At 40.7% G+C, this 144,179-nt stretch overlaps 1 non-coding gene across 1 annotated transcript; it reads right to left on the bottom strand.

Moving 5' to 3' along the window:
- Positions 1-11,485: 11,485 nt before the first annotated feature.
- Positions 11,486-11,604, bottom strand: LOC145391095 (5S ribosomal RNA). Its single transcript, XR_013895784.1, has one exon. It is a non-coding gene; the product is annotated as a 5S ribosomal RNA (ribosomal RNA).
- Between the last annotated feature and the right edge of the window lie 132,575 nt (positions 11,605-144,179).

Below are 144,179 nucleotides of genomic sequence, written 5' to 3'. Positions count from 1 at the left end.
TATCCTCTTGCTGATGCATCCCCATAGGTTATGTAATCATTTATGTTTACTTTCTCCTTCCATGATATGCATTTGTATAGCGTAATCATGTCTCCTCTTTTCCTTCTGTCCTGTAGTGTAGGTAGATTCAGTTTTTCTAGTCTTTCTTCGTAGCTTAGATCTCTTAAGCTTGGTACCCATCTTGTAGCGGCGCATTGAACTTCTTCAGTCTTATCTGTGTGTGTGTGTTTTTTTTGAGGACTCCAGACTACTGACGCATACTCCAGGGTTGATCTGATGAATGATGTTATTATCTCTCTTAGCATGTCTTCATTTATGTATGTGAATGCCATTATCATATTTGCAAGTAGTGTATACATGTTCCGTACCTTTTCACTGATGTGGTCAGCCGGAGATAGTCTGTTATTGATAATCACACCTAGGTTCTTCTCTTTTCCTGATGTGTGTAGGGTTTTGCTTCCTAATTTATAATCCCAGTCAAGTCTTTTTCCAATTTTACCAGACTTGATTACATGACACATGTCCACATTGAATTCCATTTGCCATGTATTGCTCCATTCATGAAGTTTACTTACTTCTTCTTGTATCTCTTTATATGAGCCTGTGTTAGTAATTGTCCTTTGTATTTTTGCATCATCAGCAAACATATTATGATAGCTTTCATTTCCAATGTTACTCTCTATATCATTTATATACACTAAAAACATAATTGGTGCCAGCGCTGAGCCATGTGGAACTCCGCTAGTCACTTCTTTCCATGAGGAGTATTTTCCCCTTAGTACTGTTCTCATTTCCCCCTTTTTTTTTTTTTTTTTTTTTTAGAAAATCTTGCATCCAACAATATAGTTTGCCTTGGATTCCTCCTTAATGGTACAGTTTCCATAAAAGTCTTTGGTGCAGTACTCTGTCAAATGCTTTCTTGAAATCTAAATAGATACTGTCCATCCATCATTCTCTGTTCTGTAATGTTTCTTTTACTCTGTCATAGTAGCTCAACAAATTGGTAACACATGATTTTCCCTTTCTGAAACCAAACTGTCTTTCTGTTATCATATTATTTCTTCTAGATGATTTACCCAAACTTTTCTTACCAGCTTTTCTAATACCTTGCTTACAACACTGGTTAGTGATACTGGTCAGTAGTTGAGTGGATTTCTTCCAAATATCAGGTAGTTTACCTTGTCCCAAGCATTCCTTGAAAATTAAAAATTTTACTTAACTCCTTTGCACATTCATGTAGCACCCAACATGAAATTTCATCAGGACCATTTGCTTTTCCTTTGTCTAATTTACTTCGCTCCTCCTGTATTTCTTTTTCTGATATTTGTATATCTGGTAGTATGTGTGGGCATGCATGTTCTATATAATCCCTCTCAAAATTATTTTCTTCTGTAAAAACTGATTGGAAATTCTTATTTAGTGTTTCACAAATATCCTTCTCTTGTGTGTAGGTGATCCTCTCATCCGTAATGGATTATATTTTATCGTTTACTTTGGTTGTGCTTCGGATATAGCTGTAGAACAGCTTCGGTTGATCACTACTTTCATTTACGATGTCCTCCTCAAACTGAATTGGGACTTCCCTCCTTATTCTTGTATAATCGTTTCTTGCCTGTTTATAGTTGTTATATGCCTTTTCACTATTATGTCTTCTGTATCTATTCCACAACAAATCCCTTTTTTCTTTTGATTTTTTACATTCTATATTAAACCATTTCTTTAATTTCTTTTCTGCTTCTTAGTGTTGTGAGATGTACTTCTGGACTCCTGTTTCATAAAGTTCACAGAATTTTCTATATATAGCATTTAAATCTTGTCGTCTAAGCTCTTTTTCCCAATTTGTTTCTAGGAAGTATTTCTTTAGGTCATGATAGTTGCCCTTTTTGTAGTTAAGTCTCTTTTTGTAACTTTCATTGCTATTAACTATGTCATATGAAATCCTGAAGTTGTAACTTAATAATGCGTGGTCACTTTTGCCGAATAGAGGGTGATACGTTATATTGTCAATATCATTTTCTTGCCTAGTAAATATAAGATCTAGTACTAATGGTATGTCAAGTCCTCTTTTTCTGGTGCTTTCTTTTACATGCTGTGTTAGGAAAAACTCCTGCACAAGGTCCAAGAGCTTTAGTTCCCAACAGGTTTCCTGGCTTTTATATCTAGAGTATTCCAGTTTATATTTGTATTGAAATCAACAGTTTGTATAATTCTTTCAGATTTCTCCTCCATTCTATGTAGTAATGCTCTTAAACTTTGAACTGTTTTCTCTGCCAGGTCTTCCTATTCTCTTTTTTCCCAAATATTTGATCTGGGTGGCATGTATAAATTTGCCACAAATACTTTCCCTTCAGATGTACTAATCTCTACTGCAATCAGTTCTACCTGTGATGGTACATCTAGTTCTATTTCCTTGACTTGAAGATTTTTCTTTGTTAATATTATAATTCCTCCTCCTTTGTTTAAGTGCTTATCTCTTCTCCATATATTGTATTCCTTTAGGTTTAGTGTATCGTTTGATATCCTTGGTGTTAATTTTGTTTCAGTTAGGCAAACAATATGTGGTTCCTTTTTTATTGATATAATCGTCCATCTCTAGTACTTTAGACATTATCCCATCTACATTTGAGTACATCAACTTAATCATCTTGTTTACATACTTGTCATAACTTGGCCCTACTACCTTTCTCCTATTTATTCCCTCCTGTTTATGTACCACTTTCGAACCTGCAGTCCAATTACTTTATAAAAAATGTGTTCTTCTCTTCCTCTGATCTTCCCTCTTCTTCGCTTTTGCCTCCTCTCTCTTCTCCTTTAGTAATCCAAATTCCTCCTGAGTTAGGCATCTCTTTATCCATACATTTTTTAAGTCCACTTTTTCCATAAATTTGTTTGCATTTTTCAGTATTTCCTCTGCAGTGTTTACACTCTAGAAGGTTACTTTCACGGGTCTTGATTTATTTTTCTCATATTTCCCTAGTCTTCTGTGTTTCTCTATGTCTTTACTACAGATTTCCTCTGACACTTCCTTCAATATGTTCATTACTGCCATCTCCTTTTTGTCTCTCGAAATCTTGTTTCTTATTTCTTCTTCCTCTGTGCTAGTGATTACTATAGATTTGTTAATGTCTGTTGAATTTTTGACCAATTTTGGATTGTTTTGGGTTATTTTCCTCACTTCCTTTTTAATGCTTTTTTCTTCAACTCTTGTTTCTAAGTCTTTCCTTACTCTCACCATGACAGCATATGTGGTTTCCACATCATTTTAGTAGCTTTGCATTGCTTCATTTACCTGGGTTATCTTCTCAGTATCACTACTATGATCTATCAGAGTGCTTGCCTGCCTTATTGTCTCTATCATTTCTGAACTCTTCCATAATACTCTCATGATTGACAACGGTGCTTGCCAATTAACTAATCTCAATTGTTGTGTCTTTTTTTATTAATCTCCTTTACTAAATTTTCATTTTCTTCCTTCTGCATGTGCAACTGTTTTTTAATTTCATCTATTTCACTCTGAAAAGCCTTTTCTAGTCTGTGCACTCGTTCAATCAGTTTATTATGCGTCTCCATTTCCACAAATTCCTAGTAGAAATCATTATCCTGCTTTCTACCTTTGTCCTTTTTCTTAACTCCTTCCAAAGGTGATTTGCTAAAGATTGTGGCCACCTTCTGGTACTAACAGAAAGCTTCTACTTACAGTTTTGCATTCCTCTTTGTCGAAGACAAAATAGTCAACATTGAATCAGCTGATTTGCTTGTTTGGCATTGCTGCTTACTTCGTTGTATTGTGTTATTGGAACAACACTTTTACTTAAACTTTCTTCTTCTTTTTGTTTATAGTAGAGCACTATTTAGTTGGACCTAGTACTGAGCTTGACTCATATAAAGATACTTTTTAGATATAGCTATTTGCGGGCCGAGTTTGACCTGGTGCGGTGTGCAGCGATGTGGGGCACGTCTTCTCACTCTTGTGTCGTGTGTGTATGTGTGTGTGTGTGTGTGAGTGTGTGTGTTCTCTTCACGGGAACCACCTTGTCGTGGTGGGGGGCTTGCATACCCTGTAAATCTGGTAGGCTGTACCACGGGGGGAGATCCCCCCATACTTAGCAGGAGGACAGGGTCACCCGTGCTTGAGGGACCACCAGTGAAGGGTCAGACTAAGTGTTCCCAGGCCCACTGCCTTATGGACTGCCTTGGTTGGGTCAAGGCAACGGGAGTAAACTGTCTCTCTATCTATACACCCAGGCTGCTTTCCTCCCAAAAAGGGGAATAGCTGAGGCAGGATGATTCACTTCCTATTTACTCATCCATACACACATATTTATTCGTATCTTAGCACCAAGGGGAGAAGGGATAGATCCTCACCGCACCTCACTGCATGAGGGTCAACTGTGCTGTGCAATCAGCGACATCCGCAGCAGGACCTGGCAGCAGAACTGATTTACCCCTGCTAAATCACAGTAAACCCATCCCCTTACCCACACCTGACCTGATCAACTGCTCATACCAAATGCTGGAGAATATCCCCTTGGGTCAGCGCCACCATTTTTTCATTCACAATTTCTCTCCAGTCATCCCTATCATGCGCAGCCTTTCTTCCTTGCTCTAGAAACATCCATCTCGCATCTTGTGTTCTCTTCACACTGTCCATCCATCCTATTCGTGGTCTTCCTTACACGTCTCACATCTGATCAAGTTATCTTTTTCACCAGCCACTCTTCATCCTTTCTCTCCATATGCCTAAACCATTGCAACATCTCTTTTGAACTCGTTCAGCCATCTCCCGCATAACTCCAGTTCTCCTTCTCACTTCATCATTTCTCACTCGATCAATATGCGTCACTCTATACATACCCCTCAGACACCTCATATCCATTACATTCAAATTCTTCCTTTCTGCTTCATCCATATTCCATATTTCAGCCCCATATAATGCAGTCGGTACCATTACACCCTCATACAGCCTTCTCTTTATATCCATTCTAAATGAACGACATCTAAACACTTTTTTCATGCCTCCCAGCACCTTTCCTCCTTCATTCATTCTAAACTTCACCTCTACATCTATTCTTTCATTCACAGCAGCATGTGACCCTAAATACATAAAACAGTCTACCTCCTCCAGTAACTCACCATTCAAAATTATATTCATCCTCCTTCCATCTACCAACCTGGCACACTTCATCACTTTACTCTTATTCTCGTTTATTCTCAATTTCTTCCATTCACACACCCTTCCAAACTCCTCTACCAACTGTCTTAACCCACTGTGTCCCACTGACGTATATATACCTCTGAACGTTTTGTCACTATGACTCCCGTTGATGTATATAAACGGGCTGCAATTGCAAATCCGTTCTTTGCACATTTTTCAAATTTCGTGCATGATTTTTGGTACGTATACACGGGACATCTTCCTCTACCTGATGTCAGGCGAGGACAATGCCTTACCCTGCTTGACCTCCCCCCCCCGCACGCCACTGTCTCAGCAACTCACCTGTTACCAGTGACCTGGCCAGTAGAGACATGTCGTGCCACAGTACGAAATTCAAGGCCAAAGTGATTCCCCAATCGATGACAATGTGGAGGACAAAGTTTACATAGCATTAGAGGAAGAAACAGTCAGAAATGATGATCAGGTAATGTCGCCAAAGTAGGTGCAGTATACTGATGTGTTTGATGAGTGAAAGAACACTTATACTGCCTATATTACAGTGTGAAAACCAATATACTCTTGTACTACATATAAATTCATACCAAATAAATAAATAAATACCTCTTACGAGTGTTTTGGAATAGGTACTCCTTCCATAGAACACGTTTTCTCTGGGGCCAGGCCCCATAGAAAACAGCTGGGTGAGGATATTGTTACCTGTACCGGCATTTTAAAGCTCAAGTAAGCGATTTCTCTATGAATTTTCGATCTTTCTCATAAAAAGTGGAGGTTTAAGATTTAAAAATATTGAAAATCTGCCGGGATTGGGGGAGATCATTGGTTAAAAATCTGCCGGGATGGGGCGGGTTAACCTCTCCTCCAAATCAGCCACCAATGCAGTATTATCTGCAAACATCTGCTGATTCAGATACCACTCTCTACCCTCAGCATTCACCAGACTCAAACCTCCTCCTAACACTCTTGCATTCACCTCCCTTACAACACCATCCATATAAATATTAAACAACCAAGGTGACATCTCACATCCCTGCCGCAGCCCCACTCCCAAGGGAAACCAATCACTCACAGTATTTCCCACTCTTACATGCTCTCAACTATTTACACAAAAACTTTTCACTACTTTTAACAACCTACCATCTAGTCCATACAAGCTCAAAACAGTCCAAAAAGCCTCCCTATCAAATCTATCATACGCTTTCACTAAACCCATGAACGCCCAAAACACATTCTTACCTTCTGGTAAATACTTTTCACACACCTGTCTCACAGCAAACACCTGATCCACGCATCCACTCCCTCTTTTAAAGCCACACTGCTCATCACTAATCACCCCCTCTGTACCCTCTCTAACTTTCTTTATCAACTTTACCATACACCTTACCTACAACAGTCAACAGGTTTATACCCTTAAAAATAAAGCATTCATAGTTATCACCCTTACCTTTATACAACGGAACCACACACGCACTTGCCCAGTCAACTGACACCATACTGCTAACAAAACACAGATTCAGCAATCTCACTAGCCGCTGAACAATAGTCGCTGCACCACCTTTCAGACATTCCACAGCAAACCCATCCAGACCTGCAGCTTTCCCTGCTTTCATCTCACTTACTGCATTCTGCACTTCCTCCATCATGATCAAAGAATCATTAACCTCTCTCAGCACGTTTTTCCTTGTACCCTTCCATCTGCCACAATCTCAGCCTCCCTATTCTCCTCTACATTTAACAGTCATTCAAAATACTCTGCCCATCCTTTCCTTACAGCATCCATCTCAATTAGCATCCTTCCATCCTCTGCTTTTACTCGCTTGTCCTTCCCAGACTCTCCCCCTCACACCTTTTCACCTCCTTCTAAAACATTTTCTTATTCTGTTGAAAATTCTCAGTCAAACGCCTACCCCACCTCTCATCTGTTGCCACCTTAGCATCATGCACCGCACTTTTTGCCTTATTCCTGTTTTCCTTATAGCTCTCATATGACACCTCATCCTTCCAGTGCAGCCACACCTCAAATGCACATCTCTTCTCAGGTACAGCCATACTTACTTCCTCTCACCACCATTCACTTCCCTTTCTTACACCACCACCCACTCGTCTCACACCACACACGTCTTCTGCATACGGAAGTAAACCTAGAACGAAAAATCCGTGTGTGGAGTCCCAAGGAAGGCAGGGCTCAACAGCCAGAGCTCCCAGCAGACTCCTGCAACCCTTCTCAGTAGGTGGTCATCGTGAAGCTTCATGGGGACAGGACAACATGAGCTTAGCTCAAATCCTGTATACTACAAATAGGTATACAGGCTGGGAAGGGCCAAGTCACATGGTGGTAAGAACTGCCCACCCCCACCGTCACACCGAATGCATTCATTGCACAAGCCCACTGCTATACTCACCTTCCACCTCATCTTTCACCAAAGCAAAAGACCTATGGCAACAGGATAGGGTGACAATGACAGGTCATGGATGTGGCTGGATGTCCTTAGCTCGAGTCCTGCACATAGGCAGCATTAGCCCAGTGGCTGCTGGCATGATGGCATAAGAGCAGATCATGCCTTCGGCAGTATCCAGTGTGACTAGGCAGCCTGAAATGAATGGATCTTGAATTTCGCTCACTTTTATCTTGTTTTTGTATTTTCTTGGAGGGAGCAATTTGTAGGCCTCTGGCCTTTGATTCCTTCTTTCTTGCACAAAAAAATAAAACTGCTTACCCCTGATGAGCAGGGGTTCAGAAAAAGTAACCCAAACATTTGCTGCTTTTTCACCACCTGGGCAGATAGCCGCTTCTGTCAAGGCATCCTACAATGTGGTCAAAAAACCAAAAGAATCCATCTGACTCGTGCTGCCTGAAATATACAAACCTTGCTTGATACTGACGACAAAACAGGGCCACGCTGTAGAACTGACCTTATTGCCAATGAACTGTAAAGACATAAAATTGACATTACTGCCTTGTCTGAGACTCACCTTTCAGGAGAGGGCAACCATACAAAAGCAGGAGAAGGGTATACATATTTGTAGAGGGGATACCCAGATAGTGTAAGAAGAATCCATGGTATTGGCTTTGCAATCCGAAGCAACCTTATGCAGAACTTCCAAGAAACACCTGTGGGTATATCAGAGAGGCAGCTGTCCTGGTGCATACCACTCTCTAAAGGCCAATATGCAACACTTATCAATGCCCATGCCCTTACCCTTGATTGAGGACACCATCAAAGCTTCCTTTTATGACTCTTTGGATGCCACCATTTGTTCACTGCCACCTAATGGCAAACTGATCTTCCTTGGAGATTTTAATGCAAGAGTAGGAAAAGATAATCATCTCTGGCAAGGTATCATAGGCTCCCATTATGTTGGTAACATGAACACCAGTGACCTTAAACTGTTTTTCTTATGGTCAGAACACAGTCTGGTCATCACCAACACCATCGTTCAGCTCAAGAAGAAACAAAAGACCACATGGATGCATCAACAGTTTAGACAATGGCACCTAATTGACAATGCCATTGTAAGGCAGCAAGATCGAAGAGAAGTTCTTAAAATCCGAGCTATGAGAAGTGCTGAATGCGCCACAGACCATAACGTTATTGTCACCAAGCTACCTTTAGTCTTATGCCCACAAATGCACTGCAGACCATCCATCAAGAAACTAAACTGTAGTACCTTAAAGGATGTGGCAGAGTGTAACACCTTCTGAAGCACTATTACAGAGAACTCTCTCAGTGCCCAACACTTGATCCAAACAAAGCAAGAAACCTAAATGCAGAGTGGCATCTAGGTTTGTTGCTCCAAAGCACTGTAGAAGAAACCTAGACTTCTCCACTCGCTGCCATAAACTCTGGTTTGAGGAAAATGCTGAGGGAATATATGACCTTCTTGGAAAGAAGAATAGAGCACATAACAACTGGTTTTCTCATACTAGCTCCATAACCCTAAAAATTCAGTTCCTGAATCTCAGAAGTGAAATCCAGAGAAAACTGCATGACATGGAAAACAAACGGTGGACTGAGCAAGCCAAAGAGCTGCAAAGACTTGACCCCACCCAAACTGCCTTCATAAAATAGAACGACTATAGTCAAGATAATGTTATCTAGACTGACAAAACATTTGACTGGGTCAACACTCCCTGAAACTTAATGTGGATTTGTTCGGGAAGGAAGTACATGCGATATGATATTTGTTGACCGACAGATACAAGAGAAATGTCATGAGCAGAACCGTGACTTGTATATTGTATTCATTCATCTTGCAGAAGCATTTGAAACTGCCAACAGAGAAATTTTAAAGAATGCCCTGTCAAAATTTTGAGTTCCAAACAAATTTCTTACCATCCTGAAGAGTCTGCATGATAACATGGATGTTCCTGTGTCTGTAGGTGGGAGTAAATCCAAACCCTTCAACAAGGATGTGGGTGTAAAGCAAGGTTGTGTCCTGGCCCCTGTCACCATCAACATGTGTCTCACTGCAGCCGCCCTTTCAAGTTACCAGTAAATGAACCCTGATGATGGAATAAAAACCCAGTTCTGTCCAGATGGTAACTCATTTAATCTCAGACGTCATCAAGCACAAGCAATGACTGAAATACCCCATTTCCTAGAGCTGCAATATGTTGATGACTGTGCTGTCCTTGCACATACCGCAGAAGCCCTACAACAGACTCTATCTTTTCCAGCATATATCATGCAATGGGGCTGTGAATAATTGTCAATAAAACAGAAATAGTATCTCAGAAAAACAATGCAGCAGAGCCTCTTGCATTTCAGATAAATGACGAAAATGTAAAGCAGGTGCAGAATTTTACATACCTTGGAAGTGTGCTTACAGATGTACATAACATTGATGCAGGTCTTTGCACGAATCAGTCATGCGTGAGCCTCTTTTGAGCGTCTCAAATTCAGAGTTTTTGAAATCATCAACTTGAGAATTGAGACAAAATTATCAGCTGTATGCCTCCCCATCCTCTTATACGGTGCGGAATCCTGGACTAATTACCAGCGCCACATCAAACAACTTTTAGTCTTTTTACATCCGATGCTCACAGCTCATCCTAGGACTCACATGGGGGGATAAAGTCCCTCACTCACAAGTTCTTCACCGGGCAAAGTCAACCAGCATATAAATCATGCTGGGTAAAAAACAGCACAGATAGATCGGACAAGTGTTCCACATGCCTGAGCATCGCCTTCCTCACCAGGTTTTATATGGCCAACTCGCTGCAACCGAGGGGAAAAAAAGAAGAGATAATTATAAATATCACATAACGACAACCCTGAAGAAATGCAACACCATATCAGAAGATCTTGAAATCAATGCCTCTGGCAGAAAACACTGGAGAGCCCTCTGCAGCAAAGGGACCATTCATCTAGAAAAAGCTCGGAACCTGGCAAGAGAAGAGCATAGGCAATGGAAGTACAATCAAAACAGAGTTCTCCCAGCAACCCAGACTTGACATGCCAACTGTGTGGCAAGGTTTGTGGATCCAGAATTGGTTTGCACAGTGACACATTAGCACCAAAGACTGAGAAACTAATGAATATAGTTTCCGTCGTCTTCTGTAGCAGAATGACAGCTTAAAGTAAGTAAATGTGTGTGTGTGTGTGTGTGTGTGTGTGTGTGTGTGTGTGTGTGTGTGTGTGTGTGTGTGTGTGTGTGTGTGTGTGTGTGTGTACTTTTTCTAAGAATATGATCCCTTGAATTTTTTCCCTTCCTGACTTCGCACGACTTTATTCAACAAGGACGATACTTTCTAATCTGCAGTGAAAGTATTCGTATTCTTACGAACTCCGAGTGATTTTATAAAATGTAGGAAGAACCTTTCGAAATGGAGGAGTTTAATATTATACAGTCTGTTAATTTGAATTTGTGATCGCCGTGTTAAATGAACCTTCATGAGGCCTTTCCAATACGTCGGAAAAATCATCATCGTCATCATCATTCTTATGCCACCTTTTTTTACCACTTACAGTTGGAGTGAGTTTGTGTCCAAACTGCAGGGCAAAAAACTTATTATAACAGAAGGTAAACTCGTCAAAGGCATATCCAGCGAAGTAGGCAACGCACCCAATCACTCATCATTCATGTCTGAGGAATCCTGGCTCAGCTTCATAAGTTAACACTTCTCTTATAGCTTTATAACCATCAGTTAGACAGAGTCAACCTGACGAGGGTCATATATATATTCATTCATCATTCATTGCCAGACACCATGTATCCCAAACGGGGTGGCCAAGGGCTTAGAGTTAATTGTTTTACAGGGAGGGGCACTAATCCTCCACCAACCCCACTTGACACGTAGGGAGAACGTTATGCCAACAGCATCTGGTGTTTCCAGGCGGTCGCCCATCCAAGTACTAACCAGACCCAACATTGCTTAACTTCGCTGATCGGACGGGAAGCGGTGTACTCAACGTGGTATGGCCGTTATATACTGTATATATATATATATATATATATATATATATATATATATATATATATATATATATATATATATACATATATACTGTATATATATATATACTGTATATATATATATATATATATATATATATATAGATATATATATATATATATATATATATATATATACCTGTATATATATAGATAGATAGATAGATAGATAGATATACAGTATATATATATATATATATATATATATATATATATATATATATATATATATATATATATATATATATATATATATATATATATATATATATATATATATATATACCACTAAAGGAGAACATAATGCTTTTGGTGAAAAGAATAATGGAAATAATGGAGCCTCTTCCTTCTGCCACTGATTAATTATCCATTGATCCAATTAAGCTTGGTCACTTCGCCAGCGCATGTGATGACATCTGTTGAGTCTCAGCCATATCCCTCCCCATGGTTCGCATTCTCTATGGCCGATCAGAACAAGACATTGGATATTGTCATTCCAGATGAATATGCACTTGTATCCCTTCAAAGTCATTTTAAAATATACCAAGGATGTTGTAATATGAATATATTTATGATGACAGCTATGGGTGATGCCAGATTATAATTGAAAGTCAACTACAGCGAGGCAGAAGCAAGTTAATTATTGACTTCAAGTGCAAATTATAAATAATATCCAAAGCCTATGCCACTGAATGAACATCGACCTAGATAGTTCCCCTTGAAAATTAGTTATTGGAGTATTAATCACTCAATATCAGGCTCCAGTTTCATCAGCCCTCGGGACTAGTTCCCAACCATCCCCATTTGCTAAACTTTTTCAGTGTTTTTAACACAGAAAATAGGCCCTCATGCTCTCTTATACAGGTTTCTCTAACTGTCTACACCAAACTACACGCACGTACACACTACACTTCCTTTTCTAAATTAACAGAAAAATGGGCACATTGACCTTGCCTCGGAGTCCCCAGGGGTGGGGACAACAGATACCCCCACCATCCACCCCTCTCCCAGTGACGACTCTATGAGTTGCCTGGAACCACTGTCTGACTCATTTCTTCTTCATTTCTGCAACAATTGCGGCCTTTCCTCTAACTTTCTCTCTGTTGAACATCACCTCTCCTCTTCTTAGCCTCACTTCTCTTTCTAACCGAGACTCAGCTGTCAGAAGCAACTGACAGCAAACCCTTTTCTGTATCCTCCTACTTCCTCTATACTCAGCTCAAAGCCAAAGGTGGCTGTTGTGTATATGTACGCAACAACTTATCTTGCTCTCGTGTTCTTGAACTTGATTCGTCTGAATTCTCTACACTCTGGCTTCGGCTTTCCTGTCATTCTGTGACTAAATATATCTGTGCTGTTTACTTATCCCCTAATTCTATCAAAAATTCTTTGACTATCTTACTTCTACGATGAAACACATTCTATCCATTTCTCCTTTCTCTGAGAGAAAAAAAAAAAAAAAAAAAAAAAAAAAAATATATATATATATATATATATATATATATATAAGGGCCAAAGCATTATGATACACTTCTTCATACAAACTTCATTTAACCTGCTGCAATCACTGTCTGCCATCATCATCTCCCATACCTTTATTTTCTCACACACACATTTACCTTATTTGTCCGCTTTCTACTTAGCTACTACAATTCTTTCCACCACCAAAGACACATATCACATATGTCCTTCTAGCCACCCTATTTTTACTTATTCCCTCTCTATAATTGCATCATCTTAGCACCCTCTCTTCAACCCCGTTATCTTGGTACTCTTGCTACACATCTTTCACTAACCACATTATTTCTCACTCTTTCCATAATCCGAACTCGACAAATGTTTCTCTAGAACCCCATCTCCACCGCTTCTATTCTTCTTATATTTCATGTCACACCAAAGTCTTTCGCCAATAGGATAATATGGGTATTACATGCAGTACTCATACAGCTGCCACGATTAGATATTGGTTTCGTATCAGGGTCATCATGGCACCAACCATGTCACTTTACTGCCCACTTCCTTTGCACATTTCACCGTCTTTTCTAGCACTACACCCAGTTACTTGAACTCTCTCATCACATCAGCTCATTTCATTCACCAGAACATCACACATGGAATACCTTCTCTCTCAGTAACTCGTCACCAATCGGCACAGTTCCCGTTCAATATTAACCAGCAGAACAGCAATCAGCACATATCAGGTTTAAAAAACTCCACCCATCATCACTCATTGTTCTTAGCATTCCCCTTTCCATTATTTGTGTTTTTACCTTTTTCACAACGCCATCTGTCTGTTTACCTATCAATCTGTCCATCTGTCTCTCTCTCTCTCTCTCTCTCTCTCTCTCTCTCTCTCTCTCTCTCTATATATATATATATATATATATATATATATATATATATATATATATATATATATATATATATATATATATATATATCATCATCATCATCATCATCAGCCGTTTGAGTATCCACTGCAGGACCGACCTATCCCGACCGAAGTGGGGACGATACAACCTATGCATCTCTGCCAAGTGGCTTAGGCTGTCTGGTAGAGATTGTATGTAGGGTGAGAAGTGCTTGTTAAATGCAATTGTAGTGTTGGAGTGGCTTTGGATGTGTGTTTAGTCTGTGAAACAAGTGTAATCGGCCCGCGCAAGCCGACTGGTTGCAAGCATACTTAATTGCAGTGGAGTACCCAGAAAGTTGACAAGGGGGGGGTTATCTTTTTAACTGTGCAGCCCATGACTTTGGCGAGGGCAGTGAGCCCGTACAGCTGGGGGGTTCGGGAGGGCGCGTAAGCCCCCCTCCTCCACCAAGAAAATTTTGCATTTTGGCCAATTTTATGATCATTTTGAGGCCATATGGAATGAGTATACGACATAAATATAACATATTCTAGAGTCATTTTTTTAAAGTACTCTGTGCCACTGGGTTATGATTCAGTCTCTCCAATAACCTTATACTACTAAAATTCAAACCCTCACCTTTCGATCACAGAATTTCACAAATATAATAATAATAACAACAAATTATATACGTGGCTTGGGGGGACACAATCTGGCCGCACTATGGGGTGGTACTACTACTCTGCGGCCAGGTTGTGTTAGGAAGAATACCGCCACCGTATTCCCTGCGTGTCGTAAAAGGCGACTAAAAGGGGCGGAGTGAAGGGGCTAGGGACCCCCTCCTCTGTTTCTTAAGTTCCTAAAAAGAGACAGGCCAGAGAAAGGGATGTGGGATGGAGTTATCCCCGTACCCTGAAGATTGGGTCTATGAATGTGCGTGGATGTAGTACGATTGAGGCTAAAAGGGGGGAGATTGAGAGAATGTTTGTGAGAGGAAAGTTGGATGTGTTAGCTTTGAGTGAAACGAAGATGAAAGGGAAGGGTGAGTCTATGTTTGGAAGTGTGAATGGATGATTGTCAGGTGTTGATAGAGGGAGGGCAAGAGAAGGTGTGGCCTCGTTAGTGAGTCCAGAAGTACAGCAGTGTGTGATTGAATGGAAGGAGGTGTCATCGAGACTGATGTGGGTGAAAGCGAAATTTGAACGTGAGTTGTGGGTGTTTGTGAGTGCATCAGGGCCTGGTAGTGAAAGGGATGAACAAGAGAGGGAGTCTTTCTGGAATGATGTTGATGAGTGTCTGCAGAGTTTTGAAACGATTGTGAATGTGGTAATAATGGGAGATCTGAATGCTAGAGTGGGAAATGTAGCAGTTGAAGGTGTAGTTGGTATGCATGGTGTGCCTGGAAGAAATGAAAATGGGGAACGAATGATAGCGATGTGTGTAGAGAGAGAGATGGTGATTGGAAATACGCTGTTTGAGAAGAAAGATATTTATAAGTATACATGGGTGAGACAGGAGGGTGGAAGGGTTGTTGATAGAGCTTTGATGGACTATGTGGTTGTGTCTAGGAATGTAATGGGAAGATTGTTGGATGTGAGAGTTCTGAGAGGGGAGGGTGGAGGTATGTCTGACCACTACCTGGTGGAGGGAAAGTTAAGAGCAGGTAAGAGATGGGTGAGAGCTAGGAGGGTTAGGTGTGGCAGGGAGGTTTTGAAAGTGAGTGAGTTGGATAAAAGAGAGAAAAAGATAGAGTATCAGGAGAAATTGAAAGATGAGTGGAACGCAGTGAAAGATCGGGAAAATGGCAGTGTGAAGGAGGAATGGCAGTTGTTTAAGAGTGCTGAGGTGGGGTATGCATAAGAGGTGTGTGGTGTGAGACGTGTGGGTGGTGGTGTAAGAAAAGGAAGTGAATGGTGGTGCGAGGAAGTAAGTATGGCTGTGGCTGAGAAGAGCCGTGCATATGAAGTGTGGCTGCAGAGGAAGGATGAGATGTCATATGAAAGGTATAAGGAAAAGAGGAATAGGGCGAGAAGGGCTGTGCGTGATGCTAAAGTGGCAGCAGATGAGAGGTGGGGTAGGCGGCTGACAGAGGATTTTCAACAGAATAAGGAAATGTTTTGGAAGGAGGTGAAAAGGGTACGAAAGGGAGAGTCTGGGAAGGAAGAACGAGTAAAAGCAGAGGATGGAAGGATGTTAATTGAGATGGATGCAGTAAGGAAGAGATGGGCAGAGTATTTTGAAAGATTGTTAAATATAGAGGAGGAAAGGGTGGCTGAGATTGTGGCAGATGGAAGTGTGCAAGGAATAAATGTGCTGGGAGAGTTGAATGATTCTTTGATCACGAAGGAGGAAGTGGAGAAGGCAGTAAAGGAGATGAAAACAGGGAAGGCTGCAGGTATGGATGGGTGTGCTGTGGAATGCCTGAAGGGTGGTGGAGTGACTATTGTTGACTGGTAAGTAAGAATGTTGAATGTGTGCTTTGTGAAAGGTACGGTGCCAATTGACTGGGCAAGTGCTTGTGTGGTCCCGTTGTATAAAGGCAAGGGTGATAAGTATGAATGTACTAGCTTTAGGGGTATAAGTCTGTTGAGTGTTGTAGGTAAGGTGTATGGTAGAGTGTTAATTATGAGAGTTAGAGAGGGTACAGAGGGAGTGATTGGTGATGAGCAATGTGGCTTTAGGAGAGGGAGGGGATGCGTGGACCAGGTGTTTGCTCTGAGACAAGTGTGTGAAAAGTATTTAGCGAAAGGCAAGAATGTGTTATGGGCATTTATGGATTTAGAGAAAGCGTATGATAGAATTGATAGGGAGGCTTTGTGGACTGTTTTAAGATTGTATGGACTTAATGGTAGGTTACTAAAGGGGGTGAAAAGTTTTTATGTAAATAGTAGAGCATGTGTAAGAATGGGAAATGCTGTGAGTGATTGGTTTCCCGTGAGAGTGGGGCTGCGACAGGGATGTGTGATGTCGCCTTGGTTGTTTAATATTTACATGGATGGTGTTGGAAGGGAGGTGAATGCAAGAGTTTTAGGTGGAGGTCTGAGTCTAGTGAATGTTGATGGTGGAGAGTGGAATCTGAAGCAGCTGCTGGTTGCAGATGATACTGCACTGGTGGCTGATTCAGAGGAGAGATTGAGACAGTTGGTACAGGAGTTTGGAAGGGTGTGTGAAAGGAGGAAATTGAAAGTAAATGAGAATAAGAGTAAAGTGATGAAGTGTACAAGGTTGGTAGATGGTAGGGGGATGAATATAGTTTTGAATGGCGAGTTACTTGAGGAGGTAGAGTGTTTTAAATATCTAGGGTCATATGTTGCTGTGGATGGAAAAATAGATGCAGAAGTGAAGTTTAGAATAAGTGAAGTGGGAAAGGTGCTTGGAGGAATGAAAAAAGTGTTTAGATGTCGTTCACTTAGAATGGATGTAAAGAGAAGGCTGTATGAGGGTGTTGTGGTACCGACTGCATTATATGGGGCTGAAACATGGAATATGGGTGTAGCAGAGAGGAAAAGTTTGAATGTAATGGAGATGATGTGTCTGCGGAGTATGTGTGGAGTGACGCGTATGGATCTAGTGCGACATGATGAAGTGCGAAGGAGAACTGGAGTTGTTCGGGAGATGGCTGGTAGAGTTGAGAAGAGGGTGTTGCGATGGTTTGGGCATATGGAGAGAATGGATAATGAGCGATTGGTGAAAAAGATAACTAGATCTGATGTGAGAGGTGTAAGGCTGAGAGGAAGACTATGAATAGGATGGATGGACAGTGTGAGGAGAGCGCTGGATGCGAGAGGGATGTCTGTTGAGCAAAGAAGAGTGGCTGTGCGTGACAGAAGTAAATGGAGAGATATTGTGTATGAATAAGTGATGACGCAGCCCTGAGGGGATATTCTCCTGCATTTGGTCTGATCAGCTAGTCAGGTCAGGTGTGGGTAAGGGGATGGGTCTGTTATGATGTGGCAGAGGTAAACCAGCTCTGCTGTTGGGCCCTGCTGCGGATGTCACCGATTGCATTGCACAGTTGACCCTTGTGCGGTGTGGTGCGGTGAGGATCTGTCCGTTCTCCCCTTTGGGGCTAAGATGCAAATGAATGTGTTTGAATGGATGAGTAAATGGGGAGTGTGTCGTCCTGTATCGGCTACCTCCCTTTCCTTGGGGGAAGCAGCCTAGGTATATATATATATATATATATATCTATATATATATATATATATATATATATATATATATATATATATATATATATATATATATATATATATATATATATATATATATACATATATATATATATATATATATATATATATATATATATATATATATATATATATATATATATATATATATATATATATATATATATATATATATATATATATATATATATATATATATATATATATGGAGCCTCTGTGGTACAGTGGTAAAGTGTGCGTTTTCGTACACTAAAGAACGAGGGTTTGCGCCCCGCCTGGGTAATAAACTTTGGGAGCGTTCTTCTGGCCACGTACTGCATTCGTGGACACAAGGGGTGCTTTGGTTGAACCAGTGTCGCATACTGTACAGTATGTTTGCACCCAGTCGGCTTCCACGAGCCGATTACACTTGGTTCACAGACTACACATATATCCAAAGCCACTCCAACACAACAATTACACTTACAAGCACTTCTCATCCTACATACAGTTTCTACCAGACAGCCTAGGCTACTTGGTAGAGATACATTGGCTGTATCGTCCCCACTTCGGTCGGGATAGGCCGGTCCTGCAGTGGACACTCAAACGGCTGATGAGATGAGATGATACATATCTATCTATCCATATACCTAGGCTGCTTCCCTCAAGGAAAGGGAGGTAGCCAAGACAGGACGACACACTCCCCATTTACTCATCCACTTAAACTCATTCATTCGCATCTTAGCCCCAGAGGGCAGAACGGACAGATCCTCACCGCACCACACCACACAAGGGTCAACTGCGCAGTGTAATCAATGACATCCGCAGCAGGGCCCGACAGCAGAGCTGGTTTACCCTTGCCAGATCATTATAGACCCATCCCCTTACCCACACCTGTCCTGACTAGCTGATCAGACCAAATGCGGGAGAATATCCCCTCAGGGCTGCGGTATCATTTATTCATTCACTTTCTCTCCATTTATTTCTATCATGCACAACCACTCTTCCTTGCTCAACAGACATCCCTCTCGCATCCAGCTCTCTCTTCACACTGTCCATCCTTCCTATTCGTGGTCTCCCTCTCAGCCTTACACCTCTCACATCAGATCTAGTTATCTTTTTCACCAATCGCTCATTATCCATTCTCTCCATATGCCCAAACCATCGCAACACCCTCTACTCAACTCTACCAGCCATCTCCCGAACAACTCCGGTTCTCCTTCGCACTTCATCATTTCGCACTCGATCCATACGCGTCACTCCACACACACTCCTCAGACACCTCATCTCTATTACATTCAAACTTTTCCCCTCTGCTACACCCATATTTCATGTTTCAGCCCCATATAACGCAGTCGGTACCACAACACCCTCAAACAGCCTTCTCTTTACATCCATTCTAAGCGAACAACATCTAAACACTTTTTGCATTCCTTCCAGCACCTTACCTACTTCATTCATCCTAAACTTACTTCTGCATCTATTCTTCCATCCGCAGCAACATGTGATCCTAAATATTTAAAACACTCTACCTCCTCAAGCAACTCACCATTCAGAACTATATTCATCCTCCTACCATCTACCAACCTCGTACACTTCATTACTTTACTCTTATTCTCATTTACTTTCAATTTCCTCCTTTCACACACGCTTCCAAACTCCTGTACCAACTGTCTCAATCTCTCCTCTGAATCAGTCACCAGTGCAGTATCATCTGTTAATACACACACACACACACACACACACACACACACACACACACATGTATATATATATATATATATATATATATATATATATATATATATATATATATATATATATATATATATATATATATATATATATATATATATATATATATATATATATATATATATATATAGATAGATAGATAGATAGATAGATAGATAGATATATAGATATATAGATATATAGATATATAGATAGATAGATAGATAGACAGATAGATTTATATATATCTGTATCTATCTATCTATCTATCTATATCTATCTATATATCTATCAATATATATTGTACAACTTTTGGAATACCACAGAGCATTGCCTTTGTGGACCACTTATGTTAAACTACTCACTTTGAAAACAGCATTTTCTTAAACAAGCTTCACTACCATCCTAAAATCTCAAAACAGAATTCATCAGTTTTACCCTTACACCTTACATGGGCAAGATCTTCAATAAACCCTCTCCATTTACTTTGTATGCTTTATCTGGATCTGTAGATGCCATACTTACGGTATCTTACAATCCTTTCTAAATGTTTCACTATCTGTCACAGTGCATGCATTTTATCGACATATCTTCACCACTCATAAAACCTCCCGGTTCATCACTTTCCAGATCTTCTTGAGTATTAATTACTTTAAATCTATGATCATTCTTCCATATACCTTTCCTACTCCACCCAAATCTTTTATATCATGATCATTTTTCCACTCAATTCGATTCCCCTCCCCCCTCTGTTTTTTTTGTTTTTTTTTTACACGGACACCATCACAGACTTCTTCAGCTCAACTGGTAGAGATTCCCACAATGAATCTATCTCATATATCGCTAGAAACACTTCATTCAAAGCGTGGGATCTCCCCCTTGATTACTCGTACCTCTGTATATATCATCATCAGCTGATACTTTCACATTTTTCAGCCATTTCCTAGCATTCTTTAGGTTAGTGAGAGTCACACCTGCCGACACCATTCTTTTAACTGGTACAGTTCAGCAGCCGTTCAAAATTTCTTTCCATCTGCTTCTTCCATCATTACCTATTATTCTTATACTTTTATCCCTCATCTGTCCACACTTTTTTTCCACGCTTTTTTTTCACATTTTTGCACCTCTTGTCAGAATAGTTTCCTTTTCACCACACCCACAAGGGCGAGTAAATATTGTGCTTGTCCCTAAATAAGTCACTCCTTCATTGAGTTACTGAGCTTTTGTGAGGAGTTAGGTTCAGGCCTTATGTTAGGAGTGTTTGAAAAACGAAATTCTGCACGGTGGTAGACATTCCCCAGGCCAGGTTTCAGGCAACTGTGGGACCTCCAAGGACCGCCTCTCACGGGGGTCGGGGTGGCCATCGGGTGTCCCACCTAAAACAGTTTGTCACGGCCAGTTTTTTTTATTATTATTATTACCTAAGAACACGAATTTTTGAATATTGTTAGAATTTCGTTGGTGCCCAGTTAAAAACATGGAAAGGCTCTCAAAGGTCGTGCCCCAGGGTGAACGCCTACCCCATAAATAATTTTTTATTTTTCCTTACAAATTATGAGACATGGGTGCTTCTATCAAAGGTGTCATTCTAGAATAGCTTATTACTTTATCTTCCAAGACCATTATTTAACACTTTTCTCTCATTACACTCATTCTTTAACAGCAGATCTGAATGTGAAAACCCGAATGTATCAGAAGGGAGATGGAGGAGGTTGTGTAGTTGATCGACAACTCGATGAGTACCATTGACAAAGTCCAGCGGGAACGCATTAAAAAAAGGCAGCTTCTGTGAACAAATGCATGACATTTCTCAGTGCCTTCTTGTATTCTTTCCCCTTGTAGGAAAACATACTTTTCTCCCTATAAAGTATACTCGTATGTATCAACAAACAGAAGGGACGTTCAAATCAACTTCGCCCCCTTCATAACCGCATTCGACGCTAAGCAGAACACGCAGTTTTACTGGGATGGTTGTTCTAGCACTGAGTGGTTCTGTAGCCGTCTTTTAATGGTTTCACGCTGATTTTTAATCTTTATACCGTAATATCATTAAGGATTTACATCGAAAATTTGAGAAAGGTGTATCGAAGTACTATGTCAAGTACGTGTATAAACACAGGCCATCAGTTCGTAGATTTAAAGCCAGTAGCACCACAGAATGGCAGCCTGTCCCAAAGAAGGGTGACCATACCCATCCCTCTAACTATCGCCCAGTTGCTTTAACATCCTGTGTTTCAAAAATTTATTAGTCTACTCTTAGCAAATATATATTAAAGCATCTTTCCTATCACAGTCTTCTTTCTGACCTTCAGTATGAGTTCCTCCAGGGACGCTCCACTGGCGATCTTCTCACATACCTTTCAGACTCCTGGTTTTCCTCCTTTCGGGACTCTGGCGACATCTTTACCGTTGCACTTGACATCTCAAAGGCTTTTGATCGAGTCTGGCATAAATCATTATTTTCCAAACTGCCCTCTTACGGTTTCTGTCCTATCTGTACCTTCATATCTTGTTTCCTTTCTAGTCGTTCTAGAGCTGCTGTTGTAGACGGCCGTGATTTTTTTTCTGGAGCTGATAATAGTGATGTTGCTCATGGCTCTGTCCTATCACCAGCTCACTTCCTTTTATTCATCAGTGACCTTCTAAGCTGTACATCTCACCCTATCTACTCTTGCGCTGGTGACTATGCCCTCCACCTTTCCATTCGCTTCCCGCAGTGTCCATCTCAGCAATTACTTCAACAAACAAGGGATGACGCTGTGGCACACCTGATTTCTGACTTGGCTCGTGTCTCTGACTGGGGTGAAGGTGGTCTTGTTGTTTTTTATGCATCAAAAACTCAGTTCATACATCTATTAATCCGACATAATCTTCCACAGAAGTACCCTCCATTTTTTAACAATATCCAATGCAATCCTGCATCACCTTTAAACATACTTTGGGATTCATTCTCTCGGGATTTGTCTTTGTTTTCTTACCCTAGCACAGTTGTTGATTTTATATACGAGTTTTATTCACCCCCGTTTAGAGTACAACTTCCCTTTGATGGGGATGCTCCTCACATGCTGCTCTTCTCAGCATGGTGGAGTCAAGGACTTTTTGTTTCATTGGTTCTCCTCCTCTTGCTGGCTCCCTTCAGCTTCTGTCTCTTTGTTGCACTGTTGCATCATTGTCTTTTCTGTCGCTGCTTCGGTGATCGTTGCTCCTCTGGGCTGTCTCCTTACATCCCTCCACCACTACGGTGGGCATGTGGTGCCCGTCCTGCAGCAGGCTCTCGTCCCTTTTCTGTCTATCTCTTTGGTGTGGGAATTGACAGATGATTTCGGTCCTTTCTGTTGTGCAACGGGTCATCTCTGGACCTGTCTCCCTCCGTCTGTGTTTCCTGCTGCCTGTGATCTACAGTTTTTCACACGCAATGTGTCCGGGCATCTCGAAGTAAGCTAAACTTGAAATTGGCTCCCTGTTGTCATTTTTTCTTCTTTTGTCTTGGAGGGAACAATATTCGGGCTCCTGGTCTTTGGTTCCTTCTTCTTTGCATGAAAAAATACATATATATATATATATATATATATATATATATATATATATATATATATATATATATATATATATATATATATATGTGTTGTGTATTACTTGGGGCTTTACATACAATATCTGGCTTTATTTTTTCTTCTTATCGAACTCTGCTCGGTTTTTCACTGTTTGCCTCAGCCAAGGTTAGTTTACCTTGGCCACAACAGATGGCGCTCGCTGGACAGCGACAAAAAGCATAAATTCTGTAGGAAAATGGTGTGCACGAATTCACACACATACACACACACACACACACAAAATCACTTTGATCGACCATAAATATGACTTGTTGCCTTCCATGTTGCCTTCACATGTGAGCCTCTCTTATAAACAAAAGGATCAAATGACACATCAGTATCATTACCACTTTCAGTTATATATGCTATACTTCAGAAACCAATAAAAGAACAGAATTATATTGAAAAAGATAATGGAAAGTTAATTATAATGTAATAAAACACATCATAACAAGAATGAATATAGTTGTTGTTCTGACTGAGAAAATGGGCGGAGTTCTGTGCAGCGACGAACAGTGTGTAAGGAGACGGATGGATCTTGTCGGGATACAACTTTCTGTCGACAGCTCTCCACTGGCCACATAATTTTGCTGTCAGTGGCGCTTGTCTTATGCATGTGTCCCCGTGTGATAGGTTTCAGCTCAATCGGCCTGGAAAAAAAAATGAAGTTTTGACAACGAGTGTTGTTATGAGGAATGAGAAAGCCAGCACCAGTACCACGAACAAAAACATCGAAAAAAAAAAAAGTTTGGAATTATGAGAAAAAGAATGCCAACCATGTTTCTCATTTTTGGTATATAACCCTGAACATTTGAACCTCAACAATATCAAATAACCATCTGATACGGTGCTGAAAGCTTTCCACACCAAGTGCACTTTGAAAATACAGTAAGCTTGAGTTTATGATGATGAGTTGGATCAATGGCGTATGATTAGATGTGACCTTTAGTAGATTTATACCACCACTCCACACATTTACCTTCGCCATTTAGGCTCTTGCTCCCCAGGGATGCAAATCTCCAATATTTTTGCATTTTGTGAGCATAACATTTATCAGTGGACACAGATTAGCCCTTCCAATACGATGACATATTATTTTAGAGTATTCATGGTATCATAAGATTATTTTTACACTTATGAAAGGGCTCGCATACAGAACGAGCTACTGAAAACTATACATAAAGGTAGTCCTTCCAGTTCGAAAAGTTCTAAGATGAGTGTGTCTGTATATGGCAAGAATAAAATATGACAACTTAAGTTAGGAATGAGTTACATAGGAGAGATTAGGTTAGGGCGTGTGACGAACACTATTAGCAGAGTGTGTGAAAGTTTACAAGAATGGGGATTAGTAATAAAGCATGTTAAGGTCTTCCAGAATTTATGTAATTTTTACGTTTAGCACTAATTGTGTCAGCGACAGCACACTTCAGTTTTACTACAAGTATACATTGCCACCCACAAAAATTTGATTACAAAATTATGAACTGTAGTAAATCCAAATGCACTCTAACACAACGTTCCCTTCTGCTGGTCGTCTGGAATATGCCATGCAAGGCAAAGAATCATATTACCAAAGTTTTGTTGTATCTTCTCATAAAATGGACAGTATAAAATTACTGAATGAGGATCGCCTGCATACTGTGCTCTCTCTCTCTCTCTCTCTGGCTGTTTTTGTATTTGCTTACGTGTCTATATCCTTGTCTGCCTGTTTATGTCTGTATATTTATTCGTAAACACCTAAAATAAAGGCATAAGTCTGGTACACTTTTTAAGGCTCTAGGATCTTGAATTTGGCTCCCTCTTATATTTTGTTTTTCTCTTAGAAGGAACAATTTTGCGGGCTCGCGGCCTTTGGTTCCTTCTTCCTCACGTAAAAAAAAAAAAAAAACTCCCCCTTAACCCTTCACCCCAAAGTAACACAGTAAATTCTATAGTACCTTACAGTACCTTTAGTCATGTAGCATTACACACTCGACAGCCACAGCCAATCATACTATCACTTATTTACATTTACCTGTGCTAACTAACCTCACCTTTCTGCTCCCGCAGGTAAGTCTGCAGTTTTGGTTGGCTGAAGCGGGGCGGTAGTAAGTACGGCATGCTAATTCTTAATGCACTGTATAAATCAGGGATGGGAATAACTGTTTTACTGTGATAATACACTTTCCTTATAGGTTTGCTACCAGCACATGCTTTAATTCTATGCAGGAGAGGAGTTATTCCTATGGCGAATAAAATCATATGAAAATATCGGGAACAAACCAGTGCACAACGTCATCGTACTGAAAAGGATAATGATAAGTAATGAGCTAGCTACCTGAGCCAGGGTATATGAGGGGAAAAAAATAGGCTTTTTCAAACCTAATCTATAGACACCCTTGAGTAAGGTAATCCGTGGCTGAGTCTGGAGGCGTGAGGCTTGGGAAGGAATCAAGAGAAAGTTAGGCAGAGTGAGTGTAAATTATGGATCTTTTTAGACTGTGCTAAAAATTAAGGTATTGGACACTGAGTTAGGGGAAAAAAAAAAAAAAGAGGATTTAAACTGAATTTTGTGACTCTGAGTAGCTTAACGTCTGCATGAACTTTATTAAACTTTCCATAGGCTGATATGACTCACTGTTAATTAAACAAATTTGTATATATTTGGTCCGAGAAGAATATTAGACTTGTTCTGACTACGAACGAAAAGATTAAGAACGGCAGGGTGCTTTAAACCATCAGTCGACGGCAATAATCGGGTACCACCTAGAATAGAATACTAGAGTTATATATATATATATATATATATATATATATATATATATATATATATATATATATTGTTACGGAACAGAGAAAGATAATGTACACTTAAAGTGAGAATACTAAAAATCACTACTGTCCCGTAAAGTTCCAGGTTCAAAACAAAAGAGTTAGGTAAAATTACAAGTTAAAGTTTAATGCTCAAACTAACAACAAAACATTCAGGACTCATAAGGATAATGTAATGGCAAATAAACAGGTTAAATATATGGTTAACTGCAATAGCCTCTATTAACACGAAATTAGCAAGAGTAAATTTATCTAAGTCAGCCCTGATAAAATGAGATACCAGATAATACTCAGTGAATGCCAGATAAATTATTACAGATACAAACTATTATCAAAAATGACTGACATAAAACCCAACATTAATCAAAAACCTCACTAGGCCTAAGAATTAACCTTATGCTACACAGGACAAGAAAAAATGCAATAACACTTATACTCAAATTACACACAGCTGCTAGATGTTTGGAGATTTCTTGAGCACTCACAATAATAATATCTGTACAGGGGAGGACAGAGATGTGAACAAAATGAGGAGCAGATCTAAGTGGCAATGATGCAGAGACTGAGCTCATTATATAGGGGCCAGCAGAGCTTGATACAACTTGTAAGAAGGACGCGCAAATGAAGCCGCGGGGACAAAAAGCTGAAAATCCCGCTCGGAATAACAGAGAGAACGACTTACTCTACTATAACGGTAGAAGGGGGGGACTGAGGCAGAACACGCTCGTGATCAAACATGCAGCAACTGTGCGTTAAAATTACACAAAAGATGATGAAATCATAGGCTATGTAACACCTCCCCACAAAGAAAAAGAAATTTACAAAGGAAATTTCTTACTACTCTAAAACAATCTGTCTAAAGTCTAGATAAGCAATCTGCAATAACATTTTCTTTCCCCTTGACATGTTGTATGTCTAATGAATACTCCTGAAGAAGTAGACTCCATCTTGTCAATCTCTGATTTTTATCTTTAAACTTACTAAGGAATTTCAGTGGGGTATCATCGGTATAAATGACTATGGGGTCAAAACCAGAACACAAATAAAATGAAAAATGCTGTAAACCCAAAATCAAGGCCAAAAGCTCTTTCTCAATAGTGGAGTAGTTCTTTTGAGGTGGAGTGAACTTCTTACTGTAGTAAGATACAGGGTGTTCAATACCCTGATCATCCTCTTGCAGCAAAACAGCCCCAGCTCCTGTATCACTTGCATCAACAGCCATCTTAAAAGGCTTAGCAAAATTTGGAGTAGCGAGCACTGGCTGACTTAATAGAATAGCTTTAAGTTTGTTGAAAGAGGATTCACAGTTATCGGTCCAGACAAATTTAACTCCCTTTTTCAGTAGGTCTGTAAGTGGTGATACAAGAATAGAAAAGTTAAGAACAAATCTCCTGTAATAACCTACCATTCCCAAAAATCTTTGTACCTCCTTCCTACTTTTAGGTCTGGAAAGATCACTTATAACCTGAACCTTAGCTCCTGGTGGTGCAACATGTCCATCACCAATTACATACCCAAGGTACTGAACTTTAGCTTGACCAAACTCACACTTTGATAAATTAGCTACAAGATTAGCATGAACCAAACGCTCAAGAAATTTACTGACATGGCATAGGTGATCTTTCCAGTTGTCACTGAAGATTAATACATCATCAATATAAACAACACACCCTGCCAAACCCTCTGTTACAACATTCATGAGCTTCTGAAATGTGGCTGGTGCATTCTTCATACCATACGGCATTACAGAACATGCAAAAGCCTTTCCTAGTGTTACAAAACATGAGATCTCCCTAGCACGTTCAGTCATAGGTACTTGCCAGTATCCCTTTAACAAATCAAACTTGCTTATGTACCTAGCCTTTCCGATCTTGTCTATGCAATCTTCCACGCGAGGGAGAGGGTAAGTGTCTGTTTGGTTATCTGATTAACACGTCTGTAGTCAATGCAAAGCCTCTGTGACCCACCTGGCTTAGGGACTAGAGTGACAGGAGAACTCCACTCGCTCTGACAGGGCTCAATCATCTTGTGGTCCAACAGGTAGCCAAGCTCCTTCTGGATAAGAGGAACTTTCACTGGGTTCACACGGTAAGGAGGCAATTTAACTGGCTTTGCGTCTCCAACATTGACATCATGCATCAACACAGTGGTTCTTCCTGGAGTAGCACGGAACACTTGCGGGTACTCCTGCAGTAATGCCGAAAACTCCTGCCTTTCCTTGGGAGGTAGATGAGAAAGCTTAGTCTGGAGATCATTCATGATATCAGGATTCTTCCCCAAACTATCACTCAGGCTCATACTGCATGGGAGAGCTTCACTTGCAGACTCGGGTGGAACAGCTACAGTGCAGACTGGATTATTTTCGTCCCGCCTGTGATATAACTTTAGCATGTTGATGTGACATAGTTGCTTGCTCTTTCTACGATCTGGTGTGGCGATGACATAGTTGACATCACTGAGTTTCTTCTCCATGAAATAAGGACCACTAAACTTGGCTTGAAGAGGTTGCCCATGAACTGGTAGCAGAATCAAAACCTGATCTCCTGGCTGAAAGTGGCGTAACCTGGACTTCTTATCATACCAAGTCTTCATCTTCTCCTGAGCAGCTCCTAAATTCTCTCTCGCCAGCTGTAAAGCAGTGGACAGCCGTTCTTTGAACTTCATCACATACTCCAGCAGGTTGACGTCATCTTCCTCCGACAGCCAGCATTCCTTGAGTAACTTAAGGGGTCCCCTTACTTCATGGCCAAACAGTAGTTCAAAAGGTGAGAAGCCCAGTGATTCATTTGGAGATTCTCTTGCGGCAAACACAACGAATGGAAGACCTTTATCCCAGTCGTTCTGATGTTCCAAACTGTATTTCTTGAGCATCGATTTGAGTGTTTGATGATATCTCTCCAACGCTCCTTGGGTCTGGGGATGGTAAGCTGAAGACGTGATCTGGGTGATGCCCAACTCTTTCAGAGACTGATTGAAAACATTTGACATGAAATTACTTCCCCGGTCTGACTGTATGTCCTTGGGCAGACCAAACTTTGTGAAGAACCCTAGCATTTCCTTAACCACGTTCTTTGCTGAGATATTTCTAAGTGGAATGGCTTCAGGATAACGAGTAGCCATATCAATCAGGGTCAGCACATAAGAAAATCCTGAAGAAGTCTTAGGAAGAGGGCCCACAATATCCACCAACACACGGGTGAAAGGCGCCTCAAAAGGAGGAATGGGAACTAGAGGTGCAACCTTTTCGGTCTGATTACACTTCCCCACAACTTGACAGGTGTGACAAGACTTACAATACCAGGAAACATCCCTGAAGATACCTGGCCAGTAGAAGTGTTTCAAAATGCGTGCCACAGTCTTCCTCACTCCAAGGTGTCCTGCCAAACTGGAATCATGAGCCACTCGAATGATATCCTGCCTACAAACACGAGGGATGACAACTTCTGATGTACAACCTCCCATTCACAGTCGGCTGATGCTGTTGGGGGTCTCCACTTCCTCATAAGTACTCCTGACTTTACATAATAACAAGTAGAAGCACCGGCTGACTCTTCTTCACTGTAAGCAGAGTTAGCTAGACCTTTCAACTCAGGGTCAGCAACCTGCAACTCAACCAACTCTTGACGAGACAAATTATCAACACTACGGGGTACTGCCTCATCTGGTGAGTGGTCCAAATTAGCAAGAAAAGTGTCAGCTAGGATAACATCATCATCATCATTATCCTCTAAATCACCAGTAACTTTAGACTTAGCCCTACTGACAGCACATGCAGGGAACACATCAGGGACATCACAATCCTGGGACACAGCCACTGGCTCACTAGACAACTGAGGAGCTGGACACACTTGACTTCCACCAATATCATTTCCAAGTAAGAAAGTTACACCTGACATTGGGAGTGTCTCGACCAACCCAACCATAACGGAACCATTAACAAAACCAGACTCTAAATTCACTCTGCACAGAGGGACAGAGAAATAATTATTCCCTACACCTTGTAAGATTACAGTTTCATCAGAGGAATTAACATTAGAGCCTAGAACACTGGTCAGCATAAGGGATTGGCAAGCACCTGTATCACGATATATTTTAACTCCGATTTCCTGTCATTACTGTCCAGAGGACTGACAAAACCATCAGACAGGAAATTAGCACATGAACTCTTGAGAGTGTCACCCACGTTACTGCTCAAAAGAGGAGCTCCATCATGAGAATTTAAGTTACCCCTCAAAGCAGGTTCAGTTAACTCAGTTAAAGAATTCTGGGAACTCTCAAGAGTGGACACTAGACCAATTGAATGAATATTTAAAGACTCCTTTTTGTTCACATCACGCTGTCTCCTGAAACATTTCTCCGTAGTATGACCAAGCTTACTACAATAAGTACATTTACTTTTCTGAAATCTAGAGGTGAAGCTGGTATTTACTTCCTGAGAAACATCATCTTTATTCTCTTTCCTGTTACCTGTACTCTGAGTAGAGGCAACGTACTTATTCTCAGCTTTCCCTTTTTCTTTAGAATATCTCTTGTGAGTGAGAACATATTCATCAGCTAAAACTGCAGCATCAGACAAATTATCTATTCTTCTCTCATCAAGATATAGGCTTACATCTTTATAAATACACCTTTTGAAGTCCTCCAGCAAAATCATCTGCTTAAATTTGTCAAAATCAGAATCCACATTCTTTGAATTTAACCACTGCTCTAACAGATCTTCTTTGATTTTTGCATACTCAACATGGGATTGCTTATCTTGCTTGTAAGTTGTCCTAAATTTTACTCTATAAGCTTCAGGAACAAGCTCATAGGCCTTAAGAATCAAGCTCTTAACTACATCATAATTATCAGACTGATCCTGAGGCAAAGATGCATAAGTTACTTGAGCTTTACTGGTGAGAACAGTTTGAAGGAGTACTGGCCAATACTCCTTAGGCCAATTAAAACCTGTAGCTACCCTCTCAAACAACTGAAAATACTTTGTTAAATCAGATTCATTAAAAGGAGGGACAAGTTTAACATTTTTAGCCACATCAAAATCATCAGAGCTAGGTGATCCAGTTCCACCTTGTTTCATGCGATACTCATGGTCTGCCTGAATCCTAGCAATTTCAACTTGTGCCTCAGCCTCCTTAGAACGGGCCTCCGCTTCCTTAGCACGAGACTCCGCCTCCTTAGCCTGAGCTTCCTGCAGGGCTAGCTGTAACTTAGCTAATTCAATCTGCGTTTGCTCATTTCGAGGAGTTACATTAAACAAGCTTTCATTAATCATGTCAACAATTTGATCTTTAGAATGATGAGAGCGAACAGCAATTCCCAATTGTTGAGCAACAAGCTTAAGTTCATTCTTTGTTCTGTTTTCTACATCACACACTGTTTGCACATTTGACAAAAAATCTTTGGCTTCATCAAGTGTAGTAATAGTAAACATAATTAATAAGTAAGTCACAAAATATCAAGCAATATCCTCATGATAATATCCTGAATATCCTGATATGAGGTCGCCAAATTTATGTTACGGAACAGAGAAAGATAATGTACACTTAAAGTGAGAATACTAAAAATCACTACTGTCCCGTAAAGTTCCAGGTTCAAAACAAAAGAGTTAGGTAAAATTACAAGTTAAAGTTTAATGCTCAAACTAACAACAAAACATTCAGGACTCATAAGGATAATGTAATGGCAAATAAACAGGTTAAATATATGGTTAACTGCAATAGCCTCTATTAACACGAAATTAGCAAGAGTAAATTTATCTAAGTCAGCCCTGATAAAATGAGATACCAGATAATACTCAGTGAATGCCAGATAAATTATTACAGATACAAACTATTATCAAAAATGACTGACATAAAACCCAACATTAATCAAAAACCTCACTAGGCCTAAGAATTAACCTTATGCTACACAGGACAAGAAAAAATGCAATAACACTTATGCTCAAATTACACACAGCTGCTAGATGTTTGGAGATTTCTTGAGCACTCACAATAATAATATCTGTACAGGGGAGGACAGAGATGTGAACAAAATGAGGAGCAGATCTAAGTGGCAATGATGCAGAGACTGAGCTCATTATATAGGGGCCAGCAGAGCTTGATACAACTTGTAAGAAGGACGCGCAAATGAAGCCGTGGGGACAAAAAGCTGAAAATCCCGCTCGGAATAACAGAGAGAACGACTTACTCTACTATAACGGTAGAAAGGGGGGACTGAGGCAGAACACGCTCGTGATCAAACATGCAGCAACTGTGCGTTAAAATTACACAAAAGATGATGAAATCATAGGCTATGTAACAATATATATATATATATATATATATATATATATATATATATATATATATATATATATATATATATATATCAGTATAATCTTGTTCTCTGAGATGGCTAGGGCAGCTTGTAAAGAAGTTGTAAGCCCGTTGGGTTCTTAGAGCATATGAACATAAAGAAGGAGGAAAACTCACTGTTTCCAGGTGGGTCAAAAGGAGGCACGCACAATTATGTCTGAGGGCCGTATTCTCGTGCATGCTCTAGAAAGTTCTCTTTAACACTTCATCTCTTACAATTTAATTTTTCACGTATTCCATGTCAACATTACCTTCAATATTAAGTGTGCCGTGTATGTTGATGTTATAATGACAAACAAGAAAATATTACAGTACTGTGTCTGAGATACTGAAAAGCAAGAAAAGTCACAAAGCCTTTTCAGTTCTTGAGAATACGACCCTAAGATTATAAATACTTATCTATTCAACATACACCGAGAAACAGACGTTAACCATTTCAGCGCCATGACGTCATGCTGTTTCATTTTTACTATCTATTGAGGCCTATGTTTAGCATGGGAAAGGCCTTTGTAATGAAAGGGTTTCAAACGATCTTCAGTAATCTCTTTGGTGGGACGATAAAAAAAATAATAATAATAATTTCATTAGTGCTATCAGCATATTATTATAGACATGTTAAGGAAAAAATTAATGTGCTCTGTTACCCTCGATGACTCACCAAACTGGCATATAGCAAAATATGAGAAGTAAAATAATGCAATATTTAAAAGGTTAAGGGTGTCAATAAAAACACTTAGACCACAAGGATTAATCAGCAGTAAAATTTCCTGTCGCTAGCTTGAACAGAATGCTATTGTTGTCCGGACCACGAGCGAGTTAAAGACGCTCGTCTAATCGATAAGCCTTCTCCAGCAGTTACTGTTGAGTATACGTGGGTTGGTAAGGGTAGATTCGTATAAAATGCAGTAATTTATGTCATCAGTGTTGCTACAACCAGCTGGAAGTCGGTAAATCGCAGAAAAAAAAAAAGTAGTGTTGCTGCTTCGTTAGGGTCTGTGGAAAAGGGATGGATGATAGCGTGGTTGTTGGTATGGGTGTGGGTGTTGGTGTGAGTGTGGGTGTGATTGTGGGTGTGATTGTGGGTCTGGGTGAGTGCGCTCGTGAGGGTGAGGGTGAGGATGAGGGCGAGGTTCAGGGTGAGATGTGGTGTGGATGTGGATGTGAAGGTCAGGGTGAGGTTCAGGGTGAGATGTGGTGTAGATGTGGATGCGAGGGTCAGGGTGAGATATGGTGTGGATGTGGATGTGAGTATGGTGGTAGGTGTGGGTATGGTTGTGGCTACGGCTTTTGGTGTAGGTGTGGCTGCGTGTGTGAGTGTGGATGTGAGTGATGGCAAGGGTGTTGGTGATGGCAAGGGTGCTGGTGAAGGGGGAGGGGGTATGAGCGTGTCAGTGGGTGCGGCTGAGGGTTTGAGAGTGAGTGGGGACGAAGGTGTTGGAGAGGGTGAACCTAAGGATGTTGGTGTGGGTGTGGTTAAGTGTGAATGAGTTTGTGGCTGTGAGTGTGTGCATGTGATGTGTTTGTGGCTGTGGTTGTGGCTGTGGTGTGGATGTGGGTATGGGTGTGAGAGTGGTTGTGGCTGTTGCGTGTATGTGGGTATGGATGTAAGTGTGGTTGTGGATGTGGCGTGGATGTGGGTGGAATGTGGGTGTCACTGTGGTTGTGGAGTATGGCTGGGGCTGTGGGTGTGGGTGTTGGTGTGGGTGTGGGTATGGTTGTGGATGTGAGTATACGTGTGAATGTGGGTGTAGGTGTGGGTGATGTGGGTATGGTTCGCTGGCATGGATATGTAAGTGGACATGGATGCGGGTGTGAGTATGGGTATGGATTGTGGGTGTGGGTGGTGTGGGTGTGGTTCGTTGGCATGGATATTTGTGTGGGCGTGGGTGTGGGTGTGGATGCGGGCGTAGGTGTGGGTGAGGGTGTTGGTGAGAGTGTGGATACAAGTGTGGCCATGGTTGGGTGCTGCTAATGGTATGAGTGTTGGTGAGGGTTTTGGTCAGGGGTTACTTGTACTGCACATGAATATCTCCCGGTAAGAAAATCGTATAGGCCAACAATGTGTCTCCAAAACTTGAGGTTAACCTATCGCATATGATTAATCAACTGGGCATGGCAAGGATCCTTTATGAACCTGCTTGACGACAAGCGGTTGGTAATATTGAACAGTTCAAGATTCCTGTGCTAATTCATTGGTATTCTGGTGCTTAGTATACGTAATGTCACCTACTTTGAACTGTATTGCACTTACAAACACTGAAGAAAAAAATCAAGCTATCTTTGATGACCCATTCATTTTGTTTGCTCTGAGGATGTTACGTAAGGTGCCTAGACTTCGGAGTACTGCCTTTAAAATTAGTGAGCAGTTTGAAGTATCATTTTGTTGCTGTTGAGGATATGTAATCCAATGTCCAATATTTACGCACGCGCGCACGTAAATGCGTGTGTGTGTGTGTGTGTGTGTGTGTGTGTGTGTGTGTGTGTGTGTGTGTGTGTGTGTGTGTGTGTGCGTACAAGGCGTTTTCTATGTCTGCCGCTAACGCGTTTATAGCTCCCCACTCTGACCTCACAAAACACGGTATTGGCTTATATTCTCTTTACACCCCATTCAAGTCCTCTAAAAATCTGTAGGTCAACAGGTTATCATGCCCTGTCCGTGTCTCTCTCTTATAAAGAAAAATGAGACCAGTTCTTTATTTAACCAATTATTAGTGATATATATATATATATATATATATATATATATATATATATATATATATATATATATATATATATATATATATATATATATATATATATATATATATATATATATATATATATATATATATATCCCCTGGGGAAGGGGGGATAGAATACTTCCCCAGTATATTCCCTGCTTGTCGTAAGAGGCGACTAAAAGGGACACTTTTATCTACATTCTTTTTGCTCTCTTTCTTTCCCTTGTACTTTGTCTGTCCAAACCCTCTGCATTTTACTTTCATTTAGTTAATTTCCTCTCTCCACTGTCTGGTTCCTGCGAGTCACTGGCATTGGCTCCAGGGTAAAATATTTTACTGCCTAAGAAATCTTTATGAACTCTGGTGACGAAGCAATGGCCTCAGTTCCGTGCAGCCCTTAAGTGGGCAGGGGGTGCTAAGAATCCCACGGTGTAAAAATAAGTTTATACATCCAAAAAGAACCTTAAGAATAGGAAACTGGAATGTTCGAACTCTCAATCAGGCTGGTAAAATGGAAGAACTTATTTCAGTGTTCAAGGAATACAAGATGGATATTTGTGCTCTTACAGAAACGAGGTTGCTTGGAGTTGATAAAATGAATTTGGAAGATGGTATTACTATGTTGGTTTCTGGTAGGAGTGATGGAAATCATTACAAAGGAGTAGGCTTACTGCTAAGTAGAGATGCTTGCAAGGCACTATGTGAGTTTGAACCAATTAATGAGCGCTTGCTTTATTCTCGCTTAAAATCTGACCATGGTAATATCAGTATGGTTGTAGGGTATGCTCCGACAAATGAGGCTGCTGATGAAATGAAGGATGACTTTTATGAGAAGCTGCAGGATGTAGTGAATAGAGTGGCAAGACATGATGTGTTAGTTTGCATTGGTGATTTTAATGCGATTGTTGGCAGTAGTAGGGATGGCTTTGAAGATTGCATGGGTAAGGAGGGTGTTGGTATAAGAAACGAAAATGGGGTGCGACTTGCAAGCTTTTGCTTGGCAAATGACCTTATAATTGGTGGAACTATCTTTGAGCATAGAAAAATACATAAAACTACTTGGATTTCACCTTGTGGTAAATATTGTAACCAGATTGACCACATTGCAATTAGCAGAAGGCATAGGAGTTATTTGCAAGATGTTTGCGTAAGGAGGGGGGCAGATATAGGTAGTGATCATCAACTTGTTGTGTCAAAGATTAAAATAAAACTTAAGAGAAACGTTAATGGTAATTGTACAGGAGGTAATAATTATGATTTTGATGAGCTGAGAAGTGATGAGAGCACGAGGGAAAAGTTTCGGTGCGAATGTAGAAACAAGTTTCTAGTCCTGCAGACTTTGAAGGAATCTGAAGACAATGATATTAATCAAATGTGGAGAGAGGTAAAAGAGGTTTTGTATGAGAGTGCTAAGGTTACTATCAAGAAAAAGGGAAAAGCGAGAAGGAAAATTGTGGATGTCAGATGAAACATGGAATGCAATTCAGAAAAGGAAAGAGGCTAAGTTAAGAAGTGAAGAACAACATGTTGATGGCCAGGTAGTTGAAGTACTTAGAGCAAAGTACTGGAGTTTACATTCTGAAGTAAAAAGACTAGTTAGACGTGATAAGAGGAGACTATATGATGAAAAGGCGACAGAGACAGAAATTAAATTAAGTAAAAATGACGGTCAGAGCACAAGAGCAGCGTATCAGGCCATAAAGGAGTTAACTGGGACTGAAAAGAGAAGGAATGAAATACCTGTACGAGATAGAAATGGTAATTTGATGACTAAAGATTTGGATATAAAAGGAAGATGGAAAGAGCACTTTGAATCTGTTCTAAATAGACCAACCCCAGCTGAAGAGGACATTTTCCCAGCCGAGAGAGATTTGCAGATAGAAACAGGGGATATAACTTTGGAAGAGGTAGCAAAATCTATAAAGGAGTTAAAGAATTTTAAGGCTCCAGGTGAGGATGGAATATTCCCTGAAATGCTTAAGGTGGAAAATGACGAGTTGATGAATGCGCTTTTGAAACTTTTTAATGTGGCTTGGGATAATGGTGGAATTCCAGAAGAGTGGAAAAATGGAGTGATTATAAAAATACCAAAAAAGGGAGATTTAAGTGTGTGTGGCAATTGGAGGGGGATAACTTTGACACCTGTAGTTGCAAAAGTCTTTTCCAAAATCTTGTTGAACAGAATAGAGCCAGTAATTGATAAAATTTTAAGAGAAGAACAAGCGGGATTTAGAAAGGGTCGAGGTTGTAATGATCAGATTTTTATTGTAAGGCATCTAATGCAACAAGCTAATGAGATGAAAATGCCACTTAACATGTTTTTTGTGGATTTTGAAAAGGCGTTTGATAGTGTTTCACGTGGAGCTATGTTGAAAATTATGAGATTCTATGGTATACCAGAAAAGTTTGTAAATATTATTAGAAGCCTGCATGAAGGTACTTTTTGTAAGGTAATGGTGGGTGGTTCTTTGAGTGATCCATTTCAAGTTAGGTCAGGAGTGATTCAAGGAGGAGTTCTTTCGCCACTGTTGTTTGTTTTGGTTATGGATTATGTTATGAAAAGGTTGTAAGGAGAACAGGTGCAGGAATTAACTGGAAAGAAAATAAGAAGCTGATGGATTTGGACTATGCTGATGATATTGTACTGATTTGCGGAAGTATTTACGAGATGCAGAGGGTGCTCGATTGTCTGGTGGAGAAAGGAGAAAAAGTGGGATTGGTAATAAATTGTGGAAAGACTGAAATTATTAATATGAACGTGGAGAACCAAATCGATTGTGTAATTGGGAATAATGTGGTGAAGAATGTGGAAAACTTTAAATATCTGGGAACGATTCTATCATCTAATGGATCATTAAACAATGAAATTGAGGAGAGGATTAGACAGGCTTGGCGAGCTGTTGGAATGTTGAAATCTGTTTGGAATAATAATATGCTTTCGGTACATACTAAAGTGAAAATTTATAAGTCCATGGTTAGACCCATTTTAATTTACGGGCATGAGTCATGGTACAGTACAATTGCAACAGATCAGAAAGTATTAGGATTTGAGAATAAAATACTGAGAAGGATTCTTGGGGTAAAGTGTCAAGACAGAGTTACAAATGAAAAAGTAAGGGATATTACGAGAGTGGAACCAGTTAATGAATATGTGAGACTGTCTCGCCGGAAGTGGCTGGGGCACATACACAGAAAAGAAGGTTGTTTAATACAGGATGTGCCGGAGTGGATTGCTAGAGGAAGAAGAGGTAGAGGTAGGCCGAGGGAAACCTGGTTGAGGACAATGAAAAAAGAAGCAGGAGAGGAGTGTTGGTGGGACCTGAAGGAGATGGCAAGAGACAAATATTGGTGGAGAGAGTTCATTGAGACCCTATGTATCCCGTGGGGTGCCACAGGAAATGATTGATATATATATATATATATATATATATATATATATATATATATATATATATATATATATATATATATATATGGGCAACTCATAAGCCTCGCAAGTACAAAAATCAGCTGCCAGACATAGGCGAAAATAATTGTTATGGAAATATGGCCAGTAGGGAAAATAAACTCCACACACAGCTTGAATTTCTGTATAAACTGTTTCTGATGGAATTGTAAAACCTGGAACAGAGTAATCTGTGAATTACCAGCTTCTTATTCCAGTGCTGAGGAGTGGAGGCTAACCATTGCTAAAGTTTGTATTACTGTTATCATGGTAGAATTTTTAATCGTTATGGAATTTATCATCTACAGTTTTCTGTACAGAGGCGTAGCTAGTAATTATATATATATATATATATATATATATATATATATATATATATATATATATATATATATATATATATATATATATATCATTTTTTGTGGCACCCTCGGGGATGCATAGGGCCTTGATGAACTCACACCACCACATCCTATCTTGTGCTAACTCCTCAAGATCTCCCCAACACTCATCTCCAGCTTCCCGTCTCATTGTCCTCACCCACGTCTCTTTTGGCCTTCCTCTACGTCTCCTACCAAGTGCCACCCACCCTGGTGTACCTCGTACTATTCCCTGTCTCCTATACACATGTCCTAGCCACTTCCATCGTGAGAACCTAACATATTCATCGACCGGCTGCACTCCCGTTATTTCTCTAATTCTACTATTTGGTATCCTTTCCCACCACTTAACTCCTAATATTCTTCTAAGTGCTTTGTTTTCAAACACCAAGAATTTATTTTCCATAGTCACTGTGCTGTACCAAGACTCGTGTCCATAAATTAAGATACTCCTAACCATTACCTTATAAAGTCTGATTTTTGTATGCACAGAAAAATTGTTATTATTCCAAATATTTTTAAGCATTCCCATTGCCTGATTAGCCTTCTTTAACCTTTTCTCGAATTCAAAGTTCAAAGAACCATCCTTGGCTAAATAAGTACCTAAATATTTAAACCTATCAACTTGCTTTACAACCATACCTCCAATTACACATTCCTGTGCATTTTCCATATTCATATTGATTATTTCAGTTTTTCCACAATTAATAACCAAACCCACCTTGCGACCTTCACTCACCAAACAGTCCAACACTCTCTGCATCTCTTCTGGACCATCACAAATCAAAACTATATCATCTGCATAATCTAAATCCAAAAGTTTCCTGTTCTCTCCCCAAAGTATACCTGCACCGGTTTCTGTTCCAACGCGTTTCATAATGTAATCAATGACCAATATAAATAGTAAAGGCGATAGAACACCACCTTGAATTACTCCGGACTTGACTTCAAACGAATCACTCAGACAACCATCAACCATCACTTTACAAAATGTGTCCTCATGCATGTTCATAATGACCCTCACAAACTCCTCTGGTATTCCATAATGTCTCATGATCTTCCCCATAGTCTCTCTCGAAACACTATCAAAAGCCTTTTCAAAATCAACAAAACAAAGACTTAACGGTACTCTCATTTCATTAACTTGCTGCATCAAATGCCTAACTATAAAGATCTCATCATTGCAACCACGTCCCCTTCTAAAACCAGCCTGTTCATCCCTCAGAATACCCTCAACCACCGGCTCCAACCTATTTAACAACACTCTACTGAAAACTTTCAAAGCTATCGGTGACAAAGAGATTCCCCTCCAATTACCACATTCACTCAGGTCTCCCTTCTTCGGAACTTTAACAATCACACCATTCTTCCAAACTGATGGTAGTAACCCCGTCACCCATATCTTATTGAATAGCTTGGTCAAGATCATTATTAATCTATCCCCCTCCACTTTAAACATTTCCGGAAATAAACCATCCTCCCCTGGTGCCTTATTATTCTTTAACTGTTTTACTGCTTTCTCCACTTCTGCAAGCCTCAACTCTCCTGTTTCTATATTTAAATCTTCCTGAGCAGACGGTATATCCTCTTCTGGTGGTATTGGTCTATAAAGAACTGTCTCAAAATGCTCTTTCCATCTATTTTTAATATCTCCATCTTTGGTCAATAAATTTCCTTCCCTGTCTCTAACTGGTATTTTCTTGCGTTTACCTGCATTACCACTCAGTTCTCTAATCGATTCATATGCTATTCTTTGACTCTGTCCATCATTTTTGTTTATTAAGATTTCAGTCTCTGCAACCTTTTCATCCACACATCTTCTTTTATCTCTCCTAGCTAACCTTCTTACTTCTGAATTCAAACTCCAGTACGCAGCTCTTGCTAATTCAATCTCTCATTCATCAATGCATTGCATCTCACTCCTCAATTTAGCCTCACCTCTCTTTTTCATCATATCCCACGATTCCTCTGATATCCATTTCTTTCTCCTGAATCTATGTCTCCTTCCACTCGTACATTCAGCAGTCTCATGCAGAACTTTGTTCACATCCTCCCACATCTCATCTACACTTCTCTCCCCCTCTTCCAACGTTTCCAACACCAAAAACCTATTGCTGCATTCTAATCTGAATTCCTCCTGTTCTTCTCCGTCCCTTCTAAGCTTAACAATATTGTATCTACCAACACCAGATTTTTCCTTCTTCTGATTTTTAAGTTTAAACCTTATTTTTGCAATGCTGAGTTGATGGTCACTACCAATATCCGCTCCCCGTTTAACATGAACATCTAGCAGAGAACTTCTATGCCTCCTACTGATAGCGATGTGATCAATCTGATTTTTATATTTTCCACACAGCGACACCCAAGTTGTCTTGTGTATATTGCAATGCTGAAAGAATGTGCCCCCGATGACTAAGTCATTTGCTAGACAGAAGCTTCCAAACCTCACTCCGTTTTCACTCATCCTACTACCAACTCCCATCTTACCCATACATGCCTCAAATCCCTCATTTGAACAGCCCATTACTGCATTAAAGTCTCCAACGCAGATCAAAACATCATGTCTAGGTACCCTTCCTACTCCTTCTTGCAACTTTTCATAAAATGTGTCTTTCCTTTCATCGAGTGCATCATTAGTAGGTGCATAACACACAAACAGACTGATGTTGCCATGATTTGATTTAAACCGTGCGTATAGCAATCGCTCATCTATAGGATCCCACTCACATAAAGCCTTATTTGCCTTACAACCCAGCAACAATCCTACTCCCTGATAATGCATTCCGTCCTGTCGGCCAGATATCAATAAACGTATACCATCCTCCAAATCCAACTTATCGACTCCAGTTAATCTAGTTTCTGTCAGAGCACAAATATCAAGTCCGTAATTTTGAAAAACCTTCACTAACTCATCGATTTTACCGTCATGATTTAGCGTTCTCACATTCCAGTTACCAATTTTAATTGTATTTTTTGCATTAACAAAGGAATTAGATTGTAATTGAGGCAACCGTGAGATTCTTAGCACCCCCTGCCCATTTAAGGGCTGCATGGGACTGGGGGCCATTATTGTTCTTTCAGAGTCCATCAAGGTTTCTTTGGCTAACTTCCTGAACACCTCGCCATTGTGTTGCAGTTGCAGTAGGCAGCTAACTTGCCTGATTGCCCACACCCGAAAGCCCCAGCTATGCTGTAGCCAGTCACGTGCCGGCATGCTTCCCAGCCATTTCACTCTCAAGGAGTAACTTAGCCTAATTTTAGGGGAGGGGAGTTTTCAAGGAAAGCGCTAAAGGAGTCTCCCCTAAAAATTTGTGCGGGTATTGGGTTGACTAGGGATATCTTTTTTTTTTTTTTTTTTTTTTTTTGCCTATCGACCATTGAGGCCGGAGCCTCTGGTCATTAAGGCAAATATATATATATATATATGTATATATATTGAGATAAAAATATATATATATATATATATATATATATATATATATATATATATATATATACATACATACACGCATCCATGCATATGAACGTACACACTTTCATGCACACGTACATATATATATATATATATATATATATATATATATATATATATATATATATATATAATAATTTTTATTTTATAATTTTTTTGTAGTTTTATTTTTATTATTCTTATTTAGTTTTTTATATTTTTAACCTTATATTAGGGATATCAAATATTTCTGGGTAACTAGTCATTGTCACTGCCACTCCTCTGGCAACGCCACTGTTTCGCTGAAAACTAGGTGCAATTCCCTCATTTTGTATGTGGAACATGTGACGAAAGTCTTATTGTATTTATCACTCGTGTTGATTAAACTGTTCACATTGACCAGACTTTCAACCACTTTCACTTTTTTAGCTCTGTAATTTGTCTGGGTCCTCATCTCTCCAATTTTGTAACATTCGCTGCTTAATGATACAAGTCCCCCTATTTTCTGCCCTTTCAATACAATGTACTAAAAGGGTAATATGTGCTCTTACACTGCCACCTTGCTTGTCAATCATATGATGGATATCCCGACTTAAAATTTGGTCTCGCACAGTAGTATCTTCAATTGTTTTCAAGGAACAAGTGCAGTTGTCCTAACCGGGGACACTGATGGAATTTTTAAAATGTTGTGGCCAAGCCTAAATATTTGGTAGCCCACGAACTTTGAGGGGTCCAAGGGGGTTTCCCTGTGCATTTGGGGTACAGCAGCATAGCAAGCAGTTAGATCATGGGGGAGGGAGAATATATATATATATATATATATATATATATATATATATATATATATATATATATATATATATTGTTTTGTTTCGTTTCGTTTCATTCTTGAAGGTTCCAAAATGCTTCCATGCGTCAGCCTTGGTCACCTAATGGCGGCTTTCCATGCTGTTCGATCTCTGGCAGGTTCCTTGTTCAGTCCCTTATCCCTGAGGTCACACGGAATGACCTCGTCCCAGGTCTTATTCGGTCTGCCTCTCACGACCCTACTCCCAACATTAATACTCTCACTTTCTGCACCCCACTACCATCCCCCATCCTCTCCACATGCCCAAACCATCTCAGTCTACCACTTCTCATCACAACAACAATGCATTCCAGTCCCATCCTACCCCTCAACTCTTTTGTTGTAACCCCAGCACCCCCAGACCTCACTCTCAGGGACGCACTGCTCATCCACCTAATCACTTTCATTTCTGTACGCCTGAGCCTTTCCCTTAATTCCCAGGTCTCACTACCATATAACATGACACACCTAACACATGCTGCATGGAAAGATTCCTTAGCACGGAGGGAAAGCCCTCTTAATGTCAGGAGAGGCAACAGCTCCCAGAACTTCTTCCAGCCACGCCTCACTCTAGCCACAGAACTATCTTCAGCCCCACCTCCAGCTCATAACATGTCTAACAAATATCAAAACTCTTCCACACACTCAAGAGATTCACCAGCAAGCTGAATCCTTTCACGCCTGACAATCTCCACGTGCTCTCCCCGAACAGTGCACACATGAAATTAGCATTATCTCACAGTCTACCTTTAACCCGCCCCATCCTGACGTTTTCTGGGCAGTGGTACGCCCGTCCCGACATTTTTGGACCTTTTTTTGGGGGGGGGCTCAAACATCTGCTTCTGGTGAGAAACATCGAAAATTCATAGAGAAATCGCTCACCTGAGGTTTAAAATACTCGATCCAGGTAGGAGTACCTCCTTACCTTACAGGGTTTTCTATCAGGCTGGCCGCAAAGAAAACGAGTTCTATGGGAGGATAACTATTCTACACCACTCATAAACGGTATTTATTTATTTATTTTGTATGAATTTATATGTAGTACGAGAGTATATTGGTTTTCAAATGCTAATATAGGCATTATAAGCATTGCTTCACTCTCTAACTCATCACCATTCCTGACCTTTTTTTGCCACATTACCTGATCATCATTTCTGACTGTTTCTTCCTCTAATGTTTCTCCTCCACATTGTCATCGATTGGGGAATCACTCTGGCCCTGAATTTCGTACCGTGGCATGACATGGCTTTACTGGCCAGGTCACTGACAACAGGTGAATTGCTGAGAAAAGGTCATGCAGGAGGGGGGAGGAGGTCATGCTGGGTAAGGCATTGTCCCAGCCTGGCATCTTGAAGAGGAAGGTGTCCCGTGTATACGTACCAAAAATCACTCGCAAAAATTGAAAATTGTGCAAATTAGGGACCTTGCAATGTCCTTGCAATGTTGCCGCGTTAATTTACATCTCCGGGATATGAGTGCACATCATGTGAGGACGTGAATTCACGTCTCCGGGACGGGGCAGGTTAATACCACTGCATTTCTTATGCACCCATTTACCACAAACACTGCACAAAATGGAATTACTTCATACGCCCTTGTGGCAAATTGCATATGGCCACTCTCTCTTTGACAGTACCGCCACCTGCCCTAAATATTATAATATATATATATATATATACATATATATATATATATATATATATATATATATATATATATATATATATATATATTTATGCGAGGAAGAAGGAACCATAGGCTGAGCCCGCATTAACGTTCCTTCCAAGAAAGAAACAAAATCAATACAAAAGAGAGCCAAATTCAAGATCCATTAATTTCGAGATGCATGGACACACTGCGTTTGAAAGACTGAAGATCATAGGAATTAGGAAATACAGACAGAGGGAGACGGTTCCAGAGCTGACCTGTTGGATAAATGAAGGACTGAGCATAACGGTTAACTCTTGCATTAGAGAGTTGGGCAGCAAAAGGATGAGAGTTTGTTGCCAGACGGGTGCTACGCGCCAGTTGTAGAGGTGGAGGGATGCAGGCAGACAGTTCCGAGGACCAGTGACCAGTAAAACAGCGATAGAAAAGAGATAAAAAGGCAACAGTGTGGCAAAGAGATTGGGGAGAAGGCCCACAACGAGTACATTGAACCTTGGGAGATCATTTACAGTAGCAACCAATTTAGCTAGTTGAAACAAAATATATGTGATTTAGCATATCAACCATGCAAGAAGGTGTGTCTGCAGGTGTGGGGAGATAATTCACGTGTGGGGAATAATCATGCAGTGCCTCATAATACTTCAGAAACTTTCAGAAACACCAAATGTTTATATTGCCATGAAGGAAAATAGAATATCGTTCAGTATTGTTGCGGACGCATGAAAGGGAAAAGGTCTTTACTATATCGAGGTGGAGGGGTGGTGGTGGGGAGGCTGAGGCTCAGATGCCTGTGATTGCAGGTGTTTGCATATGTAGAATAGTATACAGAGAAGCATTTATTATGTTCAGGTACTAAAAGGCACAGGAAAAAAAAAAAACATCGGGGCAATATATATCAAGCACGTGTACATGTGTTGGGGGTGGATTGAGTGGGGGAGGGGAGGCGTGGGGGGGTGAGCAAGCCAAGCTGCGTGCTCGCTATCACACGATGGTTTTTTGGGGGTAGGAGGGTAGTATGGGGTAAAAAGGGAGGGAGGGGGTAGGGTAGGTTGGGGGGGAAGGTGTGGGGGGCTGGAGGGGGATGGAATGGGCCTCATGGTTGGTGGAGGGGTAAACTTCGACTAACAACGTCCTATTGGGGCGTACAAAGGTGTGGGAGGGTCTTCAGAGAGGGTTATTACGTGACAGATGACGAAACATTCAGGCAATGGGTGGGCTGAGAGGGGGAGTGACTCCCCTGCCCCCAGAGTGGCCGGATCACCCATCCCGCCGCCGGAGGGGTTAGTTCTCATTAGCGTGCTATATTGACGTGATTCAGCTGAGAGGGCTAAAGTTGTCAACACGTACGTTGACGTGCTTCGCTATTTAGGGGTTAAGACCCTGTTCACACCAATAAGGGACAAAGAGAGTGAAATAAATGCAATGGAACCAGAGAATGAGGTTTTAGAGGTAAATATGGAAAATACAGTACAATATGAAACATTCTGGGTACTTACAAGTCCATGGCTCCTGGACTGGTACTTATGGACCCTAACCTAGCCTAACGAAAAACACCTACATAACTCCCTATTGGAGATGCATAGCACTTAAAACCCTATTCACACCAATAAGGGATTTAAAAGAGTTAAATAAATGCAAAGGAACCTGAGAATGAGGTTTTAGAGGTATGTAAAATACAGTACAGTATGAAACATTCTGGGTACTTTCAAGTCCATGGCCATCTCGATGCATAACCCGCCTCCTTTCAGACTCTGAGAGTAAAAAGATGTTCCTGAAGCACCTGCAGTAATCTAGTCTTGCACTGAACTTAATCATTTGCACTCAGAATTCTATTTTCTTAAGACTGCACGCTCTGTTCTTACTTGCGCTCCATTGTACCTTCATGAAATCAGTGTTGCACTCTGCACTTAGGTCTTTGCACTCAGAATTCTAAATTCTTAACACTGCACACTGTTCTTTTCACTACACAACACTGTAAATTCCCCTGTAGTCTAGTGGTGAGTTCTTGCTGATTATTCACTGTCAGAGTCCGAAAGTAGCTGAAGCAGGTGGCCTAGGGGCCCGTTGCTGGGACCTGGTGATGGACTACCCACTGCAGACGACTCTGAAGACAGGCACAAACTCAAGTCCAGTGGCAACTCCACCGTGCCTGATGTGCTGGTCTGTGGCTCAGAGGATGAAGGCCTGTCTTGGGGAGGCAGTGGTGTGGAGCCAGGGCAGGGCACAGTGGGGGTCGTGGGTCTGAAATAACTGTCAATCATTGATTAACGCAAGGAACAACGATTTTGGTGATTAATGATGCGCTGCCTGAAAGCGCGCACTTCCTCCACAGGTCCCAAGGGCCCCATCTCCCCGTCGCTGTCTGGGTATTCCAGGTAGTCGAGAACCAACTTGATGTGCTCCTGGAGTGCACTCAGCTTGGAGATGGCTGGAGTGGTGGCACACTGAGAGGAGTCCACATCATAGTTGCTTTCCTCATCAGAATCTTCAAGCTGGGTACTTGTACCTGCAACTGAAGATGCATTCTCGATATCAGACATGACCTGATACCCAGGATCGCCCTCGTTGTCATCCAACCACCCATGCACTTCGTCCACATCAACATCGTCACCATGCACATGAAGACGTGCATGGAAGTCATCCACATGAAAACCTAGAAAATCGTGCACCACACCGGCTCCGTGAAGCAGACCAGGCCAACCATTTTCCAGGGTCTTGACAGAGACTTCCTTCCATGCACTGGCCCAGTTGTAAATGGCATACTTGATGTTGTAGCGGCGTAGGTTTTCCAAAGTCCGTTGGCCTCGCGTGTCCTTCCCTGCGCTCGTCCTCGTCCTTGAGAGCAACTATCACCTCATCCAGGAACATCGTACGGTACAGCCTCTTCATTGTCACGCCTACTCCTTGGTCCATTGGATGGATGAGAGAAGTCAAAATAAGTGGCAAAAACATGCACCTAATGCGGCCATTTTCAGCCACCATGTCCCTGTCAGACGGATGAGCAGGTGCATTGTCCAAGAGAAGGAGGGCTTTTACCTGGTCATGCAGGATTTCCAGTTTCTCCATCTGGTAATGGATGACCTCCTTGACGAAATGTCGTTGGAACCAGTCTTTGAAGATCTTGGCTGTGAACCAAGCCTTCACAGAATGGTACCAAACGATAGGAAAGACATCCATCACCCCACAGACACCGAGGCTGCTTTGCATGGCCAAACTTGAGTCTGTGCATGCCGTTAGCACTGGCACAACACAAAGCAGTTAACCGTTGCTTGCAAAGCTTGTGGCCAGGTACACACTTCTCCGTCTCTTTGGCTACAGTGTTTGCTGGCATAGAACGATAGAATAGACCAGTTTCATCAGTGTTGTAGACTTGATCGAGAGTGAGGCCCTCCCTGATGATCAAGCCCTTTACCTTCTGCCAAAACTCCTCTATTCCCTCCTCGTTGGCCTCCAGAGCTTTGCCATGGGCCTTACGGTTGGTAAGTCCATGCCATAACTTGAAAGTGAAAAGACAACCCTCAGATGCTTTGAAGTCTGGGGTGTCATGTAATCTTGCAAACTTCTCAGCAGCAGCCTTCAACTCCATGCCACACATCAGCACACCAGCAGCGGATTGTTGACGATACCAAATCACCATGGAGCAGTTGATTTCTGCATACCAGGGAGTACACGTCATCTTCCTCTCCACATTGCGTTTGTGCTTCAATGAGAAGTCAGCCGTGTACTGCGTGAGTTTGTCCCGGGATCTCCTGATATCAAACAATGTAGAGCGGGCCAGGTTGAATTCACAGAGCATGTGTGAGGTCGACTATCCTGTGTCCACCTTGTCCAATATCTCCCTCTTCTTCTCCAGAGTCAGAACCACTCGCTTCCTCTTCTCGGGCAGCAGGGCCATCATCACACACACGAGGAAGAAGCAGGAAAGGAACAGCAGAGCCTGCAGTAGGTAGGGCACCACCACAAAATTACGCACGTGGGTGGCCATGGCAACGAGCGTGCACTCACGTCGAATTACGGGTGGGAAGTGGGGAAGATGCAGGGGGCACTCTAGCAGATGTCAGCGGAACTACGCACGAAAACACAGCTGGTCCACGCCGTGCGTTGAGTTGAAATTACAGGGGGAAAAAAATTGGATTTGTTTGGATTTCTTTTGCTTTTTGGGGGGCAATTTTGGGGTTACTAAGTCCTGGGACTAAAATGTCCGGTAAGTGGGGAGTCTGGATAGTGGGCGTCCGGATAGTACAGGGACTACTATATCTATCTACATATCTAACTATCTATCTATCTATCTATCTATCTATATATATATATATATATACAGTACATATATAATTTTTATTATTATTATTATTATTATTATTATTATCATCATCATCATCATCATCATCAACATCATCATCATCACTATTATTATTATTATTATTATTATTATTATTATTATTATTGTTATTATTAAACTGAATACAGCAGGTGGAACAGGAAGACTGCGAGCACCTGAAACATCGAAAACAAAGAAGCGAAGAAAGGATGTGGAAAGAGAAGGAAAATACAAAAGTCATGAAGCAGATAGAGAAGATGAAACGGTTTTCCTATGACCTGTGACTGTATGTGACTATCTTATGCTTTAAAGCTTTCATATATTTGATACAATCAACGTTTAAACCTTGATAAACATCTGACAGACATAAAATTCAATGTAAAGCCCTATATAATAAATGAATAGTGCATTTAAAAATGGGGAAGAAGAATCACTAAAAAGGTAAACAAACAAGGAAGGATCGCTGCAGCTATCATTCATTGTTTGTTTAATTTTTACGGCGATCCTATTTCCCATTTTTAACTTAGTATTATGAAGGGGGATTTGCCAGTTAGGTAGGCTCGTACATTTGAGACGTTTCTGGTACCGTAAGTTCCCGTATCGGTACGAGTCAGAGTTGCCAGTTTGCCTGGTGTTTGTGAGCGTAGTTATTTCGTAAGTTAAACATTCATTTATTTTTGTGCTCTTTTTCTTTATAATGTTTTATTTAAGTAATTGCTTTTTAAATTATGTAATTTAAGTTCGTATGGTTAATGATTATAAGTGTTATGTAATGTGAGAACTCTAGCATGTTTTGATGTCTCGTAGTTGGTAACTGTTGTTGCTAGGGGCTGATGCAAGACAGTATGTCCTAGAATGTTGGAAAAGTGGACGTTTCTAGAACAATGGAAGCTTATATAAGGATGGGGAAGAGCTTAGTTGGTCAGTCAGTTTGGAGTTTAGTGAGGTGTCAAGTCAGTTTGAGTAGTGCTGTCGGTTTTGGTCCAGTCTGAGAGTAGTGCAGTGTCAGTGTCTGTGAAGATTGTATATTTTTGGTACTTGTGAAAAGTGGCAAACATTGACGGGTTATTGAAGTTTGTATATCATTGGAAGTTGAGAAAACAGTGAAGTGTTGAGCATTAAGTGTAATAACAGTTAGTAAAGTGTGTATAGCTCCAGTGTTTGTGAGAACAGTGAAGTTGGAAAGAATTAAGCGGAATTACTTGGTAAATAAAGATAGTGAACTTTAAGGAGCCAGTGTTTATTTTCGCCTCAGCAGATCTTGTGTACTGCACACCTAAAGGCAGACCATAAGAAGAACTCGCTGGGCAACGTCCTTCCTGTACTGTACTACCGCTGTTGAGCCTGTAGCAGTGTGGGGACTGGGACGTAACATTATTTTTTTTCTTTTCGTAGTTTGCTTATTTTTTGTATAATCTATTTATGAATTAATCATAATTCTACCGTTTCTGTTACCATTAAAGCTTTTAAGTTATGATACTAAACATTTGGCGTTTTGGCTTTGCACATACTGATTGTTGGTTATTTTAAATTCTGGTCTTCATTTTGTTTACTATAGTTGTGAGACCTCTAACAGTGGACATTGCTTGTTTCAGAATCTCTATATTTTGCAGACTGATTAAACAAAGATAATTTTTAATAAGTTGTTTTGAGTAAAATCTGAAACGTTATATATTCAAACTGATTACAAGACAGAATCAAAATCAGCTGTTGTGCGCTTTGCACGATTATTATGTATAATAGTGGGAATTTGTGTGTGTGTGTGTGTGTGTGTGTGTGTGTGTGTGAAAATGAAAATGAAACATTACCACATTAGTTATAGTAATATTGATGTAGGGGACACTTCTTGTGCCTACCCCATGCCCTCTTTGTCCCCTTCCTTTGCCTCTTCCTCGTCTCCCTCCTCCATCTCTTCCTCTCCCCCCTCCTCAGCGCCCCCCTTCAGTTGACTCATGAAATGGTTACTGCAACAATGAATTCCAGTAACGTTGAAATAGTGATGCAAGTCAGGCGTTAGTTCGCTCTAAGAAATGGTCATGATATCACAACGTGGGCACTTCCAATTAGAGCGCAAAGCACAAACCCGTGCTTTTCGGCTGTCTCATGTGATGTCTACAAACAAGTCTGCTGGGACTTCAGAGATGAACTGGAAAAAGCTAAATAACGTCTTGAGTTAAAAATTAATGTAACTGTAAAATCGCACCGTTGAGTATTAATTGCGCAAAGACCCTCTCCCACAATGGCACTTCATTGCCGGCATAAGTAATCTTCTAGCTAGAGTTTCCCACTTAGTAATAACGTAGTACAATATAAAATTTAATAGTCACGCTGCTAGTGATGCAGTATTGATACTTGATGGCATTTCCGTACTTGAATGGCTTCTCATGTGCTTGCAACGGCGTATAGGAGTCTCCATGTATCCGGAAGGTGGAAAATTATCTTTCGATTAGGTGTTTTGATATAGGTCATGGACATGCGCAGTGACCCATTAAGTACTACTGGCTAGTTTTTATCCCGAAATACTGAATAGATTTTCCTGTAGACCTGTGGAACAATATGAAAAATAATAATATGAACAAACTGGCAAATTTCGAATGTACCAAACTTTCTTATAACACTTCTTTTCCACATTATCAATTCTTGGCTGACCTATGCTATTGAAAAAGAATATTCTGTGTTTTGTTTCAAGAATAAGTTTTCTTATTAAGATAGTTTTTAGCTGACTGCTCTATTTGGGTTTTCAGCAAATTCCTGGGCGATCTCTAATATGGACCACGGTTACGATGAATAACATACAACAAATACATACAAAATAACATTAAAAAAAAGGTATAACATAAAAAAAAAAATGTAAACACCGAGAATAATCGTAGCAAACTACAAGACATAAAACCATTTAATGTCATGACGACTGAAAAACAAACTGGCCTACTAGAACAGCTGAAAACTGTCTGTAGTACAAACCTCTCCTTCCAGGGAGTTCCAAAAGTTTACTGTGATAGGGAGGAAACACCGATGAAACTGGCTGTTGTGCCACCTAACCGGCTGGAAAGATAGCAGATGCGGCGATGATGACAGACGTGTGGTCCTCAAAGGCTGAAATTACTGAGATAGGTGGCAATGCGTAGGATAAGCATCATTGGACTGGATCTTATACAACATGCACAAACTACTTACGGCACGACGATGTTCAAGATTGCACAAAGCTTCACCACTACACATAAACTTCCCAGTGCAAAAGAACTTGTGGATCAGACGATCCGACTGTGTGGATGACGCCCGTATCGGTGCACAGTATTCAAGGAGCTGGATGATGAAACAACCAAAACAATTAGCAGAAACAGAAGCATCAGCGAAGACCTTATAATTATGCTTTCCTTAGTATTTAGAGCTTATGAGATGCAGAAGATGCCAAATAAAGGAGATGGCTTTCAAAGGTAAGTTTCAAGATGAAATTAGCTCCCCAAATATCAAGTTCTAAGAACTCTGCTGGAACTGATCCATCCAGGAGTAGGGGATCATGGGGCAGGAATTGAGTTCTGGAACGAGAAATAGGTGTTTTGTCTTCGATGGGTTGAAGACAATATCTCACATTTTGCACGAGTGTGAAATGAAAGCCAAATCTTCACTGATGGACTAGCAGACAGATAAACATGACTTAGCAAGTGAGACGGTAGCGACAAGTGTGGCATCATCAGCATAACAATGCAGCTCGTTTTTAGTAAGCTGAAGCATATTGCTGGTGTTGATGATAAAGAGTAATGGACCATGAATGCTATCTTGAGATATGCCGATTTTGAACATCATGCCAGTTGCTCTAACACCCATCCACGCCAATACTGAACATCACGCCAGTTGCTCTAACACCCATCCACGCCAACATTGAACATCACGCCAGTTGCTCTAACACCCATCCACGCCAACATGATGCTTACGACCTCTCAAAAACTGCGTCATAAATAGACCACCAATGTGGATGCTACGAGGTTTCCATGCAAATCTTCATGGTTCATATGATCAAAAACAGCAGGTAAGTCCAGCTATATGATCCTGGCCTCAGAACTACTGTCAAAGGCAGATTGCAGGACATGAGAAATCGTAAGTAATGCACCCATAGTGCTCTGATTCTTCCGATACACAAACTGATTAGAAGGAAGCAAACCAGAACGTTCTAGAAATTTCAGTAGATGAGAAGAAACGAGAAAAGGTTAGAAAGAAGGGGTGTAATGGAGCTAGGCAACATACGGAAAAGACGAACCCTTCGGAAGAGCATTGATATTAGCAACTCAGCAACGAGAAGGAAACGATCCAGAATGCACGAGAATCCTAAATACTGCATTCAAAACTTTGGACTTTTCTTGAAGGGAAGGAACATGCCTAAAAGATCAGTTCCATTGTGACAGCCCAGCTCTTTCACCAACCTCTTAACCTCCCTAGATTGGAAAGCAGTCTTACAGTACAATGAATTAGTTTCCTAGCAACCGCCAATCTGCAATGCAGAACAAAAAATAAGAGATCAACAAATCGGTCTTATCATGCGGGTCACCCACAAGAGGGCCCCTGGAGTCAAGCAAAGGCGGTAGGGATGGAGACACTCAGAAGATAACTGACTTCAGAGAGGACCGCCATTTATGTGGCTCAGAAGTATTCGACAGAGTGTTCAGAACCAAGCTGAAGAACTCTCTATATGTATTGCAATATAAACATGCAGCAAAAGAGCAAGCCTGAACATAGGCATCAAGAAAATTTTCATGGAAGGGAAGGAGAAGGGTTCTTTGAATATTCTGGCTATCTGGCTTATTAGTTTTCCCATTCTCTCCAATTCTGGCCAGATTACAGCATTAAACGCTCAGAATCGACTCCATCATCAAGCGGAAATACCTTCGAAAAAAATATCTTATCGATCCAGCGACAAAGCTTGGCATTCATATGAGTGCAGGGATGCTCAGAGCGCTAAGCAGGAGGCCTACCATCAATGGTCCCAGCTTTGTGCGAGCGAACCCCTATCCTGTAACCACTTAGCCACTTCTTCCTCTTTTCCTCCACCGCTCTCTTTACCTCCTCATCCCACCATGCCATACCTTTCCTCTTTGTTGTTACTCTTGCCACACCACACACCGCTTTAACATTCCTAACTAAGCAATCCCTATATGCATTCCACAGTCTGTCCAGATCCATTTCATTCCAATTCAGTAATTCTAACTCGTCCTCTACTTTGGTCCTGTATTCATCTGCCATTTCTTTGATCCTCAGCTTCTCAACTTTCAGTCTTTCTCCCTAACTGCATCTTTCTCTTCTGATCCACCTCACTCCTCTCAGCTTGATCTTGCATACCACAACCATATGATCTGACAGACCTCCACATCGTCCTCTCACAGCCCTCGTATCAGCAACCATTCCCATCGTCGACCTCTCTACGAGCACGTAATCAACCAGGCTTCTTTCAACACGATCCCTGTTTCCTCTATACCATGTATATTTATGTGCATGTCTGTGTTTGAAATACGAGTTACAAATGCACAACCTCCTATCCTGACACATATCCTTTAGTCTCTTCCCATTATCATTTTCTCCTGGTACTCCATAGCAAACCATTATGTCATCCTTAGGACCAGTGCCTACTCTTCCATTCATATTCCTCATCACAGTCACTTTATAGCTCCTGGGCATTTCTCCCACTGCTTCACCCAGCTCATCCCAAAACCTGTCTTTCTCTCTCTCACTCTTTTCCTCACATGGAGCATATGCTACAATTACTGCCACTTTCACCATCTCAAACTTGACATACATACATCTCGAGCTAACTTGAACTTGACATACATACATCTCGAGCTAACACATTTGTAGTCTCTCATTCCACTCTGTCACACCTCATTCAACATTGCAACTCCTTCCTTGCATCTTCCCCGCCCATTCATTCCCGATCTTACACATTTCACACCCTCTCACTCCTCCACTTCGCACCCTTTCATCTTCGTTTCACACAATGCCATCACAGCATATCTCGCACTCTTGAACACATTCACCACTTCCACCCTCTTGCTCTCCTCATTCACACCTCTCACATTCCACATGGCCACGCGAGTCTGCCCATATATATATATATATATATATATATATATATATATATATATATATATATATATAGATAGATAGATAGATAGATAGATAGATAGGTAGATACAGTATATATACATATATATATATATATATATATATATATATATATATATAGATATATAGATAGATAGATAGATAGATAGATAGATACAGTATATATAACTATATAACTATATAAATATAAATATATATATATATATATATATATATATATATATATGAGCCTCTGTGGTACAGTGGTAGAGTGTGCGTTTCGCACTCTGGTGAACGAGGGTTCGCCTCCCACCAGAGTTGTAAAAATTTGGGAATCTTTCACCGAGCCACTTGCTAGTTTGGCGGACATAAGGGGTGCTGTGGTTGAACCAGTGTCGCATACTAGTATGCTTGCACCCAATCGGCATAAGGCGGGCCGATTACACTTGGTTCACAGACTACACACACATCCAAAGCCACTACAACACTTCAATAACACTTACAACACTTCTCACCCTACATACAGTCTCTACCAGATAGCTTAAGCCACTGGGTAGAGATACATTGGCTGTATCGTCCCTGCTGCGGTAGGGATAGGCCGGTCCTGCAGTGGACACTCAAACGGCTGATGATGATGATAATATATATATATATATATATATATATATATATATATATATATATATATATATATATATATATCATCAGCAGCCGTTTGAGTATCCACCGCAGGACCGGCCTATCCCTACCGAAGTGGGGACGATACAGCCAATGTATCCCTACCAAGTGGCTTAGGCTGTCTAGTAGAGATTGTATGTAGGGCGAGAAGTGCTTGTAAGTGTAATTGTTGTGTTGGAATGGCTTTGGATGAGTGTGTAGTCTGTGAACTAAGTGTAATTGGCCCGCGCAAGCCGACTGAGTGCAAGCATACTTTTATAGTAAGTGACACTGGTTCAACCACAGCACCCCTGGTGTCCGCCAATGCAGTACTTGGCTGGTTGAACACTCCCAAAGTTTATTACCCTGGCGGGGCACGAACCCTAGTTCACCCGTGTACGAAACCCACACTCTACCACTGTACCACAGAGGCTCATATATATAGATAGATAGATAGATAGATAGATATAGATAGATAGATAGATATAGAGAGATAGATTGATTGATATGTGTATGTGTGTGTGTGTGTGTGTGTGTGTGTGTGTGTGTGTGTGTGTGTGTGTGTATGTGTGTGTGTGTGTGTGTGTGTGTGTATAAACTTTTTTTTTTAGTGTGACCAGCCAGTACCACATCTCCCCTTATGTGGTATAAGAGCCCCAAAGCAAATTTATTATAGCTGATAAGTTTCATAAAACTACAATAAAATCCTGTGCCGTATAAATTTATCGTAACTTCGATCTATCTCCCTATCTATCGCAATGACCTTCGCATGAGAAGGGAAGGCCATGAACAAATCATCATCACATCAGTCTGTTCTCTGCCACTAGACTGTTCTCTTTCCATCACACACCTGTGTTCATCCACCTCTGCACCCCATGATTCCACCTCATCGTTGGCTGCCTCTCTCCCTCTGTCTATCCAATATACATGTTCGTAATCAATCTCTCATCACCCATTCACTTCACACAGCCAAATCATCTGAGAGATCTAAAACTTTTCAGCAAATTTACTTCATCACCACAATGCTTCCAAATATCTTAATTTGTGGGTTGGTCTCTCTCCACATAATGTAGACAAACATCTCTAAACTAATCTAACCACTTGTATTTCTTTGTTTATGCCATCTAGTTCTAATTTCACAACGTCTTAGAGTCAATTTGACAATAGAATTTAACGAGACTCCAATGTATAGAGTCATCTGAACAGAAATAGACTCCTAGAAAGGTAAACTAAGATAAAATACCTCCTTACTACCAGTGGGGAGTGGTTGTTTAGGTGTGTAATGACTGTTTATAAAATTTCTTACTGTCTATATCTATCTGTCTTTCATCCAATCCTACATTGCTCCATGAGGAGTGTAGGAGCCCAGGGTTAGGCAGTTGGTCCCAACAGTTAAGATGAGAGTGACCAGCCTCACTCATCCCTGAATGGCATTACATGAGCAATCAACCCTAACCATCCCTTGGATATAAACCTTCACCGGCTCAATCCACTAAACCACCAGAGGCCAAAATTTGGTTATATGGTTACCACCCAGCGTAGTAAATGGTTTCCTGGTGTACAGGAAACCATTTTGCTTGTCGCTCAGTGTAGTGTCACCCACAAGCAGAAGGAAGAGAAAAGAAAGGAAAGAAAGACAGAAGAGGGAGTGTAAAGTTGCCCATAGGCAGAAGGACAAGGAAAGAATGAACGAAAGGAAGACAGAAGAGGATGGAAGGAAAGAGGGATGGAGGAGAGGAAAGGGCAGACACCCGAGAGCAACACTACATCGAGTGAGTGGATGGTGAACACCCCCACCTACCACAAAGTTAAAAAAAAAAATTATTACAAGAAGATATAATAGGTTTTCATTGAAGCCATTATTTACAAAACTGTTTGAGTAAATTTAAGCATAATTTTTGCCATACCTTTTTTTTTTTTTTTTGTGAAATGTTTTAGTCCGATCAGCGAAGTTAAGCAACGTTGGGTCTGGTTAGTACTTGGATGGGTGACCGCCTGGGAACACCAGATGCTGTTGGCATCCCCACGTGTCAAGTGGGGTTGGTGGAGGATTAGTGCCCCTCCCTGTAAAACAATTAACTCTAAGCCATTGGCCACCCCGTCTGGGATACATGGCGTCTGGCAATGAATGAATGAATGACTATTTTACCTTATCTCTTTTAGGTCACTAATGACGACACTTTAAATGTCAAAGCGTCTAAAAAAGGCAAAGATGAAGGATTTCACGTTGGACACCAATGAGTCAAAATTTAAGTTTAAAGAGCTAAGTCAAATGTTCTGTCATAGTCTGACCTCAAAGAATGGATGTTGTGCTCTGTAACTGTTCCTTCTTGTTTTTTCTCCAGAAGTTTTTATTCGCCACCAGAGACTTTTCGAACTGATGAGGGTTAGTCACAACCTTCATTAATATCGTCAGTATTACGACTCTCTGAAGCTGAAAAAGTTGCAAACAACATCGGAACTTTCTTAAACAAAGACTTTAAAAACAGTACAACAAGAAAAAATGACCTTTAACACAATGTGTGAACATGTAGGGATGGCAGTGCCCCCCAAAAAAACACTGGAACAAGGTCAAGGGAAAACATGTTATCCCATCCATACACATTTTTTTTTTTACACGTGTCATTATGGTGTAGCATCAGTGCACCCGAAAAAAATCAAGATAATGGTATTACTGGTAACAAACTATGCAGTACACAAAGGTATGCCATAGAAAATAAGTGTAGGGACTATCTTTCTTTTTCCCTGTGTCAACCTTGATATGGTGTTTTTGACGCACTGCCATCCCTGCATCCTCATGCCTTTTTTTTTTTTTTTTTTTTTTTTCTTAACACTCTGTCTATGTGTGTGAGATATAAATCTTTCATTTCATTCTTTGTTATTTCATAAGTGATAATTACACCAGCTTTATTATCGCATGCCTTTAGCAAGACTGGGCGATATAATTTTTGTCAGTGTGTGTGTGTGTGTGTGTGTGTCAGCATATCTCGAAATGTTGTGGCCGAATTTTCTCCAAAGTTTCAGGAAATAGGAAGTATTTGACCGTGACTGTGCAGAAGCCTATTACTTCTGATGAGGACTTGATTAAAGATGACTGAATGCCAGGCGTCATTATGTTTTATAATATGAATTGACTTTTTTGCGAAATTGGTGACTGAATTCCGTAGAGTTATGCGAATTATCTTCAGATATGGTTTGTAGTTACTTTACACTTTTTTCAGCATCGTATTTTGGTGGGCGATTAGCATTAGGCCCCCAAATGCTTTCGTCTCATTCAGCTTCAGATGAACTTTACAGACAACATCAGTAACTCCTTCATTTCCAGAGGTCTCTCGCAAATAAAGTAAAATCGTCTGCAGACAAGAACAGGATGGTAACACACAAGATCGGATTCAAAGGCAGGCAGTAATGAGGTGTCTTTATTTCCTTCACTGCAACGATGTGCTTTTCCTTTTAATGACACAGCCAACAACTTTGTCTAGTAACTTAAACTCCAACCTTCAGTATATCATTTAAGACAATATCGAACCCCTCTAGTTTGTAAATTCCAGATGATTTGATTCAGTGTTATTAGGCAATTAATGTAATCTTCAAGGAGTTGAGTAGCCTATATCTAATCCCTCTAGCTCCAAAAGTCTTTGCAAAGTTATTTCAGACCAGTGCTTCTTCAACTTTTTTGGGACCCACCCACTCTGGCGATGGGCACACAGCTTCACGTACCCTCCTCCCCTCGTATGCCATGACAAAATTTGATTTCCTGAATCTACTGGGAGAAATTAAATTTGTGCTTTACTATTAGTAACTTTATGGCTAAACGAAAATGTATAAGCAAAATGTCAGTACACAGCACATGTTGTAATATTCTTTATATTCGTTGATTGCTGCTGATCTTGACTGCGAGGCTGTGTACCAAATTGGACACTAGGCAGATTTCCTCAACGCTCACCTTGCTGCCATTTTTGGTGTTGACAGCAACCAAGGCAAAAAATGTTCCTGCAGACAGATACCTTGGATGCAAGCATTAATAAGTAATAAAATCACCACATGCTTATTAACACTCATTAAATCACATGGTCATGAACATCATCCTACAGCAGTGGTCATAAACATCACCATATAGTCATAGACAGCATTACATGGTCATGGCTACATAAACAGCTACATGTTCATAAACTCCATGATATGTAGTAAACACAGTCACATGGAAATAAACATCATAAACTGGTCATCTCAACAGTTACTTCAACAAACAAGGGATGAGGCTATGGCACACGTAATGTCTGACTTGGCTCGTATCTCTGACTGGGGTAAAAATAATATGGTTGTTTTTAATGCATATAAGACTCAGTTCTTACACTTATCAACCCGACAAACTCTTCCACAGGTATACCCACTAATGTTTAATAATATTCAGCTTAATCCTGCATCATCCTTGAACATGCTTGGGGTTTCATTTACTCGGGACTTATCTTGGAAAGTTATTATTATTACATCTCTTGTAAAATCTGCTTCCAAGAGATTGGGTGTGCTAAGCCGACTCCGCTCTTTCTTTACCCCTGCACAACTGTTGACTCTATACAGGGGTTTTATCCGCCCCTGTGTGGAGTACAACTCTCATGTGTGGGGAGGCTCCCCACAAACAGCTCTTCTCAATAGGGTGGAGTCAAAGGCTTTTCGTCTCATTAACTCTCCTCCTCTTACTGACTCCCTTCAACCTCTGTCTCTTCGCCGCACTGTTGCATCTTTATCTCTTTTCTATCGCTACTTTAATGGTCACTGCTCCTCTGAACTGTCTGCTTGCATTCCTCCACCTCTACGACGGGCACGTAGCACCCGTCTGGGAGCAAACTCTCATCCCTTTTCTGTCCAACTCTCTAATGCAAGAGTTAACCGTTACTCCCAGTCTTTCATTTATGCAACAGGTCAGCTCTGGAACTGTCTCCCTCTGTCTGTATTTCCTGCTGCCTATGATCTCCAGTCTTTCAAACGCAGTGTGTCCAGGCATCTCAAAATGATCGGATCTTGAATTTGGCTCTCTATTGTATTTTGTTTTTCTCTTGGAGGGAGCTGTACTGCGGGCTCATGGCCTTTGGTTCCTTCTTCCTCGCATAAAAAAAAAAAAAATCGTCATAAACACCATCGTTTGGTAATGGGTATGGACACAACCACATGGTCATTAACTCCACCACATGGCCATGGTCATAACACCACTATATGGTAACAAATGCCACCACAAGGTTATGGTCATCGTCATAAACCCCATCATATGACCAAAAATACCACCACATTTTCTTGGTGGTGAACACCATCATGTACTGACGGTCAAACACAAATTCACGTGATTGTAAACAACACTTCATTTTTATCAGCATCGTAACATGATCTTAAATACCATCACATTGTTGGAATCATAAACTTAGCAATCGTATACTGATGGTTATCAACTCAGAGACGTGATCATAATGTCACATGGTCATGAATTATACTTCAGTCATAAACATTTAGTTAGGAGTAGCGCACGCTTGTTAATCTATCTTTTATTTTATTTAAATGCTTCTTGTTATGGAAAACTAACCAATTAGCATTCCTTGCAGTTAAATGAGGTAGTTCTCGTTATTGTTTGGATCATGTAATTAAATATACGTACACGAAAAAAATACTTGAGTGCGAAAGGCAAGGTTGACTAGTGTAATGAATTTAACATTCTTAAGAAAACAGCAACAGTGGGAGTGAAAATATGTTTACTGATTGGAATGGAAGAGAACTTTTTGACACGAGGAGTTCAGTAACAATGGTATGGTCCATCCGTAGATACAGAACTTACTTGGATCTTTATCTTTCTCTGCAGGCGGCCAGGACATAGAGGGAGCAGGAAGATGGTCAAGACATCAACTCACTCCAGGGGTATGAAGAAAAATGTCTATTCAGGGCTGAAACACGGACAAAATATAAAAGTTAACAGTAATAATAGGTTCACACACACACACACACACACACACACACACACACACACACACACACACACACACACACACACACACACACACACACACACACACACACACACACACACACACACACAAGGCATTGTTCGGGCCATTCTTCATGTTTCTCCTGGGTCCTCGTTACCCTCCCCCCCTCCCCGGGAAAATTGTTTTAGTCCCCCAGGTTGAGAACCACTGTTGTAGAGTTTATGGGAGTAACAAAAATTTGAAAAAAAAGAAAAGAAAAAAAAAGCCGTCAGTGCAAAAGGGGTAGATTATATGAGTCTGTCGGCACTAACTAAAACCTGTGATAGCAAGGAGTCCTGATAATAAGCGTATTAAAGAAAGTTCATTATAGTCAATGTGTAATAACGAGAGCTTCGATAAAAGGAGTATAACGTAGGGTCTTGTAAAGGGTGTAACAAAGAAAGGGATAAGTGATGGGGGTGTAAAAACTGTGTGCTGAAAACGACGAGGGGTACGAGGGTAATAACGAGAGGATCTGAAATAACTAGTATAATAACAGGGTGGTCTATAATAATAGTGAAGGGTGTGTAATAATGGATGAGTAAGAACGGGTCACTCAGCAATAACGAGTGTGTACTTGTAAATGGCTGGTGTCAATATTCTGGTTCATAATGGCAGTCTTTGATCCAAGGCGGCGAGGGGTAAAAAAGTGGGTTTGATTGCAAAAAGCAAACTAATTACGGAATAATGGGCAGTAGGATGGCATATTATTACCTCGCCCGAACGGAGTCCGGCGAGGTATTGCTTTTGGTCGAGTTTGTTTGTTTGTTACCTTGCCCGGGAGGATTCTGCGAGTTATTGTTTTTGGTCAAGTCTGTTTATTTGTTTCTCTGTTTGTCAGAAACATTACGGGAAAACGGCTGAATGAAATTACATGAAACTTTCAGGATATGTGGGCACTGGTCGTAAAAGAAAGAAATTAAATTTTGGAGGTAATCAAGTGAACCTGAAAAGTCAAAATCAAGGTCACAGATATATTTACTATTAGAAACAAACATGAACTCGTAATCTGTGCTCTCATTTAGCACCAAGACCTTTGACCTTGAATGACCTTGGTAGCTCAAAATCAAGGCCACATATATCAGGGGACAACATCTCAAAAGTGGTTAAAGATACAGAGATAAATACTGTTATCAACATATTGGAAATCTCATATGGGTTTTTAATTGATACCTTGACCTTTGACCATAAGTGACCTTGAAAGGTCAAAGTCACAGTCATGCTTATTCAAGGGGCTATAACTCGAAACTCGTTGAAGATAGAGATATTTACTATTACCAAGATATAGGAAGCCTCATATGGGCTTTCATTTGGCAGCATGACCTTTGACCTTGAGTGACCTTGAAAGGTCAAACGTAAGATCATGGATTTTCAGAGGGTGTAACTTGAAAACATCTGTGCTATTAACTTAGATTTTAATTGTGTACAGTACTGACACTAAATGGCAGTACCTTTTTCAGTATTAAACGGCAATAAAACAACTGTTGTTGGGCGAGGGTTATTGTGCCTGAAACCACTTGTTTCTCGTTGGGTTCGAATATTTCGCAACGCCTCTACTTTAGCAACTTAGTTTGTCTGTTACACTTTTTTATCCAGTTTTATGTTAGTGATGCATGCTAAGTTCATATCACAAAGCAGAAAATATCATACAAGGGAATACTAAGGCTTTATGAACGTAATGCATTGATAAGGAAGAGGTGACGGCAAAATCTTTGCAAAAAAGAATGCAACGGCGTGAGTTGAATTCGTATCTGATGACATTTTGTTTTTCTGTTTTCTCTTAGGACACCTTTAATCTTTTTTTTTTCAAATTTTATTGAGATGAGATATCTGTGTTGCATATATGTGCGGAGTGACGTGTATGGATCGAGTGAGAAATGATGAAGTGCGAAGGAGAACTGGAGTTATAAGGGAGATGGCTGATCCAGTTGAGCAGAAAGTGTTGCATTGGTTTGGGCATATGGAGAGAATGGATGATGAGCGATTGGTGAAAAAGATAACTGGATCGGATATGAGAGGTGTAAGGCTGAGAGGAAGACTATGAATAGAATGGATGGACAGTGTGAAGAGAGCGCTGGATTCGGGTGGGATGTCTGTTGAGCAAGGAAAAGCGGTTGCGCGCGATAGGAATGAATGGAGAGAAACTGTGAATGAATAAATAGCGACGCGGCCCCGAGGGGATTTTCTCCCGCATTTAGTCTGATCAGCTGATCAGGTCAGGTGCAGGTAAGAGAATGGGTCCATTATGATGTAGGTAGTGTCAACCAGCTCTTCTATCAGGCCCTGCTGTGGATGTTGCTTATTGCACTGCACAATTGACCCTCGTGCGGTGTGGTGCGGTGAGGATCTGTCCCTTCTCCCCTCGGGGCAAAGATACGAATGAATGTGTGTGTGTCGTCCTGTCTCGGCTACCACTCCTTCTTTGGGGGAAACAGCCTAGGTATGTAGATAGATTTGTTTTCAGCTAATGGCAGGTGTTTAAAAAAAAATTGTGACAACTGTAGTAACAAAATTAGTAAAATGTGTTATGATCATGCCCTCTGGCTTACATTAAGGGACTCATTTTATTCTACCTTATCTTTCTAATGCCTTACAGTAGATTTAGAACACTGAGGGTGATTTTCAGTTTCATCCGGTATTGGTTGCTAGACATTAGCAGCTGAAGTTTGCTTTGCTTTTGTTCAGTTGCACGATCTATTATTTCCTTGATAAATACATGCGTTGTTGTGAAATGATAACAGAGACTATGAGAAAAGAAAAAATGTCTTAAGTTTGTTTGCTGTAACTTGGCAGAATTGTTCTCCCTTTTGCAATTTCCCGTAGCTCAGTGTCGGAAGACGATACTAAGGCTCCACATCCTATCTCTAGCACCTCATCTTGATTATTTACATGTTCTATTGTGAATCTTCATGATGGAGAGATGGCAATCTTAGGCCAGATTAAAGTGAACACAGTAAAATAACCCCTAAAACATTACTGTGAGCATCACACCTTTTGACAGCACCCTCAACAAACACACATTTAACAAGTGGTGCCATACACAACAAACCTTGCCCGACAGCAGCTGTTAGATTGCTGTTAAATACTGAAAAGGTACTGCCATTTTGAGTCAGTACAGGACACAATTAAAGTCTAAGGTAATGGCGCAAATGTTTACAAGTTAGCCCTCTGAAAATCCATGATCTTGCATTTGACCTTTCAAAGTCACTCAAGGTCAAAGGTCATGGTGCCAAATAATAGATCGTATGAGACTTTCTTGATAATAGTAATTATCCTTATCTAGTTTCGAGTTATAGCCCCCTGAATATCCGTGACCTTCAGTTTCACCTTTCAAGGTCACTTAAAGTCAAAAGTCTTGGTACCAATTAAAAACTCATGTGAGATTTCATATATGTTGATAATGGTAAGTATCTATCTTAACAACCAGTTTCAAGTTATGGCTCCCTGAATATCCGTGGACTTTAGTTTGACCTTTCAAGGTCATTCAAGGTCAAAAGTCTTGGTGTCAAATGAAAGTCCACATTACGATTCCCTGTATGTTCCTAAAAGTAAATATCTCTATCTTCAACCATTTTCAAGTTATCTATCTATCTATATACCTAGGCTGCTTCCCCCAAGGGAAGGGAGGTAGCCGAGACAGGACGACATACTCCCCATTTACTCATCCATTCAAACACATTCATTCGCATCTTAGCCCCAAAGGGGAGAACGGACAGATCCTCACCGCACCACACCGCACAAGGGTCAACTGCACAATGCAATCAGTGACATCCGTAGCAAGGCCCGACAGCAGAGCTGGTGTACCCCTGCCACATCATAACAGACTCATCCCCTTACGCGCACCTGACCAGAAATAGCTGATCAGACCAAATGCGGGAGAATATCCCCTCAGGGCTGCGTCATCACTTATTCATTCACAATTTCTCTCCATTTATTTCTGTCACGCACAGCCACTCTTCCTTGCTCAACAGACATCCCTCTCGCACCCAGCACTCTCTTCACACTGTCCATCCATCTTATTCGTGGTCTTCCTCTCAGCCTTACACCTCTCACATCAGATCTAGTTATCTTTTTCACCAATCACTCATTATCCATTCTCTCTATATGCCCAGACCATTGCAACACCCTCTGCTCAACTCTACCAGCCATCTCCCAAACAACTCCAGTTCTCCTTCGCACTTCATCATTCCGCACTCGATCCATACGCGTCACTCCACACATACTCCTCAGACACCTCATCTCCATTACATTCAATCTTTTCCTTTCTGCTACACCCATATTCCATGTTTCAGCCCCATATAATGCAGTCGGTACCACAAAACCCTCATACAGCCTTCTCTTTACATCCATTCTAAGCGAACGACATCTAAACCCTTTTTTCATTCCTCCCAGCACCTTTCCTACTTCATTTATTCTAAACTTCACTTCTGCATCTATTCTTCCATCCAGAGCAACATGTGACCCTAGATATTTAAAACACTCTACCTCCTCAAGCAACTCGCCATTCAAAACTATATTCATCCCCCTACCATCTACCAACCTCGTACACTTCATCACTTTACTCTTATTCTCATTTACTTTCAATTTCCTCCTTTTGCACACCCTTCCAAACTCCTCTACCAACTGTCTCAATCTCTTCTCTGAATCAGCCACCAGTGCAGTATCATCTGCAAACAGCAGCTGCTTCAGATTCCACTCTCCACCATCAACATTCACCAGACTCAGACCTCCATCTAAAACTCTTGCATTCACCTCCCTTACAACACCATCCATGAAAATATCAAACAACCAAGGCGACATCACACATCCCTGTCGCAGCCCCACTCTCACAGGAAACCAATCACTCACAACATTTCCCACTCTTACACACGCTCTACTGTTTACATAAAAACTTTTCATCCCCTTTAGTAACCTACCATCAAGTCCATACAATCTTAAAACAGTCCATAAAGCCTCCCTATCAATTCTATCATACGCCTTCTCTAAATCCATAAATGCCCAAAACACATCCTTGCCTTTCGCTAAATACTTTTCACACACTTGTCTCACCGCAAACACCTGATCCACGCATCCCCTCCCTCTCCTAAAGCCATACTGCTCATCACCAATCACTCCCTCTGTACCCTCTCTAACTCTCATAATTAACACTCTACCATACACCTTACCTACAACACTCAGCAGACTTATACCCCTAAAGCTAGTACATTGATACTTATCACCCTTGCCTTTATACAATGGGACCACACAAGCACTTGCCCAGTCAACTGGCACCATACCTTTCACAAAGCACACATTCAACAATCTTACTAACCAGTCAACAATAGTCACTCCACCACCCTTCAGGCATTCCACAGCACACCCATCCATACCTGCAGCTTTCCCTGTTTTCATCTCCTTTACTGCTTTCTCCACTTCCTCCTTCGTGATCAAAGAATCATTCAACTCTCCCAACACATTTATTCTTTGCACCCTTCCATCCGCCACAATCTCAGCCACCCTTTCCTCCTCTACATTTAACAATCTTTCAAAATACTCTGCCCATCTCTTCCTTACTGCATCCATCTCAGTTAACATCCTTCCATCATCTGGTTTTACTCGTTCTTCCTTCCCAGACTCTCCCTTTCGCACCCTTTCACCTCCTTCCAAAACATTTTCTTATTCTGTTGAAAATTCCCTGTCAGCTGCCTACCCCACCTCTCATCTGCTGCCACTTTAGCATCATGCACAGCCCTTCTCGCCCTATTCCTCTTTTCCTTATACCTCTCATATGACATCTCATCCTTCCTCTGGAGCCACACTTCATATGCACGTCTCTTCTCACCCACAGCCATACTTACTTCCTCGCACCACCATTCACTTCCTTTTCTTACACCACAACCCACACGTCTCACACCACACACCTCTTCTGCATGCCCCACCACAGCACTCTTAAATAACTGCCATTCCTCCTCCACACTGCCATTTTCCCGATCTTTCACTGCATTCCACTCATCTTTCAATTTCTCCTGATACTCTATCTTTTTCTCTCTTTTATCCAACTCACTCACTTTCAAAACCTCCCTGCCACACCTAACCCTCCTAGCTCTCACCCATCTCTTACCTACTCTTAACTTTCCCTCCACTAGGTAGTGGTCAGACATACCTCCACCCTCCCCTCTCAGAACTCTCACATCCAACAATCTTCCTATTACTTTCCTAGACACAACCACATAGTCCATCAAAGCTCTATCAACAACCTTTCCATCCTCCTGTCTCATCATGTATACTGTACTAATTCATATCTTTCTTCTTAAACAGCGTTTTTCCAATCACCATCTCTTGCTCAACACACATCGCTATCATTCGTTCCCCATTTTCATTTCTTCCAGGCACACCATGCATACCAACTACATCTTCAACTGTTACATTTCCCACTCTAGCATTCAGATCTCCCATCATTACCACATTCACATTCGCTTGAAAACTCTGCAGACACTCATCAACATCATTCCAGAAAGACTCCTCTTCTTAATCCCTTTCACTACCAGGCCCATATGCACTCACAAACACCCACAACTCACGTTCAAATTTCGCTTTCACCCACATCAGTCTCGATGACACCTCCTTCCATTCAATCACACACTGCTGTACTTCCGGACTCACTAACAAGGCCACACCTTCTCTTGCCCTTCCTCTATCAACACCTGACAATCTTCCATTCACACTTCCAAACATAGACTCACCCTTCCCTTTCATCTTCGTTTCACTCAAAGCTAACACATCCAACTTTCTTCTCACAAACATTCTCCCAATCTCCTCCCTTTTAGCCTCAATCGTACTACATCCACGCACATTCATAGACCCAATCTTCAGGGTACGGGGATAACTCCATCCCCCATCCCTTTCTCTGGCCTGTCTCTTTTTAGGAACTAAAAAACAGAGGAGGGGGTCCCTAGTCCCCTCACCCCGCCCCTTTTAGTCGCCTTTTACGACACGCAGGGAATACGGTGGCAGTATTCTTCCTAACACAACCTGGCCACAGAGTAGTAGTACCACCCTATAGTGCGGCCAGATTGTGTCCCCCCCGCCACAGAGGGAAAATATTTATTAACAACGAAACCTCCAGCCTGAAAAGGGAATAGTCTTCCCGGATCGCAGTGAAGATACTGCTCTGCTGTATATAACACCCCGAGTGGTACGTAAGTCGTATGCGAACGCTTCCATACGTCACATCAGCATTCGAGTGATCTGTATTAGGGATGCGGGGGAGCGCGGCACTCTTTGGTCCGAACGATGCCCTCCTGATATCCCCTTGCAGTGGCCTGACCTCAGCCTCCACGGGTTAGCCCGCCGCACCGCCCGCCCTCTCGCTCTTTCTCTCTGAGATGGAGGAGGAGGAGAGGAGGGGGGCGACGGGTGGCGGCCCGAGTCTTTCTCGTCAGTAAAGGCGACCATCCTAATGCTAGACGTACACAAACCGTCAACCACTAGCCGCGATTCTGCCTTAAGAGGCCTTCAGGCATAATCGCACGGACGTAGCAACGCTCCACTGTCCTCTCGAACAAGAGCTGCGCCATATGTCCAGACCTGCCGTTCCTCTCGTACTGAGAAGGACTGCTATACCGACGGAGAGACACACAACTTTGTTAGCAAACAGTAGGATAAAACTAACCTGTCTCGCAACGGTTTCAAGTTATAGCCCTCTGAAAACCCGTGACCTTGGTTTTGACCTTTCTTGGTCATTCGATTACCTCAGAAATTTAATAACTTTTTTTGGGGACCAGTGCCCACGTATCCTGAAAGTTTCATGTAATTTCATTGAGCCGTTTTCCCGGTATGTTTCTAACAATCAAAGAAACAAACTCGACCAAAAACACCTTGTCAGAATATGTCCGAGCGAGGTAAAAATACTCTTAAGGAAGAAATCATGATGCCATTTAAGCACTGCATTCCGATGACGAATTATTAGTTCATTTGCTGCCTTCTGACAGTTTTACTTAGCGCATGAACGAGTTTTTGGACAGGAGAGATTAAACATTCATCAATCCCGCTAGAGGACTCTCAAAAAATAAATGTAATTATATGGAGACGGCAGAAATAGAATTCAAACAACGTCATTGGGAGAAGCTTAAAGACCAGTTTACTTGCCTATTTTCAAGAAAATTAGAATGCAAGCGTCATTAATGGAACCAATCTGCGTTTGTAAGGGCTGCCAGTGACTCTGTGACCTTACCATTTTTTTTTTTTTTTTTTTTTTTTTAAGCGTCACTGTGAGAACAAGAGTAAGGGAATAGGTTTTGAACTCGCCCTCTCCATGCAAGGACACATCTTTTAGTATAAGACTTTAATGTTTGAACCTAGTTTCTGTAGTTTGTGCAGTTAACATTTCATTACCTATATGAATTATTTTAACTGTTTAACAGTTATGATTACGGCAGTAAACAATGCATAACATGTATGTTTTCAGTGTAAAGGGATACATGAGCTGAGTTTCATCAAAGCATTTTCTTGAAGAAATGCTGAACCGTCATTAAAAATTGTTTGTTCTTAGAACTCTCCTTCAGCAGAAACTCCAAACATTGGTATGTTACAGCTTTCACATAGGTTTATGTTAGTGCAAAGGTGACGACTCTTTAAGGTGAATGGCGGCTTCTACCGGCGCACTTGTGAATTGCTGCAGAGGTATTCATGGGGACCAAAGCCCTCTTGCTTAGGTATTTTTCTCTCCATGGACTCTGATAATCATGCCCATTAACTGTAAGCTAATGATAATTATGACACTGATTTGCAGCCATATAAAATCGTAAGTGTCGGTTGCTGCAGATTTACTTAGACCACTTTTAAATTCCATGGAGGGATAGAATCAGGAGAAGCAACCGTATTGTTATTGTTGATAATATATTTGCGGGAAATAATGTCGCCCCTCTTTTAGTCCAACAACTATGTAGCTTTTGCATGGCATTCTGAAAAATTATTGGGTTCTGAAAATCTCGTCACTGAGTTTTAAATGTCATCATATAGGCTACGGGCTGGTTATGAATAGCAAAGAAGTGAATCAATACTTACGTTTGCAGCTGTACAACATACTGTATATATAGAGAATATCTAAAAGTATCGGCGGGGACAGACGCCGTGAGGTACATAGCCACAGTACTAATATATTTAACTTACGTATTTGAACCTGTGACGGGTTATACACCCACTCTACTGGCAAGGTTACAGCATCATCCGGGGCACCAATTGCCTCGCCTAGGTGTTACCGTGAACACTCATCAATCACTAAGCGTGGCAGTAGTCAACTGGAAGGTGCATGCACCAGAGTTGGAACCCTGGTGTTATGAAGTGCGCAGCTAGCAGTGCTACCCATTCGATTGCCACAGCTGTGGCAGAACCTAATATACCATAATTTTATGTGTGTGTGTGTGTGTGTGTGTGTGTGTGTAATTCACCGGGTCGGTCAGGATCACTTGATGGTCGAGATCGTCAGCTTTTTACCCTCCCGGAAGGGAGCTGAGAGCTCATATAGTCCGATCTAAGGGCAAGGCTGTGACCTTCACACACACACACCCGTCCCCTTGCTCAAGGGGGACAGTAACCACCCACTTCATCAGTGAAACTTTTCGCAACCTGAGCGAGGCGCGAACTCCCGTCCACCAGTTGGCAATCGAGAAAGTTACCACTGCACCAGCGAGCGGTGTGTGTGTGTGTGTGTGTGTGTGGTACAACCAAAACTGGAAAATGAATTTTCGTGGAACTTGGCAGGTTGGTTGAAACTGGTTTCCATATGGGTAAGTTTAAATTTCATGTCGACTGATATTTTCTATCTTGACCTCTAGTAATTCTCCCCACTAGTTTTACAATAAGCGCACGTGTAAGAGGCGGCGGGCCATTTCCGTGGTGATTTACGGTTTTGCAGAGAGAGGGGGGGGGGCGGAAGGGGATGGTTGTACATCTACACTCCGATGTTTATTACTTCACTGATGCGACGAACACAGTTTTATTCAGCAGAAAATGGTATTAGCAATGGTGGTGGTGATACCTGTGATGATGGTGGTGGTGGTAGCTGTTTTGATGGGGGGGTAGCGGTGGTGGTGGTTGTGGTAGTTGTGGTGATGATGGTGGTGGTAGCTGGGGTGGTGGTGGTGATAGCTGGTGTAGTGGTGGTGGTGGTGGTGGTGGTGGTGGTGGTGGTATGGTAGCTGGGGTGGTGGTGGTCGTGGTAGCTGAGGTGGTGGTGGTGGTAGCTGTGACAGTAGTGGTGGTGGTGGTAGTAGCTGTGGTGGTAGTGGTGGTGGTGGTAACTGTGACGATGGTGGTGACAGTGCTGGTAATGGTGGTGGTAGCTGTGATGCTGGTAGCTATTATGGTGGTGGTGTTGGCCATAGCTGTGGTGATGTTGGTGTTGGTAGCTGTGATGATGATGGTGCAGCTAGCCATGAGGATGGTGGTGGTAGATGTGATGATGGTTTGCTGGTAGCTATGGTGGTGGTGGTAGTGGTGGTAGCTGTTCAGAATCGGCGCTTATTTGGGCAAGAGCTCTGTGGTCCTATCAGACCGCAAAGTACTTGCCACAAAGCGAAGCGTGGTTCAGAGAAACCTCTAATTTGTTTGTGTTGAGTGGCCCGATGGTGCTTTTATTCTCTATAAGACACTAAATTTTGAACTCGCGTTCGAAGAACTTCGGGCGTCCATTTTACCAAAAAAATTCCTAGTTGTCGCAATAACAGTGAAAATAGCACTGAGATTATATTTTTTATACATTTGTATATTAAAAATACTTTCCTTTAGAAGGCCACTATTTTATATTTTATATAATTTTTTAAGGAACTTTTTTTTTTTTAGTGGGGGAGCGCGATGGCCAGACGTCGTTCGTTTCATAGGGAACAAATAATTATTTCCCCCAAAGTCTACGTAATTGTCAAGGTAAAAATGGAGAGTCACTAACTTTCCACTGAGTAAAATATCTGGCGTTAGCCAAACTAAAATTCTTCTGTGTTACTGATCCAATGAAAGATGATGTAGAGATAGTGGTTTTGCTGTACTGTGTCACACTATTCACTGTCTTGGATCCCTGTGCAATTAAATACTCCACTGACGCCATGCATATGTACTTCACTTTGCCTTAAATCGTCTTCAAACTCCTCTTCCTGAACATTTTCCTTTTTCTGTCGCAACCTGGTAGTCTCTTGGATGTTATCTGTTACTGATCAACAATGAAATAGTCTGCATTAATGAAATACAAGAGAATAATAGCGTACCATAAAAAAAATCATCTTAAAAAGATTGGGGGGGGGGGTACTTGAGAGCCCCCTAAATATACGAGAATATGTTCCATGCCATATTCCTTAGACTACTATCCCCACCGCACCTACACAACTTTCCTGCCTTTCCAGCAACAATGTAAAATTTCCTTATCTGTGTTGTTTTAAACTCTCTCTCTCTCTCTCTCTCTCTCTCTCTCCAAGCTTTACCCTTGCTTCCTAAATTATCATTGCAATGTATTTATGAGGGAGAGAGACTGAACTGACAAGAACAAAGATGTAGTGAAAGGCATAGGTAAGTGGATACTAAAATATTATTGGAGAGACGGAAATGAGAAAATGGCGTAGAGGGGAGGAAGCAGACGGAGAGAGTGATGAACGTCTAAGCGAATGGAGAGAGAGAGAGAGAGAGAGAGAGAGAGAGAGAGAGAGATTTATGAATGTAATTAGGTACTGTAGGCAACCATACACTTTCGGTGTTGGAGGAATGTAGCACCACTTTGCTGGAGGCGATAATGGCTTGAAATATATATATATATATATATATATATATATATATATATATATATATATATATATATATATATATATATATATATATATATATATATATATATATATATATATTGTTACGGAACAGAGAGAGATAATGAACACTTCAAGTGAGAATACTAAAATCACTACTGTCCCGCAAAGTTCCAGGTTCAAAACAAAAGAGTTAGGTAAAATTACATGTTAAAGTTTAATGCTCAAACTAACAACAAAACATTCAGGACTCATAAGGATAATGTAATGGCAAAACAAGTTACATATATGGTTAACTGCAATAGCCTCTATTAACATGAATTTAGCAAGAGCAAATTTATCTAAGTCAGCCCTGATAAATGAGAAAACCGGATAATGCTCAGTTAAAGCAAGATATAATATTACAGATACAAAATATTATTAATAATGCCCGACATTAAAAACTCTACATGAATCACAAAAATCTTACCAGGCCTACGAATTAATGCCCTAGGCTACACAGTACAAGAAAAATTGTAACAACACTTATACTCAAATTATTCAGCAGCTAGATGGTTGGAGACTTCCTGAGCACTCACAAAGATAATACACTATACAGAGGAGGACAGAGATGTGAACCAAATGAGGAGTAGATCTAAGTGGCAATAATGCAGAGACTGAGCTCATTATATAGGGGCCGGCAGAGCTTGATTCAACTTGAAAGAAGGACGCGGAAATGAAAGCACAGGGGAGGAAGAGTTGACAGTCCTGCTCTGAATAACAGAAAGAACGACTTACTCTACTATAAGAGGAAGAAGGGGGGAGTGAGGTAGAACACGCAAGCCTGGTCACTATGGAAGCCACGTGGCGAATCGTGATCAAACATGCAGCATACTGTACGTTAGAATTATACAAAGGATGATGAAATCATAGGCTATGTAACACCTCCTCAGAAAGAAAAAGAAATTTACAAAGGAAATTTCTTATTACTCTAAAACAATCTGTCTAAAGTCTAGATAAGCAATCTACGATAACATTTTCTTTCCCCTTGACATGCTGTATGTCTAATAAATACTCCTGAAGAAGTAGACTCCATCTTGTCAATCTCTGATTTTTATCTTTAAACTTACTAAGGAATTTCAGTGGGTTATGATCGGTATAAATGACTATGGGGTCAAAACCAGAACACAAATAAAATGAAAAATGCTGTAAACCCAAAATCAAGGCCAAAAGCTCTTTCTCAATAGTGGAGTAGTTCTTTTGAGGTGGAGTGAAATTCTTACTGTAATAAGATACAGGGTGTTCAATACCCTGATCATCCTCTTGCAGCAAAACAGCCCCAGCTCCTGTATCACTTGCGTCAACAGCCATCTTAAAAGACTTAGCAAAATTTGGAGTAGCGAGCACTGGCTGACTTAAAAGGATTGCTTTAAGTTTACTGAAAGAGGATTCACAGTTATCGGTCCAGACAAATTTAACTCCCTTTTTCAGTAGATCTGTAAGTGGTGATACAAGAACTGAAAAGTTAAGAACAAATCTCCTGTAATAACCTACCATTCCCAAAAATCTTTGTAGCTCTTTCCCACTTTTAGGTCTGGGAAGATCACTTATAACCTGAACCTTAGCTCCTGGTGGTGCAACGTGTCCATCACCAATTACGTACCCAAGGTACTGAACTTTAGCTTGACCAAACTCACACTTTGATAAATTAGCTACAAGATTAGCCTGAACCAAACGCTCAAGAAATTTACTGACATGGCATAGGTGATCTTTCCAGTTGTTATTGAAGATTAATACATCATCACAACAAACAACACACCCTGCCAAACCCTCTGTTACAACAATCATGAGCTTCTAAAAAGTGGCTGGTGCATTCTTAATACCATATGGCATTACAGAACATGCAAAAGTCTTTCCTAGTGTTACAAAACATGAGATCTCCCTAGCACGTTCAGTCATAGGTACTTGCCAGTATCCCTTTAACAAATCAAACTTACTTATGTACCTAGCCTTTCCGATCTTGTCTATGCAATCTTCCACGCGAGGGAGAGGGTAAGTGTCTGTTTTGGTTATCTGATTAACACGTCTGTAGTCGATGCAAAGCCGCTGTGACCCACCTGGCTTAGGGACTAGAGTGACAGGAGAACTCCACTCGCTCTGACAGGGCTCAATCATCTTGTGGTCCAACAGGTAGCCAAGCTCCTTCTGGATGAGAGGAACTTTCACTGGGTTCACACGGTAAGGAGGCAGTTTAATTGGCTTTGCGTCTCAAACAACGACATCATGCATCAACACAGTGGTTCTTCCAGGAGTGGCACGGAACACTTGCGGGTACTCCTGCAGTAATGCCGAAAACTCCTGCCTTTCCTCGGGAGCTAGATGAGAAAGCTTAGTCTGGAGATCATTCATGATATCAGGATTCTTCCCCAAACTATCACTCAGGCTCATACTGCATGGGAGAACTTCACTTGCAGACTCGGGTGGAACAGCTACAGTGCAGACTGGGTTATTTTCGTCCCGCCTGTGATATAACTTTAGCATGTTGATGTGACAAAGTTGCTTGTTCTTTCTACGATCTGGTGTGGCGATGACATAGTTGACATCACTGAGTTTCTTCTCCACGAAATAAGGACCACTAAACTTGGCTTGAAGAGGTTGCCCATGCACCGGTAGCAGAATCAAAACCTGATCTCCTGGCTGAAAGTGGCGTAACCTGGACTTCTTATCATACCAAGTCTTCATCTTCTCCTGAGCAGCTCCTAAATTCTCTCTCGCCAGCTGTAAAGCAATGGACAGCCGTTCTTTGAACTTCATCACATACTCCAGCAGGATGATGTCATCTTCCTCCGACAGCCAGCATTCCTTGAGTAGCTTAAGGGGTCCTCTTCCTTCATGGCCAAACAGTAGTTCAAAGGATGAGAAGCCCAGTGATTCATTTGGAGATTCTCTTGCGGGAAATACAACGAATGGAAGACCTTTATCCCAATCTTCCTGATGTTCCAAACAGTATTTCCTGAGCATCGATTTAAGTGTTTGATGATATCTCTCCAGCGCTCCTTGGGTCTGGGGATGGTAAGCTGAAGACGTGATCTGGGTGATGCCCAACTCTTTCAGCGACTGCTTGAAAACATTTGACATGAAATTACTTCCCCGGTCTGACTGTACCTCCTTGGGCAGACCAAACTTGGTGAAGAACCCTAGCATTTCCTTAACCACGTTCTTTGCAGAGATATTTCTAAGTGGAATGGCTTCAGGATAACGAGTAGCCATATCAATCAGGGTCAACACATAAGAAAATCCTGAAGAAGTCTTAGGAAGAAGGCCCACAATATCCACCAACACACGGGTGAATGGCGCCTCAAAAGGAGGAATGGGAACTAGAGGTGCAACCTTTTCGGTCTGATTACACTTCCCCACAACTTGACAGGTGTGACAAGACTTACAATACCAGGAAACATCTCTGAAGATACCTGGCCAGTAGAAGTGTTTCAAAATGCGTGCCACAGTCTTCCTCACTCCAAGGTGTCCTGCCAAACTGGAATCATGAGCCACTCTAATGATATCCTGCCTACAAACACGAGGGATGACAACTTGATGTACAACCTCCCATTCACAGTCGGCTGATGCTGTTGGGGGTCTCCACTTCCTCATAAGTACTCCTGACTTTATATAATAACAAGTAGAAGCACTAGCTGACTCTTCCTCACTGCAAGCAGAGTTAGCTAGACCTTTCAACTCAGGGTCAGCAACCTGCAACTCAACCAACTCTTGACGAGACAAATTATCAACACTACGAGGTACTGCCTCATCTGGTGAGTGGTCCAAATTAGCAAGAAAAGTGTCAGCTAGGATAACATCATCATCATCATCATTATCCTCTAAGTCACCAGTAACTTTAGACTTAGCCCTAGTGACAGCACATGCAGAGAACACCTCAGGGACATCACAATCCTGGGTCGCAGTCACTGGTTCACTAGACAACTGAGGAGCTGGACACACTTGACTTCCACCAATATCATTTCCAAGTAAGAAAGTTACACCTGACATTGGGAGTGTCTCAACCAACCCAACCATAACGGAACCATTAACAAAACCAGACTCTAAATTCACTCTGCACAGAGGGACAGAGAAGTAATTATTCCCTACACCTTGTAAGATTACAGTTTCATCAGAGGAATTAACATTACAGCCTAGAACACTGGTCAGCATAAGGGATTGGCAAGCACCTGTATCACGATATATTTTAACTGATTTCCTGTCATTACTGTCCAGAGGACTGACAAAACCATCAGACAGGAAATTAGCACATGAACTCTTGAGAGTGTCACCCACGTTACTGCTCAAAAGAGGAGCTTCATCATGAGAATTTAATTTACCCCTCAAAGCAGGTTCAGTTAACTCGGTTAAAGAATTCTGGGAACTCTCAAGGGTGGACACTAGACCAATTGACTGAATATTTAAAGACTCCTTTTTGTTCACATCACGTTGTCTCCTGAAACATTTCTCCGTAGTATGACCAAGCTTACTACAATAAGTACATTTACTTTTCTGAAATCTAGAGGTGAAGCTGGTATTTACTTCCTGAGAAACATCATCTTTATTCTCTTTCCTGTTACCTGTACTCTGAGTAGAGGCAACGTACTTACTCTCAGCTTTTCTTTTTTCTTTAGAATATCTCTTGTGAGAATATATTCATCAGCTAAAACTGCAGCATCAGACAAATTATCTATTCTTTTCTCATCAAGATAATTACATCTTTATTAATACACCCTTTGAAGTCCTCCAGCAAAATCATCTGCTTAAATTTATCAAAATCAGAATTTACATTCTTAGAATTTAACCACTGCTCTAACAGATCTTTGATTTTTGCATACTCAACATGGGATTGCTTATCTTGCTTATAAGTTGTTCTAAATTTTACTCTATGGTCTTCAGGAACAAGCTCATAGGCCTTAATTAGGGTTGACAGTTGACGTATTTGAAATAGTTCCTCCTTCCCACCGATTGTACTCTACACCGACGGCTCCAAGTCGAGTGAATGTGTGGGTGTTAGTGTGTGGTCGACTCAATATGCCCTCAGGTATCCTCGAGTGACAGCCACCAGCTGATCAGTGCAAGTGTGCAATACAGAAAGGTACTGGGCACTTGCAGTCGATAGTGGTCTGTTGGGCGAAGTACTTCAATTATTGCACATATTATGTAAATTCATTATACCATCTTGTTTAAGTTGTTCTAATTAGGGCCGACAGGTGACATATATGGAAATGTTCCTGACTTGTCTGGTTCCCTTTCATATATTGATGTCCCCTATATTAGTTTGTGCCTCGACTGACAGTCACCAGGTGATGAGTGCAGGTATGTAATGTAGAAAGGCATTACATATCTGCAGTCAATGGTATTTTGGTCCGAGTATTTTACTGTTAGTGTCGGTTTAGGATTTAGTATAGGTTAGCGATTTGTCAGTTAGGTGATTAGTTTTAAGGTCTTTAGATCAGGCATTCTTGTTTATAAATAATATAAGGTCAAAAAATATAAAAAAATCAATAATACAAGAAAATAAAATAAAAATTATATATATATATATATATATATATATATATATATATATATATGGTATATATATATATATATATATATATATATATATATATATATATATAGATAGATAGATAGATACATATATATATATATATATACATATAGATAGATAGATACATACATTTATATTTATATATATAAATATATATATATATATATATATATATATATATATATATATATATATATATATATACATATATATATATATATATATATATATATATATATATATATACATATATATATATATATATATATATATATATATATATATATATCTATATACCTAGGCTGCTTCCCCCACGGAAAGGGAGGTAGCCGAGACAGGATGACTCATTCTCCATTTACTCATCCATTCAAACACATTCATTCGCATCTTAGCCCCAAAGGAGACGGACAGATCCTCACCTGCACCACACCGCACAAGGGTCAACTGGGCAATGCAATCAGTGACATCCGCAGCAGGGCCCGACAGCAGAACTGGTTTACCCCTGCCACATCATAACAGACCCATCCCCTTACCCGCACCTGACCTGACTAGCTGATCAGACCAAATGCGGGAGAATATCCCCTCAGGGCTGCGTCATCACTTATTCATTCACAATTTCTCTCCATTTATTTCTGTCACGCACAGCCACTCTTCCTTGCTCAACAGACATCCCTCTCGCATCCAGCGCTCTCTTCACACTGTCCATCCATCCTATTCGTGGTCTTCCTCTCAGCCTTACACCTCTCACATCAGATCTAGTTATCTTTTTCACCAATCGCTCATTATCCATTCTCTCCATATGCCCAAACCATTGCAACACCCTCTGCTCAACTCTGCCAGCCATCTCCGAACAACTCCAGTTCTCCTTCGCACTTCATCATTTCGCACCCGATCCATACGCGTCACTCCACACATACTCCTCAGACATCTCATCTCCATTACATTCAAACTTTTCCTCTCTGCTACACCCATATTCCATGTTTCAGCCCCATATAATGCAGTCAGTACCACAACACCCTCATACAGCCTTCTCTTTACATCCATTCTAAGCGAACGACATTTAAACACTTTTTTTCATTCCTCCCAGCACCTTTCCTACTTCATTTATTCTAAACTTCACTTCTGCATCTATTCTTCCATCCACAGCAACATGTGACCCTAGATATTTAAAATAATCTACCTCCTCAAGCAACTCACCATTCAAAACTATATTCATCCCCCTACCATCTATCAACCTCGTACACTTCATCACTTTACTCTTATTCTCATTTACTTTCAATTTCCTCCTTTCACACACCCTTCCAAACTCCTCTACCAACTGTCTCAATCTCTCCTCCTAATCAGTCACCAGTGCAGTATCATCTGCAAACAGCAGCTGCTTCAGATTCCACTCTCCTCCATCAACATTTACCAGACTCAGACCACCTAAAACTCTTGCATTCACCTCCGTTACAACACCATCCATGTAAATATTAAACAACCAAGGCGACATCACACATCCCTGTCGCAGCCCCACTCTCACGGGAAACCAATCACTCACAGCATTTCCCACTCTTACACACGCTCTACTATTTACATAAAAACTTTTCACCCCTTTTAGTAACCTACCATCAAGTCCATACAATCTTAAAACAGTCCACAAAGCCTCCCTATCAATTCTATCATACGCTTTCTCTAAATCCATAAATGCCCAAAACACATCCTTGCCTTTCGCTAAATACTTTTCACACACTTGTCTCACAGCAAACACCTGATCAACGCATCCCCTCCCCACTCTCCTAAAGCCACACTGCTCATCACTAATCACTCCCTCTGTACCCTCTCTAACTCTCATAATTAACACTCTACCATACACCTTACCTACAACACTCAACAGACTTATACCCCTAAAGCTAGTACATTCATACTTATCACCCTTGCCTTTATACAACTGGACCACACAAGCACTTGCCCAGTCAATTGGCACCATACCTTTCTCAAAGCACACATTCAACAATCTTACTAACCAGTCAACAATAGTCACTCCACCACCCTTCAGGCATTCCACAGCACACCCATCCATACCTGCAGCTTTCCCTGTTTTCATCTCCTTTACTGCCTTCTCCACTTCCTCCTTCGTGATCAAGGAATCATTCAACTCTCCCAACACATTTATACCTTGCACCCTTCCATCCGCCACAATCTCAGCCACCCTTTCCTCCTCTACATTTAACAATCTTTCAAAATACTCTGCCCATCTCTTCCTTACTGCATCCATCTCAATTAACATCCTTCCATCCTCTGATTTTACTCGTTCTTCCTTCCCAGACTCTCCCTTTCGCACCCTTTTCACCTCCTTCCAAAACATTTTCTTATTCTGCTGAAAATTCTCTGTCAGCCGCCTACCCCACCTCTCATCTGCTGCCACTTTAGAATCACGCACAGCCCTTCTCGCTCTATTCCTCTTCTCCTTATACCTTTCATATGACATCTCATCCTTCCTCTGCAGCCACACTTCATATGTACGTCTCTTCTCAGCCACAGCCATACTTACTTCCTCGCACCACCATTCACTTCCTTTTCTTACACCACCACCCACACGTCTCACACCACACACCTCTTCTGCATGCCCCACCACAGCACTCTTAAACAACTGCCATTCCTCCTCCACGCTGCCATTTTCCCGATCTTTCACTGCGTTCCCACTCATCTTTCAATTTCTCCCTGATACTCTATCTTTTTCTCTCTTTTATCCAACTCACTCACTTTCAAAACCTCCCTGCCACACCTAACCCTCCTAGCTCTCATCCATCTCTTTCCTACTTTTAACTTTCCCTCCACCAGGTAGTGGTCAGACATACCTCCACCCTCCCCTCTCAGAACTCTCACATCCAACAATCTTCCTATTACATTCCTAGACACAACCACATAGTCCATCAAGGCTCTATCAACAACCCTTCCACCCTCCTGTCTCACCCATGTATACTTATAAATATCTTTCTTCTCAAACAGCGTATTCCCAATCACCATCTCTCGCTCAACACACATCGCTATCATTCGTTCCCCATTTTCATTTCTTCCAGGCACACCATGCATACCAACTACACCTTCAACTGCTACATTTCCCACTCTAGCATTCAGATCTCCCATCATTACCACATTCACATTCGCTTGAAAACTCTGCAGACACTCATCAACATCATTCCAGAAAGACTCCCTCTCTTGTTCATCCCCTTCACTACCAGGCCCATATGCACTCACAAACACCCACAACTCACGTTCAAATTTCGCTTTCACCCACATCAGTCTCGATGACACCTCCTTCCATTCAATCACACATTGCTGAACTTCCGGACTCACTAACAAGGCCACACCTTCTCTTGCCCTTCCTCTATCAACACCTGACAATCTTCCATTCACACTTCCAAACATAGATTCCCCCTTCCCTTTCATCTTCGTTTCACTCAAAGCTAACACATCCAACTTTCTTCTCACAAACATTCTCCCAATCTCCTCCCTTTTAGCCTCAATCGTACTACATCCACGCACATTCATAGACCCAATCTTCAGGGTACGAGGATAACTCCATACCGGTATCTGTCTATCTATCTATCTATCTATTTCTCTCTATATATATACGTGTGCTTGAAAGTGTGTATGTTTATATGCATGGATGTATGTCTGTGTGTGTGTGTATGTATGTAAGTATACTCTATATATATATATATATATTTATATTTATATATATATATATATATATATATATATATATATATATATATGGCCTTAACCCGTCATGTCCCGAGCTATTTTGCACCTCTGACACCCCCCAGTCCTGAGGTATTTTCGAAAATCTTTTTTTTTTTGGCTAAAACCTCCACTTTTGGTGAGAAACATCGAAAATTCATAGAGAAATCGCTCACTTGAGGTTTAAAATACTCGATCCAGGTACCAGTACCTTCTTACGTGACTGGATTTTCTAACAGGCTGGCACCAAAGAAAACGAGTTCTATGGGAGGGTAACTATTTCACACCACTCATAAACGGTATTTATTTATTTACTTGGTACGAATTTACATGTAGGACGAGAGTATATTGGTTTTCAAACAGTAATATAGGCATTATAAGCATTGTTTCACTCACTAACTCATCACCATACCTGACCTTTTTTTGCCACATTACCTGATCATTATTTCTGTTTCTTCCTCTAATGTTATGTAAACTTTGTTCTCCACATTGTTATCGATTGGGGAATCACTCCGGCCCTGAATGTCCTTACTGGCCAGGTCGCTGGTAACAGGTGTATTGCCGAGACGATGGTGTGAGGGGGGGAGGGGGGAGGTTATGCGGTGTAAGGCATTGTCCCTGCTTAGCATCTTGTAGAGGAATAGAGGAAGGTGTCCCGTGTATACATACGAAAAATCACACACGAAAATTGAAAATTGTGCAAATTAGGGACCTTGCAATTGCACGACGTACCAGTACGTCGTCAGGACTGGGAAATGCAAAATGTTGCAACATACCCATACGTCGATGGGACAGGGCGGGTTAATGACCAGGGGTTTCGGCCCCAGTGGTCGATAGCCCCCCCCCCAAAAAAAAAGTAAAAGTTGTCAGTTTGCCTCCTGTTTGAGCGGAGGTATTTTGTAATACCGATATATATATATATATATATATATATATATATATATATATATATATATATATATGTATATATATATATATATATATATATATATATATATATATATATATATATATATATATATGTATGTATCATGTCAAGTTGTGTATGTATGTCTGTGGGCATGTTTGTTTCTATCACGAGAAGGATAAAAGATATCGATAAAAAATTTTTTATTATGTCGGGGTAAGTTCAGGGAGTGACAGAAAGTACCGAACAATAGTACTGGCAATACTGTGCGACGCAACACCGAGAAATTGTTGGAATTTACAATAGGTGAAGTAGTCTGTAATTGAGTTTGATCGTTTCTTTCACTGGAACAGTAATATATCTCGACCACATTCTTTTCCAATTAGGTCGAGGTAAGTGGTGAGATGTCAGAAAAAATCAAACAAAAAATTTGGCGATCATGCACGAAGTGTTGAAAGTCGTGACAAGTGAATATATGGGGAAAAAATCGTATTTTTGGTCAGATTCACCGTTATGAGCTTAGTAACGGTGTATATATATATATATATATATATATATATATATAGGCCGAGGGAAACCTGGTTGAGGACAAAGAAAAAAGAAGCAGGAGAGGAGTGTTGGTGGGACCTGAAGGAGATGGCAAGAGACAAATATTGGTGGAGAGAGTTCATTGAGACCCTATGCATCCCGTGGGGTGCCACAGGAAATGATTGATTGATTGATTTATATATATATATATATATATATATATATATATATATATATATATATATATATGGTCAGCTGATCACGTCAGGTGCGGATAAGGGGATAGGACCATTATGATGTGGCAAGGGTAAACCAGCTCGGGCCCTGCTGCGGATGTTGCTGACTGCAGAGCGCTGTTGACCCTCGTGCGGTGTGGTGCGGTGAGGATCTCTCTTCACCGCTTGGGGCTAAAATGCAAATAAATGTGTGTGTGTGTGGATGAGTAAATTGGGAGTGTGTCGTCCTGTCTCAGCTACCTCCTTTTCTTTGGAGGAGCAGCCTAGGTATATAGACAGAGAGATAGATAAATGTTTATATATACACATACATACACATGTATTAATTAAATTTATTTTGTATACTTTTTATTGACTATAGCTATGTATACAATGTATTTATATTGTGTATCTATTTATCTGCCTATCTATCTATCTATCTATCTATCTGTCTGTCTATATATATGTACACTGTATATATATGTATGTATATACATTGTAAAAAAAGAAATATATATATATATATATATATATATATATATATATATATATATATATATATATATATATATATACAGAGAGAGAGAGAGAGATGTTAGCATTTTTTGTTAAATGGAGAACAATATTGAGATGATCGGCATATAATAAATGAAAACTGGCGATGATCTTACTGATCCAAGGCACAAATAAGTTCGTTTGGCCATAATGAGGGATTGGGAATGAGAGACTGGCTTGGAGAGTGTATGTGAGGTAGGTGGAGGTAGTGGCGGGGAAGGGAAGTAACCGGGGTAGATTGGTACAAGTATGAGTTGGAGGTAAGACAATAAGATGACGAAGGACAGATACACATAAAAATGATTTCCTCGTGTCCGTTGCCTCCTGGTTTAAGGCGTCTAGCTGTGAGTAGGTAGACAGGTAAATTCGCCAAAGAACAGGATACAACAGGGAAATTCATGTAGTTTCTTTTGAAGATTTTTTTTTTTTTTGTCACGTCAGCATGATTATATTTAGGTTAGTAAGAATCTCTGATAGTGAGGGAGTTAATGGAAAAAATAACATTGTTCGGTGGTAGCAGGATTACTGAACTAGTTAACTATGAGTAAACATAGCGTATTTGTTTTGGCCTAAAGAAGATCCCAAAACTCTTTAACCCTAGAATGCTTACGTTATTATCCTCACAGTACTGCTTTCTCCGGGATTTTTTTTTTTTTTCAACATTTTCTTTCAGTTTAGTCTATTTTAGTCTCTACACTTTAGTCTCTGATATAATCATACATTAATTATACACCTGAAAAAAAAAAAAATGTAACACATGCTTTTGTCGGGTGAAAAACACTTAATCCACATTATACCTGTGAAACACCTTTTTTATCAATTTAGACTCTTTTAGATTGTTTTCACCCTTTAGTCTCTTTGATTTAATCAGAAACTAATTATACACCTGGAAAAAAAGGAAAACACAAAAATAAAAAAAATGTAACACAAATACTTTTGTCGGGTAAAAAACACTTTAAACCCAAATATCATGGTGATAAATGCGAGATGAAACCACACCACTACCTATGTAGGTAGGGGGTAGGGTGGATTGAAGGTATAGGGAAGAACAGCTCCAAAGCTCTTATCATAACAAAATAGCAAATAAATAAATCGCCGAACAGGGAAAGTAACCCGATGTAAGCATTCTAGGGTTAAGTTCAGTTGTTGACTAAGTTAGGCAGAATGTAGGTAGGTTTGACTAGCAACAAAAGAAATTCAGTGTACTTCATAACTAAGCCCCAGTGACCTTCCTGCAAGCACATATTATTATTAAAGTTGTTGGTGTGGTCCATTTACGTCGAGTAAATGCAAATGGGCTATAAATGCCAACACAGTGTTATCGGGTGGTGGTAGAGTCAGGGACATATATTTGGCTATTGTTTACATCTACTTTTCTCTTTCGGCGTGTAAAACCCTCTCCTTGCTGCGGAATCATATCATACATTCATATATGCACATAGACGGATATCATTGCATCCTTTCTCTAATGTAGCAGACGCCAGTAAGAAGTAAGAGTGGTGCAATATTTGGTTAATTAGCGCGATTACTCAGCGTTGATAAAGATCCATCACATTTCATAGCTCGGTAACTGGGAGATTTGAGGGTCATTTTAACTCTTTATCAGGGACAGCAGTTCCCATCTCTTAAGTAAGGCTGGTCGAAATTCATGCACCTACGACTTAGTATTCACTGCGTTAGAGAGACCCAGTAATCAGGTAAGGAGATATCATCTTTATACGTTTGATTAAATGTACCTTCAGCGCAATCTGTTTGCCTGCTCTCTGTCACCTCAGTTTCTCTTCCTTCCTCGTTTCCCCCTCACTTCTTTTATGTCCTCTTCTCACCAGTGTCGTCCAGTAACAAGCTCCTCTTTTTTAAAGCCTTAATTCCATTGACCCTTTTAACGCATTCTACCATTAACGAAAGATGTATATAACCCCTCAAGCTGCGAGTATGTCCTTAGTTGAGTAAAATCGTCTGGGGAAAACAAAAACTGAATACAAAATACGCCATCAGATTCAAGGAGTTTAAGTCTTGTTTTAGTCCTTCATTATGATGAAGTAGTATGGCTAAGTATTTTCAGATGATGACGTAGTATGATGACGTATTTTCAGTATGATGAAGTATGATGACGTATTTTCAGTACGATGACGTAATATGATGACGTATTTTCAGTACGATGACGTAATATGATGACGTATTTTCAGTATGATGACACAGTAAGATGACGTTTTTTCGTATGATGACGTAGTACGATGTATTTTCAGCATGGTGACGTAGTATGATGACGTATTTTTCGGTATGATAACGTATATTTCAATCTACGGCCACACTATTTTCCTTTACCTAGGAAGATGCTATTTCTGAGTTGGCTAAAAACACAAGATCATATCCTCCAAATTCAAAAACCTGTCCCAAGCTGAATAAAATCGTCTTCAGATAGCGAAAGAGACACCATTAACGTGAACACCTATAGCCAGAGGACGTGATTTTCGATTACATTCCTCTTCTTTTCACGTGATTTAATAAGCTTGTGATTTTTTTTTTAATTATGGGTGTATATTGATGGCATGTATTACGACTTCAGTATAATACATTACCCCAATATTCAATAAGATGGTCTGGTGTAAGCAAGAAGAGAAATGTTTAAACTCCTGTCCTACTGAAGGATTCATTTCGTCACTCCATATCTGCATTCCTCTGATCATCCTGTTTTTTTAATTAGCACTTCTGCTTTATTCTTCAAGTTCGTGGCATAATGGTTCTTACATCTGTCTGAATTTGTATTCCGTAGTGTTTTTGGTACTCAGGTTAGGAGCCTGAAGGAGTCTTGTGGTGTTCTTCGGCACTCCCCCTCCCCCCCCCTCTCTCTCTCTGTGAGCACCTTAAATTGAATGACCTGACCTGTGAATTTCCCTAGGGTGGTTGTCCGGAACTTTGAAGATGATGTTTGATTTTGAGAGAGAGAGAGAGAGAGAGAGAGAGAGAGAGAGAGAGAGAGAGAGAGAGAGAGAGAGAGAGAGAGAGAGAGAAATTCTTTCAAACGTCACGAAAAAGAAGACGGAGAATAATATGAAACGACAGCAGAGGAATAGTGTGACAAAGCAATTTGTTTATACCGCAAAGTATGAGCACGGAAGAACTAGTAATTAACAGAATTCTTTTTTCCAAGAACAGTTAAACAAAGAAGAGCCATTTTTAAAGATTCCTTTATTTCGAGATGCCTGGACACATAGCATTTAAAATAATTGGGTTATAGGGAAGGGAAATACAGATTGAGCAAGAAAGTTTTTGAGTTTATTTGTTGTATACTGTACATGACTGTTTGAGAGTACCATTTAAATTTTGCATAAGAAAATTTGGTGTAAACGAGATGAGACTACCCTGCCATACAGTTGCTGTGAGCCAACTACTCTGGAGGGAATAGGAATGCAAACAGACAGTGACCATTGAATGGCAAAGAGATAAAGATGCAACGCCGCAGCAAAATGAGAGAGGTTAAAGAGAGTCAGTAAGAGGAGGGGATTGATGAGACAAGTAGCTTTGACTTCTCACTGTTCAGTGCAGCTGTGTGGGGAGCTCCCCCGCACATTGAAACTGAACTCCACACAGACGCGTTTAAGTTAACGGCCATGATGTGTAAAGACGGTACAGAGTCGGCTTAGCAGAGCCAATCTCATGTAGGTGGATTTGCAAAAGAGGTGATGTGATCTTTCCATGACAGGCTCCAAGAAAATGAAAACCCAAGGATATCATACGTTGTTAAAGGATACTCTGAAGAAGATTTTGATGGGTACAAAATATAGGAACTGGGTTTTTATACTTTAACAAGGACAAGATTTGCTTTTGCAAGCCAGAAATTTAAGCCAAGCCTGACACCAAGTGTTCCATAGCTTTACCCCGTAATTACTGAAGCAACCACACTGATGGACTCTGTGAAAAGTGCGTAAAAATGTAAAGGATGGAACCATCAGTGTATGCGTGGACAAGGTTCGATGTGCATATTAGAAGATTATTGATAAAAAGAAGCAATAGAGTCTCTGACAGAACAAAACTTTGAAGAACACCACTACCGATAGCTTTTATTTAAAAAAAAAAAAAAAATCAGTGACTGTTGACAACAGCAGCTATAGAATGACTTTAAAAAAAGTATGTACGAGGGAACAGACAAGAAAGAAACCACGTGGGAGAAGTAAGGAAATAAACATTATCCCTTCCGTGTACTTTGCAAGCTTCAGTCCTACTCATAACGAGAAGTTGTTGATTTCTCGGTCTTTCCAATTTGACATTTTTGGTTTGAATGGTTTCCTTGAATCAGGTCCTCCAGAAAAAAAAAAAAAAAAAAAAAAAAAAAAAAACACTTTTTCCCAGCACGAACTTTATATACATTCTTTATTTATGGCTGTTTCTCGTTTCGGAAAATAGGGACAATATACTGAAATTGATAACATTGGTTCAATATTTATTCATAAACAAACTTGTTGAATCGTATTTGGGATAGATGATAAAATAAACTGAAAACATGTATAAGATACTGACTGTGTTTCGATGGTAATATACTTTGCCATGTATTTATTCCTTCTTTTCAGGAGTTGTGCAGATATTCTGCCATTATGATGCCAAATTTATGAATTTCCTTTCAATACCAAACTGATTCAGTCAGTTTCAGTCTAAAGGTGAATGTAGGGAAGAGTAAAGTTATGGTCTTCGAAAGACGTGAAGTCAGTGAATGTACACTGAGGCTGGATGAGGAGGAAATGGAAAATGAGTGCGTTTAAGTACTTGAATGGTGTGATGAGTAAAGATGGAAGCTTAGAGGGTGAAGTGCTTGAAAGGGTACAACAAGGAAGAAAGGTTTCTGGTTCCTTGAAAGCAGTGATATGAAACAGGGAAGTGAGCATGGAAGTGAAAAAGTTACTGCATGACAGTATTGTGATACCAACTGTAACGTATGGAAGTGAAGCTTATAAATTATTGGAGGGACGCAAGTCAACAGTGAGAGCATTGTAACTGAGTTATATGAAAGGGACATGTGGAGTCACATGGAGAGACAGACTGACAAATGTGGATGTGGAGGAGCGTTGTGGTGTGGATGTGGATGTGATAGGAAGCGGTAGGAGAAATACACTGAGGTAGTTTGGCTATGTGGAGACGATGGAAAGCGAGAGACCGACGAGGAGAGTGTATGTCAGTGAGGTGGGGGAGGAGAGGGAGGGGGAGGCCGAGGATGAGATGGAGGGTTGGAGTGGAGAAGTATATGAGAGAAAGAGATGTGAGCTGGGAGTAGGGCTGTGAAATGGCGGGGGACAGGGCGACATGGAGGTGATTTGTTTGTGGCCACCCCTTGCGGGATTAAGGCGTCTGGCAATAGATAGACAGACAGATCAAACTAACTGAAAAGACATGTACCGATACTCTGTGGAAAAAAAAAACGAAAATGTCTATTGACACCCATTACGGGATTAAGGCGCCTGCCAATAGATAGATAAACTTATTGAAAAGACATGTACTGATATTCTGTGGTAAAAAAAAAAAAAATGAAAATGTCTATTGAAAGAAACACACTAGGAAAGAAATAATTTAAGCACATATGAAAGAATAGTCAATTGCCATGGTCCAAGGCAAAAGTGTACTGAGGTGGCAAGTTTTTGGATGCATGCTAGGGAATTCATGAAATGCAAAATATGACACATTTCCTCATAATTCAGTAAGTAGTTTTTGTTGTGGCTGAACTGATCGATGACTACTATAGTTTGAGCCCACAGTACAAACCAATGCCATTAGCAATGAAGGATTACAAATTTGCGTCCGACTCTGTTAAAACCTTTCGCTAGAGTCGTAGAAGGAAGATGACCACAGTAAAAAAGGAAGGTGAGAAGATCGCCTGGGGAGCATCTCTAATGGCACCCATACTGTCAGTCAAAAGGAATTTTATGATGGGAATGGTGTTTCATAGTTTTCCTATAAAGGGTAGATATATTTTCCAAAATACAATACATGAAAACAAACTGACGTTAGTCAGAGGGCGGGAAGTCACCCCCCCCCCCCCGACAGGCAGAATGTTAGCAACTTCCAGCCAGAAGAAAAGGTACAAGTTCACAGGCAAAATCAACAGACCCTATCTCATTCCATCTTTGGATGGAAAAATATGTCTGGATGATGGTGGTGACGATGATGATGACTACTGGTCATTATATCTGTTGTCTATACAAGCATGCTCCACTATGAATTCATTTACTTCTTCCTCCTAAGATGTTCTACTGCTCATTCTCCGTAAGTTTGCTTAAGCAGTAAGTATGATTTTTGAATCTGTATATATTTTTAATGTTTTTAAACAAAATACCTCCAATGGACATATATTTGTTCATTTTCACTTCCTTCTGATCACCTGATTAAATTTTGGGCCAAATTGGGCGAAGGCCCAAGCTGCAGGCCCATTAAATGTAAAAAAAAAAAAATCGGTTTTCCGCCATAACTCCTTTCAAATTCGTCATATCGACATGAGACCAAAACCTAAAGATGCATCTTTCAAATCTGCATACTATAACATGCCTCATTACATCAGGAGGGTCACCCCCCAGTTAACGGTAGGGGGGTCAGTGTCAGGTGGGTCGGGCCTATAATTAAAAATTTGCATAAACTCGTTAGATTTCACCCGATTTACTCCAAATTTGATATGTGATATCTTTGACTAGATATCCTGTTGTGTTTATACGTCACCACTGAAATAACTGCCAGTGACGGGTTTGCTGTGCCTTGGCACCGCTTCTTGTTCTTACTATTGTTACTACTTGCCCGAGTATACATATCTGTGTAAAGTTTAGGGATTAGGAATAGAAAAACGAACCAAGATAACCACGAAAACTATAATGATGATATGTACAATAAGATTTGTGCTCAATACGTAGTTTTCCACAAATATACCGTAATTAACACTTGGTACATAAACACACATGTAATGTAAGAAAATGGAAGATTATCACTTTGAATCATCCCACATACACAAAATGACACTACTGTAGCTTAATCAGTAATAATGGTGAGAAGGCAGTTCACATAAACCTTTATGTAAGAGTACATACCACGTTGCCGTAAATCCACACAGGTTCTGACGTCATTATTCAACACGGTCTCGTTGAGTGGCCAGGATGGTAGAAAATGTGATGTTGGTACAACTAACATGACGTATCTATTCGATATGAGTATTACAAGAGCAGGTAGGAATAATGAATTAAAACATGTCCTGATTGAAGTGAACGGAAGTTAAATGGTTAAGACACCAAAATAAAGCTTCAGGAGGCCTACCTGCTCAGTAACAACTAAGAGATATCATTTTATGAATACCCAATAAACAAGAAGAAGTAAATAACCATATAATTACATTAATTTATTTATTTTTACATAATAGGAAAATATATACAGAAAACCAAATAAATACAGAATGCATCAGGTTATCCACGGCCAATAAGAAAATAATTTTATGATATTACTTTTATGGATCATAGGTAATCCATAAAGTCATTGGCCTCCATCTCACTATGCTAAACTCGTTCGAAATTACAGTATTCTATACACAAGATACTGAAAGAATTGCCGCCGCAGTTCCCGAACAGTTTTAAGTAAATATGACTGCTAATGGATGGCATCTGCCTTGTAAATAACTTGCTAAGTAATAATCTGTAGTGTTACAACTGTTAGGTTCACATATACGTCGAGAACACGTAGACAGGTCAGGCGGCAATACAGAGGCAGCTGAACACTTAAGCACAGCTGAGGTAGAGTTGCAAAACCCTGGCTTTTCTCTTTCACGCTCACTCCGTCCTTAATTTACTGCGGTACTACTCGTTCACTGTTCGTACACTGTTTGACTGACTCTCAGTTACTGACTCTCAGTTACTGACTCTCTGACTGACCACTCCTTCCTTCGCTGATTAGCTCTCACAGTCCAACTAACTAACTCTCTCACAGACTCTGTCATTGTCTGCCTCCGACTCATTAACTGGCTCACTGTTTACTGAATGTCCGTTACTGACTCTGACTCTCACGGTCTGACTGGTTCTTACTCCCTGTTGCATATAAACTAACGCTTCGCCACTCCCTGGGTCACTAATCCGCTGCCTAAATAAAATTATCTTGGAAGCGGGACAGCCAATTTAAATAACCCCCAACTCCACCTATCAGTAAGGCCCAGAACACTCCAGAACCTAAGAGAGAACTCACATTTTTTCACGCAATAACGCACTTAAATTAACAATGCACAATAACAATAATAACAAGAACTAACTTTTAGTAAGAGGGAAAGAAAATAAAACAGACAAATGGAAGTCTCCATAGTGTTCTTCACATCTCCAGATATGAATATTAACCTAATCCTACGGCACAACACTTAGTTTCTAGGATGTTGCTCACATCTCGAGATATAAAACACTACCCTAATCCTACTGGCATAACAGTAGTAACGATACTGTGACTGGGTGTAGATCGACAGGCTTCAACGGCTTATTCCTACTTGCATTATATAAGTCGATATTATACACAAAAGCTACATTTTCACTGATTTAACTATGAGTGATCTATATAATAATACATATTAATTTCACGAAACCATGTCGTAATCTCTTTTATTGGTCAAAACTAGCATAAATGGTTAGATTGGAAATTATCCACGTTTATGTGGAAAGACATCCATCTCATCCACGTCTACAGTAGGTTGCTCATCTGTTTTTCAACAATAGCAGACTGTGAATAGCAACCCTCGTAAACACAAACATGTAACACTCAGCAATCGGTGGGAACAGTAGACCCTTATCTGGCAGCCACACTGTTAACATATTGATTGCCAGTACAGGCTGAGGACACCATCACTTTGCCTCCGGATTTCGGAGTGCTGAGTTGATGCTTCAGTTTGAAGGACTCAGTCAAATGAAAAGTTCTGAATGAAATCAGTATGAAAAAAGAATACTCAGCAACTACCATAATACAAAGATACAGGAAAAGCTTCGCGGTAATTGAAAAACAAAACCATTGCAGTACATAAATGGTGTAATACAGATAGGTCGTGGGAATAGAGGTAATGGGTGTAACACCATCATCATACAGTTTTGTTCATCTAAGAAGAGACTTGAATCAAGAGGAGATAAACATAATATTCATTAATGTCTCTCTTACCAGGGTGGATTTCTAAAATAATAATAATAATAATAATAATAATAATAATACAATACTAGCAGCAACAGAAAACTGATTTTGTTCTTTGGCAGAAAATTTTAATAAATTTCTTTCCAATCACATTCTCACTGACAACACAATGAGGTGTAATGAGTTTATAAGAGATGCCAATACACATGAAAATTATACATTTGAATGAAAAAAGTTATCTCTTCACTGACTACTATGCCAAATCTTTAATCGTGAGATAAATTTGTAAATGGAGGTGCAGCATCGCGACCACACATACATTTATATTGGTAGACGCGCCATGGCACAAAGATTTGAAATCAATACAAAAATCTGATAGTGATTCAAAGTTATCAGTTCATTTAACAACCTCCACAGAAGCTAAAACATATTAAATAGCCAACACGAACTCCAATATTTCATTCTTCTCCTTTCTTCTTTGTTTGTTTTTTTTTCTTCTTCTTCTCCTCCTCCTCCTCCTCCTCCTCCCCCCCTTTTAAACGGCCTAGCTTTAATAAGGCATAACCAACTCCCCCCCTAACCCCCCCACACACATTTTATCACGTTTCGTAGAGAAGTTCCATTATCCATTGGCCTTGATATGTGATTGAAAATGGCTGAAAAATGTCATAGGTTATAGGTTGGGCAAAGGTCAACTTTAACAATTTTGATCCGATTTCGACCAAATGTGGTACATGAGTTGAACATACGAGTACATAAGAGTACAAATAACAGGAGGCCTGTTGGCCCATGACGAGGTTATCTGTTGGAACAAATGCTAGTTCTGTTATGACGTAATGTGTAAGGGAAAGGATAGAAAATAGGAAGAGTGAAATGATTCAGTCCTTAGAAAAATCGGCAAAACGGAAAGCTCACTTGACAAGGTTAAAGTTTCGTCTCTTTAATTTAAAAAATCTTTTATTCAGCTTGGATGAAATTTGGTAGAATGGTTTAGGTTCGAAAACTTGGCTAATTCCATTTGGAGAACGCTACTGGGCAAGGCTAACTTAAACACTTTTCATCAAATTTTAACCAAACTTCAAAGAGCGATTGAGAGTCATGCAGTGATGATGCATATCAAGTTTGGCAACAATTGGTCAGAGATAAAGCTCAGAGGGATGGGTCAAGTTTTTTGTGTTAAGCTATTTATAAGATAATGATGTTGGACTCTTAATGCTCCTCCGAGTTTTATTTAGCTCAGGAGAGACATTTCGAACAGGATAGGGTTATTCAGAAGCCTTCTTTAACCCCTTCACTGCTAAAACACAGTTTAAGTTCAATACCTTGGGGGAACCACTATAGTTTTCTAAAAGGGGTTTTTAACTCACAAAGGGCGTGAGACATGGCCTGATGACCGACATTGGCTCTCTGAGCACCAGCGGATGACTTGAGTTACCATTTTCACGTTTCTACCACCCTTTGAAAGCCTGCATATTATTTTGCTTGCCAGAGGCTTGGGGTTCACTAGTTGATTTCAAGAAGAATCACCTCTAGTCCCCTGCTAGCTCTTGTACAATGAAGTTCGATGTTTCAGTAGTCACCCATGTCCAATTCCTCTCGAACAGTGTGAATTAGCTAGCCATGTGTACTGGGCGGTTAGACAGAAATGGGACAGGCAGCAGTTCGCGAGGGCATGGGCCAGCTACTGTCGTCCACCTAGGTGGAATGCACTAGCACTGCAGCCAAAAAAATGCCTCCTCTTCATCACCTTTGCTCTGCACCACCATCACCTAGAGACTAGGGGACACTTGCAGTGGAGAGGAGAAGGACTGATGAGTAATGTGATCGTTTACTGACTATCTTAAGAAGCAAAGTTCTTGAGTCTAAAAATGATCGAATTCCGGGTTTTTCTCCACTGTGAGAGTGAGACAAGTGTCCATGTACAGCCGCATAGTTTGAAGGTTTAAAAAAAGTGAAAGAAGTATAAGTATGCACTTTTATAATATATTCGAAGGGATAGAGTTGCAATGTAAAAAAAAAAAAAAAAAAAAAAAAGGGTAATAGAGTCAAGGTACTAAGAGCACATGCAACCCCATCCCAACTTCTTTTTCTTTATACTGCAGTAAGAACCATTATGGTCCAATAATGACAAACTTGAGAGTACCCAAAGTTGGAAATACCATAATTATGGATTTATGGTATAATTATTTTTCTAATGAAATGTATAAGAGAAAGCAAAAAAAAAAAAAAAAAAAGGATGAAATTATACCTGGTATATCCTTTTCCTACTTAGACCTTGTTCCAATGCTTTTGGGCATTGTACCCATCCCATCATCTTTATATAATTTACGTGTAATTTATCTCTATGCTCATCTATCTGTTTGATCCTTTGTATGTGTATGTATCTGTGTGTGTGTGTGTGTGTGTGTGTGTGTGTGTGTGTGTGTGTGTGTGTGTATGTAGTGCAACTACTGGAAATAGGATTTTTATTAACCTTGGCAGGATGCACGGAATTGGGTCCCAGATGGGCCAGTTTCAGTTTGATGTCTACTGATATATAGAGATAGTCCTCGACTTACAGCGGGATTTACTTTCCAACGAATTCATCTTAAGTCTATTTTGTGGTAAGTCAAAAATGCATTTTCAGTGCAGTACTGTCGGAAATCAGATATACAGTACACCTTACGAAATTACATTTATGTCCAAACACATTCATAGTTAATATTATTCAAAAAAACTGCAAATAACTTATAATATAGGCGTGTATTTAAATAACCACGGAACAGCAGTAAAAACAAAAGAATTAAAAAAAATCCACGAACGCCTCAGCTGCCTTCACGTCGGCACTAACAGCTTCACTACCCACCTTGAATTTATGGAAGGAAAAATGGTTTTTAAACCACATAAACAACCATGACTAGCATTAAACTGCACATCACAATCTGGGTCTGCATGTTCCTTTGACAGTGCAATAATAAAACAGGCTGTAGGCTTGGGTTCGAGATGAAACGAGTGCATCCTTGGTAACAATGATATTGTGATATGTGCATATTTTTGTGGTAAACAGAAACTGTAAACAATAACATATAATATTAAATAGCACATTCATATATCAATAACACAACTGTTTATTATGGCTGTACAGAATAATAAATTCGGTAATCAATACCAGTATGCATACCGCTGGCAGCATAATCAGTTTTTTATGTAAGCGAGCCTCAGGAAAGCTGCATCAGCCTGCCTGGCTTGCCACTTAGGACTACGGCCTCTGTCGGTTTCAATCCAAAATTACTTGTAAAGACTTTATGGAGCTTTCGTCTCAAGTGTGAATTGGTTGTAAGTCAGATGGTCATAAGTCGAGGACTATCTGCATTCTGAGATGGTGTTTGAACCCTAATAACTGTCTTCATTGGTGTTAAAACACATGTGGAAGAGGCCATGGGGCATTTCCGAATTCGTGGAACTTTATGAATCTCTGGTGAGGGAGAGAGAGAGAGAGAGAGAGAGAGAGAGAGTTGTACATTCACAGTCCGATGTCTATTACTTAATTGATGCTAAGAACAGACGATTTTATGAAATAGAAAATGATGGGAGCTGTGGTGGTGGTGTGGTAGCTGGGATCATGATGGTGGTGGTGATAGCTGTAGTGGTGGCGGTGGTGGTAGTGGTGGTAGCTGTGATGATGATGGTGGTGGTTACCATTGTGGTGGTGATGGTAGCTGTAATGATAGTGATGGTGGTGTTAGTGGTGGTAGCTATGATGATGATGATGGTGGTGGTGCTCATGGTAGACGAAATGATGATGGTAGTGGCAGTAGTATTGATAGTAGTTGTGAAGATGATGGTGATTGTGGTAACTGTGGTGGTGGCTGTAGTGGCAGCTGTTCATAAATGGCTTTCATTATGGTAAATGTTTTGCTATCTATCTATCTCTATCTATAGCCCGACGCCCTAATCCCGCAAAGGGTGGCCGCAGACAAAACGCCTCCAAGTCACTCTGTCACCCACCATTTGACTCCCCTCCCCCCAGCTCACCCCCCCCTCCCTCATATACCTCTCAACTCCATCCCTCCACCTCATCCTCGGTCTACCCCTCCCTCTCCCTCCCTCCACCTCACCCACATACACCCTCTTAGTCAGTCTTTCATTCTCCATCCTCTCCACATGTCCAAACCACCTCAGTGTATTTCTCCTAATCTTTTCAACCACATCCACATCTACCCCACAACGTTCCTTCACTTCTTCATTCGTCAACCTGTCCCTCCACGTCACTCCACATGCTCCTCTCAAGTAACTCATTTCCACTGCTCTCACTCTTGACTTGTTCCCTTCTTGCAAGGTCCACGCCTCGCTTCCATACGTCAGGGTAGGGATCACAATACCATCATGCAGTGACTTCTTAACTTCCATACTCACCTCCCTATTTCTCATCACTGCTTTCAGTGTACCAACAACCTTCCTTCCCTGCTGTACCCTTTCATTTACTTCATCCCCCAAAGTTCCATCCTTACTCATCACACTACCCAAGTACTTGAATGCACTCACATTTTCCATATCCTCACCATCCAACCTCACTGCACACTCAGTGACTTCATTCCTCTCAAACACCATAACTTTACTTTTGTTTACATTAACTTTCAGCTTCCTCCTCCTACACACTGTCCCAAATTCATTCACCAAACCTTGCAACTCCCATTCATCTTCACTCAACAATATTGTATCATCAGGAAACAGCAACACCGGAAGCTTCCAAATCTCACCCTCATTCATTAGGGCCACCCCCACATCCACTGCCCTACCTTGAACCTCCTTTACAACCCCATCCATATATATATTAAACAGCCATGGAGACATTACACACCCCTGTTTCAGTCCCACATTGAGATCAAAGAACTCACTCAGCTCACCATCCACTCGCACCGTAGCCCTAGCTCCCTCATACATACTCTTCACAGCACTCAACAATTTCCCCTCCACTCCATATATTCTTAATACCTTCCACATACCTTGCCTATCTATTCTGTCATAAGCTTTCTCCAAGTCCATGAAGGCAGCATACACTTTCCTTCCCTTCTCTAGATACTTCTCCACTAAACATCTTAGAACAAATATCTGGTCTACACACCCTTTTCCCTTCCTAAATCCCCCTTGTTCTTCTCCAACTAGCTCCTCTGTCATATGCCTAACCCTATCAATGAGTATTCTACCATATATTTTACCAGTCACACTAAGAAGGCAAATGTTTTGCGATCTTATATATATATATATATATATATATATATATATATATATATATATATATATATATATATATATATATATATATATAAACCTTATTAGGGCTGAAAATATGAAATTAGGAATTATATATATATATATATATATATATATATATATATATATATATATATATATATATATATATATAACTAAAAGTACATGTAAATAAAAGGCAAAAAAATGTGGCCTACCATTTATACAGATTATATAGATTTATTATATTTTCAATGATACCTATTCAAGATATGTACGAAAACGAAAGTAAAAATGAACTGGGGCTTTCTTTTAAAGGCTATTTATACAATAGCAATGTTTTTTTTTTCCATTACTTAAACTGAAAGTAACATAGTTACGAAATAATAACGTAGTAAGAATTTGTCTGAAAGAAAGAGTGGGGGAAAGAGCGGGAGTTAGAGACGGGGATAGTTAGGTGTGTGTGTGTGTGTGTGTGTGTGTGTGTGTGTGTGTGTGTGTGTGTGTGTGTGTGTGTGCGAAGCAAAGGCGCAAGTTGCAAGTTCAATATTCTGGTCAGTACAGGGGTCAGGTTCCATAAGAGGAATTGTAGTGCAAAGAAATTTCGAGAAGTCACAGTCTGCTGACCACGGCAGAATAAACTGAGACTGGCTAGTCTGGCTCGCACTCCGTCCCCGTGCTGCTCGCCAAGCTGCCAGTTACTTTATTTAAATGATCGATAATTAATTAGCAAATACCTCGCTCATTATTGCACATTACTAATAAATAATAATTAATATATTACTAATGTAATGTAGAACAAACATCAAAAGTATTATTTTTTATCATTGATAAATACAACCAAACCTTCGGCATATCTGTATGTACTCACAGACGCCGGACTTGTATTCGTCGCGTGAATAGCGAGGAGCGCGGTAACCCTTAAGTACGGCCAAAAAGTAGCGGCGCTCTCAGTTCTGCTACTGGCTAAAGTAATGGCGTTACCACCTTCGCTACTAATAGCGGCGCTATTCCCAGCTTTCCCAATGCCACAAAGACCTTTCTGCTTAGCTTCTAAAAAATATCAACAAGCGTCATTTGTTTCACATTTTCTGGGTCTAACACCGCTCATTTTGGTAGCGTCATTGGCTCCTTCATTCTATGGTGCAGCTTCCAGAATGGCCTGTTTTGTGGTCAGATTTATCTCCGAATCAAAGAAGCTAAGAAGGATCAGGTCTTTTGAGAAGTACGAAAAATGCCCTGCCATTTTGTACGATGTAGCCACCCCGATATTTTCTGAGAGAATGCATGAAGTTGCTGAAGGAGACTGAGGTCATTCTTAGCTGCAATGGAAGTCAGAGCTGCTTGGAAACAAGCCTTGATTTAAATCATTGCTAGAGAGATGTTAAGATCTCGCACCCCTTTGGCTTCCCTTGCCGTCAAGTGAAACCGAGACCAGAAAAGCCAAACTTTGAGGCTGTAAATGGTTTTTGCCATCTAGCGAGCATGATGCGTCAGTCCAGGAACTCTGAACTTTGCCTCACGAGGGGATACGCTTCCAAGGTAGATCAGCACCAGTTCGAGTAGTACGCGATTGTCGTCCCGGGAATGGTGATTGCGTAACTGCTCTTCACTTAAGGCAATAACTTCATTAAGGATATTGCCACGCTCAGATGATGCAAAATCATCTGAGAAGGCATGCTGGAATCTTTCTTGGACAATGTATGGCCTTTGTACTTGGAACCACTTAAACACAAGGGTTTCCGGTCCTCTGGCAGATCCCAAGCACTCCGCAAAAGGGGGAGGCTATGTCTGGGTGTCAGATGGGGGGTGAGAGGATGTGAAAGGGGGTTGGTGAGAGCTGGATGCAGCACTCTGGAAAACGGTGGCTTGATTTTTTTTGGATTTACAAGTATGAACTCGATATATCATTGTTAAACCCTCCACAAATTATCACCAAGTCCCTTTTCTCAACGAAATGATTCCAGGAAAGCATTTATGTAAGATACTTAATACTTATATTTTGCTGCCATAGTTCACTTAGTATAAATATTCATAGGTCTGCCGAAAATACAAGGGGATACGCCCCCCACGCCCCTCCTTACCCAGAATCCGTGCCTGGTGTGTGTGTGTGTGTGTGTGTGTGTGTGTGTGTGTGTGTGTGTGTGTGTGTGTGTGTGTGTGTGTGTACATGCGTGCGTGCATACGAAAAAGCGCGCTCTTGGGCAAACTACTGGGCCCTATTGCCACCAAAAGTAGGGCATGGGGTAAATTGAACCAGCACATGAATCTCTTTCGTCCTCTTGAGCTTAAGCCTTCTGGAATTCGTACCGTATGTGCACTACTATGGTAACCCATGAACTTGTTTGTGACAGAGATGTGACCAGACAAATGAGTAATCAGGCACTATCACATTCCCTCATCTATACATGTGTGGCAGAGATATGGCCAGATTAGCATGTGCTTTAGCACTGACACATCCCTTCACCCATGCGTATGTGGTAGAGAAGTGGCCAGGCTAGCTGTCGCTCTGGTTGTGAGACATCCACTCATCCCAGGCATGTGTAGTAAAGCTGTGGCCAGGCTAGTATTCACTTTGGTACTGACACATCTCCTCAACCCACACATATGCGAAAGAGACGTGGCCAAGCTAGCGTTCTCGCTGGCAGTGACGCATCCCCTTCACCCACGCATATGATGCAGAGATGTGAACAAGCTAGCGTTTACTCTGGCACTGACACATTCCCTCATTCACAGACATGTGGTAGGCTGCAGAGAAGAAATTATTTATATGGATACTAATCCGGGCAGACAGTTTCAGCTCTTGACTTTCAAGCTTTGGGATCACAAGGCACAACGGATATTGCAACCTCCGAATTCATCGCTATTATCTCCACACTCATTGGACATTAAAATTACAGTTTATGGTGAAGGAAGAGCATAATCTGTGAAAGGCGAGGATTGAGATGATAAAATGGAGTATATGCATTTGAAGCAATGCAGACAGTGATACGTATCCTAGCTAATGTAAAAATTCCTCTTATACTGCATGATCATTATGGTGCCAAGAGTGAAATACTAAAATTTTGCGGAAGATATTCAGAGGATACATTATCAAAGACTTATTGTACACAAACGGAACATTGATATAGTTACACATTTCAGTGTCATATTATTTTTCTGGAGAAACACGAAATACCTAACCTTAAAAGTAGGAAAAAAATCAGTAAACGAAAGATGCAGAAGTTCATATTTTGTGAAAATGTCACTAGGCACGTAATGCAGTATTTCTAAAGAAGTGATCTAGAACTCTTAACCTAATAGAAGTATAACTTTCATCTTTATTTTAGCAGCAAACTGCTGTTTTAGTTACAATGGTATCATTCCCATGATAAATTTTATCTAGTAATATGTCATAAAATCGGATGTAGATAACGCGTCAAAGAAATTTGTCTTTTGACATGGTCATCGACATCACAGTTATTTTACAAACCTCATCAAAACAATGAAACCATAATAATGTCAAGGAAGTGTCCCTATTTCACCATGTTGCTGTAGCCTACCTCGTGATCACACATCATGAAGACATGCCACCCTTAATATTAAGCAGCCTCATGTGAATGACACTTTTATTTTTCTTTTAGCCTTAAAATGTTTATAATGTGCGGGTCAGTACAAGAACAATTATTGGTCTTTCCGAGACGTATACGAACACAGCAACTCCCAGTCGGAAATGACATTAAATTTTTATACTTTATGTCACAGGTTAGGCTGAGGGGTGGAAGTTATAATAATCACTTCAAAGGAATTCTTTGAACTGTGTGTGGAATAGTTGGAAATCACTGGCAGATACGACAGTGTATTTGTTTTTGTCCATTGTCTCATGTTTTAATGTGAATGATTGATGCTACATTATCAAAGTGTTCAATATTAGATTATCTACTGAGGTCAAAGAAATTGCCGTTTGCACTATGATGCGATTATTTGATATACAAACAATATTATGAAGAGCATTTTGCACACGGCATAGTTCATCAGGAAGCGAAACGCAGAGGGGTTGGCTAGTGAGGTTCCATTTCTTTTATGAGTGACTGTACATTCCTCACCCCGGAGCGTCTTATGATGGAATTGTTTTTGATAGCATCTTGACCTTCAATCAGTTCAGATTTGTAGCTTTAGAGTAGCAACAAGTTTATAACTGGTAAAAATTTTTGCACTCCTGAAACTCTTCAGTTTTGAAGCATCCTGCAATAAGTAGTGTAATAACAAAATGTGGCCAATTTCCTTGGTAACCTCTCTGGTATGGGAATACCAATTTCACTGGTGAAGGTCTTGTTGCTGGAACCAGGATCCAGCAATTCTTAATATATGCAACTTTGCAAAGTCAATGAGGTATGAAGTACTGGAATTTTCTGGTTCCAGAGCCATGGGGACGTACGCATTCCTCAAAGCCTTCCCTGTCAGTTTCAGTATCCACACTGAAATCACCTAGTACTACGAGTGTGACCTGCAAGGAGCACTGTTTTACAAGTGAGTCAAGTATGACATAGAACAGCTCTTTCCCTTCAAGACACCAACCTCAGTCAACACACACGCTGTACTAGGAGAGATGAAGCCCAAGTAGCACTTCAACTTCACCAACATTATATGCAAATCAACCATAGTAACACTGCCGACAAAAAACAAAGCGTGCAGTAACAACGATGGAACAATTCTAAGCTGGGCGCCCTCAACACAGCCATCGCTACAAATCACAGCATGCTCTGGTCGCATCACTTCAGTCAGTGAAGCTAGGCCATGCCAGCCGCCAATCACCCCAATTCTCGTGACAAGAAAGGCAGTCGACCATCCTTTGAAAGGCTTAGAATAAGTTAAACCTCCATCAGAATGCTCTCCGAAGGTTAATTTCACATATGCTTCTGTGCGTTCTGTGGGGTTAGGGTGTCCCTCACCCCATCATCTGGCTGCTGGGATCCTATAGGCTTTACCCAGCCAGCATCAAGATTGGTGCTAATATGAATGGGTCCAAAATGCCTTGTCAGGCTGGAGCCTAGCAAAACTTGGTCAGGGTCAGGCAAGACACACTGACTCTGATCCCTCTTTCACCTTTTAGGCCATGCAGTATGTATTTTTTTTTTTTTTTTAGAACGGAGAGAAAACCAGCCCAGCCTCCCAGGTCAGGGGAGGAATCACCACTATCTTAAAAAACAGGGGCATCGGATCCATGACAAAGGCTATCCAGATTTAATTCAGAGTTTTCCTTCTCCTGGGTGGACTGCCAGGCAAGGCTCTTGAGCTCCAGTTACCCTAGATAGCCATTGGCTTAAGTGGCTCATCTGCCCTTTGACAGGTCTTGTTTTTTGTCTTGCGGGGTGTGTAACCACCCTCCTCATTAGCCTTGACCAGTGAGGTTGCCAGTTTAATCGCAGACAATCTGACCATGAGGCAGGTAGTACTCTCTGTCAATAGCATTCGATCCTTTTTTCCCCTATCAGATGCACAGGGGGGCCGGGGCTAGGTTACCTACTCCCAACATTTAAGGAAAGCATGACCAGCCTTGCCTGCCCCAAAGGGCATTTATGTGACCATTAAACCCCCAAACATGCCTGAGATAAAAATCCCTGAGGCCCAATTCGGTTGGGTCGCCTTAAACTACTAGACCACCAGGCAGTTCCTTGGTTATGTGGTTCAATCAACGTAGTAAATGGTTACCAGGATTACAGAAAACCATTTTCTAATCCCTTGGTGTTGCATCAGCTGAAAGTTACACTACATCGAGTGAGTGCATGGTAAAGATATATAAAACATAATTTGCCATCCCAAAGATCCCAGCATATTGTGTTGTGAATGAAGAAAAGTATAATTAAGTGAGATGAGCATCCATGTATTTTATTTCCATCCTGTTTTAATAAATATATATGTTTCCACATCTTGAGAAGTCTCCATGACAGTTCTTTTCAAGTCGATGTAAGATCTCGTTGCTGACTGGCTTGGTGTTACTTTCCAGCTTTGACATCACATCTGAGTCGTCTAATCTATGGTATGAAACCTCACTGGATTCACATTCTTCGAGACCGAATAAACTTACTGATGCCCACATGCTTGCCTACCTGTAGTGTCTCGTATCTATTGCCCTCATGTCGAACGATACTTCTTTTTTTCCCTGGTGTTGAATCGCGGACAAATGGTCAAATATTTCAACCCTTCAAATTCTCATGTTTACATTCAGTCAGCTTGCGTGGGCCGATTACACTTAGTTCACAGACTACACACACATCCAAAGCCACTCCAACACAACAATTACACTTACAAGCACTTCTCACCCTACATACAGTCTCTACCAGACAGCCTAAGCCACTTGGCAGAGATACAGTGGCTGTATTGTCCCCACTTCTGTCTGGATAGGCTTCCAGTGGACACTCAAACGGCTGAAGAGATTATATATATATATATATATATATATATATATATATATATATATATATATATATACAGAGAGAGAGAGAGAGAGAGAGAGTAATCCCTTTAAGATCCGGATGCCCAAATCCCATACATCTTAAGTCCCGGACATTTTGGGCTTGGGTCCATTAGTCCAAGTCTTGGAATATTCCCTAAGATATCCGGACATCTCGGGCACCAAAAACAACCAAAAAACATCAAAATGAAAAAAAAAAAAAAAAAAGCCTCCATGTGTTCATCCCTTCTCTAAAATTGCCACGCGGTGACAAACAGCTGTGTTTTGGCACGTAGTTCCAGCGACGTCTGCTATTGCATCCCTGCATCCTCCCCAGTTCCCACCTACCTACCGTTGTGACTGCACACTCATCACCATGGCTGCCAACGTGCTCACTTTTGTGGTGAACTGTTAAAAAACTGCAATACCTCACCACTAGACCACATGGGATTTTACAGTGTTGTGCAGTGTTAAGATATTAGAATTTATAGTGCACAGGATTAAGTGCAGAGTGCAACACTGGCGTGCTGCAGCTAGCGTGGCGCAAGTAAGAACAGAATGTGCAGTGTTAGATAATCATAATTCACAGTGGAAAGGATTAAGTGCAGCACAACACTGGATTACTGTACGTGCTTCAAGTGCATCTTCGGTGCTGTCAGAGCCATTGAGGAGGCGGGTTAATCTCCATAAATCAAGACTTATCTAAAATCATTGAATGGGGACACAAAAATGTTGTCTCATTTAATGCTACGAAAACTGAATATATCCAATTTACTAATAGACAGATATTGCCTGATTCCTATATTAACCTCAGTGCAACCAATATTCACATTATTAAAAGTATTGAGTTCTTGATGGTTCGCTTAATAATACCCACAGTTGGACCTCTCACATGAGATCACTTGCTAAAACTCCACCAGAGAAACTTGGGTAGGCTAATTGTACAGAATTCGTAACCTCTCCACTGTGGAGCAGTTAGCCATAATTAACAAGTCATATTCGCTGCCATCTGTAATATTGCTCACCCTTGTTGAGTGGATGTTGAGACGTTGCACTAAAACAACTGGACAAAATTAAAAATAAAGATTAAAAAATTATTGATAACCCAGGATTGCAAATGAAATAAGAAATATGATTGAATGAAATATAGGATAGTAATTACAGAGTGTAAAAGTATGTATCAGACTGAGTCGCTGCAGGAGTAAATAGGTGGGCATTTGAGTGAGTCTGCATAGGAAATGTTAGAGTGGATGGTTGACGGGTAAATGCAGATAGAGGGGCTAGTTAATGGGAGAATTATAAAATAGTAGTTAGGAAGGATGTCTCTGATTATGTGTGTATAAGAATGCAAGCCCTATGCTTATGTCCCTTCTTCTTCACCATCTCTTCTTAGTATTAGTATTATTGTTGTTGTTACTGCAAAATGGGGAAAGCCCCAGCAATGGATGAAGTGTGTGGTAAAATGCTGAAGCATGAGGGAGAGATAGTAGTAGAATGGATATGGAAGAGGTGCGGAATGATTTGAAAGGGTAGAGTCCTGGAGGATTGGAAGTCAGGTATAATTATTCCCCTGTGCAAAGGAAAAGGTAAAGAAGAAATGTGCGATAATCGTTGTGACATTTGTCTTCTTAGTGCAATAGGAAAATTGAATGGTAGGATACTTATGGCCAGAGTATGGAAATAAGAGGGGAATTAGGTGGAGAGAAACTGGGAGATTTTAGGAAGGGAAGAGTTTGTGCAGATGAGATATTCATCCTTACTGTAGGTCTTTAGCGGAAAAGTTTCTAAAGAAGGGTTTTTAGGTCAGATGATGATGGTGATGATGTTGAGTTAAACTCTCTCTCTCTCTCTCTCACACACACTTGCTGTTAGATGTATGGAAGTACTGAAACCATTATTATCACGGCCAGCGTCGTTTATTAACTCGATAACATACATGCATACTGTTACGGAACAGAGAAAGATAATGTACACTTTAAGTGAGAATGCTAAAAATCACTACTGTCCCGTAAAGTTCCAGGTTCAAAACAAGAGTTAGGTAAAATTACAAGTTAAAGTTTAATGCACAAACTAACAACAAAACATTCAGAACTCATAAGGATAATGTAATGGCAAATAAACAGGTTAAATATATGGTTAACTGCAATAGCCTCTATTAACACGAAATTAGCAAGAATAAATTTATCTAAGTCAGCCCTGATAAAATGAGATACCAGATAATACTCAGTGAATGCCAGATAAATAATTACAGATACAAACTATTATCAAAAATGACTGACAAAGAACCCCACATGAATCACAAAAACTTCACTAGGCCTACAAATTAAACTTATGCTATACAGTACAAGAAAAAATGCAACAACAGTTATACTCAAATTACACACAGCTGCTAGATGGTTGGAGACTTCTTGAGCACTCACAATAATAATATCTGTACAGGGGAGGACAGAGATGTGAACAAAATGAGGAGCAGATCTAAGTGGCAATGATGCAGAGACAGAGCTCATTATATAGGGGCCAGCAGAGCCTGATACAACTTGTAAGCAGGACGCGCAAATGAAGCGATGGGGACAAACGATCGACAATCCCGCACTGAATAACAGAAAGGACGACTTACTCTACTATAACGGTAGAAGGGGGGGACTGAGGCAGAACACGCTCGTGATCAAACATGCAGCAACTGTGCGTTAAAATTACACAAAGGATGATGAAATCATAGGCTATGTAACACCTCCCCACAAAGAAAAAAGAAATTTACAAGGGAAATTTCTTATTACTCTAAAACAATCTGTATATGGCATTACATAACATGCAAAAGACTTTCCTAGTGTTACAAAACATGAGATCTCCCTTGCACGTTCAGTCATAGGTACTTGCCAGTATCCCTTTAACAAATCAAACTTACTTATGTACCTAGCCTTTCCGATCTTGTCTATGCAATCTTCCACACGAGGGAGAGGGTAAGAGTCTGTTTTAGTTATCTGATTAACACGTCTCTAGTCAATGCAAAGCCGCTGTGACCCACCTGGCTTAGGGACCAGAGTGACAGGAGAACTCCACTCGCTCTGACAGGGCTCAATCATCTTGTGGTCCGACAGGTAGCCAAGCTCCTTCTGGATGAGAGGAACTTTCACTGGGTTCACACGGTAAGGAGGCAGTTTAATTGGCTTTGCGTCTCCAACATCGACATCATGCATCAACACAGTGGTTCTTCCTGGAGTAGCACGGAACACTTGCGGGTACTCCTGCAGTAATGCCGAAAACTCCTGCCTTTCCTTAGGAGGTAGATGAGAAAGCTTAGTCTGGAGATCATTCATGATATCAGGATTCTTCCCCAAACTATCACTCAGGCTCATGCTGCATGGGAGAACTTCACTTGTAGACTCGGGTGGAACAGCTACAGTGCAGACTGGATTATTTTCGTCCCGCCTGTGATATAACTTTAGCATGTTGATGTGACATAGTTGCTTGCTCTTTCTACGATCTGGTGTGGCGATGACATAGTTGACATCACTGAGTTTCTTCTCCACGAAATAAGGACCACTAAACTTGGCTTGAAGAGGTTGCCCATGAACTGGTAACAGAATCAAAACCTGATCTCCTGGCTGAAAGTGGCGTAACCTGGACTTCTTATCATACCAAGTCTTCATCTTCTCCTGAGCAGCTCCTAAATTCTCTCTCGCCGGCTGTAAAGCAGTGGACAGCCGTTCTTTGAACTTCATCACATACTCCAGCAGGTTGACGTCATCTTCCTCCGACAGCCAGCATTCCTTGAGTAGCTTAAGGGGTCCTCTTACTTCATGGCCAAACAGTAGTTCAAAAGGTGGGAAGCCCAGTGATTCATTTGGAGATTCTCTTGCAGCAAACACAACGAATGGAAGACCTTTATCCCAGTCTTTCTGATGTTCCAAACAGTATTTCTTGAGCATCGATTTGAGTGTTTGATGATATCTCTCCAATGCTCCTTGGGTCTGGGGATGGTAAGCTGAAGACGTGATCTGGGAGATGCCCAACTCTTTCAGAGACTGCTTGAAAACATTTGACATGAAATTACTTCCTCGGTCTGACTGTACCTCCTTGGGCAGACCAAACTTTGTGAAGAACCCTAGCATTTCCTTAACCACGTTCTTTGCTGAGATATTTCTAAGTGGAATGGCTTCAGGATAACGAGTAGCCATATCAATCGTGGTCAACACATAAGAAAATCCTGAAGAAGTCTTAGGAAGAGGGCCCACAATATCCACCAACACACGGGTGAAAGGCGCCTCAAAAAGGGGAATGGGAACTAGAGGTGCAACCTTTTCGGTCTGATTACACTTCCCCACAACTTGACAGGTGTGACAAGACTTACAATACCAGGAAACATCCCTGAAGATACCTGGCCAGTAGAAGTGTTTCAAAATGCGTGCCACAGTCTTCCTCACTCCAAGGTGTCCTGCCAAACTGGAATCATGAGCCACTCGAATGATATCCTGCCTACAAACACGAGGGATGACAACTTGATGTACAACCTCCCATTCACAGTCGGCTGATGCTGTTGGGGGTCTCCACTTCCTCATAAGTACTCCTGACTTTACATAATAACAAGTAGAAGCACCAGCTGACTCTTCCTCACTGCAAGCAGAGTTAGCTAGACCTTTCAACTCAGGGTCAGCAACCTGCAACTCAACCAACTCTTGACGAGACAAATTATCAACACTACGGGGTACTGCCTCATCTGGTGAGTGGTCCAAATTAGCAAGGAAAGTGTCAGCTAGGATAACATCATCATCATCATTATCCTCTAAATCACCAGTAACTTTAGACTTAGCCCTAGTGACAGCACATGCAGGGAACACATCAGGGACATCACAATCCTGGGACGCAGCCACTGGCTCACTAGACAACTGAGGAGCTGGACACACTTGACTTCCACCAATATCATTTCCAAGTAAGAAAGTTACACCTGACATTGGGAGTGTCTCAACCAACCCAACCATAACAGAACCATTAACAAAACCAGACTCTAAATTCACTCTGCACAGAGGAACAGAGAAGCAACTATTCCCTACACCTTGTAAGATTACAGTTTCATCAGAGGAATTAACATTAGAGCCTAGAACACTGGTCAGCATAAGGGATTGTCAAGCACCTGTATCACGATATATTTTAACTGATTTCCTGTCATTACTGTCCAGAGGACTGACAAAACCATCAGACAGGAAATTAGCACATGAACTCTTGAGAGTGTCACCCACGTTACTGCTCAAAGAGGAGCTCCATCATGAGAATTTAAGTTACCCCTCAAAGCAGGTTCAGTTAACTCAGTTAAAGAATTCTGGGAACTCTCAAGAGTGGACACTAGACCAATTGACTGAATATTTAAAGACTCCTTTTTGTTCACATCACGCTGTCTCCTGAAACATCTCTCCGTAGTATGACCAAGCTTACTACAATAAGTACATTACTTTTCTGAAATCTAGAGGTGAAGCTGGTATTTACTTCCTGAGAAACATCATCCTTATTCTCTTTCCTGTTACCTGTACTCTGAGTAGAGGCAACGTACTTACTCTCAGCTTTCCCTTTTCCTCTAGAATATCTCTTGTGAGTGAGAACATACTCATCAGCTAAAACTGCAGCATCAGACAAATTATCTATCCTTTTCTCATCAAGATATAGGCTTACATCTTTACTAATACACCTTTTGAAATCCTCCAGCAAAATCATCTGCTTAAATTTACCAAAATCAGAATCCACATTCTTAGAATTTAACCACTGCTCTAACAAATCTTCTTTGATTTTTGCATACTCAACATGGGATTGCTTATCTTGCTTGTAAGTTGTCCTAAATTTTACTCTATAAGCTTCAGGAACAAGTTCATAGGCCTTAAGAATCAAGCTCTTAACTACATCATAATTATCAGGCTGATCCTGAGGCAAAGATGCATAAGTTACTTGAGCTTTACCGGTGAGAACAGTTTGAAGGAGTACTGGCCAATACTCCTTAGGCCAATTAAAACCTGTAGCTACCCTCTCAAACAACTGAAAATACTTTGTTAAATCAGATTCATTAAAAGGAGGGACAAGTTTAACATTTTTAGCCACATCAAAATCATCAGAGCTAGACGATCCAGTTCCACCTTGTTTCATGCGATACTCATGGTCTGCCTGAATCCTGGCAAGTTCAATTTGTGCCTGAGCCTGTACCTGTGCCTCTTCAATACGAGCATTTGCCTCCTTAACATCAGCCTCCTTAGCACGTGCTTGAAATTCAGCTTCCTTCACACGAGCCTCCTGCAGGGCTAGCTGTAACTTAGCTAATTCAATCTGCGTTTGCTCATTTGGAGGAGTTACATTAAACAAGCTTTTATTAATCATGCCAACAATTTGATCTTTAGAATGATGAGAGTGAACTGCAATTCCCAATTGTTGAGCAACAAGCTTAAGTTCATTCTTTGTTCTGTTTTCTATATCACACACTGTTTGCACATTTGACAAAAAATCTTTGGCTTCATCAAGTGTAGAAATAGTAGCCATCATGAATATATCACAGTCACAAAATATCAAACAAAATCCTTATGATAATATCCTGAATATCCTGATATGAGGTCGCCAAATTTATGTTACGGAACAGAGAAAGATAATGTACACTTTAAGTGAGAATGCTAAAAATCACTACTGTCCCGTATGGTTCCAGGTTCAAAACAAAAGAGTTAGGTAAAATTACAAGTTAAAGTTTAATGCACAAACTAACAACAAAACATTCAGAACTCATAAGGATAATGTAATGGCAAATAAACAGGTTAAATATATGGTTAACTGCAATAGCCTCTATTAACACGAAATTAGCAAGAATAAATTTATCTAAGTCAGCCCTGATAAAATGAGATACCAGATAATACTCAGTGAATGCCAGATAAATAATTACAGATACAAACTATTATCAAAAATGACTGACAAAGAACCCCACACGAATCACAAAAACTTCACTAGGCCTGCAAATTAAACGTATGCTATACAGTACAAGAAAAAATGCAACAACAGTTATACTCAAATTACACACAGCTGCTAGATGGTTGGAGACTTCTTGAGCACTCACAATAATAATATCTGTACAGGGGAGGACAGAGATGTGAACAAAATGAGGAGCAGATCTAAGTGGCAATGATGCAGAGACTGAGCTCATTATATAGGGGCCAGCAGAGCCTGATACAACTTGTAAGCAGGACGCGCAAATGAAGCGATGGGGACAAACGATCGACAATCCCGCACTGAATAACAGAAAGGACGACTTACTCTACTATAACGGTAGAAGGGGGGGACTGAGGCAGAACACGCTCGTGATCAAACATGCAGCAACTGTGCGTTAAAATTACACAAAGGATGATGAAATCATAGGCTATGTAACAATACATACATACACGCACAAATACATGCATACATACATACATACACGCACAATACATACTGTACATATACGTACAGTACATACATACACGCACATACATACTGCACATACATACACGCACAATACATACACACATACATACATACATATGGCTTGTGTGTGTCAGCTTCCTGTTATGGTAGGTGAGAATCTCTTTTTGTTATTGTTTTTTGTTCTTTTTAGTTGTTACTAGATGATTTTATTGAGTTTTATTTAGCGCGGTAGTAGTAGTAGTAGTAGTGGTAACACCAAGAGCAGCAGCAGTAGTAGTAGTAGTAGTAGTAGTAGTAATAGTAGTAGTAGTAGCAGTGGTAGAATAGTAGTAGTAGTAGTAGTAATAGTAGTAAGTGTGGTAGTAGTTCTAATAGTAGTTGCAATCCGAGGCTTATATGGACGTGATCTTGGTGGACTGCAGGCTGAAGTTGCCCTCCTCTTTCAACCCACCTTCCTCCTGTAGGGGATGAGGAGGGGTTAGGGAAGTAGAGAGGAGCGTCTCCACCCCTTTTATGGCCGATGGTCCCAGTGTGCCGTTGTGACTCTTGCGTTAGGCAGTGGGTGTCTGGAGTCAACCGTTGCACTGACGGTGTGAGTTGCCGACGGTTATATTTCTTTCACGACGGTCGCTATAGCTTCAAGATTCGTAACTACCCGTAACGACTTTCAAGACTCGTAATGACTCACAGCAGCTCATTACGGCACTATTAGGATATTAAAAAGACAATCGCAGTTGGCCTGAGCGTCAGCAAAATTTTGAGCAGGCCCAAAACTGGGCCCTGATGGTTGGCCTGCACCAACAGTGCAATGACTCACAACGATGACTGGGACTCTGTCGTCAGTGCGTGGGGATTGTGCACTATCATAATGGGGACGCTACGCCGATTAAGCCTCTGTCACACATACGTGATTCAAGGCCCGACCGCGCCGGGACTCAAGGTCGTGTCCTAGTTGGCTCCCAAGCCTCCCGACTGGCCCCGAATCTAATCTGCTCATGACTGCCTCACAACTGGTCGTGACGTCCTCAAGAATGCGACCAAATCACAAGGCGACCGCGAGGCGACCATATGGCAACGGAGCTATGAGTCTTCAAATTTGAAATTTTAACGAATTTTTGTCAGCCATGACCGCCCAAGAATGCAACACGACCGTGTGATGAGTTCAGGGAATGCACGATGACCCCCCAGACCCTCCAGCGACCCCTCACCAACCCCCCCACGACTGACCCACGCCACTCACTCGCCGGCACGCATTTGCCATGTGTGACCAGTGTTGCCAGATCACTGACCGCACCCAGTTTCCCACCAAGACTCTTGGCACACTCTTTGCGCGATCTGAGATCGATCCTAGCCCAGTCGTCATGTGGTCTGCTTGTGGTCTGCTTGCAGTTGTCACGTGGTCGTGAGCCATGATTCCGAATCGCCGACTGGACCGTCAAAATGAGCTGCATGGTCGGCTCAGGGTCTGGTTGCGGTCTGATCGTGGTCTGGTCGTGGTCGGCGACTCGTTACGTAGTTGTAACGTTTTTTTTTGTCGGCAACTGCACGCTGACACGTAATGAACGCACGCATCACGACGCATCCAATTGAGCTAAGACTACTTCAGGACTGATCTATGACACTCCCGACTACGATGCAACTGTGACCCGACTTTTGGCAAGTCGTGAGGTGGCGATTTTTTAAGGCTCTCATTAAAAATTCGTGAGGCTCGAGGAGTCGTCCCAGCAGCTCACGACCGCCCTCCAGAGTCCAGGCTTTGTCGGAGAATCAAGGGACGACCAATGACAAAAGCTGTTACGACCTTGAGTTGCGCCGCGGTCGGGCCTTGAGTCGCGTATGTGTGACGGGCTTTACCACTTTTCGGCAGTCGTGGGCGATCGGGAGGCGGGATCGTAAATGTGGGAACGCAGCATAAGAAATGGAATCTAAAGGTTAATGTGGGGAAGAGTAAAGTTATGTCTTCGAGAGAAATGAACTCACTTGATATACAGTGAGTTTGGCTGATGGGGAAATAGGAAATGTGAGTACATTTAAGTACCTGGGTAGTGTGATGAGTAAGGATGGAAGTCTGGATAATAAAGTGATTGAAAGGATACAACAAGGAAGAAAAGGTGGCTGGTTCTTTGAAAGCAGTGATAATAATAGGGAGGTTAGCATGGAAGTAAATAAGTCCCTGCATGATATTAATGTGATAGCAACTTTAACGTATGGAAGTGAAGCTAGGACCTTGTTGGAAGAATGCAAGTTGAGAGTGAGAGCAGTGGAAAGTTTTGAAAGGTGTATTGGAGTTACATGGAAAGACAGACTGACAAATGAGGTGTGAATGAGGATGAGATTGAAAGCATTAAAAGAAATACTGAGGTGGCTTGGCCATATGGAGAGGATGGAGAGCAAGAGACTAACAAGGAGTGTGTATGTGAGCGAGGTGGAGGGGGAGAGAGGGAGGGAAAGGCTGAGGATGAGAAAAAGGGAGGGAGTGGAGAGGTATATAAGAGACGGAACTGTGAGCTGCAAAGAAGGCTATGAAATGGCGGGGGACAGGGCGACATGGAGGCGATTTGCTTGTGGCCATCCCTTGCGGGACTGAGGTTTCTGGCAATAGATTATTGTTGTTGTTGTTGTTGTTGTTGTTCTTCTTCTTCTTCTTCTTCTTCTTTCTCTTCTTTTTCTTATTGATATAATAATAACATAATAATAATAATAATAACAATAATAATAATAATAATAATAATAATAATAATAATAATAATAACAGTATTATAAATATTATTATTATAAATATTATTATTATTATTATTATTATTATTATTATTGTTTTCATCATTATCTTCAGCAGCAGCAGCAGCAGCAGCAGCATGATCGCCATCATCGTAATTGTTCTCTATATCATTACTGATTTTCTGTTGGGGAAAAAATTGTGTAGAACGAAGGTGTTATGATGCTACCTTAACCAGTGGCTCCTCATTGTTTCAGTGCCGTGACTAACAGTGGTCCCAGTAAGTCTTCCTGGAGACCAGGCATAATTTGTAGACAGATTCTGAAGAGATTGCTTTGGGTCAGATCCATGCGGGACCAGAACAGTACTGTGTTTTTGCCAGAGTGTAACCTCTTCACTTGATGACGTATTAGGTAATTTATTAATTGTTATAACCAGACGATCCCATTCAGCTCTGTACAGGTTAGATGCAGATTTGATAAATATCTTCACAACATTTTGATTTATAGATAGCTAGAATATATAAGTAAAATACATCAGAGAATTGAAAGGGCTCAAGGTCAAAGTCATCTTAATTTCATCTGAATTGCACTTGAATTCCGCTGCTTCTCGCTAAAACGATCATTTAGGTGCATAATGTGTGTTGTTTAACCCATTAGCTCCCAGAGTTCCTTTTCAAGGGATTTTTACTTGAAGGGTACTAAGCGTACCGCCCTCCGCCTATCGGCTCATAGTCGCAAAGCTGATCGGTCCCTACCCCGGGGTTCCCCTCTGTATTAAATTTTGAAAATGCCCAGCTACATCCTATATTGAGGACACTGGGCGCAAATGGGTTAAAAGGCATATGAGTGGAACGAAAACAGTAGTACCAAACTGGCATCACAGATGAAACAACAATAGTTTTGTTCACAACCTGAAACTCATGATTTAAAGTCAAGTGGAAGTCAGTAGAATTCATAATGTTTCTGTTGTATCCTTGACGTTGGTGAAAATGTCTAAACTTCACTCCTATTGATCTTGGTCAAATGGGGTTTTCAGACGAAAAAAAAGATGAAACTAGAATAAACTGGTATTGATTTTAATTCTCTCGAAAACATGTCCAAAGCTCACGTGTTTCATATCCTCTAACTTCCCTGTTACGTTCCGGGATAGAGTTAACATCTTACCACCCTTTGTTCGCCTGACCACTACCTGACCACCACTTCCCTCTACGAATATTTCCATGTGCCTGTGTGCAGTCTAGTATCTTAAAGGGCGAGCGAAATTACTTTTTCTATTTCTTTCCCCAAATGCCGTAATGGGTTCGACTGTGATTTGGCGTGTTTTACCTCCACCAAGGAGATCATGTTTTACCCCTCGATGGTTGCTTTGTCTGTTTGTGTGTCTGTTAGCAGGATTACTCAAAAAGTTATGAACGGATTTTGATGAAATTTGGTGGAAGGAGGGGCCATGGCCCAAGGAAGAAATGATTAAATTTGGGACCGGATCAGGAACCGGATCTGGGATTACTCAAAAAGTTATGAACGAATTATAATGAAATTTTGTAGAAAGGTAGGCCATGGGTCAAGGAATAAATGATTAGATATGGGAGAATCCCGCACAATATCTTCAAAAGTTCTCAATGAATTTCAGTGAAATTTTGTAGAACGGTGGACAATGGACCAAGATTAAAGTCTGGAGCGGATCCGGATCCGAATCCTCTATCCACTGATCCGGATCCGGATCCTCTATCCACGGATTCGGATCCGGATCCTTTTTATTGGCAATGACATTGGCGAAGGTATGCTCTCTCTGTGCGCTTGCTAGTTTGGTCATTTTAATTCTTTTCGTTCGCAGGCGGGGAGCCCATTCGTTCAGGTATTTTTGGCGAACGAAAAAAGAGACAGAAAATAATAGAGAGAGTGGGTAGGGAGCAAATAAGATGGACAATAACTGTAATCATGGGAGTGAATAGCAGACTTCGTGGCCAATTTCCTCATCATTCTGGTCTTACTTAGATACGTTCTTTCGCCATGTCCTGTTTTCTTTCTTTCATTATTATTATTATTTTTTTTTGTCCTTCCTCGTCTTCCTCATTTTCCTCTTGGGATTTTTCCCCTCACTCTATCATATAACTCTTTCGCTCCTGCTTTGCTTCCCTTGCTTCTTTCACTATCTCTTATTCCTTTTTTAACGTTAATCTTCACTTGGACCTTTTCTTTCCATTCCTATTTAAAATTTCCATTTCTTCCTTGATGTCCTTCCTTTCCATCTGTCACTGGTTTTCTTTTCTCCTTTTATGTGTTATCTTTCTCTCTTTCATTATTTGTATTATTTTTTTTTTTTTTGCAGCAACCATCAATCTTTTTTTTTTTTTTTTTAACCTCCTCTCTCAACGGTCTTGTCGTTTTCCCTTTTGTTCGTTTGTTTTTTTGCCTTCTCTCCTCACACAAATTTTTTCTTTCTTTCTTTCTGTCGTATTTTCCTAACGTTTTCCTTGTTTGTTTAAATCACCTTACCCTTGTCATTCTTCATCTCCCTATGGTTCGTGTTTTCATTCCATCTTTCTTGCTTACTCAATTTTCCCCTCACCTGAATATTGTATCTCCTTCATTGGTATTTTTTGTCTTTTTGTATTTGTTTTTTTCTTTCCCTTTTTTGCTTGTTTTCTTCTCTTCGTTAGTCGTTCTGTTTATTTCTTTCCTTTCCTTTCTTTCATATTCTGAATTTTTTCTCTTTGTCAAATTTCTTTGTCGTTCTCTGTCCATGTTTTCATCTTTGCCTTTGTTTCCCTCATTTCCGTTCGGTATTTTCCTTACTTCTTATAACTATTGGATTTCTTTTCTTTTTCCTCCGGCCATTATCTTTTCCTCCTTTTCCTTAATTGTCTTCTTTTTTTTTCTCATCAATAATTCTTTCTTTTCTCTTTCCTTCCTTCTTTATTATTTCCGTCCAATTTTCCACCCTCGCCCTTACTTTTCTCCATGTTCCTGGCTCTTTCTTTTTAATTCCTATTAATTTTTTCTTTCTTTCCTTCTGTATTTCTGTCCTTCGTTTCTTCCTGATCTGTTTGTTCATCTATCCATTCAGTCGTCCATTATCCCTGTACCCCTTAAATCATCCAACCGCCCACCCATTGATCAGCCAACCATCTAGCCTGCTGTCCATCACATTTTCCATTCTTCCACCCATCCATCCATCCAGCTATCCAGCCATCTGACCATCCTTTCACCCCTCCATCCATTATTCAGCCATCCCCAAACCTCTCATCCACTTCTCCACTCATCCATTCAATCATGCCCTAATCTGCTGTCCCTTATCCTCCCTGACTTCCTATTTTCCTCTTCTCTCCCCTGTCGTCTCGTAGGCACGAGTTACTGATTTTTATTCCCTATATCGCCAATAGTTTATTCGATTGATTGGATGGTGTGTCGGTATTGGTATTTTTATGTGCTGTCTCTCTCTCTCTCTCCCTCTCTCTCTCTCTCTCTCTTCCTCCACCTCCTGCTCCTCCTCCTCCTCCTCTAATTCCTTCCTTCTTGACGGCGACAGGCGCAGATGAAGTGTATTGGAGATGACGCCACTTATCATTTTCATCCCCTCTTTCTTTTCTCATGCTTCCATCCTCCATATTCTCTCTTTCCTTTTTCTCCTTTAATTCTTTTCTTTTGCTTCATGGCTCTTTCGAGTTTTTCCTATTATGATTTTAGTGCTCATTATTTTTTACTTCCCCGCTTGTTTACTTCATTAGCTGTTTATTCAGTGGCACTAACTCTTTTCTTTACATTTCTCCATCATGTTATTTTTATTTTTTCACGTTCTCACCTTTTCTTTTTAATCGTTCCCATTTTCCGTCCAGCTGTCTTATTTTTCCTATCACTTCTTTTTTTCATGATTCTATCACAACATTTCGTCTTTCTCTCCTCCTCGATGGTTCGTTATTTTACTTTCTGCGACTTTCTCGTTTTCCTGATGTTCCAGCCTGCAGTCTTATTATTTTCATGTGCCTCGTCTCCTTTTTCTTCGACATCCGTTTCACATTTTTTCCCGTCTGCCCTCTCTCCCTCGTCGCCTTCTCATTGATTTATTCGCTGCTTTGCTTTATTACTTTATCTTCCATTATCCTTTGTCTCGCCTGCACCATCCCCTCCTTCCATTTTCATTTTTACATTTTCTTTCCTTCTTTGTCAGTCGAACTACACATTTAGGAATCTCTCTCTCTCTCTCTCTCTCTCTCTCTCTCTCTCTCTCTCTCTCTCTCTCTCTCCAAATGACGCAGTGCCTATCGCCGTTCGTGCATAACACATATACAGTGCGAAGGAAGGAAGATGGGGAGGAGTATTTGTACGAAGACTTTCGAAAAATGGAAATAAAAGAAGGGAAGAGAGAGAGAAAAGAATAGAGGAAAGAGATAAGAGGAGACAAATGAAGTGGAAGAAGAAAGAAAAGGAAGCAAAAGCAGAAAAGAAGGAGCAAAGAGGGAAAGGCGGAAAGGATAAAAGGAACAAGATAAGGAAGGAAAGAGAAAAGAGACAAAATGGAGAGAAGAGTGGAGAAGCAGGAGATGGGAGTTGCAAGCTGGAATGGAAACTGAGGAAAAGAAAGTAGAATGACGATGAGGTGGACTGTGTACCTGCGTTGTGCCAGGATCACTGACTCACTGTAAGAGTTGAATTAATGATAGAAGGTGAGTATTCGATAAATTGTTGTACCCCCTGATTTGGAACAGGAAGAACATTCAAAGAGTGCAGCAGCCGCGCCCTGCAGCTGATGTCCTTTAATCTTCACCTTCAATAGACTGCTCAGAAAATCGAATTACTTCATCCCTGCCCAAACCTGAGCCGTTTCACTAGGTGTGACCCAAAACCGGGTAAAAACTGCTTGAGTTGACCTTATCCTGTGACCTTGACCTTTGACCTATTCCAAAAAAGAATGCATCCCTTCACCCGTGACTGATCTTCATCATTTCCTCAAAATTTGGATGAAGTCGAATTAATGTTGTAGGATTTGCTGGGTAAAACGTTTGACCCTGCAATTTGGCCTTAACCTTTGACGAAAAGTTCTTAAAACCTAATCTCTTCATTTTTACCTTCCAGTGAATCCTTCCAAGAAAGTTGGACTAAATTAGGTTAAAACTAACTTGACTTAGACGTGTGACCTTGCCTTTTTGACCTGATACTTTTTTTGTCTTCGGTCAACCCCCTGACTGACACTTTACCCTCCCAACACGTTTGATCCGAATTATCGATTTCTTTTACTCACATACAGACACACAAGAATCGAACTCTGTTCATGCCCTTCGACCTAGACCTTTGACTGTTCACAAAATCGAATCCCTTTTTGTCCTCTTGCCCTCATCCTATCCACTAAATATAGTCTACATTGTATCAGAACTGTTTAAGTTGACTGTGTCGTGTGACTTTGACCTTTGTTTTATATTTCTCAAATAATGGGTCAAACATTTGGCATACCTTCAACCATTCCACTTAGACTATATGAAATGAACCATAAGTGTTTGAGATATTTTGATCACACACACACACACACACACACACACACACACACACACACGCGCGCGCGCGCACACACACACACACACACACACACACACACACACACACACACACACACACACACACACACATTGAGCAAAACGTTACACATTCCTGACTATCACCCGAGCAAGTGTCTCATTCAGCCAGTCCCAAACAAGGGTGACCATTCCCAACCCTTTAACTATCGTCCAATTGCTTTAACATCCTGTGTCTCAGAAGTTTAACAGAAAAATATTAAAGCATCTTTCCTATCACAACCTTCTTTCTGATCGTCAGTATGGGTTCCGTCAGGGATGCTCCACTGGCTATCTTCTCACCTGCATTTCAGACTCCTGGTCATCATCCTTTCGGGACTTTGGCGAAAGCTTTGCCATTGCACTTGATGTCTCAAAGGCTTTCGATAGAGTCTGACATAAATCTTTAATTTCCAAACTTCCCTCTTACGGTTTCTATCCTTCTATCTGTGCCTTCATCTATAGCTTCCTTTCTTGTCTTTCAATAGCCGCTGTTGTAGACGGTCATAGTTCTTCTCCTGGATCTATCAACAGTGGTGTTCCTCAGGGCTCTGTCCTATCCCAACTCTCTTCCTCTTATTTATCAATGACCTTTTAAGCTGTACATCTAACCCTGTTCCCTCGTATGCTGATGATTCCACCCTTCACCTTTCCATTCGGTTCCTGCAACGTCTATCTCGGCAGTTACATCAACAAACAAGGGATGAGGCTAGGACACACCTAATGTCTGACTTGGCACGTGTCTCTGACTGGGGTAAAAATAATCTTGTTGTTTTTAATGCATCAAAAACTCAGTTTTTACACCTATCATCCCGACACAGTCTTCCACAAGAGTTGCCACTAATGTTTAATAATATCCAGCTCAATCCTGCATCATCCTTGAACATGCTTGGGGTTTCATTCACTCGGGACTTATCCTGGAAAGATCATATTGGATCTCTTCTAAAATCTGCTTCCAAGAGATTAGGTGTGCTAAGCCGACTCCGTTCCTTCTTTACCCCTGCACAGGTGTTGACTTTATACACGGGTTTTATTTGCCCCTGTTTAGAATACAACTGTCATGTGTGGGGAGGCTCCCCATATACAGCTCTTCTCAATAGGGTGGAGTCAAAGGCTTTTCGTCTCATCAACACTCCTTCTCTTACTGGCTCCCTTCAACCTTTGTCTCTTCGCTGCACTGTTGCATCTTTATCTCTTTTCTATCGCTACTTCAATGGTCACTGTTCCTCTGAACTGTCTGCTTGCATCCCTCCACCTCTTCGACTGGTGCGTAGCTCCCGTCTAGCAAAAAACTTTCATCCCTTTTCAGTCCACCTATCTAATGCAAGAGTTAACCATTACTCCTAGGCCTTCATTTATGCAACAGGTCAACTCTGAAACTTTCTCCCTCTGTCTGTATTTCCTGTTTCCTATGATCTCCAGTCTTTCAAACGCAGTGTGTCCAGGCATCTCGAAATGAATGGCTCTTGAATTGGGCTCTCTTTTGGATTGTTTTTATTTTTTTCTTGGAGGGAACGGTTTGTGGGCTCCAGGCCATTGGTTCCTTCTTTCTTGCATTAAATAATATCAAATACCACAGTATACACCACGTCAGGAGCAGTGAGTAGGATGCGATGTGATGGTTTTGGATGCTGGGCTATACCAGGCAGAGATACCCTGGGAAGATCGGATTTATAAGCTGATGGTTTAAGTGTAGTGAAGGGTTATCCTTTCTCCAAGAATGGCTACAAAAATAACACATAAATATGCATCGCTGTTGTACACTTTGTTTCTCATAATTCACAAAAAATTACCTATTGAAATACATATATGAGGTACGAATAGAGAAAGAAAGTAGGAACACGAGTGAGACATGGATGGATAACAAAAAGAAAAGAGGTAAAAATGACACACAACAGAAAGTGTACAGAAGAATATCGACTTTGAGAGAGAGGAGATATACAAGGAAAAACATGAATGAGCAGTTAGAGAGTGTAACACCTGTACTGATCAGATGGTCTAATGTTCAAAAATTTGACTTTACCCTATAACCATGGCCTTCGACGGATTGCTCCAAAAATCGAATAAGTTATTCTTACCTTGAGAGAGAGAGAGAGAGAGAGAGAGAGAGAGAGAGAGAGAGGAGAAGAGATGGAAAAGGAAGCGATATTCTTGGCAGCCGTTGAATGGCAGTGGAATTACAGAGAATTGGCAAGAGAGTGGTAATTGTGCCGCTGCATCTTCTCACAAGCGATGTATTAGCAACATCATAACAGCAGAAGCAGAACGAAGAGATTGGGCGAAGTAAGATTCTGATACAAAAAGTAGAAAAGCAGGTAAAATAGTAATAATGATATAAGCAAGATTTTCATGGCTGGGGATCTCTAATATTCTATTATTAGATCACTGTCTGTTGTTGGAGCATGGTCCAGTATAGTATTTCCAGACATCGGTGTCCTCCAGTTCTAGCAACCTATTCTCTTCTCCTTCTGAAAACAAATTTTTCAAGTCAGTATTCGGATTGTTAAAGTTCCCCCAAATAACGCCCAAATTGTTTCATGTGGTTTTATTGATTGTGCAGTTTTCGTCATTTAATTTGTGTTGGCTGTAAAATACACTGAAAATATTTGGTTTGTTAATCTCTCTGAAAAATTTTACATACAAAGAATCCTATGTTTCAACATTCAGCTAACTATCTGTAATGCATTAATGTTGTTTTTAATATTAATTAATAATCCCTTGCCGATTGTGTGCAGTCACGAAATTTCAGATAGGCTGTAGGTGGGTAGCCGTACATCTCTAGTATGATGCTTATCATGAGGGAATAACCAAGTTTCTGAAATCATAATTATGTCGGGCTTTTCAGTGATTGCATAAGCAATTACTTTGTCTCACTTTGAAATAACATTTTCCCCATTCATATACATGATATCCACGCGATTTAGTGAGGCTATGAAATAAGCTAAAATTTACTTTGTTTAATCGTTTAAATCATAAGTCGAGATGGCAACACTCCTATGAGCCACTAATCTGACAATCTCACCCTTTACAGAAATTCCCTGATAGGCTGCCTGTACCTGAAGTGATCTCTGATCTGACTCTCCTGGTGATCTGATTTCACCTCATTTACCTAAATCCACCGGCCTCAGGGAGTGGGCTGTTAACAGCTGCGTCATTAACTGTCCCCCTTGTCATCTCTCTGTTAGGCTACTACCTATATCAAGTCTAAATCTACAATCTAAGGTGGAACCCTATCTAACCCAGCCTTTCCTACCCAACTGATGTGAAGGTCGCTTCTACTGTATTATACAAGATCCTGCCATGAATGAAATTGATCCAAACGTCAACAAACATCACATCCTCCTTTTTACACATATCTTTTAGCCTACTAATGACTCTATCAATGAACTAAGAGTCACAGAACCAATGCCAAGTCTTGGTAACAAATCACAAATAACTAACTTCTTGTGGCTTCCCATGAACTTCCTATTGAGGTTCTCATACTTCCTGATTCTCTCCTTTGACCTGCCTGAAGCAACATTATTAGTGCCAACTACAGTAACAATAACTGAATCCTCAGAGGTGTTGCTAAGTCGTCAATACTGCCAGTCACGTCCAGTATACAGCCTAGAAAGTAAAATTGCTTCTTCCTAGAGCCTTTAGCACAAAACTCGTTTCCGTGATCTCCTGACAAGTATGAGGTAAAGCTCATCCTGCAATTCATCTTCTAGAACTTGGACCCTATTCCTAATAGATATACTCCTATGAATGTTATGTACCTGGGCCTTGTACCTCCCTTGACTGGACGGAAGCCCTTACTATCATCTAGCCTGGTCTCAACCTTACCTAGCCAAGTTTGTAAGTTATTTACTTTGCCTAACATTCTTCCACTTCCTCTACATAAACTGCCTGAACACTGACCTGTCCAGCCCCATTTTCCCAGTCTTTAAGCCTGTAACTTAATACGTTTATAGCCTCACTGCTTTTTCCTAGTTTCTAAACCAATCCAGCTCACTAACTCGTAAAACGAACATCCTGTTTTTTTTTTCATCTTTTTCTTTTGCCCTGAAGTTTCCTATAAACTCCTTGGAATGCAAGCATCAGGAGAATCGTTGGGCAGGCACCCTCTAACGGGGGGCTTGGGATGAGCATAGAAAAGTACGTCTTTATCTGGGCAGGTCATAGGTAAGATGGAGAGAGAGAGAGAGAGAGAGAGAGAGAGAGAGAGAGAGAGAGAGAGAGAGTCTTTGCAGCAGGTGAATTGCAGTTGAATTAAAGAGAATTTGTGAGTGGTAATTTTGCTGTTTTTTTCTTCTTACAGGCACTGGATTAGCAACATGAAAACAATAGCACCAGGAAGACGAGATAAAGGCGAAGTAAGATTCATAAAGAAAGATTAAGAAAGACTAAGGACAAAAGTAGGTGAACTAGTATTACAGGTAACATCAAAATTCTCATGGTTGATACATCTCTAATATTCTGTTACACGTGATGGAAGGTTAATTTAACGGAGGATAGCAAAAGGTGCAGGAGCGTTCAATTAATTTTAGCTTGGTATGGCCAGGCTTAGTGATCTAGTTTAGCTTTAGAACAAGCGATTTAATGAGCCGACGGAAAGTCACAGGAGCCTGAGAGTGTTTATCACATCACCGAAGCTGACCGGATTCAGGGAAGAATGTTGTCCCCACATTCCCTGTTGGTCGAGTAAGAAAGGCGGTATCAATTGAACAGCTTTATCTGGACAGATGGTTCCTGTAGCTCTACTTTTGTGACATTTATTTGTGATCCTTTAAAAAACACAACTCCACAGGGCGTTTCAGTCGCGCCCTTCACGAGAGGTCGCCAAACACCAAGAGAAATTCGCCTTCAAAAGCTCTGTTAAAGTTGCCAAGAGAACTGTTCGTGTGACACTGCCTTAATAGGAAGAATATGAAGAGAACTAGGAACCACTTCACTCTTCAATATTTTACCAAAGCCGTTCAAATAGTGATAATATAATAATAATGATGATGATCAAAGTAACAGTAATAATGGTATATAATTATGATGATGATGATGATGGTGATTATTATTATTATAATAATTATTATTAATACTATTATTATTATTAATATTATTATTATTTCATTATCATGATCATGATCATCATCATTACCAGTTAACTGTGCAATAGTACTTGCCACAATAATTCTCACTGAGATACCTATTATTTCAATATGAAGTAAATCATGTCTATGGACCACTAAGATAAATGGTAAACATAGAAAAGGTAAGAAAGTCCTGGATACAAAATGACAAGCGCCTCGTGGCCCTTCCAGGCCATTCTGCATTTCCCCAACTGAGAGTTGCCTCTTAATCTTGCTTCGCTTTGGAGCAGATGTTTTGCTGCCCTGTCAAGCCACACACTACTTGCTCAAATGAGTCATTTATGAACCAGCATCGCCACAACTACCACCACTTGGCAGCCATCGTCACAAGTACCACCACCACCTCCACAGCCACAACTACCACCACCACCATCACCACCACAGCCACCACCACCACCACCATCATCATCACAGTTACCAACACCATAACCACCATCACCATCATTACAGCTACCATGACCATCACCACCATCATCATAACTACCAGTACCACCACCACAGCTACCAAAACCATAACTTTAGCTACCACCAACATCACCATCACCACAGCTAGCACCACCAACACCATCACCACCACAGCTACCACCACCAGTAACATCGCCATCACAGCTACCATCACCATCATCATGGCAATCACCACCATCACAGTTACCACCATTTTCTGCTGAATAAAGTCCTCTGTAACATAAAATTATGAGACATCAGACTACAAATGTGCAGCCTCCCCTCCCCCAAATCTCTCCCTCGCTCTCACTCTCTCTCTGCACAGATGAATGGATCTTTTTATCTGTAGCCAGACGCCATAATCCCGTAAGGGGTGGCCGTTTGACTTTCAGCTAGTTGTTTTATGGGGAGGGGCACTAACCCTCCGACAACCCACTTGTTGACACGTAGAGAACACGTATGTGTTGGTTATATCGTTACCACCCTGCGTTGTAAATGGTTTCCTGGCTTAGAGGAAACCATTTCGCTTGTCACTCAATATACAGCCACCTGAAATGGAAAGAAGAGTAAGACAAAGTGACAGGAAAGATGAAAGAAATAGAAGATGGCAGACATACAAAAATAATGACAAGGGTGAAGGAAGAAGATGGTAGCACTACGTCAAGTGAGTAGATGATGGTTACCACCAAATACCACAGTAGATGAATGAAACTCCACGGAAATTCCCTACCATATTTCTCGGAGTACATGAAATGAAACACCAACGGGGCCAATTATTAGAAGATAGAACACCCCGTCAGAATATTACAATCAACATAAAATTTAAACTGGCCCATCTGGGACCCAAGTCCTTTCATCCTTCCTAGTTCGATCAAAATCCCATATATAATTTTAGACACACACACACACATCACACACACACACACACACACACACACACACACAATCCTTGGTGTATCATACAATATATCAATGTCATTTAAACAACAGACCACAAACATTAAAAATAAAATAACACTAAGACTCAGTGCCTCGAGGTCGCTTGCCCACATAACATTTGGACACAACAAAGAAACCACCACCACAGTATATAAACAATATATACGTTCAGTGATGAATTATGCAAGCCTTGCTTGGGCTCCTAACCTCACTCAAACACACTACAACACTCTGCAGACCATATAGAACAAGGCCCTAAAAATACTCACAGGCTGCACAGCTACTACACCCACAGACCACCTGCTTCAAGAAACCAAAGTCATCAAAGTCAAGGATCACCTAGACATGAGAGGCACCCAAATTCTCACTGCAGCTCCACAAACCCACAACATCCACTACACTACATGGCAACACATGCACACACACCAAGGAACATCAAAACAACACCCAGCAAACGATATCATACACAAATACTGTCATCTCTCCCCCCTCGCCTGCCTCAGACCAGCTTCCAGAAGCATATCCATACTTGTCAGAAATTTGATTTTTTATAAGTCGGTATCCTCACTCGACACCAAAAAGGTAAGAAATTTCTAGTAAACAAATCGTAGGTCCTCACTTAAGGCAGCAAAAATTTGTCCTTAAATAAATTCGCATAAGTTTCTTAGGTTTAAGTGTACCGTAATTGATACTTTAACTCAATTATTACTCTCCTATCTCCTAGCTAATCCCCCATTGAATTGGCCAATTCGTAAAGGTTACTTAGCTAGAAAGAGTCAGACAGAGATGTCGACGAGCCTGACTTTAGGTTAGTTGCCTGGGCATCCAAGTGTCCTTGAGGTGTGTATTTACAACGTGCTAGCTCGACGAAGTCTAGGAGCAGAGTGAAGTACATGGCAAGCTTCTTTCTCCCTCATAGGATTTGAAGGTGCCAACTATTAATTAATTACAATGCTAAATACAATTAAATTACATCATGATATATACAGGGTGAACCTAACTAATTAATCTTAGTTTTAATTAAACTAATGCCAAACCAAATATTCCCTTTATCAATGTTATTATACTAAACCCACATCTGCTTTTCATGTGAGGCCTTTCATCTTCAAGACATGTCATCTAACTTGCAGATGCAGTTTAGGTCAATGGAACTTTCCAAATAATTACGTGTATTTACAAGATAGTTGTCCACGAGGGTTAGATGCAGTAATATTAAATCTATTAATAATAAGATTGATTAAAGAGAGCATAATGTCTGGGTTATAAAAACTGCTTGAATAGGTATTAACGATCTCTGGTTTTCCTCTGCTCTCTAACCAGGGACAACTATTTAAAAAGCAGAGAGCGCAACTGCTCTGGAGGAAAATATTTCCCACAGTTTTGGGGCTGGCGAAAAATGATATGCTGTACCATGTAATGTGACCCTTAGCCACGAGTTCTCTCCATAGGTCTCGAGAACCCTGTTCTGCTGCCCTTCTAGCCCTTTAACCGCGGGTGTCATTCCAGAATGACATTGCAAAAACTGGACCAAACCGCGAGTGTCATTCTCGAATGTTTGTGAATATTTTGAATACCCCGCATTTTTTCTGTGCGCCAATTGTTTCAAGGGAGAGTAGCTATTAAGTTCTTTCACTCCAGCTGACCCCCACCTCCCTCCTCCCCCCCCCTGGGGCCCCACCTCCCACCCCCTGGACCCCCCACCCCACCCCGGACTAAACACACATCAGTATCTGTCCAGCTGTGTGATTGAGAACACTGCTGATGTGGCAGTGAAGTGCAGGCAATTACAGTGCCTTTTACCTGCCTCAGTGAACACAGAGTGGGTGTTTATCGTATGTGCAGTGTTCATATATGTTTATGGTATTATTATCAGAATGAGGTTGGCATTTGGTAATGGTGTGTGAGCGAAAAATAGTGATTACAACACCGCTGATATGGCAGTGAAGTGCGGGTAATTACAGTGCCTTTTACCTGCCTCAGTGAACACAGAGTGGGTGTTTATCGTATGTGCAGTGTTCATATATGTTTATAGTATTATTATCAGAATGAGGTTGGCATTTGGTAATGGTGTGTGAGCGAAAAATAGTGATTACAACACCGCTGATGTGGCAGTGAAGTGCGGGTAATTACAGTGCCTTTTACCTGCCTCAGTGAACACAGAGTGGGTGTTTATCGTATGTGCAGTGTTCATATTATCAGAATGAGGTTGGCATTTGGTAATGGTGTATGAGCGAAGGTAATGGTGTGTGAGCGAAAAATAGTGATTTTAGATCGCTCACTTCTAATGGTACTGCCCATCCAGTGATAGTCAACGAAATCATGAAACCTACATCATTGCAAAACCGAAGGTTAGTACTTTCTAATGGTACCTTATTTTTCGCTCTAGATTTATTCTGTGCAGAGTTATAAAGGTTTAAAGTTTGTTTACATTTTGGTCGAAACCCCTGTGGGAGAGGCCAGTCGGGGCAAAACAATGCCCGCGGTTAAAGGGCTAGGTCGCACATCTTGACTCGGTTGATCTCCACCATCCCCTGTGTCCGGGGTTGCTGCTAACTTAAGGGGTGCCAGTTTATCAATAGTTTTTATGTTGGTATGTCCTTTCCATTTTATTTTTACGAGTCTCAGCACTCCGTATATCTGGGTGTGTGATCACCTTAGCTAACGTCCACTGGGATCTTGGTTGTTTTGTATTCACCAAGACCACATCTCCTGTGTTTAGAGCAGACTTGTTACTGGCAGCTTGAGCCTCATAAAATCTTTCTCGTAGGCTCAAAAGATATTCTTCGCTCCAATGTCTATTCCAAGTATCCAATACCCCTTTCAGACGTTGATATCCCTCCCACAAATGTTGTCCTAATTCATTATTTTGTATGATAGGATCATCTACTTCTTCTTGGATATCCACACAAGGTACTGGATAGAGCTTCCTGCCATATTACATATGAGCTGGTGTCAAGGCCTCAATCGAAATGCTAATGTCATCTAAACAGGTTAGGGGTCTATTATTAATCCTAGCTTCAATTTCAGTTGTTACTGTTCTTAACTCTTCTCTTGTGATCTTAGTTCTGTGTAATGTTTTCCTTAGGCAGTTCTTCAGAATACCAATCATTCGTTCGGTAAATCCATTTTGCCATGGTGTTCCTGGAGCTATGAAATGCCACGTTCAATTTCGGATTTCCAGTGCCGATTTAACCTTTGAGTCATTCATTATGTTCAAAGGTAAAGGTGCTGCTCCAAAGAAATTGGTTCCACTGTCTCTTATTAATTTGTTAGAACAAGACCTTCTAGTGGCTAATCTTCAAAATACGTTCAGGAATGTCTCTGAACTCAGAGCTTCCACCATTTCTAGATGGACTGCCCTTGTGTAGGTGCAAGTAAATAGACATATGTAAACCTTATGGGGAGTTCCTTCACCCATAACAGTTATAGTCCCTGTATAATCCACCCCAGTTACCTTGAAGGGCCGACTCACATTTACCCTATCCCCTGGTGGGATAGGTGGTCCTGGATAGTCATATAGTCGTTGTTCATACCTCCTACATGTGTTGCAACCTTTGAGATATTTCTTTATGACCTGTCTACCCTGAGGGATCCAATACCTTTCCCGCATTCGGGCCTAAGTCTGCTGCACGCCTCCATGAAGAGTCACATCATGGACTTTCTTTATAGTTAACTGTACAAAGTATTCACTTTTGGGTTATATGGGATGTCTAGTTTGGAGAGGCAAATCAGCCTTTATTATTCGGCCCCGGCATCTAATCAGACCCTTTCCGTCTAAGAACAAGCGTAAATCTCTTATCAGCTTATTCTTGTTCCTAGTGCCTTGACCTAAAAAGTCATATATCTCTCTGTAATAATTCCTTTGTATCCTTTTCAGCCACTATTCCATGGAATCAAACTTCTGAAACCCCACTTTCTTATTCAAAAATTCAGCAACTAATATAGTAGTGTTAATAAGTTGTCTTACTGATGAAAATCGGCTAGTGTCAATTACTTCTGGCTCAGGTACTACAGGATCCAAGTTCACTACACCAACCTCAGCAATACTATACTGTTTCTGCTCAGGCCAGTCTTTAGTGAGTAACCATTTAGGACCTTTAAACCACAAGTTACCTTTGATCAGTCTCTTTACAGTCGAACCTCTCGTGAGCAGATCAGCCGAGTTTTGTTTAGAGGATACATGCATGATTTTCATTTGGACGACAGCTCTTTAATAGTCTTCACTCTATTGCAGACGAATGGAATTTTACTGTCTTCCTTCCCTATCCAGTAAAGACAAATCTCACTGTCAGTCTATATATAAATATCCCTAAACTGAGTATCAAGAGCAGTGGTTATATACCTGGCCAATTTAGTTCCTACTTCTATGGAAGCCAATTCCATTTCAGGTAGGGTTCTTCCTTGAATTGGCACAATTCTGGCCTTGGACATTATAATCTTACTATCCTCTCCTGTTGTGCAATAAGCTACTGCTCCATAAGCCCATTGAGAAGCATCACAAAACATGAGTAAATGCGACTTCTCATTACTGTTTATTTTCCTGGGAATACATATGCTTGATGTTGTTTCAAACTCCATTCTAATCTGTTCCCATTGTTCCACATATGTCTCACCTAATTCCTTGTCCCAGTCTAACTTTTCTCGCCAAGCCTCCTGCACTAAACATTTGCACCTAATAGCTATAGGACTGACCAAACCTAATGGGTCAAATAACATGGAGACCTGACTTAACAAGGACCTCTTGGTGAGAATGACATTAGAGAACTTAATTGGTTTCAAACTTATTACATCAGCTGTTGTATCTCAGTTAAGACCCAACACATTTTGAATTATGGGAATGTCAAAATTTGGATAGTCCTCTTGTATTTTATTCCTCAAAAGCGGTGAATTTGTATTACACCTATGTAACGGCAAATTTGCCTTCCCACATTCTGAATTGGCTACTTCATAAGCCTTCAATGCTTCCGACTCTATCAGCAACACCTTGCAAATTATCCATGTAAAAAGCCTGCCCTATTTCTGAGCATTTGGCTTTTTCAAAATGGTGCTTTAAAGTATTGCAAAGTAGGAAAGGACTTGCACAAGAGCCAAAGAGCACCGATCAGAAACAGTAAGTCTTCAATGGACTATCCTCATTTTGAGGATCATGAGGCCAGAGGAATTTTGTAAATTTCCTATCCTTCTCTCTCTCTCCTGTTCTGAGAAAAGCCTTATAATGTCTGCTGTATAAGAATAAGGTTTCTCTCTAAATCTTAGTAACACATTTCCTAGCTCCTCTGTTAGTGTAGGTCCAGAGTATAGGCAATCGTTCAAGTTAACTGATCCTTTGAATGCTTTACTACTACAATTGAAAGCTATACTTATGGGAGTAGTTACTGAATCCTTTCTTACAGCATGATGTGGCAAATAATGTCCTTCCTTGTGGTTAATCGGGAATTCTACTTCTTCTATAAATTTATTCTTGAATTGATCCTTTATAATATTATCATATATGGTTAGATGTTCTGGTTTATCTCTCAACTTCTTTAGAAGAGAAATTAACTGAGCCATAGCTGCTTGGCAATTTGTTGGTAACTCCGAATGGTTTAATTTCCATGGTAATCCTACCCAATACTGTCCATCCTTAAATTCCACAGACTTGTTATACAAATGCAAAGTTATTTTATCTTCAGGGGTTGGTTCCTCAGAGTGTATTCCTACACTGTCTAGGTCCTGCAATTTATGTACAGGCTCAATATTCTCATCCAGCAAGTCATTTATCTGTGTAGGCTCTAGTTCTGCTGTTTAAGCATAAGGTTTCTCTCTACCATCAATGACTGTGTGGGGGTAACAAAGACTGAGTCTGCTAATTTAGCCTCTCCTTCAACTTGTTTTGGAAAAGGCAACTGACCCATAATAAGGTTACCTTCTGGTCTCATGAACAACTATACTTATTCTTCTTGAAAATCCTATGCAGGAATCTTCCACAGTAATCAGAACCAATCATTTTAATGGGACCCACAGTATCTTCTTCCACATTCAGTTTCGCCAACTTTATCCCTGAGGTTTGTAGATGATCAGAGGTTTCCTTCAGTCCTTTTATATATATGAAAAAAAATCTATCTATCTATCTATCTATCTATAGATAGATAGATAGATAGATAGATAGATATACCGGTGTGTATATATATATATATATATATATATATATATATATATATATATATATAATCAAGTACAGCTGCTGTTATACGGCATTTATATCTGCCTAATTGTATTACAGGTCCAACTAAATCAAAAGACTAAGCTTTCTTAGTTCTTAAGAATCCTATAATGGCTAGATTTTACCTTGCCTATAATAGGTAACTTTAATTTCTTCACAATGTCTGCAGAAATGAAGGTTTTCTAAGCACCCGTATCAAAAAGGGTACATACTAATAGGTTTCTATTCTCAAACAATACCTTCACATCTGCTATTGGAACTGCAGCTGGCATTACTATTGGAGCATTCCCCCTTGCAATTGTCATATTGACGCTTGCAGGTTTAGGAACCTCATTTTTCATCCTTGGGCATAAAACACTATGATGATGATCCTTTTTGCATTTAAAACAGATTTAATTTAGTCTTGCAGTCCGCGGAAGTGTGTTCAGAATACATACAGATTATACAACACCCCATTTCCTGAAGCTTTCCTACTCTAGAAGCAAAATCAGGATAATGTTGACAAAATGCACTGGAATGTTGTTCACCACAAAACACAAAAACTTTCCTGTCCTTTGCCATGGAAGGTTTTACTTTCCTTAATTTCATCAGCTTGTCTATTCCTTGTGTTTAATACTTTATCCTCAGCCTTTAAGGAGCTAAGGAAAGTACCTACCTCTTCCATAGGCACATACTTAGTCTTCTCTGACTTAAGTTTCCCAACCAGTTGGTTAGTGTTTTTTTTTCTTTAATTCAGTCTTCTGTTTAATCTCAGTAGGTTTTACTGTTCCTTGCAGATGTTTACAGAGTTGCAGCAAGCCTTCCTCAATCTCTTCGCATGAGAAATTATCCTTTTGGTACCTACTATACAAGGCATCCTTGCTTTTTGGTAGAAGCTTTAAGGACACAATTCTGGAAAGCACCCAATCTGATGCCTTAATATCTTCGTACGTACCTAAGGCCTTTAAATTACAACTCATTGCAATTCTAAAATTTGCAAGGAATCAAAATCGTGTTTAGGTATGGGTAATTCAATCAGAACCTTCAGTAACTGAGTAATAACTTGCTCCCTGTCTTCGTACTTTTGTCTAAGGATAGTCAAGGCCACCTCATAATTGTTTTCTTCTACTGGTAATTCCCTTATCAGCTGATAAGGTGTTCCTTTGACCAGTCCTAACAGATATGTGAGTTTGCTCAACTTAGGGAGATCGGTTCTGTCATGAACTAAGTATATGAATTGATCTCAAAAGGTTTTCCAGTTTTGCTCCCCATCTAACTCCGGAAGCGTTATTTGTAGTAGTACAGCTCTACACCACTGTTCCACAACTTGTGTTTCTGCGGCATTCTCAGCTAATATTGACTCCAGTGATTTTACTACGGTTAAATATTCTTTTAACTTACCTTCAAATTTCGTAGTCTCTGACTGTAAGAGATCTTTATCATCAGCCTTTACTATAGCCGCTTCTAAATATATATAACCTCCTTCATACTTAGACCATCGGTCTTTCAATATGTTTAGGAGACTATTTAATATCTTCCTGGACAAAGGTATTTCGTCTAACGATTGTTTGCAATCATTTATGGCTACCGATCCTGTCATACTACTAGAAGATCTTTGCAACAAGGAAACAGACATGTTGACTGATTTCTGTTTTAATAATTTAACCTTTAATTTCAACCACAAATTTATCCGAGCTTAGTAATTATCTAATTATTTTACATTTTGAAGAGTGTAGGAATTAGGTCTGCTATATCAAACTATCCCTCTGGATTTTTAAAACTCTAGGGTTATATTTTATCCCCACACTCAGTTTCCACATCTTCATCAATATCATTTCCTCCCAGGAAAAGGATAGTGCAGTTATGCTCCCAATCTAACACGGCATTTAGCCTTTCATCATCAGAGAAGGAACTTGCCCTTCCACCCGGAGCTCGGAATATACGTATTTCCACGTCATCAACTTCAACCGAATGTGGTAGTAGGCTATGCCCAACAGAAGCAACTTTAAACACATTCAGTGCTTCGGCACACATCTGCTCTCCTCACTCCCTGGGGCACCAAAAACGTCAGAAAGAGTCGGACAGCAGATTACAATAAGCCTGACTTAAGGTTGGTTGCCTGGCCATCCAAGTGTCCTTGAGGTGTGTATTTACAATGTGCTAGCTCGACGAAGTCTAGGAGCAGAGTGAAGTATATGACAAGCTTCTTTCTCCCTCATAGGATTTGAAGGTGCCAACTTTTAATTAATTACAGCGCTAAATACAGTTAAATTACATCATGATATATACAGGGCAAACCTAACTAATTAATCCTAGTTTTAATTGAATTAAAGCCAAACCAAATATTCCCTTTATCTATGTAAATATATATTAAACCCACATCTGCTTTTCATGTGAGGCCTTTCATCTTCAAGACACGTCATCTATCACACAGACGCAGTTTAGGTCAATGGAACTTTCCAAATAATTACATGTATTTACAAGACAGTTGTCCACGAGGGTTAGACTGTGGTAACTTGACCATGTAATATGTAAATCTTGAGATTTGGTTTTAGTTATCGTGTAGTCGAAGAGAGAAGTTAAAGATGGATACAGAGTGTTGATCGTAGTTTATTATCTTCAAGGAAACGTTTAAGTTGAGCAGTGTATGTATTACACAGGAATGTAATTTACTAGCTAAGTCTCGTCGGACCCCTCTTCTCTTCTCCTCTCTCCACAGCCTCTCAGTTCTATGGCTAGCCCCCCTCTAACTCTCTAACTCTTCCATCCTACTCTACGAGGGCTAGTGTCACGTGAACGCTTCATGTGGGATTGTTCTAGAATCTTGTGTGTGTCTGTGTGTATGTGGTGTTTCCGGTGACATAGTGTACGTGTGGCATTCCTTACAGAAATGCGGACACATTTCCTTTCCCACTGATATCGCAAACACATTTCCTTTGGTCAGCTCTTGCTAACACATTTCCCAATCCCACACCTTGACTGGTGCTCCTATCTGTTACACTATCTATCTGTCTATCTATCTATCCATGATGCTATCTATTATGATTTGCATTATTATAATATGGAGTCCTGACATCTCTTGATCACGCCAGCTGGCGATCCTCCAACAGCATTCATCAGGCTATTAATACATAATATTGATATATAATAATGAATAAACATAATATTCATGATAATATTGCAATGACCTAATATATATATATATATATATATATATATATATATATATATATATATATATATATATATATATATATATATATATATATATATGTAAATGCACATGTTCCTATCCTTGCGTTGCATTTCGCTACCTTTGTGCTAGCTCAGGTGTATGACACACACTCTTCCTTACGAGGATGTGGCTCACTTTTTCACTGTCTTTTCACATGAGACATAACCAACTCTATCAATATATGAGATAAACAGTATGTTACACCACAATAAGTACAAGTACGTGGCTCTTACCTCTCTGCTGAGGTGAAGCAGATGATGTTTCCCTTACCAGAAGATGCTGCAGTGTTTATGATATTATTTCACAATACACATAATCAAATCCATCATTTTGTGAGACATACATGATATTTCACCACAACATTACCTGATCGTGCTCTGTATGTTACATCTGCGATACCTAAGATATCACAGATGATATTTTTCGACGAGCACGTGGTGCAGTGTTTACATTTATCCACACAAGCATATGATAAACATATCAATAACACTCATGCTTTATTTCACACAGAAAGCATACGGAATAAATATAACAATATGATAAAATCAAATATCCCCATAATCCTGTATTTTATCCCCTCCCGATAACGGCGTGCCGTGGCCAGGCGTATGTGACTCCTGCCCTAGCCAACATTTCATCATGTACACTCACTGCACTATACTCATACCTATTGCACAGTAACACTATCCACCATATATGAGCATAAAACAAGGACTTCATCAACACCTTGGCAAGTATTCACATCAAGACAACACCGTGTCGTCAGGCAGTTTCAAGACTCTTTCAGCTAAACATTTCACCATGTCCTTCCTCACTAGGTGTTGCACACTATTGTCACCTGATTCACCGTCACTAATATGAATACTCACATTGGGTGCAGGGTAGAGAAATTGTAGTTGTTGGGAACCACCGATAAACAGGCTAGGCCTACCACAAACTTCGTTGGGCCAACAGCAGAATAACGGCCACGAATGATTCACAAAAACCTAAGTCCCTATTGCAAACACCAAATCTAATCACAATGGTGCCCAAAAAGTAAACACAAGCATTATTGGTATAGTGGAATATGAAGCAGGTCCCGGGACGGGGTAGAGTGAGATTTAAAAGCCCAGCCGCATGCTACCTTCTCCCTCAACAGCTGATGCAGAACTAATCAACCCGGCCAGGCTGCTGCGCATCTCGGGCCCCAAGGTTGCCAAGTCATTACTTTTAACGAGACACAGGGGAACTATGACACGTCCAAAAATGATGCCGATCAGCTGAAAACTTTTTCTTTGATGTAAGTTTTTATACTTTTATGATGACAAACGCATCTTCGCGTATAGTCGTAGACACTTCCAAATGACGACAAATGCGTCATTGCGGGTGAAGGGGTTATATTAACTGGAAAGCCTGTGCCTAAGAACAATGAAATGGTTTGACCTTCACATACAGCTGGTATCAAGATACATTCACTTCCCAACAGGCCTCCTATGTGAACTTCAGACTTGCTTTTGTTTACGATTGATCGTTTTTGTCGTGACTTGGCCTTCCCCCGATTTGAATATAGAAACTATTTTCTCTACTGTCCTGCAATTGCTGGTTCAGTGGCCTTGGGACCGATGATGCCTACAGCATGGATCACACCCTTGCGCCTTTTGTTTATCTTCTTTTGCTTTGATAAAGCTGTCATTCTTTGTGTGTCCTGGGTTAGCACAGTAATAACATAGAGTGGACCTGTGTCCTGAATGTGATCTTCGAGGTGACTTCCCATATTTAGTGGTATCTGTGGCGCGGCATCTGCTCGGACTGTGCACAAACTTGTGTGACTGCCTGTGAACTGGTGTTTGAGAAAGCTGCCTCGAAGCATGTGGGTGTTTGTTTTGTCAGTTTTTGGGTTGCGGTTGATTTTGTTCTTTGTTTTGGGTAGTTGTAGCTGTTTTCACAGATGGTATTGTGTCTGGCACTCTCATTCTAGTAGAATGTGATTGTTTCAGTCACCCCTACTTTGCTATAGTTCATCTCTATCTCATTCATAAAGTCTAGCAAGCACATTCCTAGGGTGTAAGGAATCGTCTTAGCGATTTTGAGGATTCTATCTGGTAATTTACACAAGGCAGCTACATAACCAGTGATGTCTACGACAAGGTCTGGTGACATCTTTCCATCTCCTGTTATCCTGAGTTTTCTAAAGTAGCTAATAATGTTCTTTAAATGTTAGAGACATCTGCTGTTATTTCACCGAGCACATGATTTGTAGTGTGCTCCATTACAAGATCCACAATCTTATGTAATTCTTGGATTATGCCTGGCAAAAAGTTTATGCCTCCAGAAATTTTTTTTCAGGAATTCTGTTTTAAACTCATAATATGTCTTAGCCTTAAGAAGCTTATCTGACCTAAGCATATCACCTGCAGGGCATCTCTCTTGATTAATCCAGGAGGAAAATATTGCTATTTTCTCCTGTTCATCCGTTATGTGCCTCTTTACGTAGAGTTGTTCACACTGGTAGATCAAAGACATTACATCAATGTGATCTTTATCTGTGCCTGAGAATATGGGGATGTTTTTATCCTCATGATAATGTGAACATGAGGTCGGGATGTTTGATCTGTGGTGTTGCTTGCGTTATTCATTTTGACTGGTTGCTTTGTTATGTTAACTTGGACTTGTTTATCGTTGTGTGAGGGAATAGTGGAATAACTTTTACCTGAGTGATGAACTCTATTAAGTAAATTTTCATAGACATGGAAGTCAGAGACAAAGTCCTCACTTGGTACATCAGAGGGAGTTTCCCAATAATCATCATCATCATCTAGAAATGATGTATTTGTTTCTTTGTCTTTAGTTTGTGTTGAATTTTGTAGGGTGTGTGTGTTGTCCTATTGTTCTCCTAATTGTGGATCTGCAGTGGCCGCTAACTGTGTATCATCTGTTATTAACATGGGTGGAGACTAAATATCCCAGTCATATCATTCAACTATAATGAACTCATGTTGCTAGGGTATGGTGTTATGAAACACTTCTTTTATTATGTCTTAACTGAATATATGAGTAAATGAGTTGTAATGACTGAAAGATATTAAGTATATAAAAATAAGTAAAGGAGGTGATTGTACCTAATTCAAAGCACTGGGAAAAAATAAGTAAAGTATAATTACACCCACTTGATACAGATGATGTCACTCGGAGAGGCTTGTTGATAGAAGATGTCAACCTCGGAAGTTAAGTGCAGTGTTGATAGATCTCACTCTCGTTAATTCTAGAGCTGTGTTAATAGATGATATTACTCCCGGAATTTTCAGGGCTTGGTGATCTCAGTGTTGATTGTAGTGCACAACAGGTTTAGTCATAGTCGAACCTCACCATACACATCGACCTCCCACTCAATAGCTGTTGAAAATAAATGAGTATGAGTAGGAATGTGTGAATAAGGATGAGTAATGAACAGTGGGTGAGGGGTGTGTGGTGTCAGACACATGTTGACTGATGCGGCGTCATCTCAGCAAACACGCTTAGTGATGCCGACTTCCCGCCCTCTGGTAGCTGTGGTGAGTAAATGAGGAGTGGTGAGTAACCTGAGTGAAGAAAGGTGAATAAGATGTGTTGTGAATATGGGCTTGGTATTTGCTGCCTTCGTCTTGACCTTCTTGCACTCCTGCGTCAGCTTGGATGGAGGTAGGAGGGCGGTTGGAGAGAGTGGAGGGCGTCAGGTGGTTGTTGCCGTGTACTTGCTTTTCGTTTGCTTGTTTTGTTATTCCTCACTCAACTCGTCCTTATTGTATACTCGATTGTGTTTAACCCGTAAGCTTCGAAACACCCATATCTGGTCATTCCTGAGTGCTTGCGATATACCCACATCTGGCCCAGACCTACTTCCCAAAGTGGGACAGATAGCAGGTCACAGCGACACCTGTCAACCCCTTCTCACCGTCTCCCTGGTCTGGTCAGTCACCTGCCAGTCATGATGGAGGGTGGATGTAGCAAGCAGTGACGGGAGTATTCTACCTCCAACCATACTGTTGCAATACATGCTATGTTCTACGTTATATTTTTATGGCTAGGAGAGTCTGAGTGTATAAAAAATAAATAAATAGGTTAGTGGCCCTCCCCGGAAAACAACTAACTAAAACAAACAAACAAGAAGCCTCGGACAAGGACTGACCTAACGATGACGACCCAGGACCGGACAAAGGACTTGGTAATGGCTACATGGAATGTACGAGTAAGAGGAGCGAATGATGAGGTGAAAGGGAGAGAGATTCTCCAGGTGCTTGAGGTTGCGAAAGTGGATGTATGTGGAATAACTGAAACAAAATGGAGAGGAGAAAATGTGAGAGAATGGGAGTATGGATGGGGTATATGTGCAGGAGTAGGTGAGAATGAGAGGGCAAAGGAAGGAGTATGTATAGTTGTGAGTAAAAGATGGAAGAAGAGCATAAGACAGTATGGATCAGTTGGGTCAAGGATTGTGTGGGTAAAGTTGAAAGTTGGAATACAAATGTGGGTGATTGTGTGTGTGTATGCACCAATGCAAGATCTTACAAGCAGAGTGAGAGAAGAGTTCTGGACAAATGTGGAAGTGTGCATGGAAAAGTTTGGAATGAATGAGAGAGTGTTTTTGATCGGTGATATGAATGGTAAAGTAGGGAATGTGAAAGTGGATGGAATAGTTGGTGAGTGGGGTGTGCCTGCTGAGATAGATGAGAATGGCAGTGCGTTAGTGGACATTTGTGCTGGGAGGGAGTTGGTGATAGCCAATACCCTCTTCAGGCATAAAATGATCCACAGGTATACATGGCAAGTGATGAGAAGGGTGGGTGGTGAACTGAATGAAAGGAAGGCAATAATTGATTATGTGTGTGTGGATGAAACGATGCAAAGATGTGTAATGGATGCAAGAGCTTATAGAGGTTGGGGGAGTGGACTTTCTGACCACTACTTGGTGGTGGCCAGAATTAGGATCCAAGTACAATGGAGGAATAGAAGACGGGAAAGATGAGAGGAAGGGGTAGTTGCAAGGAGTGTGGAAAGGTTACAAGAGGATGAGAAGAAGGCAGAGTATAAGAGAGAAGTGGAGGAACGATTGGTCAAATATGAATTGGAGCAGATGGGGGACGTGGAAGGTGTGTACAGGATATTTACAGAAGAAATATGTGCAGCATGTGATGTGGTGTGTGGGAGGAAGAGAAGACGGAGGGAGGTGCAAGGAACAGCATGGTGGAATGAAGAGGTGAGACAGGCTGTGGCACAAAAGAAGAAAGCATACAATGAATGGATGAGAAATAGGGGCGTGGAAGAAGTTGAGAGGCGGAAGAGAGAGTTATATGTAGAAAGAAAGAGAGAGGTGAAAAGATTAGTAAGAGAGAGTAAGAAGAGAGTGGATGAGGAATTTGGAAGGAATTTGAGTGTAATGTGAAGGGACTGTAAGAAAATGTTCTGGAAAGAGGTGAAGAGAGTAAGACAGGGTGGAAGTGAGGTTAGCAGGGGAGTGAAAGATCAAAATGGTAGATTACTAGTGGAGAAGGGAGAAAAAGTGAGCAGATGGAGAGAACACTTTAAGGAATTGTTGAACATAGAGGATGGAAGTAATGCGAGTATAACTGGCTGGGGAATGGCTGGGAAAAGGAGGGAGGTGAGAAGACAGGAAGAAATCAGTAGGATAGAAGTTGTGGAAGCAATGAAGAAAGTTAAATTGGGGAAAGCCCCAGGAATTGATGGAGTGTGTGGTGAAATGCTGAAGCATGGGGGAGAGATAGTAGTAGAAAGGATGTGGAAGATGTGCAGATTGGCCTGGGAGGAAGGTAGAGTCCCGGAGGATTGGAAGTCAGGTATAATAATTCCCTTGTACAAAGGAAAAGGGGAAAAAGAAGTGTGTGGTAATCATAGGGGCATTTGTCTTCTTAGTATAATAGGAAAAGTGTTTGGTAGGATACTTATTGACAGAGTTAGAGAAAGAACAGAGGAATTAGTTGGAGAAAACAGGGAGGTTTTAGGAAGGGAAGAGGTTGTGTTGATCAGATATTCATTCTTAGATCTTTAGTGGAAAAGTTTCTAGAGAAGGGAAAGAAGTTGTATGCGACTTTCATGGATTTGGAGAAAGCATATGACAGGGTGGATAGACAAGGATTGTGGAAAGTAATAAGAATATATGGAGTAGATGGGAAGTTGTTGAATGCTGTGAAGAGTATATATGATGGTGCTAAGGCTGCAGTGTGTGTGGATGGTGAACTAAGTGAGTTTTTCTCTTTGAAGGTTGGGTTGAAACAGGGATGTGTCATGTCTCCATGGTTGTTCAACCTGTAC

This window comes from Coenobita brevimanus, chromosome 16, assembly GCF_032717465.1.
Source record: "Coenobita brevimanus isolate Jiangsu-jjx chromosome 16, ASM3271746v2, whole genome shotgun sequence".
Lineage (NCBI taxonomy): Eukaryota > Metazoa > Arthropoda > Malacostraca > Decapoda > Coenobitidae > Coenobita > Coenobita brevimanus.
The sequence above is the reverse complement of the archived record's forward strand: the minus strand, read 5'-3'. Positions and strand labels throughout refer to the sequence as shown.